This window comes from Lepidochelys kempii, chromosome 24, assembly GCF_965140285.1.
Source record: "Lepidochelys kempii isolate rLepKem1 chromosome 24, rLepKem1.hap1, whole genome shotgun sequence".
In the NCBI taxonomy this organism is placed as follows: Eukaryota; Metazoa; Chordata; order Testudines; family Cheloniidae; genus Lepidochelys; species Lepidochelys kempii.
Genome location: NC_136403.1, coordinates 3,454,258 through 3,568,142, shown reverse-complemented (window position 1 = coordinate 3,568,142; position 113,885 = coordinate 3,454,258). Strand labels below are relative to the sequence as shown.

General features: G+C 55.6%; 1 protein-coding gene and 1 long non-coding RNA gene across 2 annotated transcripts; both read right to left on the bottom strand.

Moving 5' to 3' along the window:
- Positions 1–6,669: 6,669 nt before the first annotated feature.
- LOC140902450 (uncharacterized) lies at positions 6,670–8,292 on the bottom strand. The gene is made up of 2 exons (XR_012156070.2): positions 7,236–8,292; positions 6,670–7,098 (listed from the first exon to the last, which is right to left on the bottom strand). It is a non-coding gene; the product is annotated as an uncharacterized LOC140902450 (long non-coding RNA).
- Positions 8,293–24,386: 16,094 nt separating this feature from the next.
- KIRREL1 (kirre like nephrin family adhesion molecule 1) lies at positions 24,387–108,340 on the bottom strand. Its single transcript, XM_073322703.2, has 15 exons — positions 108,060–108,340; positions 45,272–45,421; positions 43,321–43,470; positions 38,487–38,644; positions 36,934–37,084; positions 35,088–35,193; positions 34,604–34,752; positions 33,192–33,319; positions 32,968–33,094; positions 32,225–32,325; positions 28,102–28,300; positions 27,533–27,640; positions 26,772–26,911; positions 25,855–25,932; positions 24,387–25,495 (listed from the first exon to the last, which is right to left on the bottom strand). The coding sequence occupies exons 1-15, from the start codon at positions 108,118–108,120 to the stop codon at positions 25,025–25,027; spliced, it is 2,277 nt and encodes a 758-aa protein (XP_073178804.2). The 5' UTR covers positions 108,121–108,340; the 3' UTR covers positions 24,387–25,024.
- Positions 108,341–113,885: the final 5,545 nt, after the last annotated feature.

The following is a 113,885-nucleotide window of genomic DNA, read 5'->3' as shown; positions in this document are numbered from 1 at the left end:
CTGCCGCCTAGCGGCCCCACGGTAGAAAGATGTTTTGGTCATGAGACGTTCTGGCAGGATGGAGAATCCTGTCAATGATCAGAGAGGATATCAACGTCTTGTCTCACTTATGCAGGAACCTCTGCACTAATGGTACTTGGCCAGGACCTGCGAGCATCTATTCCACAACACTTGCTAGCTTAGATCTATCACTAAGCCACCCAAAAACCGTCAAATGGGGAACCCCTTTTGACCTTTACTTGCCTAACCTGGATTTCAACCAGTAACCAATACAATTAAAGCTTAAAATCCCTTTACCAATATGGGCCAGCTAACCCCCCTGCATTACCTGTATTCTAAAACAATCACACTAAAGTTAGTTAATTTTTTAAAATATAAAGTATCTACAATTAAAAAACCCTTCAATTTTAGAAGCATCTTTTCCAATCTCCCATCCACCAGCAGACACTGTCGCTAAGTGGTAGGTAGTTGAGGAACTAGCTGGGACATTTAAACCACTGAGGTTTGGTGTTAATTGTCTTTATTATTCAAGGGTTCATCATGACATTGCACCAAGAGAAGGCAGGAGAGCAAAACACCTCAGTGCAATGGACACTGTCATTGTGTTTGAGCTTTGTGGGCTTGTGAGTTTCACAAATGATTAATGGCTGTCCTTGTGAAGCGCTTATGTTGAAACCTCCATGAGTCAAAAGTAAGTTAGAAGCAATCAATAGTGTCCCTGTGCTGCATTCAGCTACAATAACAGCTGAAATCATTATAATTTGCATCCAGCAGAGGACTTCAAAGCTCTTTATGGATATTAATTAATGACCTTCACACAAGTCCGGCGGGAAGGGAAACATTCCCATTTTGCACATAGGGATGTGATTTGCTTTACATCATGCAGCAAGTCAGTGCCAGAGTTACGAATGGGACCCAGGAGTCCTGAGTCCCAGTCCCTTCGACCAAAGGACTCCAAAATGCTTTTGCCAGAATTACTTAATTTGCCGCAGCCCGCCTGCCCTGAATACTTTGGTGAGCATTTTTATTCCCATTTTACACACACGGAAACTGAGGCACAGAGGTGGGGGAAGTGACTTCTCTGAGGTCACACAGGGAGTCTGTGGCAGTAATGGTCCCAGCAACATTTAGCTTGCAAGATTACAAAGGAGGATGAAGAAGGAGAGACTTTCAGAGCTAAGAACAAAACAGATTTCCCTAGCCTTTTCCTTTCACCTCCTTCAACATCTGCAACGTGGTTTCACTCTGACTCAGAGAGCTCCAGCAGTTCAGATGTTCTGGGGTTTTCTATCCAACCCGTCACCAAGACAATCGCAGCGATTCAGAGTGCCAATAACACAGTCACACTAATCACCTCTAAGCCACAAGGACTGAAAGCTGCTCCTGTGACCAGGGGGGGAAGAGACGCAGAGAGTGAGGGAAATATGTATCTGTGACAGGTCTGTGATGTCCTGGACTTAGAGCAAAGTAGAAATAAAAATACAACACTATAAACAGCTCCTTTTTTAGCGGAGCAGGGATGTGCTATATGAGGATTGATTTAGAAAATGCCTGGAGATACAGCTATTTATTTGAATTTATAATGAATGCAAAAAATCACCTATCCAAAGCTCCGGGGACCAGATCCTCAGCTGGTGTAAATCAATGTCACTCTACTGACATCAGTGATGCACCAGTGATTTACACCCACTGAGGATCTGGCCTGATAATGTGTCTTTGTCATCACTGTCATAATGTGTTAAAAATACAGCCATGTGATAATATGGAGCCATCAGCCCAAATCCAGGAAGTAATTAACCAGTTGGGTTCAATTCTATACAGGTTCTTATCCTGTGTCCATCACTTGTGGCATCTGGGCCCCTTCCAGGGATACAATGTATTGTACCGGGCCTCTCTCACATGGGCTTCCTCCTCCATGTGTAACAGATTCCAAGACAATCAGTGCCTCCCTCTTGCTGCTGTATCAGCCCTGGCACGTTTCCAGCTTCCCAAAACCTAACAGCCATATTTTCAAAGGTGGCCACTGATTTCTGGATGCCTCAGTTTTTGAGAGGCCAGCTGGAGCTGTCCCAGGGCTGAGTTTTTCAGCTGTGCCAAGGGCTCGATCCCAGCTTTGTCTCTCTTGTTTACCAGGGATCACAGCCTATCTGGAACTTTACTCGGCACATGGAGACCCCTACTGGCTGAACTCTGTAACTACAAGTACATCTACCCTATCACTGAGTAACCACAGGAGTGATGGGATCTGGAAATGTAGATGAACATTGCAGCGTGGCCTGAGAACAACAGATCTGGGCAGGTCTGGACCAAGGTGGAAGTTCCCCAGCCCAGGTTTGACAATCAGGTTAGTCTTGACCAGGCATTCGTATGTGCTCTATGTCACCACAGAGCAGTCCTAGAGACACTGGTCACCATGGAGAATGCACCTAATCCCAGTGGTACCAGCCTTGTCCAGGGAACTGCCAATGTTCTCTTTGACCCCTCGTGGGGTGGACTCTTGCCAGTCACTCGGCCCATGTTAAAATGTATCCACTATGAATGGCAAGGTTCAAATATTAGCCACATACCCCCTCAATCTTTGCAACTTCTCTCTGGTGCGTTGGATCCAGTGTGTCCTTCCCAGACTCCCTGTGAAGATTTAACCAACTTGCTCATGCTCATCTGCAGATGAGAGAAGCAGAGACAAGAGAGCGAGCAGGCTGAGCCGAGAGAAGCACAGCCCCATGGCCTTGGGAGCAGCACAATGAGAAACGTGACAGGGGAACAGGAGATTTTGGAGCTTTTTTACTCGCTCGGTGGTGAAAACAACCAAGGATGGATCTGAGTGGGTGTCTGAGCAGCCTGTCACATCAGAGTAACAGCCCTTTGAGCACCAGCTGCCAGAGCGGCTCCTGATCAGGTCATTACAAGTTCCCTTTCCCTGTTTATCCATCTGCCCATAATCTTCTCTTACAGACAGCTTCAACTTTCCCCTTCTAGCCACCAGCAGAGCCTGGAGAGGACCCTCCACAGAAGAAAACAGGCTCTCCAAGATGGGTCCAACCACAACCCTGGAGCTAAACGCCAGGAAATCTGGGGCAGTTTGGAGCAGGAATTTCCAACTCTGGTCCATTTTTCTCCAAGACACCCGTGACAGGGTTAAGCTGTCCTGGGGTTAAACAGGAATGGAATCTGAGCACTAAATTACTGTAAGAAAATGTATAAAAGAAGAAGGTGATCCCAGAGCTAGTAAACATCCACCATGATTAACAGATTTAAAGGCCAGATGGATCATTAGATCTAGTCTGGCCTCCCGTATAACATGGGCCAGAAAATTTCACCCACTTATCCCTGTATTGAGCCCCAAACCTTGGCTTGGGCTAAGACAGACCTTGCAGAAAGGCCTCCAGTCTTGATCTAAAAACCCCAGAGATGAAGAATCCACCACTTCCCTTGGCAGTTTGTTCCAGTGGTTAATCACCCTCATTGTTAAAAATGTGGGCCTTGTTTCTAATTGGAATTTGTCTGGCTTTAACTTCGAGTCACTGGTTCTTGCTCTGCATTTATGCACCATAATCACGTCACCTCATTACATTTTTATCATGGTCGTCTCTTTCTCGTGTTAAAATCTGAGAACTGAAAAATACTCTCCCTGTTCCCCACCCCCATTCTGTGACTCCCTCCGCTTAGGTGACTCTAACAGGAGGGAATGAGCCTCAAAGAAACCATCTTTATTAGCAAAAAGAAAAGGAGGACTTGTGGCACCTTAGAGACTAACCAATTTATTTGAGACTAAGCTTTGAGTGAGCTACAGCTCACTTCACATGCATCTGATGAAGTGAGCTGTAGCTCACGAAAGCTTAGGCTCAAATAAATGTTAGTCTCTAAGGTGCCACAAGTCTTCCTTTTCTTTTTCTAGTCGAATACAGACTAACACGGCTGCATCTTTGTCAGCCACCAGAGGGAAGTGTGTCCCCAGGAAAAGAGCTGTCTCATCTGTATGAAACACAGACTGGCTTCCTTCATCGCAGAAAGGTATCAAAGTGAGAGTCGTGGCCATTTATCATCTGTTTGTGACACAAAAGGAGTCGCTTTGCAAAGATTTACCACTCTAGCTCAGGCAACGGCTGTATTGACTGGAGCCTGGAATCCTGCCTACAGTCTAGAACGATGCCTCTGAAGGTGCAAATGTTGCTCGTGGGGTGAAATTCATTTGCTGGGGAGAGGGCCACAACAAAGGTACATACATCAGTTAAGTCCTGCTTCTTGTAATAGCCCTGTGAGTGGGGGGAAATTCCACCTATAATGCACCTGGTCACTTGTACAATGCTGCCTACAGAGGAGTCGTTCCTTCCTGATCCCTCCAGGGGTGATCACTTCATGCCCTGAAGCATGAGGACAAATCCCTTCCCGCACCATGTGAGCTCATTATGGGGTTTCCCGCTTTACCCCAATCCATTGACTTCAGACACTGCTGAACAGTGCTGAGTGGTACTAAGAGCTCTCCTTGAAGTTGATGGCGGGAGACACCAACTCACAGCAGGCCCAGGCCCTAAGGTATGAAACACCAAAGCTTCTGAGCTGTACCACCTACTGTAATCTGGTGTTGGCACCGTGCTCACTTTAAAATGATTAATTTTAAATCCTGTATTTGATGTAATGGCCCAGGGATGAGAACATTGGATCAGGTTAGACCCATGCCCCATTGTGGGCCAGAAGCCTCAGAAGAAGGCACACAAAACCCCACAGTATCTAGCCATGGTACTTATCTAACTCCTACCTCAGCAGCATTTGAGTACCTCACAATATATGGCCGCTCAGCATGCCTTGGATGCAGGGTATTGCTATTATCTTCATTGTACAGAAGGGAAACTGAGGCACAGGGAGGCTAAGTGACTTCCCAAGGTCACACAGGAAGTTTGTGGCAGAGCAGGGTATTAAACCCAGGTCTCCCATAGCCCAGGCGCACACCCTAACCACTAGACTATCCTGCCTCAGTAGGCAGCTAACAGAGGAAATGTGACTAGCCCGAAGTCACAAGACCAGGAACGGAACACAGCACTCCTGTTAGTCACATACTCTAAGCCACACTGCCTTCTAAGGTGACTGTGCTAGATTCACTGGGACTTGAACCCAGGACCTACTGTACATAATGCAAACACAGTAACCACTACACCGTAAAAGCAGTTGGAACTAGGTCACTGTGGCAATTCCCTATCCTCTTCTGCATTTGATGATGCTTAACGATTTGCACTTATAACTGGGATTGCTCTTTAACTGCCTGCACCCTGAGACTCTCAGCTAAGGGCCAGCAGAGCTTTGTAAATCAGAACTTTACCATACACATCCAGCCTAACCGGAGCCGTATTTCTCACATGGATGGTGGAGAGCGGAGAGGAATCGATACTCACTGAAGTGGCACCGGCCCCTGCTCTGCTGTGAGCAGTGCACTCCGTTCACCCTCCCCGAGCTGCAGGCCACTCACTGCTCTTCCCCCTGGTTGACAGTTTGCAGTTTCAGTGAGTTCAGGCACACTAGGCCTTGTTTATTCCCCCTTAAAGAAGACAACAGCAAAGCTCAACATGGACAAGACAAAGGTGGTGCTGGCAGGTTGGGGGAGGGATCTTAAGGGCAGTACAGGGTTTGGTCTCTGGTTCTAATCTGCCCGTCTGTTGGTTCTCAATGTGAGGGCTTCCCCTGGGATTCCCAAATCTAGAATCCAAGGTGGCATCAGATTTTTCCATGACATCCAAGGAAGCACTGGTGACAGTTTCCTTTGGATCCAGACCTCATCAGAGTGGATCACTGCATAGCGCTGTACAAAGCTACAGTGGGTGCTGAACATGCCTGCTGGTTAGTAGTCTGCATTAGGTTAAAATCACCCCAGTTCTTCAACAGCTGCTCTGGCTTCCTCTTTGCCTCAGGGTGTTGCTTTTGGCTGCAAGGGGTAATACAATGAGCGTCACATTCCTCCTTTCTGGCACCCCCACTTCCTGTCTCACTCCCCACCAGGTCCTACACCCAGGAGCTTCAGTGTTTCCAGGGCTAAGGCCCTAATTCCTCTGGATCTCAATTTCCCATCTGTTCAAAGGGGAATAATAACCCTACTTCTCTGCATCACCGCTGTGAGGATGAATCCATTAGTGTTTGTCAGGCACTCAAATCCTACAACAATGGGGGCCAGGGGACTACACTGGGCCAGATCCCCTGGTACTCTATATCTTATGTAGTCATTTACACCATTGCAAGGTAGATGTAAAACCCATCTCAGATTTGGTAGCCTTCTACAAGCACTTTGCACTGCTTTGAATGATCACACAAGGTGCAAAGCAATGGAGAGTCAAGCCCTGGTGCACAGGCTCCCAAATATTAGACACTTCAAATTACATTTCCAGGTAATGCTACAATTTCCTGTTTTTCAGGGGATGAAAATGCTCCACAGGGGGCTTAATTCATTACTGTTTGTAAGATGCTTTGAGCTTCTCAGATAAAAGATGCTACAGCGTTAAAGTACAAAGAGCTGTTATTGTGCATCATTCTGGCAAAGACCAAAAAAAAAAAAAAAAAGCTTCTCCTCCCCCCCTTCACAAAGGCACATCTTGAGAAATAGGCCGCTCCTACCAGCATGCAACAGGATCAGCCTGCTGTGGGGAGCTGAGAGAGAGAGAGAATGCATGCAGGAGAGAAACGCAGTGTTTTATAATTTATTACTAACAGATAGTGATCAAGATTCACTTTTATAAAATATTCCCTTCTGAGGCTGGGCTGACAAAAACAATACTTAGCACTTTACAAGAAGCATCTTCCTTGGGAGAGTCCCAGAGCACTTTACAAGCCCTAATTAATCTCTCTCACCCCTTCGCTTCCATCACCACAGCAGAAAGAAAAAGAGACTAGATTGGCTGACCGGGATGGATTTCATAAAGTGGCCTGTGGGATCGTCCAACGACGGCTCTTCCCATACGGAGGGCAATGTCTTCTAGGCTGCTTTACTGCATCATGCTTGATCTTGTGAGACGCTGAGTGACTTCAGCTCCCAATGGGCACTCAGAGGGATCTGTGCCTGGCAGGTTCCCAGCACCTTAGGTGCCAGTTTTCCAAGGGTCTGCTGAACAGCGCCTGTAAAATTAACAAGAACACTGGATGACATGCACCAAACCTCACATCTGTGCACGCAAATGCAGATGAGTGTGAAAACTGCACACCAGGGCTCACACAATAAGCAGAGAAAAATGACCCTGGGGAATATGCCCTACCCAGGGGACCGCACAAGCCAGTACAGAGTTGCCACAAGGACTCCACAACAGCTGTACTCCCAGCCCCCAATGTCGGCGGAAATCAGGGGTGTGGCTGTAGTGCTAAGCACTGTGGCTAGGCTCTACTTCCCAGACCCAATAGGGGCCATAGGAAGCAGGGCAGCCTTAGCCAGGAAACTCAGCTGGCTCCTGCTACGCCCCAGAACACAGCCAAAAGTTGCAACCACTTGCAATTTTATCTCAAGTCTTGTCTCACAATATTTCATGCTTTTCTTACAGCCCCAACTCCAGGAGTCACGCAAGAGTCTCAGCTTTTATTTAGATTTTTTAAATTAAAGTTTCTAGCCCTCACGGTTACACAGAGAAGCTTGAAACCATGACCCGAGTGCAGCCTAAAGCCTCAGAAGCCAGCAGGCAAATCAAAAGAACCCAACATCCGTTATGATTAAAATCTCCTGATGTTTAAGCCCGTTTCATAATTTTGGTGGGTTTCCCCAAGTTCTGAACACTTGGGGTTGACAACGCTACAGCGAAGGCTCCCGAATACCCTTAACTCTGCCCCTGGCTGATGCCTGCCTCCAACTTCCCCGCTGCTGGGCAGAGCCCGCCCTCCGCGTCATTCAGGTTCAAGGCATTTCCTTGAGGCCTTTGAGTGGTGGCCGGGGAAAGACATCCAGCCCCTTGTGTGGGGACAGGGGTGGGTCCACGTCCCCATTGGGGGGAGGGGAGTAGGAGAGGTGTCCAAAGGTCCCACAGGGGGGAAGGGGGATCCCAGGTCCCACAGGGGGAGAAAGTGGGAGTCTGGGGGCAGGTCCGAGGCCCCAGGGGGAGCAGCTGGGGGGGGGGGGTGAGGCCCCATGGGGGGGAGGTGGGGGGCGGTCCGAGGCCCCGGGGCGAGACTGAGCGGGGCGAACCCCGAGCCGGGGGGAGGCTCCCACGGGCCTGTCCCCGGGGCTGCAGGGAAGCCCGAAGGTCCCCGCCGGTGACGCGCTGCGCAGGCGCTCGGTGAAGCCGCCTACGAGCGACGCGCCCGGGGAGGCCCTGCGCGGGGCTTCGCTCCCCTGGGCACCCACCGATGACGTTATGGGCGGGGCTGAGTCCCCGCCCAGGTCACGAAGGGGCGGGACCTAGCCAGGGCCCCGCCCTGTCACTCTAGTCAAGACACTCCCCCCGCCCCTCTCGAGGCTGATCTCGCGAGGACTGCCTGGGAAGTAGCCTCCAAATCTCGCGGGATGTCAAAGTGGGGCGGGGGGCCGGTGATTTGTTTTCTTGGCAGGGTGTCGTGGGCCACTAGCCTATGGGGAGCTGGGCTGGGACCTTCCTGCGGGGGGGAAGTCTGTAGGGAGGGGCTGTGCTCCATGGGGGGGGGCCCACAGGCTGTGGGGAGGGGCTGTGCTCCATGGGGGGGGGCCTATAGGCTGTGGGGAGGGGCTGTGCTCCAAGGGGGGGCATAGGCTGTGGGGAGGGGCTGTGCTCCATGGGGGGGGGCCCATAGGCTGTGCTCCAAGGGGGGGCATAGGCTGTGGGGAGGGGCTGTGCTACATAGGGGGGGGCATAGACTGTGGGGAGGGGCTGTGCTCCATGGGGGGGGCCCATAGGCTGTGCTCCATGGGGGGACCCATAGGCTGTGGGGAGGGGCTGTGCTACATAGGGGGGGGCCTATAGGCTGTGGGGAGGGGCTGTGCTCCATGGGGGGGCCCCATAGGCTGTGGGGAGGGGCTGTGCTCCAAGGGGAGTCTGCATAGGCTGTGGGGGGAGCTATGCTCCATGGGCGGGACCCCATAGGCTGTGCTCCATGGGGGGGCATAGGCTGTGGGGAGGGGCTGTGCTCCATGGGGGCGGCCCATAGGCTGTGGGGAGGGGCTGTGCTCCATGGGGGGGGACCCATAGGCTGTGGGGAGGGGCTGTGCTCCAAGGGGAGCCTGCATAGGCTGTGGGGGGAGCTATGCTCCATGGGGGGGACCCCATAGGCTGTGCTCCATGGGGGGGGCATAGGCTGTGGGGAGGGGCTGTGCTCCATGGGGGGGCCCCATAGGCTGTGCTCCAAGGGGAGTCCGCATAGGCTGGGGGAGGGGCTGTTCTTCAAGGGAGGGTCCTAATAGGCTGGAGACGGGGGTGGGGGTGTTCCGTAGGGGGAGGCAGGGGCTGTGCGGGCCTCCCACAGGGAGTTGGAGTGGGGGAGGGCTAGGCTAGGCTCTGAGTAGGGCAGGGGGTGTTGGGATTCCCCCATGGGGGGGTGGGGATAGGGGGCAGGGACTGGAGTCCAAGGGGGGTCTCCATGATGTGAGAAGCAGAGAATTTCCCCAAGGCAGGGTGAGTGGGGTTCCCCATGAGGTGGGAAGGACAGGATGGGATTTCCCTATGAGGTGTTGGGGGCGGGGGCTGGACCTCAAGGGACATAGGGTGGTCAGTGAGGTTTCCATGAGGTGGGAGGGCAGGAGGCTGTTCTGGGCTGGGGGCGGGGAATGCCATTCATGTTGCTAACACTTGTGTTGCCCCTTTAGGACACAGCCCATTGATGTAGGAACTGGCAGAATCCCCATCCCCGTCCCAAGGGTCTCCTAATACCAGCGCATCTCTCATTCCACCTTTAGTGCTGCTCAGTTTCTTGTTGCCCTGCAGCGTTTTAGGTGATATCAGTGCAGGGGAAAGGTACCAACTCAAGCATTTGACAGGCTCTGAACAGGTTCAGCACAGCAAACCTCCCCTGTTTACCCCTGCACCTGTGCGTCTCCCTCCTGCCCTGAAGGAAATCCAGTCTGCATAACCCATGGGTTCTCAGCAGGGGGTTTATGACGCTGACTCCTCAATCCTGGGCCTATCAACAGGGTTTCCACAGACACAGCTTGCTGTGGAATATGGACACCAGACCCACTAGGACCTAAAGCACAAACACTGACTCCTTTTACGCATTCCACCAAACAGCCATCGGATGATACATTTTGGTCACTATTACATAGCACAATCAGCGTAACAGCTCTGTGTGGAGCAGAGAGAAAGATCCTGGCTCAAGGATTGTATCCCCGACGTGAAAGATACCAGAGCCTGTTACCAGGCCCTTGTGTCACCAAATCTTCCTGTGTAACAATGCTGCTGTGTTGGCTGTTTCTTTCATGTATGTGTCACGGAGTCCCTGGGCGATGCTCTAGAACTGCTCCTTACGAAGGCAGTCAGGACTCTGGGGAACTCTCCTCCCTGGGAGCAGACTGTCTGCAGGGCAAAAAGCTCACACAGCTTCCGCCTTCCTGGGTCTGACCTCGGAGCATTCAGCATCCTCTGCTCCTCCATGCGCTTCCCCCAGTGAGTCCGCCCAGGCGGGGTCCTGGAGAAGCCAGAGGGTCCTGCACCCCAACTCCACAGTCAGACGTGACTCTCAGCCAGCCAGTAAAAGGAAAGGTTTATTAGATGATGGGAATATGGTCTAAAACAGAGCTTGTAGGTATAGAGAACAGGACCCCTCAGCTGGGTCCATTTTGGGGGGGCAGTGAGCCTGACAACCACGTCTGCACTTCACTCCATGTCCCCAGCCAGCCCCAAACTGCCTCCCCCTCCAGCCCCTCCTCTGGGCTTTGTCCCTTTCCCGGGCCAGGAGGTCACCTGATTCCTTTGTTCTCCAACCCTTTAGCTCTCATCTTGCAGGGGGGAAGGGCCCAGGCCATCAGTTGCCAGGAAATAGGGTCTTGGTCATCCTCTGTGACCAGACCCCTGCACACACCTGCCCTCTAGGGCTCTGCAACGATCATACACCCTTATCCCACCACCTAGATACTTAAGAACTGCATAGGGGAAACTGAGGCACCCCCACACTACTCAGAGAAAACATTAAGAACAGTCCTGCTTCGTCACAGTATGTGACACGATTAGTTTGTGAAATTCATGGCCACATGATGTTGAATCCTAGGGCTTGGTTGGATTCAAATAAGATCACAAGAACCATCCCACCATGCCATGAGAGAGGAGGAAAAAAATAGGGTTATTTAGACCATAAACCCCTCGCTCACTGCCCAGCCTTAGGAACATATTTTCTATACACTGAGGTAGTGTGGTCTAGTGGATAGAGAATTTAAGTATGTTGGGGGAGAAAGACAGGGGTCAGGGTTGCTGATTTCTGTTCCCAGCTCTGCCATTAACATGCTGCGTGACATGGAGTAAGTCACTTTCCCTCTATGTGCCTCAGTTTCCCCATCTTTACTGGGGGATACTGATACCGGGCTTCCTTTGCAATGTGCTTTGAGGTGTCCTGTTATCAAGAGCTAAGGATGAGGGACAGTTTATGGTATTTCTACCACTTTTCTCTATGTCTAGTGGTGACCCCTGGCCCAGCCAAGACTGCATGTGGCTGGCTTTTAGCATGCTTTAATGATGATTGCTCCTTAGTACTGTCGCCTTTTCACTGCCTGCAATGCTGTACCCTAAAGGGGATGTTGGGGATCAGGGAGCTTTGTCAATCGTTTCACTACAGCGAGGAATCGATACTCAGTGGAGTGGCAGCAGCCCCTGCTCTGCTGGACTCCGCTTGCCCTCCTGGAGCTGCACGGGGCTCAGAGCTCTTTCTGCTGGCTGACAGTTTGTCAGTTCGCTGACAGTCAGAGCCATTTATTCCTCTTTCAACAAGGCATCTGGAAAAGCTCAACCCGGCCAGGACACGACTGGTGCAGGCAGGTTGAGGATTTTGAGAGCAGTGCAGGGTTTGTTCTCCATGCCTGTTAGGGAGGGTGCCTGCCTGCCCTCCCCTTAGTTCACAATGTGAGGGGCTTCCCTGGGATTCCTGCATCCTGACTCCCAGCTGGCACTGGCTTTTCTCAGGGGCAGCATTAGTGACTGTTCCTTCTTAGGTCCCAGGTGCAGGGTGGGGCAGAACACAACTGCCCACCTGTTAGCCAAAGAGGTTGCATCACCTCCATTCTGCAACAGCTGCACTGGCTTCCTCTTCACAGCCAGCTGTTAGCTTTGGCCTTTAAAGCCCCCTATATGGGCCTGGCTGTCCCCGAGACCTGCCGCTCTCCCCGTTACCCATCACAGCAGCCTAGGCGAGTGGCAGACTGTAGAATCAGGAATTCGCTCCCCTGTCTGCACCACCACAGCCTGTGTCTCCTGCTCCTGAAGAAAATGTGGTAGGAAAGATAATGTAGTGGTTAGGAGATGTGGGGTCAGTTCCTTGCTCTGCCACAGCCTCCTTGTCACCTTGGGTAAGTCTCTGTGCCTCAGTTTCCCCCATCTGTACAATGGAGAGACTAGCGCTGCCCTGCTTCACAAGGGTGCTGTGAGGATAAATACGGTAAAGCTTGTGACATGCTCGGATATCACAGCAACAGTGACCAGGTAAGGACCTAAGATAAAACAGCTGACAGGCCCCTCTCTCTTTGGGCATTTGCCAGAGTCTGTCTGGGTTGGGTTTTTTTTGGAGGGTTGTCTTTGGTAAAAGGCAATTTTGGAAGTGTTTAATTTTAAACTGCTGCTGGGCCAAAATGCATCTCAGAGATCCCACAAGGAAAACCACCATCCACTGGAGAAAGCAAAGGAGGAGCAGCAGAAAATATGAAACAGGGAGGAAAAATTAGCCCAATATTTTAGCCCCGCTGAAGGGTTGGTCTGAATTTGATTCTAGAAAGCAGCAGATTCTCCATTTCCTCGCCAGGGGTGTTGAGAGGAAGAACTGGGCTTGGGGTTAAGACACTGGAGTAGGGTTTGGGAAAGCCTGCGGTCAATTTCTGGCTCGGCCAGAAACTCCCCCTGTGATTTGGGGCAAATCAGTTCATCTCCCTGTGCCTGAGTTCCCTACCTGTGAAATGGGATTATTGAATTCACTAATGGGCATCGGGTGCCAGATACCCTGGTGACAGAAGCCATGTAAGCCCTTCGAGGGGGTGGCTGCAGGCTCAGGTCCCAAATATTTAGAGGCTCTTACCCAATTTCCTCTCTCCCCTGGATGGAACTAGGGGCTTAAAACACTGCAGACGTGGGTTGAGGTGTCATTCCTTAGGGTTTGTGAAATGCTTTGAGCTCCTCAGATGAATAACAGGGCAGCGTCTAAGTACAAAGGGCTGGTGCATCACTGCTGTAAATTACGAAATGTGTTTCAACCCTGTGTCTCCCCCGCGCCCCCCATCGTAAAAGCCCATGTTGTGAAATAGGCCATTCCTACCAGCTTGCAACAGAATCAGCCACCGTGGGGAGCGGAGAGAGGGAGAGAATGCAGGCAGGAGAGAAGCGCCGTGTTTTATAATTTATCACTAACATAGCGATCGAGATTCACTTTTATAAAATATTCCCTTTTGAGGCCAGGACGACAACAACAATACTTAGCACTTTACACGCAGCATCTTCCATAGGGGCGGCCTGGAGTGCTTTGCAAACTCTAATTCAGCCCCTGCCCCCACCCCAATCATCTGTGCAGTAGGAATTTGGTTTTACCCCCATTTTACAGATGGGGAAACTAAGGCACAGAAAGGCTAAATTGCAGCTTGCTCAAGGCCACACAGCAGGGCAGTGGCTGAGGTGGAAGTAGAACCCAGGAGTCCTGATCACCGCTCCCCTGCTCTAACCACTAGACAGAAGTCCTTCCCAGAGCTGGCAATGGAACCCAGGAGTCCTGGCTCTCCAGCGCTGTTCCAAGCACTACACAACACACGACTCACTTGCTTGGGAATAGTGCCCAGGAGTCCTGACTCTATCCAGTGGGTCACACTATCTCCCAGATCTGGGGAAAGAACGCAAGCTACATGCCAACTCCCTAACCCCTAACTCATATCACCGCCATGGATGTTTTATCCTCCCCTCCCTCTTCCCTTAGGGCTGTTTAATGAGTCTCCTCTCATAGGATGAGCAAATGTTACTGGGGTGCCTGCTGGGAGAAGGGAGAAATCAAGTTATACTTCTCCCCAGCCCAGCTAGTGTTGGGCTGAAAGCTTCCATTCCAGCCTGACAGAAGCAGGAATCATCTCTCTGGTTGCAGCACGTTATTATCAGGTGCTGAGCGACAAATGGTGGTTTTCTTGGGGGGCGGATCTTTATTTATTTGTTTAAACCCGATGTAACTGCCAGGGATGGTGTGGAGCTAAATCACAGCCTGCTCGCACCTTGCCGCAAGTCCTTTTCCAAGAAGGCAGAGGGATGCAAAGTTACATTTCTCTCACGGGAATCATGCAGGCAAGAATATTGGGGAAAGACAAAAGGCTTTTGCTAGCTCATCAGCGGAGTGTGTTCATGTCAGGATTTCAAGGCGGGAGGACAGACCTGTAATTTCCTGGGCCCCTATCTGTGCTGGAGGGGGCAGGACTGTAACTGACAACAGTAATCAGCTAAAGAATTTGCTCTCATCTGCCGCTCACTGTCTCTGCCTTAATAATAGTAAGAATGTAATCCAGGGCTTATGGAGCCCTTTTCATCTATCTATCTCCAAGTGCCTCACAAGCAATGCACAGGGAGGGAAACGGTCACCCAGCAGGCAACACAGAGTCAGGCCTCAAATCCAGGCCTCCTGGCTCAAGCTGGGTGAATCATGGATTTTTTGTTTGGTTGGCAGTGCTGCAAAAATTTGGAACAGCGGGGGGGGGGGGGGGATCATTTCAGGTTAACCCACAGTGAAAATTTTCCAGTGAACTGAAAAGTTTTTTTAAAAAAAGTTCCAGGTTGAATGAAATGTTTGGTTAGAAATCCAATTTTTTTTTTTAAACATTCTCAGAAGGAACACTGAAGTCAGTTTCAAAATAAAAAGTAATTTTGAATCAAAAAGTCAAAACTTCTGTTTCAAAAGCGTCAGAGGTCCTGTCCCCCCCAGCCAACCGCAACGATTCAGTGAAATCAACCTGAATTCGTGAATTGTGTTACTCAACCTGCCGAGCAGCTGAATGATCATTTCAGCTGAAAAATATGGCCCATCTTTCATCCCAAGTCCCTGATCTACTGAGCCCGGCTTGCTCCACCCCAGAGAGCTCACGAAAGCTTACGCTCAAAGAAATTGGTTAGTCTCTAAGGTGCCACACGTCCTTCTTTTCTTTTTGCGGATACAGACGAACAGGGCTGCTCCTCTGAAACCTTTCCACTTGTGTTATCCTGTGTGGACAGGAGGTTGAATTTGGGCCCCTTGGGGAACAGCACCCAGCAAACCATGGGCAGTGCTGCCCAGGAAGGGGTGTAGCGGGGGTGGCCAGGGAGCAGGCTAGGTCTTCACGGCAAAGAGAAACCCATGGCACCGAATCCCCGAGCCCAGGCCAACTGATTCAGTCTTGCTGGGTTTGGGCTGCGGAGCAGTGTAGACATTCCTCCTTCGCCCAGCCCAGATGTCTACATTGCTAGTTTTAGCTCTGCAGCTCAAGTGGACTGACCAAGGCACTGATACATGGCACCAGGGGGTTTTCTTTGCAGTGTAGATGTCCGCACAGTGGCTCCTGCCATCTTCCAGCTGCCCGAAGCAGTGTTCAAGAGACCTAGGTTCAACCCACTGTTCTGCCACAGATGGCCAGAGTGACCATGGCCAAGCCTCTGTACCTCAGTTCCCCATCTGGGCAACCACCTGCCTTCCCGGCGAGGCTAAATAGGGCAGAGACAGAGGTGTGTGGATACTTTGGTTACAAGGGGCCATTTCAGTGCCTAGGCAGAGGCGCAAGGAGAATCTAGGTTTGATTTCCAGAGCGGCTGAGGACAGGTGGGCAACCCCTCTGAAAAACCAAGCTCTTCAAGGATTTGGCCAGGCTCTCCCGGGGAACCCAGGGGAGAGCCAGGAACCAAACCTGGATCCCCAGGGTCCCAGCCCAGTGGTTTATCCCCACAGCTGTGCTTTTTACTGAGGCTGCTGGTTCCTCGGCTTGTTCCAGGTCTTTCTTCTGCCGCCTCTGAACGTTGGAGCAGACGCTTCCCTTTCATCGGATGCGCTCAGCCGGGGCACGTCGCATCGAGGGGAGAACAAACGCGCTGGAACTGCGGCGAAAGGAAGAGTGTGGAGGAGAGAAATTCCCCTTGTCGGCGCTTCTGAAGGCTGCAGCCTTGTGGCGTCTGCGGGGAGGCGGCGGGGAAGGGGAGGGGAGACCAAGGAGCGAGATTTCTGTACAGCTGAGAGGAGCCGAGGTGCATTTCAGCCGGTAGAATAAATTAGAATAAATCTCGGGCGCCTGGCGAGATTGATTTCCCGGGGAAACGGTGCTATGGAGAGAAGCCTCCAGAGTGTGAATTTCAGAGATGATCTAGACTCCGGGCTGGCGCAACTTTAAAGCTTCCTAGGGCCGCTAGAAGGGAGAGGCGGTTGCTCTGGAAGGGGAGATCTGGGGTCTGCAGGAGAGTTTAATTCTAACAAGAGGGGACCAGGGCTCCAGACAGAAGAAGCCAGCGTCTATCTTGTCCAGCCATCCATTCATCCTGCTTTCCACAGTTCTTCCTTTCGAGCTCTCCAGCCACCCATCCCCATCCCCCCCACACATGTATTTATCCATCTCGCTATCGCTCATCCCTTGCTCCAGCAAAAGCCATTAAGATTGACGAAGCACCTTTTTGCTTTTCCGATGGGTCCCGGGAGCAGCAGGCAAAGTGCTTGGCTCATGCATAATAAACCAGGCGTGGAAACACGCGAAGTAATAGGCTACATTTGTCGAGAAACAAAATCATTAAGCCAGCCCATTTGCAGGGTTGCCTGGAAAACAAAACAAAACAAAACCCACCATCACCACCACCCACCCCATGCCTCGGCTCCATGTCATTCACAACGGTGCTCCCGCTAAAAGCTTCTGTGAAATAGGTCAGCCTGTGCACGGGGCGGACGGGGGGCACAGTTGTGGGGATTTGCCAGCCCTGGGGATTACGCTGACGCCTGGAGGGGCCGGTTGAGATCAGGGCCCCATTGGGCCGGGAGCGGCGTGGATGCAGAGTCCCTGCCCCAAGGAGCTTACACTGTCGGAGAGGCTTCATTGGCCTTTGAGGGAGAGCGAGCACCGATTGCTAGGAAAAGGGGGCGAGATCAGACATGAAGGGGTGTGTCATGCAGGAGAGGATCTGGGGCCAGAACAGCCAAACCCCCACCCCCGGCCCCCCCCATTCTTTGGCCCAGGATCCAGCCCAGACCCGTCAGCGGCGGGGGCCGCCGTTCAGCAGCCGTGGGCAGGAGCCGTTTGCGGCCTGATTCTCTGGGCTGTGTGGAGTGCCAAGCGCCCCCCAGGAGAAATCCGAGCCCCTACATTGGACATGGGGGGGGGCAGGGCTGCTGGAGAGAAGCAGCTAAAACATTGCTAATTAAGCAGGGACGAAGGGCGAGGAACCGACCCAAGCAAAACCCGCTTGTAAACGGCCCCAAATGCTGCGGTGCAAGAAGAGGGTAAATCCAGGCCACACGTGAGTGCCTGAACCCTGAGCTATAGCACTCACACTTGGGCTCCCAACAAACACCCCGACCTCTGCCAAGGCCCCCCCCATCCCCATCTGCAGCCCCCTGCTATTGCTCCCAGCCCCCAGCTCTGCCAAGCCCCCCCCCCCCCGGCTAAGTCCAGCCTTGGGCACCATCCACACCACTCCTCAGGTCTGCCAGTGCCCCTCAAGCTTCTAAGGCCAGGTCCCATCTCCCTGCCCTTCAGAGGGGCAACCCCCACATCTCACAGGGGTGAATGGAAAGTCTGGTGCCTTTCACACACAGGAGATGCTGGTCACTCCAGTCCAGTTCAAGGCCTTGGGGTCTTCTCTTCAAGGCCCTCAAAGACCTGGGGCCAGGCTACTTAAGGGAAGGCAGAGTGGCCTAGTGGACAGAGCAGCTTAGTGGGCAGAGCACTGGCCTGAGACTCGGGAAACCTGGCATTGCCACTGGGTGATTGTAAACAGCCCAGATGCCTCCCAGGGGGCCCTCATGGCTTGGGGAGGTGCTGCAGCACCCTGCCTCCCTTTCCCCTTCTCTCGGGAGTCTTCAAAACCCCCGTGGAGGGGAGGGATAGTTAATTAATTTTTTTACACCATTTCTATCAGCCCTCACCCTTCCCCCCTGGTCAGGAGATACTTCCCTCCAGGGGCTGGGCTTAGCTTCAGGCTGGCTGGCCCCTTTTGTGGCCCCTATAGAGGAAGCAAAGTCTTTCAAACACAAACTAAAGAGTCCCTCCGAGCCTTGTGTTCCTGCTCCCTGGCAGCAAACCCTCATTGACTCATTCACTAGCTCCAGCTCAGCGACTGCCCCACCAGACCATGGGAGTCAGGTTAAAATCATATCATAGAATATCAGGGTTGGAAGGGACCTCAGGAGGTCATCTAGTCCAATCCCCTGCTCAAAGCAGGGCCAATCCCCAATTTCTGCCCCAGATCCCTAAATGGCCCCCTCAAGGATTGAACTCACAACGCTAAGTTTAGCAGGCCAATGCTCAAACCACTGAGCTACCCCTCCCATCGAGCAAGCCCTGAGTGCTAACTGTGTGGGGCAGACATTCCCGCACCCACCTGCAGCTTCCCAGCCTGGCCCTCCACCTCCCACCTGGCAGGAAGGGTGCTGGGCTTGAGCATGTTCCCTTATATCCCTTGGCCTTAGTCACATGATCTTCCTGTCACATGACCGACCTCAGGCTCTCACCTGGGGGGGGTAAGCAGCTTGGCACAGGTGGGGCGGTGGCCTTGAGTAAATCGCTTCTGCCCAGCCCCTCGACGGTCTTTAGGCTCCTAACCTTCCCCTCTCCCAATGCCTCAGTTTCCCCTCCCTGCCCAGCGGGGAGATCGCTACCCAGCTCCTTTGCGAAGCGCGTTGAGTGCTGGCGATGAACAGCACTAGAGACAAACCTGCCCTTCTTCAGGGCCCTGTTCAACGCACCAATTATCCCCTGCTCCCAACAGCATTTTACAGGTCCCAAATGCATAACCCCCCCCCCCATCCATACACACTCCCCTCCTTCCCCCCGGGCATCACTTTCACACAACAAAGGCGATACACGGTCTCTTTTTTTTTGGTAACATTTATATTTTTATATATATAAAAAATTAAATATATATAATATATCGTGTTTAAGACTAAAAATATAGTACATAATATTTAAAAAAAAAAAGGAAAATGAAAAAAAAAATAATCCAAGGTTGGGCTGGGCAAGGGGTGCAGGGGAATCACAGATACACGTCTCTAGAAATCTAAAGGGGCTGTGCTAAGAAAAATACCCCCATTTCCCCCCACCCACATTCCCATGGGGGATCCAATGAGCCTGGGCGTTTAGGAATGAGCTGGAAGGTGTGTGGGTGTACGGGGAGGTGAGTGGTGCATAACCTTGGAGACAATCCCGATATAGTGAGTGTCACGTAAAGACACAGCTTTGATCCATGGCGACTCGACTCCAGGCTTTGCACGGTTCTGTGTCATGGCAGTGAGGGTTTCTATTGCTAAAGAGGATCCCGGCACCATGGGGGCGAAGGCCAGTCCCGCCGCTTCCCCCGCCCCCGCTCTAGACCGGGGCGAGGGAGAATGGGGGTCACGGTTAACTCCTTGCACTCAGCCATGGGGGTGGGGGTCTAAGAAGGGTGAAAGCTTGTGAATTAGCACCAGAGGAGGGAGTGAGTCGAACCAAGGGGTGAGCTGTTCCTGACTGCAGGGGCAGGGGGGGATCCATCCTCTCCCTCTCCACAGCCCCCCAGCCCCAGCCCCCTGCTGCAAAGGAAAGACCGACCAGGTGCTGGGTTCAGCTGACGAGCTCTGGGGCAAGGCAGGCAGAGAGGTAGGCCCGAGCCATCGCCGAGGTCCCGAGTGGAGAGGAACCAGCCCGCACCCGGCTGGATCCGGCACTGGCTTCTGGCACTGAGCTAACCCGGCTCCTTTCTGGGCTAGCGAAGCGCCGTCGTGTCCGAACTGCTCCCATCATCCAGCTGCCCAAGGGGCATTTTGTTGGGGGGACGCAAAGCGATCGAAGGCCGCTCGGCACCCAGCTCCCAGGGAAATTCCACGGGGCCCTTCGGGCTGCTCCTCACACAGTACTTGCACCGGTTTGACTCAAAAAATGGTCTAAAGTTACTCATGCAAAATCCCCTGCTTGAGCCTGCAAACGCAAGGACGTGGGCTGTCGACAGCAGGAATTGTGCCTGGGAACCTCTGAATCTTGGTGCCTGGGCCTCGGCTAGCCCTGAGCTCATCTGGTAGCCAAGCTGTGGCAGGCGCCCCAATCTCTAGCTGTGCGGCCAAGCCGCCACTAGGGGGAGACAGAATGCCCCACGGGTTGGGTGACACCAGTTTGATGGACACAAACCAGGTCGAACCCAGGAGTCCTGACTCCCAGCCCTGGCTGCTGTAAGCCACGAGACTCCTTTCCTAGGAGTCCAGACTCCCAGTCCCCATATCTAACCACTATACTCCCCTCCCAGAGCTAGGAATAGGACCCAGGAATCCTGACTCCCAGTCCTCTGATCTGACCACTAGACCTCCCGCCCCTTCCAGAGCTGGGAATAGAATCCAGGTGTCCTGGCTCTCACCCCTGGGACGCACTGGGATCCAGCCCCAGTGAGCAGGAATTGGCCACAAGCAGGTTTACACCACAGAGCACAAATGCTCAAAGGAGGAAAGCGCAGGGCAGCCGTCCAGGGGCCATTCAAACCCCGAAGCCAGACTGAGATCAAGTGAGAAAAACAAATCTCAGGATTTAAACCCTAGGACCAGCTACGCCTTGCGGCTTTTTCCCAGCTCCCCCTCACAGGCACAACCCCCTCCCTCGAGGAATTATTGCTTTGCCCTCGTTTTCCACGGCCCTCTACACACGCCAAGCCAAGCCCCGTGATCTCTGCAGCGTGCACGGAGCGCCCCCCTGGAGTCAAGGTTGCCCAACACATTCCATTCCGAGACCCTGCTTTCAGTTGGTTGGAACATTGCAGACGTTAACCCTTTGGTCTGAAATTTCCCATGCCAGCTGTCCGCCTCAAAGTGGAAGTTTTGGGGGGCGTTGATCTATAATTATATACTGCTGAGCATTAAGAACACGTGCTTCCAGCTTTCAAGAATTTGCTTGGCAGGATATTTATATAAAATATATATTTAGATACATTCATATAAAAAAAACCAAAACCCCTTCTCACGTGTCCGACTCATGCCAGCAAATTAGCCAGCACCGGTTTGTTACTTACGATGACTATTAACCATTATTATTCGTATTGCAGCAGCCCCTGGCCCCAGTCATGGACCATGACGCCAGATTTGGCTCACACTTTATATTCAGCTCCCACTGCCTTTGCTAGCAGTCCCAGCTGCTCACAAATCGTGAATCAGACCTCCCACAAATCATGAGCTGGGACAAAAATTGGGTTCTTTTGATTCTCCTGCAGGCTTGTGAACGTTCCAGGGTCACGTTCGCAGGTGTGGGGAGGAGCGTGATGTCTAGTGGTTAGAGCCTGGATTCTTTTCTTTAAAACCATGAGAGCTAGAAATGTATTACTAAGGGGCGGGGGGGAAGCTGAAGTTCAAAATAACATGACTTCTGAAAGTGGCGCGTTAAGAGCTGGTCCCTGGATCAGGTTGTAAGCCTGAGACCAGGCAGACCCAGGGTCAACTCTATTCTCCCATCTGACCCGGGGCACGACTGAGCCAGATATTGGGCAGTGTTACACCCAGAGTTGCAATGTCTAACTCATTGGGAGCTAAAACTCAGTTTCCAAAAGGATTTAGGCACTTTGGAGCAAAAATCCCATCAGCTGTCCATGAGAGTCAGGTTCTGGAGTGCCTAAACCCCTTCGGAAAACGATCTGGGTTCCTAAATCAGTTAGGCGTTGAGATACTGAGTGCAGCTAGGCCAAAACGCCTTTAAAAATCTGGGTCTCCAGGCTCCAGTTCCCCATGTGTACCATGGGGCTAAGAACCTGAGAACGGCCCTCCTAGGTCAGACCAGTGGTCCATGTAGCCCAGTATCCTGCCTTCCGACATAGGCCAGTGCCAGATGCTTCAGAGACCAGCCCTGCCCTGCCTCACAGGGGGTCGTGAGGAAAAGCGCAGTGACGATTGTGAGGTTCTCAGGGGCCAGGGTAATGGCCGTTGTATAAGTCCCATAAATAGGGCAGGAAAAGAAAAACAAGCCCATATCACGACACATGATCAAATCCGGCTGCTTCCGAACAGGCTAAATAAAGGGTCAGGTGATGTTTTAATAAATGGTGACCCCTCCGTCCTCGGGTGTTATAGGCTCCAGCCAGCCAACCGGCCGCTATAACCATTGCTAACCCCTGCTGCTGATGCCGATAACCCACGCAGCTGACGGCTGTACAATATCTGAATGGCTCCATAATGTAGAGGGGGGCGGGGCGGTATCTGTACTTAAAATCAAGGCCCCGAACTGTGCAAACGAAACCGATGCTGCAGGGTCAGAAGGGTCACAGGAAAAGATCCAGAACTGCTGCAGTCCAGGGCTGGAGCGGCCCTGCCACGCCGGCAGGTACTAGGAGGGAACAGTCAAGACAGGGCTGGTGGCTTTGCCCTCTGCCCAGCCACGCAGGAGATCAGAGTTCGACTCCTGGGCTGGGCTGCGACTGTGGAGAAGCAGGGCCTGGGTTCGAGTCCTGCTCCCTAACGGAGCGATGGCGGAAAGGGCAATAAAGGGGGGGGCCGGGGTCCTGCTCAGCGCCACTTAGGATTTGCATTGCTCACGCTGCAGGGCGGGACCCAGTGTCGCTCAGCAGCGCCCCCCTCTGCCCGGCTGGGGAATGGCACTGCCAGGCTTCGAAAACAGAGCCCACGCCCCCCATCCCTTCCAGGAGTGGGGTGCAGCTTTGCTGGGATACTTGGGAACCTTGAAAGATACCCTTCACCCCCACCAAAATAGCAACCCTGGGAAATCCAGGGGCACCCATCATTTCTCAATGGGCAGCCCTGGAAAGCCCATATCGTCAGTGGAGGCTGCATCCACAACTTTCAGCCCTGAAAACACAGCTCTTGATGCCTCAAGCTAAAGGGGCAGCTCCTCCCCTGACCTCGGGGACAGGCTGCTGTAGTGGCTGGTGCCAGGCACTAGGGGGAGAGATGAGCCTTCAGCTTCCCCGCCCCGGGCTGCCACCAGCCCCGAAAACATTTAGCCCCGCCGATGCCCCCACCCCCTTGGCTTGGTTCCACCGCGCAAGCAAATGCCGACGGGTCAAATAAAGCTGAAGTTCAAGGCACAGGAAGTGGTGGAAGAGGCAGGATTCCAATCGGTCCTTTCGGAGGAAAAAACCAACCAACCAACCACCCCCCTCCCGCCCCCGTATAAAATATATATATAAAAAAATCCAACATAAACCCAAACAAACGTATTCAAAGTGCTAGGGACGGGGGACGGAGTCAACTCGGCCCTGGACGGATGGGGTACTGGGGGAGAGATTGGGGCCCCCTGCTTTCTTCCTGAAGAGGAATGCCACACAGGGGAGGGATCCAATTTGGGGTGTGAGCGGCAAGGGGTGCTGTTGTGAATGGAAGCACTCGGGGGTGGGGCTGACCTTTCTCCCTAGGGCCAGCAGTGCCCTCGAGGTCAGGGATTCACAGCGTAGGGATTGCGAGCACTTCACCCTTCCCATATTGCTAAGTGGGGCAGGAGGGATCCCAGTATGGGAAAGGGGTGCTGGTATAGGATAGGGAGTACCTGTATTGTATAGGCGGGTCCCAGTATGGAAGAGGGAGGAATTGGATAGGGGGTCCCAGTATTGCACATGGGACCCTGGTATGGAACAGGGGGCCCCACTATAGGATAGGGGGTCCCTGGTCTGGAATAGGGGGTCCCAGTATTGGACATGGGTCCCTGGTCTGGAATAGGGGGTCCTGGTATTGGATGGGGGTCCCGGGTGTGGACTAGATCAAAAGCTGCAGCTCCAGGTTGGTTTTCCACATTAGGGCCCGATCCTGCCAGGCGCTGAGCGATGGGCGTTGAGGCAGGATCAGAGCCCTTTGGCCATTCAGAGGCTGGCTGCAGGGTTAGCCGGCCTGCCGGCCGACAGGCACCCGCAGCCCCCGTCCGGGCGCGTTCACATCTAGAGCGCAGTGTCCCCTGTCCCCCCTGCGGCACCCCGGCAGCCCGGCGGGTCCCATCGTGCCCTGGGAGCCGGTGATGGCATGACTCTCTGCCGCCTAGCGGCCGAGAGGTGCGGGAGCCAGTTGCAGACCCCAGGGATCCCACGGCCCCCAGGGGAATGCACAAGCTAGCCTGCCTTCAGCCACCCCCCCAATGCCACTTGGTCCTCCGCTGCCCCACAATCCCCCCCACCCCTTGTTGTCACAACCTTTCACCCCCAGCCTGGAGTTCAGCTCTCGGCCCATCTCCCCGCAAAGATCCGACGACGCCTGGCAAAGAAATGGGGTCTCCCCAGCATGGCCGGGGGCAAGTTTCCAGAGTCTTGCTTGGAGCAGGATGGGGCAGGGTGGGATGCAGGCCATGGGAGGGAATCTCCCCCCCTGCAGCTACCAGCACGCTTTATCCGGCCTCCAGCCCGCTGGGAGGAGAGCTGTGCCACGCGTGACCAAGGCCGGGGCAGGGGTGGGGGTGAGGCTCCCCAGCCCCCCCCCCCAAAATCTGTTTTCCTTCCAGTCGGGGAGGGCGCCGGCCCCTCGAGACATGGGCTGAAAAGAACGAACGAAGACAACGTGACGGGTGTCTGGCTGGAAGCTCAGATATAGGGGAAGAGGGGCCCCGGAGTCAGCCGGACGCCAGGGTCCCTGGAATACAGGCGGTGAGGGGTGCAGTTGCCGGGCAGGCTGAGAGTCCTGCCGCTGGGTGGGGGTTAGGGGTGGGCGTGGGTGTGTGTTCTGGAAAAGCCCCTGAATATCAGAGGACAGTCACAAAGTACCTATGACCCCCCCCCACTTTTGTCTCCAGGGAGGATCGTCCCCGCCCCCAGCCCCCCCGGGCCCTTCAGACGTGAGTCTGCATCCGCTGCTGGAACCGCTGCCCGTAGTCCGAGTGCTGGGAGGTGTAGGAGAAGCGGGTGGCGCTGGTGTACTTGCCCATGGGGTCGTAGGCGTCGTAGGGGGCGCGGTCCAAGCTGGGCGGAGGGGGCTGGCTGTAGCCCAGGCGGTAGGTGGCGTAGCCGGCGCTGGGCGGGAAGGCGGCGTGGCCGCCGTAGTTCTCGTAGGAGAGCTGGCTGGCCGTCTCGCCCGAGGCGGTGCCCGGCGGGGGCCCCGGGGCCGGCTCGGCCCCGTACTCCGAGGCGGGGCCCCGGCTGTAGGTGCTCAGCTGGGCGTAGCCGCTGGAGTGGGAGAGGCGGGAGGAGGGGCGCATGTCGTAGCGGGCGGGGCCCGGGGGGCGGTAGTCGGCGTAGAGCACGGTGCGGGAGGGCGGGCGGTCCTCGTGGGCGCGAACGTTGTAGTAGCCGTTGGTTGGGTCCTGGAAGGGGAAAGGAGAGGGGCAGGTTCAGGCAGCGCCAGGGGGCGCACACGGGGCAGGGCAAAGCTCTGGGTGCCTGTGGACTATTCCGGGGGCAGAGCTGGGCAAAGAACCCAGGAGTCCTGGCCCCCACCCCCAGCGGAGACACACACGTAATCCCTTCTGCACCCAGAGCTGCTGACATGCACACACCATCGTACACCCCTTCGCACGCAAGCACACTCGCTGGTGTGCTCAGGCACCTTGGCACCAAGGCACAATCACTCCCCCGCACACTCCAGGCCACCCTTCCCTGCCCACGCCCACACGCGCCGTTGCACGCTCAGTGGACAGGCGCCCCCCCGGGGGTGGTGCCGGACCTTGAGTTCGTACTCCTCCCGCGTGTCGATGGTGTCGCACCGCATATCCTGCTTCAGGTCCACGTCGTCCTTGAACGACTGTCGAGGGAGATGGGAAAGGGACCCGTCAGCTTCCCCGCCCAGGTTCTGCCTTAGCCCACCGGCCGCTCGGCTCCCCAGCCCCCAAGTCATCCCACCCACCCCGACCTGAACGCAGGACCAAGCAGGCTGTGGCTCCTCCCCACACTCTGGGGGCACTGATGTAACCAGCCAAGAATGGGACTCAGGAATCTGGGCTCCCTATTCTAATTACTAGCCCACACTCCCCTCGCAGATCCGTAAAGAACCCAGGAGTCCAAGTCCTGTACCCTGGGTTGGCAGCACCAGGGATTGAACCTGGGACCTTTGAAACGTAAAGCCTGAGTTGCTACGGCTTGAGCTAAAGGACAGAGCCTGCAACAGACTCATCAACACCTATTGATCACAGAGACAAAGCACCACTGAGTTACACCGCCCGCCCTGCCCCTCGGGGGGCGCTCCCAGCAGCTACAGCCCAGGGTGGCTAGACATGGGTGGCTCCGTGGGGCATGGCTGGAACTGTGGCACCAGACTTAGCCCGCTGGGCTGTTTGATGGGTGCCAGGCTGGCCTCCTGCCCACCTCCCTCTTGCGACGTGTGCGGCCAGGAGGCCCCAGAACCCAGGAGTCCTGCCTCCCTGTTCTAATCACCAGGCCATACTCCTGGTCCCAGGAAGGGAACCCAGGAGTCCTGGCTCCCAGCCACCTTCCCCACCACTCTAACCACTAACACACGCTCTCTGTCCCACAGATGTGCACAGAACCCAGGAGTCCTGCTCTGAGCAGTAGTGAACTGTCTCGCTCTGTCCTGCTGCTGGGCTCGTTCCGGGGCCCCAGGGGGAGATTGGGGGGGGCCCTCACCGAGTAGATGGCCTTCATGACGCGGGTTGCCGTGGAGACGCTGGCCGTGTCCTCCTCGCGGTCCGCATGCAGCGTCAGGGGCTCCCGGTTCACCGTCTCCACCTTGATGTCCAGCTTGCGGAGGGTCACGTCCTTGCGGCCTGTGAGACACACAGACTGATGGACGGATGGATCTGCCAGCTGCACCCCGGGCTTCTCCTAGCTGGAGACCCCAGCCCAGAGCCCTGGCTGTCGGCGGTCCTGGACTCACCCTTCCCCCTGGCCTGGAGAAACTGGCCTCCTTCCTGGAAAGCCCCCGCAGCCGCCAGTCCCCCCTGCTAGGACGGGGCCTTGGCCAGGGACCTCATGGGCCAAGAGAAAGCGCACCCCCGTAGCAGGGCTTCCCCGCTTCCAGCTGCTCCTGGCCCCACCACCTGGCCACCTGCCTACGCCCAGCACCTGGTGCAAAGGAGCCATGGCCGTTCCCGTCGCCTGCAGGTGTCGTGGGCTTTCCAAGGGGCTCCCCCGGTGGACGAGGCTGCTTGTGGGCCACGTGCTCCATCCTGGGGTGACGGGGGCATCGGCCCACAGACTGACACAGTGTGGGGGGAGACGCATCCAGCCGTGGGCCCTATGGACCTCATGGCTTCTTGGTACCATCCCGGCCTGTCCCTTGAGTGGCTGGTAGGTGCCGGCTGGGGCAGTCTGGAGCCGTTCCCCTCCCTCCTCGCCCCTGGGCTGAGTTGAAGGGGGTTCCCGGGAATCCCCCGCCCCGCACTCACTTCCTTTGCGGCGCCTGTAGAGGAAGCAGACCAAGGCGACGAGGAAGAAGATGAGGAGGATGCTGGCCCCGATGGTGGCTCCGGCGATGATGCCCACGGGCAGGACTTCTGCAGGGGGAACGGGGGGTGCTTTAGCTGGGGGAGCCGCGCTGCCCCCTTCCTGCCGGTTCCTCCCTAGCCCACTCTCACCCCTTAGCCCCCGACTGCCTTGAGATGGAGCAGGATCCCCTCCAAGGTTGGCATTGCTAGCCCTGCTCCCTAGATGGGGAAACTGAGGCACAGAGAGGGGAAGGGAGCTGCCCAAGGCCTCACACAGTCAGCGGCAGAGAACCAAGGAATCCACCCAGCCTCCTGCTCTAACCATCAGACAACACTGTCCCCCAGAACTGGGAATGGAACACAGGGCTCCCCATTCCCAACCAGCTGTAAACCCTGGTTCAGGCTCCCCTCCTAGAGCTGGGCATAGAACCCAGGCGTCCTGCCCCCTGTGCTCTAACCACTAGATCCCACTCCCCTCCCAGAGCTGGGCATAGAACCCAGGCGTCCTGACTCCCTCCCCGCCCTGCTACCTTTCTCCTCCAGCTGGATGATGGCCGTCCCCGGCCCAAAGCTGTTCCAGGCCGTGCAGTTGTAGCGTGTCTGGAAATCGGCCTCCATCACGTTGTTGATGGTCAGGGTGGAGAGGACCCCGCTGCCCGTGTTGGTTCTCTCCACCGTGTAGCGCTCCAGTGTGCCAGCTTCCAGGATGTTCTCCTTCCAGGCCCAGGCCTATCGCCGGGTGGGGCGTGCAAAAGGGAGAAAGGCCTGGTCAGCTCCCAGGGCTGAGAGCTCCTGCCCCATCACACCTCCGCTAACCCGGGAGAACCCTAGCATCCGGGCCAAATCCCAGCTGGGTATCTACAGCCCACCAGCCCCCCGCGGTTCCAGTAGGATACGATCGTCCCGTTCACTTCCTGTCCCAAACTGAATGGGGATGTGGGAGGATCATGGTGGGATTCCTCCATTCAGCCACCATCTGCAACTTGAGGACACAGGAGGCGGCACCAGGGCTGTGTCAACAGGTAGGTGGGTAGACAGGGATAGCTAGATGGGTGTGTATAGGGATAGACAGACAGACAGACAGATAGATATATGGGTGTGTATGGGGATAGACAGAAAGATAGATAGATGTGTATAGGGATAGACAGGTAGGTAGCCAGGTGTGTATGGGGATAGAAGACAGGCAGATAGATGAGTGTGTATGGGGATAGACAGACAGAAGACAGGCAGGTAGATGGGTGCGTATGGGGATAGACAGATAGAAGACAGGCGGGTAGATAGGTGCATATGGGGATAGATAGAAGACAGGCAGGTAGATGGGTGCGTATGGGGATAGACAGACAGAAGACAGGCAGGTAGATGGGTGCGTATGGGGATAGACAGATAGAAGACAGGCGGGTAGATAGGTGCATATGGGGATAGATAGAAGACAGGCAGGTAGATGGGTGCGTATGGGGATAGACAGACAGAAGACAGGCAGGTAGATGGGTGCGTATGGGGACAGACAGGCAGGTAGATGGGTGTGTATGGGGACAGACAGACAGAAGACAGGCAGGTAGATGGGTGCGTATGGGGATAGACAGACAGAAGACAGGCAGGTAGATGGGTGCGTATGGGGATAGACAGACAGAAGACAGGCAGGTAGATGGGTGCGTATGGGGATAGACAGACAGAAGACAGGCAGGTAGATGGGTGCGTATGGGGATAGACAGACAGAAGACAGGCAGGTAGATGGGTGCGTATGGGGATAGACAGACAGAAGACAGGCAGGTAGATGGGTGCGTATGGGGATAGACAGACAGAAGACAGGCAGGTAGATGGGTGCGTATGGGGATAGACAGGCAGGTAGATGGGTGCGTATGGGGACAGACAGGCAGGTAGATGGGTGTGTATGGGGACAGACAGACAGAAGACAGGCAGGTAGATGGGTGCGTATGGGGATAGACAGACAGAAGACAGGCAGGTAGATGGGTGCGTATGGGGATAGACAGACAGAAGACAGGCAGGTAGATGGGTGCGTATGGGGATAGACAGACAGAAGACAGGCAGGTAGATGGGTGCGTATGGGGATAGACAGATAGAAGACAGGCAGATGAGACAGGAGCAGAGACAAAGGCATGTGAAAGAATGGCAGAGACAGGGAGCGTGAGATTGACAGAGCGATGCAGACAAAGCAAACAGCGACATGTGAGCAATGTTAATACTGCTGAGCTCCGAGACAAATTCAGCTCAGGAAATAGCACAATGCAGGCCCCTCCGGGTGGTTATTGCAGCCCCATTGCTCACCACGGGGCCAGGGTGTAATAAACATTTCATACCACGGGCCATTGTAACTCTCCCAGCACAAGCAGGACCAGCGCGTGCCCTGGGCTCGCCATACAGCCACGGTCACCTGAGGAGACTGCATGTAAGCCTTCCCCGCCACTGTGTTTATTTTTCAATCGAGCTGCTTTAATGGGGCAGTAACGAGGCTGGGTTTTTTTAAAGAGACGCTGCCAGGCAGGGCTTCTCCTTTAGGTTACACTGCAGTTGCACGACCAGTCAAGTCCCGGTGTCCCCACAAGGGGGCGTGCTCGTGCCACACCAGAACAGGACCTCGCTTCAGGCTGCTGATTGCTAGCGGTTTTGCTCCTCTGTGTAAACTGCAGTTTCTTTGTTTCCTGAATCACGTCATTCCTTCTCCCTCCATTCCAAAGCAGCCGCTCTGACCTGATCCGAGTAAAGCCATCACATCCCCTTCCCTCCCCGCAGGATCTGGCTGTAGGTTGGTCAGTGACCCATCCCAAGGCAAAGCCAAGAGTGCTCGTCTCACCCAGTGATTGCTCTTGCAATTAACTATTTACAGCTGAGGGGGAGAGGGAAGAGATGCAGCTGGCCTAAGAGTGCTAGGAAACAATAATCGCAGCTGTGAAGGGAAAACGACTATTTGCTGGGAGCCTTCAGCAGGGGTGGGGTTCGGGGACCTGCACATTCTGACTCCAAATGTCCGACTCTGTCTGCTTCCCACTACCCCTCCGTTCCGGCCTCATTCAACCCTCCTTTTTCTCCCAGCCTCCCCTTCCTTCTCCACCACAGCCAACGCGGCCGTATCCAAGTGCAACTAGAACGGGTCTGAAAATTTTAGACGGAACAGAAACGCAGTTTGGGCAAAATTGAAATCTTTCACGGGAACCTGTCGATTTCAACAGTGTTGACGAATCATTTCAATATTCTCATTTCCAGAACATCAAAAGGTGCCATTTCGAATTCATTGCTCTGATTCATTTTGGTTCAACTTGTATTTTATAGTAAAATGTTAATGTTAATAGTATATTATATTTATGTACAGCAGGACCCCAGTTTTAGGAACATCGACCTTATGAATGATCGCTTACAAGAACCATCTTTCTGCTACAATCCATCAGCTAACGTTCAAGCGACTGTAGAGGCTTGAAAAATCTGAGAGATTTAGCAGCCACGAAGAAGAGCTGCAGTTTTCTCAAATAAAGGAAAATCCGGCACCCTTAACCCATCTGTTACCACTCATTATGTACACAATCACTGAACAATTAATAAATTAACATGTGCACCGTATCACCCTCAACTTTGAGATGTTCAATTTTATGAGCTTTTCGACATTATGAATTCCTCAATCCCCCATTAGTTCGCTAAACAGGAGCTCTACTGTATTGTATTTATTATTGTAGATAATGTATGTTATATTTATTATTTTAATACAATATCCACGTTGAAAAGAATCAGCATTATTGGAACCAAATGGTTTTGCCTTCTCAAACCGAAACATCTCAATGGTTTCGGAGAGAAATTTGGGGGAATTTTTTGTTCTGTGCCACATTTCAAAATGTTGATTTTTTTTGTTACAATTCAGAACAAAAATTAATTTGGGGAATTTCCGAATTTCCCAGGGAACAAAAATTCAATTTTCCAACCAGCTCCCACGTTATTGATGCCAATGCGACTCTCTGTCTCTCTCTAGTGGCTGGAGGGTGTAGAGAGGTTTATGAGCCCATGGATGGGTCCCACCTGGTCCAGTATCTCAACCCGCGGTAACTCGTGCTGATGAATCCAGAGACTTTGGCGTCAGATATACCCACGGGGATGTCACAGCATAAACTCCAAGGACAACATGAGTGCCTTAAATTTAGGCTAGTCCATATTGGAGAAACTGACCATGCTAAACTGACCAGCCTCAAGGACTGTGGCTCATCTTACGTCCGCATGCACCAGGCAGCTTGCATCTGTGCTAAGGGCCACTCCAGGCTGACCGTGCTTAGAGCCAAAGTGGATACAGACGAGCTGGAAAGGTTCCACTCAGCCCACCCACCACCGTCCTTCACAAATCTCCCAGCATGCCTTCTTCCGGCAGCAGAGCCAGGGACCGTGGGATAGCTCCCCGTTGCAGTCCCTAACCCTGGCGAGTGTGGACTGGCGGAGCTGTTCGTGCATAAACTGGCTTCCGTTCTCTGGCACAGGCAACAGGCACCGCTCCTCAGCCCAGGGAGCGTTGAGAAGCACAGAGACCGTGATGACAAGGTCCTGGTTAGGAAGGAAGCTGCTGCTGCCCTGGTGTGTTAGCTAGAGGGTCCCCAGCCCAGGCCGGGTTGCCCCCCGCCCCGCCCCCTGTGGAGAGCGCCCCCCCAGGAGAGCACTCACAATGCGGTCGGGGGGTGGCGTGCTCCCGATGAAACACTCCACTTTCCCGCGGTCGCCACGCACAGCGTACTGAACGGTCTCGCTCGAGATGATCGGGGGGCCTGTGGGGGGGGGAGAAACAGCTGCTTAAAATGGGCACCGTAAGCCAGAGACTGCCTGGGGCAGAGCGGGCACTCCACGGCTGTGGAGCATCGCACCAGGCTCATTAGTTAACAAGAATGGGGAGCTACAGCAGGCCGGGGAGAGCATCCCTGGAGGGAGTAGGAGATGGGATGCCATGCTGCAGTGTTCTGAGAGATAAGGAGTCCCATGCACGGGGCACTGTGCCAGGGGTACCAGTCATGGGCATGAATACTGGGGTACTGTGCTAGAGTACCAATGGGTATGAATACTGGGGTACTGTGCCAGGGGTACCAATGGGCATGAATACTGGGGCATTGTACTCAAGGTACCAAGTCGTGGGTACGAATACTGGGGCATCATGTCCAGGGTACCAAGTCGTGGGTTTGAATACTGGGGTACTATGCCAGGGTACCAGTCATGGTCATGAATACTGGCATACTGCCCCTCGGTACCAAGTTGTGGGTTTGAATACTGGGGTACTGTGCCCAGGGTACCAAGTCGGTCCAAATACTGGGGCATCGTGCCCAGGGTACCAAGCTGAGGGTCTGAATACCCGGGTACTGTGGGTATGAACACTGGGGTACAGCCTGCTCCCCAATACCCTGGGCAGAGGGCCTCACCATTGACAAAGAGGGTGACCTCCCGCTCGCCCACGCCGATCCTGGGCACGATGGCTTTGCAGATGTACTGCCCAGCGTCGGCCTGCGTCACCGACTTCAGGTAGAGCTGGTTGCTGTTGCTCAGCACCTGGGCACAAACAGGGCGGAGCGTGAGTGGGGGGTGTGTGCGGCGGGGGACAGGCCGTGCGAGCCCCTGGGCTATGGGGCGCTGGGAGAGGAATTACCATGTTGGATTCTTTTTTGGTCCAGGTGAGGGTCAGCGGGGGGTTGCCGGCCCACACGCATGTCAGCGTCACATCCGAGCCGATGTCGGTGGTCGTGGGCTTGGGGTCCACCACGATCCGAGGGGCAACTGCAAGAGAGAGACGTCAGCGGCCCTGGGTGCGCAGGTATGTTCCTGGCTCCCATGGGTGGACGTGGCTGTGTGTCCCCGTTGCCGTGGGTGTGTCCTGGTGGGCTCATGGCTCGTGTGTGTGCGTGTCCCCACATGTCTGGGTGCTCATGGCTTGTGTGTCCATGTGTCGCCATGTGTGTTCACCCCCCTGCTTGTGGTTCATCCGTGTGTCCATCCCCGGGTGTGTGCTCATAGCTTATGTCTGTGTCCACATGGGGGTGTGTGTGTGTGTGTCTGTGTGTGCACGCGTGCGTGTGCTCATGGCTTGTGTGTGTGTGTGTTCTCGTGTGTGTGAGGGCGTGTGCTCATGGCTTGCTTGTGCATGTCCCCGCGTGTGTCCCCGTGTGCTCAAGGCTCGTGCGTGAGCATGCCCCGTGTGTCCCCGTGTGCTCAAGGCTCGTGTGTGAGCATGCCCCGTGTGTCCCCATGTGCTCAAGGCTCGTGTGTGAGCATGCCCCGTGTGTCCCCGTGTGCTCATGGCTTGCTTGTGCATGTCCCCGCGTGTGTCCCCGTGTGCTCAAGACTCGTGCGTGAGCATGTCCCGTGTGTCCCCGTGTGCTCAAGGCTCGTGCGTGAGCATGCCCCGTGTGTCCCCGTGCGCTCAAGGCTCGTGTGTGAGCATGCCCCGTGTGTCCCCGTGTGCTCAAGGCTCGTGCGTGAGCATGCCCCGTGTGCTCAAGGCTCGTGCGTGAGCATGCCCCGTGTGTCCCTGTGTGCTCATGGCTCGTGCGTGAGCATGTCCCGTGTGTCCCCGTGTGCTCATGGCTCGTGCGTGAGCATGCCCCGTGTGTCCCCGTGTGCTCAAGACTCATGCGTGAGCATGCCCCGTGTGTCCCCGTGTGCTCAAGACTCGTGCGTGAGCATGCCCCGTGTGTCCCCCTGTGCTCAAGGCTCGTGCGTGAGCATGCCCCGTGTGTCCCCGTGTGCTCATGGCTCCCACTAGCCTCCAGCCCCTGCCCACTGAGGCACAGCTCGAGGGGCTCAGGCAGTGGGGCGGTCTGTGCCCTTGGCACTAACAAGCCTGCGTTCGAGTCCCGCCATTGGCCTTGTTTTCTGTGTGCTCAGGGCCGGGTTTGGCACTCAGGTGACACACCACTAGGCTGGCTGGTACCCGGGGAGCCAGCGAGCACCCTGGGCTCTGCCTGTGCCCATCCGCCTCCCTGCAGAACCCCCCTTTTCCAGCCCCGACTCGTCTCCGCCCAGGCCGAGTGGTGGGGCGCATTGCCCCCCTGCGGCACTCACAGTGCACGTCCACCAGCGTGCTGACGTTGGTGCTTCCCACGTCATTGTGCACCTCGCACGAGACGGGCTCCGTGAAGAAGGAATAATCCACCTGCGCCTCGTACTTGCTGTCCTTGGCTTCTTCGATGATCACGCCACCCTTGGCCCACCTGTGGGGGGGAGAGCAGACATGATGATAGGCTCCTCCCCCTGGGGGGAAGGGGAGGCCAGACACAGCTAGAGGCTCCTCCCCCTGGGGGGAAGGGGAGGGCAGACACAGAGAGAGGCTCCTCCCCCCAAGGAGGGAGGCGGCTCAGCGGGTTGATGATGGGCTACGGAGCTGTGTAACCCATCAGTGAACGGTTCGAATCCACTGGGGTGTGGGGGAGGCATCAGGGGCCGAAGCTGAGTGCTGTGATGCTAGCGGGAATCTGGATTCAGGAGCTGGTTGGCCCGGGGACTCCCATTTAATTGTATCCCCGCTGGTTCCACCCGCGCCCCTCACCTGTAGCCTCTGATCTCCGGGTTGGCTGTGGCCACGCAGGTGAAGACGACCCGCTCGCCTTCCTGCACCGTCTGGGGCTGGATGGAGAGGGTGACCGTGGGGGGATCTGCCAGGGAGAGACGGAGACAGCCGTCACTGGCACGACGCACGGGAAGGAAACTGAGGCAGGGACAAAAAAGGTCCCCAGGGTGGAGCCTGGTGCAGGGAGCTGCTTGTTCTGCCAGCCCAGTGAGCCACGGGGCGGATTTTCCCTGGCTGGGGCGGGGGTCTTTAAATCAACGCTGGGGGGAGCTCCAGGAGAAGCTCAATGGAAAACCAAGGGGTGGACAGTTTGTGGATCAGCCTCCTCCGGTCAGTGCCACGTGGCAGGGGAAACGCCGCACCCCAGCTGCCTCTCGGGTCCCGTGAGAGCTGCGATTCCCCACAGCAGCCACTGGGGGTCAGTGCTGGGCCGCAGACACAGCGGGGAAATCCTGAGCGGCCAACGCTGCAGCCCCGCACGGCAGGCCAGCGCCATCCCCCGGCCCCGCTCCGCGGGCGGCCGGCAGAGACTTGCCCAAGCAGATCAGCGGCAGACCTGGAGACCCCCAGCTCCTGAGTCCCGGTCCTGTGCTCCGTCCACTGGCCCCCACGCCCTGGCCCCCGTGCGTCCTGCAGGCTGTTTGTGCCTCTCAGGCAGGGTGGCCCCGCGCCCCGGTACCCCGGTGGCCTGCAGCTGCCCAGCCACGCTCGTGGGACCGGGTGCTGTCACAGCGTGCCGGGGGGCTGGGCGGGGGGCCTGACATGCAGAGCTGTCCGGGGCAGCCAGCGGAGAGCCTCCCAGCCCTGCATCTCACAGTGATTCTAAACCTAGGACGATCGGAGCTCCTCCAGCCGCCCCGGGGCCAGGTGTGGCTAGGCAGCGCCAGCATGAGCGTCCCGCCCCACCCTGTGCCATGGGGCTGCCCAGCTGGGACCGGCTGGAGAGGGGGCATTCTGTCACCAAAAGGTAGATTGGGGTTCCAAAGTGTGGAAATTAGGGTGACACCAATGCACATAACCCTAAGAACCTGGCAGAGCAGTTATCTATCTATCTCCAGACACCCCCACTCTGTCTGTCCGTCTGTCCATCCATCTCCAGACACCCCCTCTATCCCTCTATCCATCCCCAGACACCCACCCTGTCCATTCATCCCCAGACACCCCCACCCTGTCTGTCTGTCTGTCCATCCATCCCAGACACCCCCACCCTGTCTGTCCGTCTGTCCATCCATCCCAGACACCCCCCTCTATCCATCTATCCATCCTCCATCCCCAGACACCCCGTCTGTCCATCCATCCATCCCCAGACACCCCCTCTCTATCTATCCATCTCCAGACACCCCCACTCTGTCTGTCCGCCTGTCCATCCATCCCCAGACACCCCCTCTCTAACCATCCCTCTATCCCCAGACACCCCCTCTCTAACCATCCCTCTATCCCCAGATACCCCATCTGTTCATCCATCCATCCCAGACACCCCCTCTATCTATCTATCTATCTATCTATCTATCTATCTATCTATCTATCTATCTATCTATCTATCCTCCTACACACCCCTCTAACTATGAATCAAGCACTGGATGTGATCAGTGCCCTGGGGTGGCTTCTTTCCCCAATGCAGACACAGCCTCCTGTGGGCTGCCCCCTGCCCCTCACCTGGTCGTTTACCCCAGTGGGTGTAAATGGCAGTGTTCTGCACCCACTGCACGCTGGTGTAACTGATGAGGGGAAGGGAGGTGAGGAACCAGGCCCCATTCCCACTGCTCCTGCACTTGCCGTCCAGCGGGGCCCTGGAGCCCAGCAGCAGGGCGGGGGCTGGACTCACGGTGTACGTTCAGCTTGATGGAGGTCTCCTTGCCGGCCGGGACGGCGTCGTTGGTGCTCCGGCAGACGAAGACCCGCCCGATGTCCGCGTCTGTGGGGTTGATGAGGAGCTGGCTGACCGTGGTTTCCCTCTTGCCATCTGCTAACACTTCCTGTCCACAGGGAAGAGGAGACGATCAAACCATAGGGCTGGCAGAAGGGGGGCACTTGGTGCTATTCCTTCCTATTGCCCAGGTGGAGAAACTGAGAGGGCAAGGGACATGCACAAGACCACACAGCATGTCAGTGGCAGAGTCAGGCACAGTGTCCACAAGCCCAGATTCCCTTCCCCCTGCTCTGACCACCAGACTTAAGCTCCAGCCCAGGCCTGGGAGAAGAACCAAGAGCCCTAATTTCTATTTTGCTGCTCTAACCACTAGACCCCATTCCCAGCCAGAGCTGGGAAGAGAACCCAGGAGTCCTGACTTAAAGTTCACTGCTCTAACCACTAGACAGCACTTTCTTCTACAGTTGGTGGAAGAACACAGAAATCCTATGCCAATCCCCCCAACTCTAACCGCTAGACCCCACTCGTCTTCCAGATCTGAGAACAGAACCGAGGAATCCAGGCGCCTAGTCCCCACCCGCTCTAACCACTAGATCCCACTCCTCTCTCAAGGCTGGGGAGAGGACTCAGGTGTCCTGCTGTAACCACTAGACGGTACTCTGTCGCTGAAAAAAAACAACCCCAAACTCTCTGATGACGCCACTGCTGGGGAGAATCTCGGTGGGCAGGACTTCCCGGGGGGGTCGGAGCCAGGCCGGCAAGTGCTAACGCTGCAGTGAATGGTTTCCGAATTCGCCTGGAATGGCGCTCCCCCACTCGCCCGTGACATGCCCATAAAATTCCCCACAAGTTCATCAGGATTAATGTTCTCGCACCATAAACTGTGTGGGGATTAATGAGCGGGACATTTGGCTTTCGAGTGCTCTTGGAAAGGGCAACCAGCTCTGTCAGGGGAAAGGAAAACTAGTCAAACCAATTAAAGAGGCAGTGGGAGGGGGAGGGGACGGCATTTCCTTCCAGCAATTAACAAGGATCCGGTGACAGCCCTGGGGCACGAGATGTCCGCACGCACCCAGAGCAGGTGCAGTGGGAGGGATGAGCTGCCCCACTATCCCCAGCAGGACGTCCGCCTCCGGGGTGGAAGGGGAGCTGAGCCTCCGTGGCCCATTCCGTCCTCAGGACACGTGCTAACGAGGGCCAACTGCTAATGAGGGCTGACGGGGATGGGCAGTCATTGTTCGCTCCCCTGGGCTGGACTGAGACCTCTCTAACTCGTTACATGAATGCAGGAAAAAAGGGGCCCAGGATTCTGAGTGGCGCAGGTGGGTTAGAGGGCTGTGCCCTGGAGGGGCTGCTCTCCTGTGTCCTTCCTGCAGGGGTTTCAAACGGAGCCAGCCACCCCGCTGCGCCTCCCCAGGGGAGGAGGGATCCACCTGCCTTCTCTCCCCACCCTCGGCATCTTCTAGCTCGTGGGGAACGGCAAAGGCCGGGCGGGCCGGGCTCTGTACCGTGCTGATGCTGGTGTCGTCCTGCTGCAGCCCGTCCCGGAACCAGACGATGGTGGCGGCAGGCTTGGCGCTGTGAGCCCGGCACGTCAGGTTGTACGGGGTGCCAGCCCGCAGCAGGATCTCGGGGGCGCCGTCGATCACCGGGTCTTCAGGGGGAACTGGCAGCAGCGGAGAGAGAGGCAGGTGAGTGCCGGGTTGGCTCAGATCCGGCACGCGGCTGGGGCTTCGGTGCACCCCGGCGCTGGCTGACCCCTCACCCCTTGCCGCCCACAATATATTCCCGGCCCCGCTACACACACCACGGCCCCCAGGGTAGTGGGCATGGCGAGGCAACGGGGGGAGAAATCGCGGACCAGACGAAGTGGGGGAAGAAACTCGCCAAGCACCATCAGGAACGTGGGGAACACAGGGGTCAGCGTGCAGGGAACACAGGGGTCAACATGTTGTGGCAGAGCATTGAGCCCCTGGGTGCAGTCTACACCGTTCATGCCATATCTGAGCGAAGCCATGGTCCATCCACCCCAGCACCTCCCCTTCCTGCTGCCCTGGACCAGACCACTGAGCCATCCACCCCAGCTTCTCCCCTTGCTGCTGCCCCGGATCAGACCATTGAGCCATCCACCCCAGCATCCCACTTACTGCTGCCCCGGACCAGACCACTGAGCCATCCACCCCAGCTTCTCCCCTTGCTGCTGCCCCGGATCAGACCATTGAGCCATCCACCCCAGCACCTCCCCTTCCTGCTGCCCTGGACCAGACCATTGAGCCATCCACCCCAGCATCCCACTTACTGCTGCCCTGGACCAGACCATTGAGCCATCCACCCCAGCATCCCACTTACTGCTGCCCCGGACCAGACCACTGAGCCATCCACCCCAGCATCTCCCCTTGCTGCTGCCCCGGATCAGACCATTGAGCCATCCACCCCAGCGTCTCCCCTTCCTGCTGCCCCGGACCAGACCACTGAGCCATCCACCCCAGCATCAGCACTGGACTAGACCATTGGTCCATCCACCCCAGCATCTGCACCAGACCAGACCACTAGTCCATCAGCCCAGTACTCTGACTTCAGCCCTGGTCAACAGCTGGTGCTTCTGAACGCTCCCATAATGCACCTGGCTGACTGGGCAGATAATGCTGGGGGAGGGATTCATTCAACCCCGTTACGGTGACCAGCTCACACCATCCCGAGCTCCGACCATCCTTTTAATATAACCTGAAAACCCGCACAAACTGGCCTCAATCGATCTGGCCCCATTTGAGAAAGCTCCAACTCGGGCGTTTGACCCCAGGAAATGAACCACTCTCCATTCGGATGGGGCAGTGCGGGTCACACCCCGATATTAAGGCAGGGAGGGGAGAGAGAACTGCCAATCCCATGTGTATTTTCAAGATTTAAAACATTTTTCCATGCTCAAATTGGGGATCAAAGGTAAAATTTTGAAATTTTTTGTGAACCGAAAAAATAAATTGTTTTGGGTCAATCACGACGCCTCATATGTCATTTCAGTTTCAACCCTTTGCTTCTTTTCTCCTTAGTACAAATGAAGGGACATTTTGAACCAGAAAGTCGTGCTGAACTGAGACATCAAAACTTTGCCTTTGAAAAATGATGACGATTCCTAAACGGCTTTTCAAGTCGGGACATTTGTTGAAACCAGACCTTCCCCGCCAGCCATTTCAGTCTTGCTGAAGCCAGCAAAAAAACGTTTTGCCGAAAAATCCCTGATCAGCACTCGCCCCTGTTTTCGGCCCTCTGTGACAGACACAGAGACACGACAGGAAGCCTAGCCAGAGATGCTATCTAAAGGTGGTTACATGTGCTATTCCGTTAGATGAAATATGCAGAGAGATCGGTGTTTTAATGAGAGCTTTATGTAATCTGCTCAGGAGCTCTGTCTTGGACCTGCAGCTCTTACAGCAGGGAAAGGGGCTTTAAAAAAAGCCCTACCAAGTTGTACTCCACAGCGAGCGGAGGTTTTTGGTGGCTCTTTCAACCACCGCACGTCTTAATGAATCCAGGCCGCATGACACTGAAAAATTGATGATGCTCTAATAAAGAGAAACTGATTAGCAGCACGAAAAAAGACACAGGCCTGTTTGCGGGCTCTGTGTAAGTGAAGTCAGGCTTTGACAGCTGATTGTCAGCCGGGAAACTGAGCTGGGGAAGTTGCTTTTCTTTGTACAAAGCCACTTTGTGATTGATTTCTAAAGCCCCATTACTGATTTATTAGGGCTTAATTTAAAAATAAAAATAAAAGAAGAAGCAGGCCTTGTTTGGAGTTAAGAACAAAACCTTAAGAGAAGGAAACTGGGCCACCAAAAAAAGATCTTTGCTCCCAATCTTCCGCCGTTACCCACGAAGCAGGCAGGATTGCGGGTGGGGTGGATGCGAGCCGTCAGTCGCGACAGTGACAGCTTATGGCTTTCTTCTCTGTTTGCCTGCAGGTGCCGACCCCGGAGTGCGCTATAAAAGTTCCGGGACCTGCGGCTGGCAGGGCGGGGGGTTGGCTGTTTGCAGGTAGGATGGGATTTTTCTGACACGCTCGCAGAGAGGGAGCCCAGATGGATGTGTTGGAAAGGCCCCATTGGTTTCAAATTGCCCCAGGGGGGTTCTCTGCAGTTATGCGAATGCATAATGGGGGTCTAGAGGAGGGCGCGCAGGGCCTGCCGGGGAGGAAGGGAAGAGCGGAAAAGGATGGAACAAGCTTGTGCAGTTTCTGCTTCTGCTCCTCACATAGACCCAGGGCATCCCTGTCCCCAGCCAACTCGCTCGGGACCCTGGTTTGAGACCCTGGCCCCTGGCTCCTGTGCTTTTGCTTACAGGCTGCTTTTGCCCTGGCGGTGACAGCACCAGTCTGGACGGTCATCCTGTCACCTAGCCCTGCCCAGGTAGGGGGCACAAGCAGGGCCTTAGCGGGTTTATCTCAAGCTCCCTCAGCCTCTAGAGTTGGCAGAGAGGAGATTCCCTGGCAGCATTGCTGAAGGGCCGAGGTCGCTTGTTGTCTCTCCAGAACCCCAGTGTATCCAACTCCAGCCCCCCGTGCCGCTGACCGTACAGGCATCCAACCCACAGGGCTTCAGAGCCCTCCCATGGGGTGGGCAAGGGGAGGGAGGATCCCCCCGCCAGCACCTGCTGATCTCAGCCCGTGTCCCATTCTCCCAGCCTGCCCCAGCCGTGGGCCCCGAGCATGCCCCCACCACTGTCAGTTCTGCCCGGCCCCCTCGTGCAGCATCCCCGCTCGGTCCCTCTCGGAGCCGGGCTTCGGTGGTGCCGAGAGCTGGCTGCTAGCCTGACGCCCCACTGGCGAAGTGCCCCAGTGGCAGAAGAGAGATGGGCTGGGCTGGGCTGACTCTAATGCAGGCTGCTGGACACTGACAAACCCTACGATTCCCTCTGGCTCTCCACCTCCCTGCGCGGCCTGGCCTCACCCCCGCGCGGTCCCCCGAAACCCTCACCTGCATTAACAGCGTCATGGAAGGGAGCGCGGCCATCTCCTGCAGCGCCCGGCGCATGGCGCTAGGAAGATGCATGTGTGGGGTAGCACGCAAAGCTCCAAACAGCCCCGAATCCTTCAGACCCTGCCCAAACCATCCCTCCCCCTCTCTTAACCCCCCTAACAGGCCCTCACACGAGCCTTTCTAACTGCTCCCAGGCCCCAGCCCACCCGCCCCAGAACCCGAGTGACCGGGCGGAAATCTGCAGTTTCAGCTGCCCGTTCAGTAATCCAGCAGCATCCCCCTCGCGCCTTCCCTTTAATTTTATCTCCCGGCATTTGAATAAGAATTTCAGTGCAAGAGAAGGGGAGGAAAAAATCCATCGGCCCCAAATCCCATTCATGCAATATTTCGATTGCGGCTTTTTACAAGGCACAAAAGTCAGGGAAATCAAAGTTACGGCACCCACAGCTGCAGTAACTCAGTCACGGCGCGCATATAGATGAAGGCATTAAAGGGAGCGGCACATCCAGGACCCGCGAGGGTGGGGGGAGGCGGCTGCGGGAGCGGCATTCCCGACGGCCCGCGGAGCCGGCGGCCGCCACCAAGTTCTCTGCACTTCATTTTTGAGCGAAGGGGTTTCGAAGGCGGCGAAAGCGCTCAGGGAGATCAGGGCCACCTGGCAGAGGCCATGCCCCGCCCAGGCTCTGGGGCAGGCTGGAAAACGGGATCCCCTCCCACAGTTGGGGTACCCAAGAGGGAACAGCTGCTGGCAGACATGCTAGTGTCAGGCCCAGGTCTCCTCTAGAGAAGCGGCCATGGGTTGGGTCAGTTGAGTGGGTGTCCCCAGTGGACAGGAGGAGGGTTAGATGGCGCACTCCTCTCTGCGTCAGTCCTGACCCCAGTGTCCCAGCCTGGCACTAGGGGGCGCTGTGCTGCAGGGATGGGGTGGGGACTCAGTAGGGGGCGCTCTCCCCTCTAGAGCAGTGCTGACCCCAGTGTCCCAGCCTGGCACTAGGGGGCGCTGTGCTGCAGGGATGGGGTGGGGACTCAGTAGGGGGCACTCTCCCCTCTAGAGCAGTTCTGACCCCAGTGTCCCAGCCTGGCACTAGGGGGCGCTGTGCTGCGGGGAGCAGGGTGGAGGGTTCACTCGGGGACACGTGCCTCTGCATGGACTCAAAGGGGAGAGCGCCCCCAGCTCTGGGTCACTCTCGCTGTTCCCTGCAGGTCTCCAGTCGCAGAACCAACCCAGATTCACCCTGGCGAGCCGCTTTGCACCAACCCAACAAGAGACAGAGCAGAGCACCTAGTCCAATCCCGGGCACAGCCCTGACACAGGGAGAGGGGCTGGGGGAGCCCTGCATAAGAAGGGCCGGGGGAGCGGGCGGCCTCTTACTCAGGACAGTGAGCTTGGCCCGCCGGGAGCGCAGTGCGGCTTCTGTGGCCTGGCACTCGTACAAGGCGTCATCCGAGAGCTCGGCGTCGGTGATCTCCAGGTTGTATTGTCCGGAGTCTGCCGTGCCGATGATCCGGTAGCGTGGCCAGGCTGCAGAAAGAGACAGGCAGGGAGGTGACAGGAAGGGACATGGCACCAGTAGGAGGCACTAGAGACAGGTTAAGGGACGATTCCCTGGGATCCCAAACCCCTTTGCAGATGTGAACGATGACATACAAGCTCCGTCAGGAATAGCTGCAGCCACCTCTGGGGTGGTGCATGGCAGCTGTTTAACAGCCACTCAGCAACACTGCACAGGGATTGCTCACCCAGTGCTGAAATGCGGCCACCTCTGGGGTGGTGCATGGCAGCTGTTTAACAGCCACATAGCAATGCTTCATGGGACTCATTCACCAAGCACTGAAATGCAACTGCATCTGGGGTGGGGCATGGCAGTTGCTTAACAGCAACACTGCACAACAATATTGGACAGCAAGGGAGGAACTGAAACCACAGTGGGATCTAGAACGTCACTGCCAGAGGTGGAATGGGGCCAGGAGGACAAGGTTATGGTTCATAGAAAAGGTGCTATGGGATCTTAAACGAGCATGAGTGGTGGAGACCGCAGTTTTCCATCTCATCAGAAAGACACAGGAGCATAAGAAATGCTGGGTCAGACCAGGGGCCCATCTAGCCCGGTATCTTGTTTCCAACTGCTGCTTCAGAGGAAAGTGTAAGAACCCCCATAACGGGAGGCAGTGTGGCTTCGTGGCTAGAACACTGGATGGGGACTCAAGAGATCTGTGTTCCAGTCCCAGTTCTGCCATCGGTCTGCTGTGTAACCTTGGACAAGTCACTTCCCTTCTCTATGCCTCAGTTTCCCCCTCTGTACAATGGGGAAAATAACACTAGGCTCCTTTGTAAAGTGCGTTGAGATCTACAACTAATAAGAGCTAGGGACTGTTAATAATTCTGGAATAACCTGCCACAGGACAGGTTAATTCGTTCCTAATACCAGGTAGCCAGTAGCTTCTGGACAGCTTGTCTTATTATCTGCATAAACCCCGAACCATGCTAAGCTCTACCACCCATTAGTATCTTGTGGCAGTCAGTTCCACCAGCTAAGTCTGTCCTGTGATTAAAAAGAGGCGGCTCCTCTAGACCTAATAAAAACCCTGGAGCGCGGAAGAGAATTCAGAGTGTAGGAAGAGAATGGGCCAAATGAATCCCGGGTGTTACTCTATGGGAATCAACGGAGTTATGATTTCATTCTGCCCTTCATTCTGACGCTTTCCACGGGTTAGATGCCAGCCAGCCTCTTCCCCTCTCTCCATCTCATTCAGCAATGTCGTCCCAGGTAACGGCGCTCTGCTCCCCCCAGCGTGTGCATGGTGGGCGGGGGGCATGAAAGAAAGACTGAGCGAAGGGCCGGGCAGGCGGGAGGGATGAGTGCGAGAGGGTGGAGACGTTGGGCAGCGAATGAATGAAACCTGGATAAGCACAGAGGGGAAAGGAGTGGGCTGCCAGCAAGAGACACACGCTCCCCCCCCACTCCGATTGGCACTGGGAGACAGGACGCCAGCGGGCTTGGGAATCACCGGAGCTGGCATCTGAATCTGTTGGAGCGGCCCTGGGTGTTCCCCGGACAGTGACAGGGCCCTGTTAACACCTTGGACTCTCAGGGCCCATTTAGTCCATTGACATTAACGCCAGGAGAGCCAGCAATTGGGTCTGCCCAGGGAGAAGGGCAGTGGGTAGATCAGTCACGTTGCTGCTCGTGCCTTGTGACTCCAGCCCCATCGCCACCGAGAAGACTACGACAGGGAAGGGACAGGGAAGCGATGGATCACCCCGACTCCTTGACCCGCAGGTTGGGCGCCTACCCTCCCTGCCCCGGCCGGAGTGTCTGTACCTTTCAGCCCCTGCCCCATGCCCAGCGCCAGGCCGTCTTTGGTCCATTGCACGATCCCAGAGTAGTTCAGCACCACGCAGGACAGGACAAGCCTCTGCCCGGCCACCACAGTCTGGTCCTCTGGCTCCTCGCTGAACCGGGTCTGGACAACTGGGAAGGGAGAGAGGATGAGCATTAGTGCCCCGGGGAGGGAGGGACCCCACACGGCACTGAGCACAGGGACCAGTTTCTCCCACCAGTAATGTTGGGGTGGGGACTGGGGAATCAGAGGGGAGAGCGCCCCCTACTGAGCCCACACCTCACTGCTCCCTGCAGCACAGCGCCCCCTAGTACCGCCCTGGGGTCAGCACAGAGCCAGAGGGGAGCGCGCCCCCTACTGAGCCCCCACCCCACTGCTCCCTGCAGCACAGCGCCCCCTAGCATCGCCCTGGGGTCAGCACAGAGCCAGAGGGGAGCGTGCCCCCTACTGAGCCCCCACCCCACTGCTCCCTGCAGCACAGTGCCCCCTAGCATCGCCCTGGGGTCAGCACAGAGCCAGAGGGGAGAGCGCCCCCCACTGAGCCCCCACCCCACTGCTCCCTGCAGCACAGTGCCCCCTAGCATTGCCCTGGGGTCAGCACAGAGCCAGAGGGGAGAGCGCCCCCCACTGAGCCCCCACCCCACTGCTCCCTGCAGCACAGCGCCCCCTAGCATCGCCCTGGAGCACTGAGGTCAGCACCGGGGTGGGAGGGCAGGAAGGAGCCTGTTGGGTGCTGAGCACTCTGGAAGCCGGGTGCCGCGTGTGTGGGTGGTTTGCGCACAGCCCGCGTGAAGCTGTGTCTGGGCCGGGTGTTGCGTGTGTGGGTGGTTTGCGCACAGCCCGCGTGAAGTTGTGTCTGGGCCGGGTGTTGCGTGTGTGGGTGGTTTGCGCACAGCCCGCGTGAAGTTGTGTCTGGGCCGGGTGTTGCGTGTGTGGGTGGTTTGCGCACAGCCCGCGTGAAGTTGTGTCTGGGCCGGGTGTTGAGTGTGTGGGTGGTTTGCGCACAGCCCGCGTGAAGCTGTGTCTGGGCCGGGTGTTGCGTGTGTGGGTGGTTTGCGCACAGCCCGCGTGAAGCTGTGTCTGGGCCGGGTGTTGCGTGTGTGGGTGGTTTGCGCACAGCCCGCGTGAAGTTGTGTCTGGGCCGGGTGTTGCGTGTGTGGGTGGTTTGCGCACAGCCCGCGTGAAGTTGTGTCTGGGCCGGGTGTTGAGTGTGTGGGTGGTTTGCGCACAGCCCGCGTGAAGTTGTGTCTGGGCCGGGTGCCGCGTGTGTGGGTGGTTTGCGCACAGCCCACGTGAAGCTGTGTCTGGGCCGGGTGTTGCGTGTGTGGGTGGTTTGCGCACAGCCCGCGTGAAGCTGTGTCTGGGCCAGGTGTTGCGTGTGTGGGTGGTTTGCGCACAGCCCGCGTGAAGCTGTGTCTGGGCCGGGTGTTTCGTGTGTGGGTGGTTTGCGCACAGCCCGCGTGAAGCTGTGTCTGGGCCGGGTGTTGCGTGTGTGGGTGGTTTGCGCAGAGCCCGTGTGAAGCTGTGTCTGGGCCGGGTGTTGCGTGTGTGGGTGGTTTGCGCACAGCCTGCGTGAAGCTGTGTCTGGGCCGGGAGTGATGCGGTTACACTGGTTAAACGATTGCTGCACCACAATGCGCGGTGTGCACGGAATGGCTCTGCGGGTGTCTCGTGAAGGCAGGTGTGAACGCATGTCGAGGTTGTGTGTTCTGCCCCGGGCGTTAGGCGCCTGTGAGGGGGTGCGTCTGGTGTGTATACGTGTGTGAATGCGTGTCTGCCATGGGCATTACAAGGGTCTGGGTCATGTGTTATGCTGCGTGCAGCCTGTGAGGGTGCCGATGTGTACCTCGTTGTGTGTTCTCCTGGGTACAGTGTGTGTCTACGTGTGTGTTCTGTTGTGGGCAGCCTGTGTGTGCATTAGTTGTGTGTTATGCTGTGTACTGTGTGTGTGTACTGTGTGTGGGCAGCCTGTGTATGAGCGTGCACCTAGGTTGTGTTATCGACATGCCAGTGAGTGTGTTATCTTGTGTAGAGCCTGTATGTCTGCGTGTACCTAGGTTGTGTGTTATGCTGTGTACAGTGCAGGCGGATGTGGACGAGTGTATTAGGCTGTGTATAGTGTGTGCGTGTGTGTTGTGGACAGCCTGCGCGTGTGTGTGTATCTGGGTTGTGTTACGCGGTGTACGTGTGAGCGTGCGGTTTGCTCAAGCTCTGCCTGGGGCTGGCGTTCACCATCCACAACCCAGCCCCTTCCCTCTCCTCCCCCGGCTGGGCCCAGCCGCCCCTGTCCACAGCCACCTTGTGGGCCCTAAACACAGCTGGGGCACCAGGTTCCCAGCCCCCCCCCCCCCCCCCCCGCGTCCTGCTGCCCAGCCTGGGAGATCGATAGCCGCATCTTTCCACAACAGCAGCCGGTCACGTGGCAGCGAATTCACAGCCAGCCCGGGGGCTACCGGGCATCGATAGTGGGACAGGGAGGCTCAGGGTGGGGGAGTCTCAACGTTTCCCGGCCTCCGGGCTGGGCTGGGCTGGGGGAAAGCGGCACGTGGAAGTGAATCAAGCTGGCACCAGCCAGCAAGCCGAGCCCCGCGCCAGAGGAAGAGGAGCTGGCAGGGCTCCGGCAGCTTGGCAGCCTGGCTGGAGACAGCTGCGGTTCTGAAAGGCAGCAAGGGGCCGCGCCGGGAGCGGGTGCTGCGGAGCTGGGTGGGGGGCACGGATGAAGGAGGTAGCAGTTTCTTTGCTGCTTCTCTCTGATTATTGTCTGTGGCATCCTAGGACGTGGCGGGCCCCAGGCACGGAGCAGGACTCCCGGCGCTCATGCTGTACGAACACACACTTGCCTTTACAAGCGAGTCTTTACCCCGGCAGAGTCCTGGCAGCTGGCTGGGTTCTCTGCTCATATCTTAATTATTACTACTGCAGGGCCCAGGAGCTGCTGTCGTGGGCGCTCGGAGCTGTACAAACACAGAAGTTGGAGCGGGTCCCTGCCCAGAGAGCGGCCTGCCCTGGGGTCTAGTGGTTAGAGCTGGGAGCAGGGGAGGAAGCTAGATGTCTGGATGCCTGGGTTCTCTTTCAGGACCTGGGAAGGAGTGTGGTGTAGTGGTTAGAGCAGGAGGCTAGGGTCTAGGACTCCTTGTTCATCCCCTTTGAGAAAGAGCAACCCGGCAGCTGGTTACCCTCACTGCCCCACGCCAGCTTTGGCGAGGGAGGAGAGAAGCTGCAGATGAAGGTGAAGCCAAGTCCCTGCTGCTGCCTTTCCCTGGCAAAGGGGCTGATCCAAGGCACTGCACAGTGACGGGGGCGGGGCGGGGGGGGTCTCTAGGAAGTAGTTCCTAGGCAAAGCCCTCCCTCCCCCACAAAGCAGTCCCCCATGGGAGGGTGGGCTGTGAAAGCTTTGCAGACACTCCAGCCCTTGGGCACCAGGTGGCGAAAAGGGCAGCGTTCAGCGTCCAGGACAGTGAGAGCCCGGGAGGAAACTGGGGCCTGCCAGCCTTGGGTCAGGCCAGTAGCGAGCACCAGAGAGGGAAGGAGCTGATGCCCCTCAGTCCCGACCCGCAGACCCCCACCCGCTATTCCAGCCCTGAGTCCCCCCACAACAGCTCTCTCAATGCCCCTCAATCCCATCCACAGCTCCCCCACTCCCTCCCCAGCTCTGCCAATGCCCCTCAATCCCATCCACAGCTCCCCCACTCCCTCTCCAGCTCTGCCAATGCCCCTCAATCCCAATCCACAGTCTCTCTCACTCCCACCCCCGGCTAGCCCAGCCCTGGGCTCCCCACCCCCAGCTCCGTCAGAGCCCCTCAAACCGAGCCTGAGCTGTCCTGTAACTGCGCCATCTCGTAGCCCTGGTTTACGCTACAGAGCTCGACTGAGACAAAGCCGCTTCCGTCGACCCATCTCAGAAAGCGTCTACACTACAATGCCGCTGCCGACGACGTGACTCGCCTGCTAGGGCAACCCAGTGACTCCTGCTCCGCGAGAGGCGCGGGGCTGAGGCGGATGTAGTCAGGGATTCCGTCGCCTGGTGCTGCCTTTCAGAAGCCATCCCACAAGTGCTCCCGGTGAGGACATGCACCGCCGACACAAGGACACACACAAGCGATTGCATTACTGCGGTGGCTGTACGTCCACCTAACGTAGGTCAACTTAATTCTCCAGGGCGGACACACACCCATAGACCCTGCCCAGCTCTGCCAGCGTCTCGGGCCTGACCCCGAGCCCCTCTCTACTACAGACCTCGAATCCCCCCTGAATAGCTCGGCTAGCCAACCACAAGCCTGGCCCGCTGCATCTCCCGTGGATCCAGTCTTGGGCTCCCCCCAATCTCTGCCATTGCCCCTCCATCCTGACCTGCAGCCCCTCTGCATTCCAGCCCCCCCAGTCTTTCCTGCTGCCCCTCCATCGCCTTCTACAAGGGTCTCGTGTCAGATCTCGACTCTCTCCCCGCCACAGTGATCCCCCCTGCTCAGTTCGGGTTTTGCAGTGGATTTGTGTGTGCGCGTCAGAGATGAGGATCTCGCCGGGGTGATGCTGAGCACCGAGTTGTCCCTCATCCTGTGACCCGACGCAGATGAACTCGCGTCTGCTGCGAGCTGGGGACCAGCGTGTCACTCCCCAGGGCCATTTCCAAACAAAGCCTAAATTGCACTGTATAAGTAAAAATATATCTGTTGCATCCTGAATTCCCTCCAGCCGTCAATTCCCCCTGAGCCTTGGAGGGAGACGTATTTACCAACAGGACAAGCTGCCTCTCCTCCTTCAGTGCAAGGAAGATGTGTCCAGAGACAGGATTTTTGCTGCTACTCACTGACGGAGCAGCCGGACAGGACCAGGCCTGAGGTCCATGGAGCCCAGGAGCCTGTCTGTGACACCGGCTGCTTCCAGCTGCTGCAGAGGAAGGTGGAAGAAACTCTGCGGTAGCAGATATGGGATAATCCGCCCCTCCACACTGGGTCTCATCCTAATCCCTAATAGTCAGGGATTCGTTAAGCAAGAGGCTCGATATCCCTGCCAAAACATCTCTCAGAGTTCACAGTTATGACTCTGAATATTCTTGTTGGCCATACAAATGTCCATCTGCCTTTTTTTGCACCTTGAAAAAATTCTTGGCCTCGGCCACTTCCAGTGCCAGAGAGTCCCACTGTCTAGCAGTAGTATTTAGACCGGATCGGTTCCCAAAGGTCAGAACAATCCCTCCCTTCACACACACGCCCCCCCACTTTGCCATATCATGGCAATCGCTAGCAATGGAATAAGCTCCAGGAGGTGAATGATTAAAAGGCGGCTGCCCGCCTGTGGGGACCAGGGACGGGATCCAGAGCCTTTCGCCTTCTAGGCTGCCAGTTAAAATCTCAGTCTAGGTCAGCAGTGACCAAAAGCCTTTCGTTTGTAGATTTCAAGGCCGGAAAAGACCATTTGGATCATCAAGTCTGACCTCCTGAGTAGCACAAGACAGAGAATTCAAAGCAGCTAACTCCTGTCCTGAACCCACTTCGCCCCCTGATGGCGGCACAATAGCCTTGGTAAAATGAGTTTGGCGGGTCTCAGTCTGGTTCCTAGTAAAAGCATTGAAGATTGGGAGGTGCTCAGATACTGGGGTAACGGGGCCCGTACAAGTACCTAAGGTAGGCTGGGCACATGGAAAGGACCAACGAAAGGCTGATCTCGGCCACAAACCCAGGTTGTAGCAGAAGGTGACCTTGAGGGGTCATGGATAATCAATGCAATGTGAAGCTGGTACAGTGAGGGTCTCAACGCAGGCTAGGGGCTTTGGACACCTGATGCCTGTTAATTTCGCAGAGAAACACGTGGCTCAATCCTTTGGGCAGCTTTGAAAACTGGAGCTTTGGTGCAGAGATTGTGGCATTTAATGTGGTCAGATGATTGTGGTTAAACTCGTCTGGGACTAAGGGTGTGTCTACACTGCAATCGGAGGTGTGACTGGCACATGTATAGATGTACTTGTGCTATACTGAAAAGTCCTGTTAGTTCCCACGACCCTTCCAGGGTGTTCTCTGACTTGCTAATAAAGGTGAGCCCTGTGTGCCCCATGGCTGTGCCCTCTAGTGGCTGGTGTACGTAGAGGATAACAGCCTACTTCTGCAAGCAGCCAAGCGCTTGGTCTTGGTCTATGGAGCACAGAGGGGACAGGGTTCTAGTCTGTCTTGTGACCCAGGGTGGGGGCTTGCTGCCGGTGAAAGGTTGGGTTAGGAATGGAAGGGGAGGGGATAACTGAAAGCAAATGAAATCTGTTCTCGTCCCAGAGCCTTTGGGTAAGTCACGCCCTGGCTCTGTGCCTCAGTTTCCCCATCCCTGCCCTTTTTGTCTTCTCTATTTCCATTGCAAGCTCTTTGAGGCAGGGGGTTGTCTCTCACTACGTGCACACACAGTTCCTAGCACCATGGGGCCCTGACCATGGCCTTTTAGGTGCTTCCATAAGGCTAGTAACCATGTAATGAGCCCAGGTCATTGGAGACTCAGCTGCCCTTCTGAGCCTCAATTTCCCCATCTGTACAATAAGACTGACCTCCTTCGTAAAGCGCTCTGAGCTCTACGGATGATAAGATTTGTACTGGAACGAGGGATTGGTACTGGAACGAGCTCAGAAGCACCCCTCAAACCATCTCACCAGCCCTGGTGAGCTCTGGAGAGGTCTCCCAGCCACCCACGGGGCTCAGCTGCACCTGTCTGGGAGGGGAGTGCTAACGGCACTGTGCCGGGGTGGCTGGAATGGGTGCATTTGAGACTACAGTGTTCACGCGAGACAGTGCTAGGGCAAGCAGGATGGAGATGAGACCAGGGAGATGTATCGGGCCCTCTCCCACATCCCTGGGGCAGTGGGGTGACCCATCAGGGCTCCCCAGGGCCCTCTCCGCCCCCCCCCACTCTTTAATGTGGAGCGAGAAGGGTTTGGCCAGGCCCCAGCCATTCTGCCCTGCGTCAAGAGGCCGGACGGAGATCTGGGACCTTGCAGTCAACACAATGGGATTTCACGGAGTGCAGCGCACAGGGGGTGCTTTGATCTTCGACAGACCCGGCACGGGATTTCTGGAGGGGGGAAAGGGGATGAGAGGCAGAGAAAAAAGGAAGGGAGGAGAGAAGGAACGAGATTCTGGAGAGAAGGAAGGAAGGAAAGAAAGAGAAGGGAGGAGAGGACCGGCTGGGGGTGAGGAGGAGAGAGATCAAAGAGGAAGAGAGATCAGAGTGAGAGAAGGGGAGGGAGGCAGGTGGGAGGAGAAGCGAGTGGGATCAGAGAGCGAGGAAGCACGGGGAGCGGGAGGGAGCAGCGAGACCCAGAGCAGCCCCCCGGCATCTCTTCACAGCTGAGTTGAGCAGGTGCATGGCCCAGAGGCTGGCTACGCACATCCCTGCCTGGGCGGTGGGAGGAGACTGGGTTAGACACACCATCCCTTCCCTATGCCACCTAAAAGCTGCTTCCTTCCCCCCGCCAGCAAATCACCATCATAGAAAAACGGGACCCACCCCAGGAGCCGCAGTGAAATGTGCCAGCCCCCACTGGCCCCCGAAGCTGAGCAAGGCGCTGGTCTCTTTCGCTCTGGCTCTGCTGGTCAAATGCAGCCCCGGCCCCTCGGAGAAACACCAACAGGGAGGAGTCTGGGTTCTGTTCCCGCTTCCCCTTGTCCTCGTCAGGGCACGGCCAGGGCCCGCAGAGAGGTGCCCGCTGGGCCAGAGCCAGAGCGGCTGGGAAGCAGGTCTGTTGCCCCACTCGTTTCTACGGCGCGATGCCCATTTACCCTCCTGGTTGTTCTTGCCCAGTCTTGGCATCCTGCTAACCTCAGCCCGTCTAGGCCCCCGCGGCACTGAAGGGGCAGGACAGGGAGGGGCGGGCCGGTTAAGCCAAGGAGGGGATGTCACAGCACATGGGGCTCCCCCCCACATCTCAGGAGCTGAAGAGGCTCCGGGCTGGCAGGGTGGTGTGGCCGGTGGCTGCTGGTGACTCAGCTCTGCTCCTCTGAGCACCGGCGGGGAATCGATGCCCTGGGGCAGGCCCACCCTCACCACCCAGCTGGTGCCCCAGGGCTCTCGGCAAGAGACAGAGCAGTAGCCGTAGCTCGCTCCTTCCTAGAGCAGAGGTGATGGGCAGATCTGGGTTGAGCCCTTACCCTGCCTTTGGTCGCTCCAGCAGGGTCAAACGGGGCAGCTACCATTGGCTGTCGTCTGCATTGCAGTACCTTCTAGCAGCCCCACTCCTGGGTGCAGCGTGCTGTACAAATCCAGACGCCCCTCCCGCCCCAAACAGCTTGTCCTTCAGCTCCCCTCCTCTGAGCTGCGGTGGGGCTCCCAGAGGTGGCTGCATTTCGGTGCTGATTAGGAATCCCACTACGTGTGCTCTGGGATGCTTCCAGCCACAATGCACTCCAGCAGCGCAAGGAGAGGACAGTTATTTATTAAGGTCTCTCAGCCACGCAGGCTAGAATAACAGAAACCCCTGCAGCTGTATTGATCCTGGAGGGAAACTGATGGCTGAGGTAGATCACAGGAGATCTTTTTATTGGGCCAACAAGTGTGGAACAGTGACAGGTGCCTTCAGGCTGGAAACCAGAGCAAGGAGGGACTTTCCCTGTGCATTGCCGAGAGTCAGCCCGCTGCCACTGGCTTTATAGCCCCCCCGGCTCGGCTCGCAGGCTGCTCCGAGCCCTTCCAGCCTCCTGCCAAGCCCGGTGCAGGGAGTTTCCTGGAATTGGGAGGCGTTTTGAGAGACGCTCTGTAAGTGGGCGGCTGGGGATGTGAGACCCCAGCTTCGAGGCCCTGCGCTGCCTGGTTCTGAGCAGAACTGTCATCCGCCCTCACCCCAAACAAGGCCGGGCAGCGCCTCGCGTCTGTGTTGCCCACACACCGGACTCGTCCCCCAGCCACCGGCTTACACCGCTGCCCTGAAAACGTTCGTTCTGAGGGGTTTTGGTTCCCTGCCCACGTGGAATGGAAAGGAATTTGGAAACCTTGGAAGGGGCTGTCCATGGGTCAGCTCTGGGCCTCAGGCTTGTTTTCTTTGCTGTGGGTCTGGATTCTGAGCTGGGGAGCGTCTCTATGTGTCCATATAGCACCTAGCGCAATGGGCTTTCAGGGCCTCTAGGGACGGCTGTAAGACAATTAATGATTATTCTACATTTCCACGGTCTGGATCCAGCCAGCGCGAGGAGGACACTGGTTAGACTCAAGCTTGCAAGCTGGAGGTTGGTTTGAGGTTGCTCAGCCCGGCTTCAAATCTGAGCCGAGTCAGCACCGAACTGAGCTTGCTGGTCACTTAGTGGCACATCACAAACCATGGGTCAGGCTGACACAGAAGGAACCCACCAGGGTCTGACCGCAACGAACAGACCAGGAGAGGTGACTCTTCAAGGCCTGCTGGGAGCTGCAGAATGACACAAGGGGTGGGTGGAAAAACGTCCCAGCCAGCTCTAACATTTCATCCTCTGTGGGAAGGGAGAGCTCGCCCTAGAGATGGGGAAATCGAGGCACGGCGAAGGGAAATGACTCGCGTAAAGCTACAGAGCAGGGTGGAGTCAGGAATCCTGACTAACAATTACCTGCACTAATTACTAGCTCACAAGCAGGGAATCGAGCCCAGGAGTCCTGGCACCCAGTCCTCTGCTCTAACCATTAGCTCACACTACCTGCCAGAGCTGGGACAAGTATGCAGGTGTCCTGGCTGCCAGCCATGGTCTCAGCCCACTAAACACCACTCAGAATAATGGGCAGAAACGACGCAGGTGAATCTTCCGGTGGCACCAAGCCGAGCGGCTCTGCCTCGTCACGCTGAGCTGTGGCATCTGAGTACCTGAGCGTCTGAGATTGTAGATCAAGCCAGGAGGGAAGCCAGCTCTGGCTGGGGAAACGCATCAGATCTGAGCTGGGAGAATAACTCCAGTCCACCATGAAGTGGCAAACATCCGGTCCCGGGGTCTGATGCAGCCGAGGCTGACGGGTTATGAGTGACTCTTGGGTCCTCAGACAGCCGGGGTTAGGCAGAGAAGAACATGAATTTAAAAGTGCCCCCAACCCAGCCTTCAACCCTCCCCCCGGGATCCAAACCAGCGATGCTGCTATTTGATAACCCGGCCTGATCTGCATTTGTAAATGATATGCAGATACAGCCCCTCTGCTCCGGGGTCATTGTCAAAGTGGGCTGCTGGGAGGCAACATTATGGTTGGATGAGCACACTCTGGCCCCCAGCACCGCAGACCTGGCAGAGCCGAGCCCCGGGCAGGATCCTAGATGGGCCATGGCGGGGAGAGGAGACTGGTGGGGCTTTTCCAGCTCCCGTGTATTTCACTGTCCGGTCAGTCCCCCCTCCTGCTTTCCTGGGCCTGAGAGCCTGCCAGGATGGAGGGAGCATGGACCAGGGCAGGTGACTGGCAGCCCCGCTCGCTTTGTCCTCATCCCACTGTGCCCTCCGCAGCAAAGGGCAACCCCGTGGGGTTTTCATCTTCCCCTCCGGCTCAGATCAGTCAAGCCAAGTCCCTGCACTGCACTGGCCTCGGGCATCACAGGGCCCCTCAGCCTCTCCAGCCCCCTGCCGGCAGCACACGATAGTCCAGGCTCGTGAGGACTGAAATGCTTTAGTCTGACCCGGGGGACTGGGCTCGGTGCAGGGCTTTCAGAATACGCTGCGGTGCTGGGGCAGGGCACCAGCCCTTTGCCACAGGGTCTTTATCTCCCCCCTCTGGGTCGCGGATGGCTGGGAAGGAGGGATCCTGAGTTCAGCGCGGTTGCTGGGGGGGGGTAAGACAGTCGAACGGGAAAGAGGGATCCTGGAGACAATGACAGTTTGGCTGTTTGCCACGGCAGTGCGAGCTGAAAGTCTTTTCTTGTCGCTGGGCCTGGACATTATGCTAAGGAGACAGTTGTCTTCCAAAAGGTTTGCTGCTTAAAAGGCATGCCGTGTTTGGCCTCACCTCGGCCTTCACGGGAGATAAATTATTCACACCTTCTGGGCTGGACTTTTCTACCCCTCTTCTCATCCCCCTCCTCCCACCCTTCCTGCATCTGCCGTGTGGTGTGTAAAAAGAAAAGGAGTACTTGTGGCACCTTAGAGACTAACCAATTTATTTGAGCATGAGCTTTCATGAGCTACAGCTCACTTCATCGGATGCATACCGTGGAAACTGCAGCAGACTTTATATACACACAGAGATCAACGTGTTGTGTGTGTATGCCCAGGAGCACTAGTGCATGTGTGTCCATCTGAGTGCACATTTGCACAACCGTGTGTCTATTTCCATGCATTTATGTGTGTGCACACACGCCTGTTTGTGTTGGTCCTGCATATTTGTGTGTGTGTGTGTCCTTCACGTTGTGGGTCTGCAGCTCCGTGTGTGCACTTTTGTGCCTGTCTGCGTGTGTTTCTCTTTGGACCGTGGGCCGAGGAGAGAACCGAAGCGAGGAGCAGAGAGAGGTGAAAAGGAGACACGAGCGTGGCGCGCGGGGAAAGAAGCGAGCGAGCGAGCAGTGCTGCGGAGGAGACATGCAGGCTGGGGGGCGGGGGGGGGAATGCACACTCCAAGCCCTGTCTCCCTCTATTTATCAAACGAAGGACTGATTAAACCCTGGGGCTGGCGCTCCAATCTCCCTCTCTCTCCTCTTGCTATTAAACTCAGGGTTCAAAGAAAAGCTTTTTATTCGCGCCGACAGCTTTCAGATGGAACTAAATCTCTCCGCGCTAGACTTTTTTTCCCTATGTATTTTATCCCTCCAGACCCCCACCTTCTTCCCCTTCTCGATGCTTTTAAATTTAAGCCTTTTTCACCCCCCCCCAGAGTTTTTCACTTCTATTTATATTAAAATAAAATAATAAAACAAAATACAGAGGGGGAAAAAATCCCCCCCACCCCCCCCACGGGTGGTTTTATTCTCCTGGAGAGAAAAGAGGATTTGGATTCTCCTGGCCGTGCTTGGCAGAGCGGAAAGGGAGAGATTTGCACACTGGATGGGGAAGGAGGGATTGGAGCAGGAGAGGGGGGCTAGGGAGAGATTGGGGAGGAGGAGGGGGGCTGGAGAAACTGGATGGGGCAGGGTCCCACTCAGAGAACAGTGGCTGGACTGAGCCAGGAGGGGGAACTGTCGCTGCATCGATGGGCAGGAGGGCTGCTGCACCTGCAGCAGGGGGTGTCCATCTTCCTCTCTGATCCCTCTTTAATCTCTGGAGCAAGGGAGAGGATAGTAGGAGGAAGACCCCTGAGAATCCCCCTTGTGCAGGGGCCTCCCTGGCTGGTGTGGACCTGGACCTCCAGCATAGGGGGCGGATTGTGGGTGTGGGGTGGCCGGAATGCACTGCCCTGTAGCCATTCTCTGCTCTGCAAGGGCCATGGGGAGCAGTGAGTTAGAGCAGCCCTAAGGCTCCTCTAAGTGACACCGAGGGCCATGCTGGGGGAATGGGGTGGGGTCTAACCCCCATGGCCTCCACATGCCTGCCCCAAGCATGGGAGCCAAGTGACTGGGGGTCAGGAGCCCAACTTCTCTCTCCTGTTCCTCAATCTATTGAGGTTCTGGCAAAATCATCTCTCCTGGCTCATCCCAGTCCCTCCTCCCTTACCTGCCCCACTCCCTCCATTCCCTCCTCCCTTACCTGTCTCAGTCCCTCCTCCCTAACCTGCCCCATTCCCTCCATCTCTCCTCTCCTGGCTGCACCACTCCCCTCCATCCTCCCACTACAATGCTAGTTCTTTTCCTTTCTCCTCTAGGATGACTGTAATACAAGGGGTACTAATATTAATCATTTCTTTGTGGGAAAGCCTGGCAGCCCCAAAAGAAACCAGGGCCCCACTGCACTGGATGTTGCATGGATGCCTCATGAAAGACAGGCCCTGCTGGGAAGAGCTTAGAATCTAAGCAGATAAAGAAAGGTGGGAGGGGAAACTGAGGCACAGAGCGGGGCAGTGACTTGCCCAAGGTTACACAGCACATCTGTGTCAGAGCTGGAAATAGAACCCAGGAGTCCTGGCTACACCAGTGGAGCACACCTTCTCCCCCAGCTGGGAGCAGAAACCAAGAGTTCTCAATCCCTGGCCGTGGAACCCACGAGTCCAGAGTCCCAGCCCCTCCCAGCCCCTGTGCTCTAACTGCATCTTCCACAAGGCAGCAGCTTGAACTTCTCCCCTCCCGACTACAGCTCCCCCCCCCCGCAACCCCCCCCAATCACTGGGCATGTCACAGGCACGGCAGCCTGGCTGCAGCTCCAAAGTTCAGAGCTGAGGCTGCGAGTGATTTGTTGCTGAGCACGATTCAATTAAAAGCCCGGGAGCGAAACAGCTTCAACATGGTCCCTGAAATAACCCACGAGGAGCCGCAAACCAACAGCGTGGAGGAAAAAGGGGGAACCTCTCGCCAGCCGGCTCGGCCTCAGACTTCCACCGCACGGGCCGTCAGCAACAGGACAAGCATTAGCAAACTCACCCGCGCGGGGGCCAAACTGGCGAGATCTACGCCCCATTGTGCTGGGCGCTGGCTGGATGCAAGACAAACAGCCCAAGATCTCCATAGGCAAAGGGGAAACTGAGGCCCCAAGGGGAGAGGGGATTTGCCTGTGGTCACACAGCAGATCCAGGAATAGAAGCCAGGTCTCCTGAGTTCTGGTTCAATTCTCTACCCAGTGCACTGCACTGTCACTTCCTGAAGCCTCCCTGTCTACCTCGGGCTGCGATCTCGCCAGCTAACCAGGGTCAGGGTGAGCACGGGGGAAAGATTTGATTTTTTTCCCCAGTGGATAAAGGACGAGATGGACCAAAGTTTGACGAGGGATGGCTGGACACCCAACCAGCTGGGCCCACTGCCCTGATCCAGGGCGGCAGGGACCAGTGGGCTGGTTCTGCTACGGCAGGAGATGGGTTGCCCAGCTCGACCGGCTGCCGGCCGGCGCCTCTCTGGCAGAAGGCAGGCTATCGCACTAAGCAGAGCGCCAGTGGGGTTTGGTAGGAGCCGGGCTGCTGGCGCGGAGACGCGATCGGACGTGGCACTTCCCTTTATTCCTCCCCCCTCCCCCATTTACATTAGGCAGGAGATCAGGGGCTATTTTCGGAGCAGCAATTCAGGCCTTTCGACTGAGCACAGATATTTCCAACGGCAGAAGCGTCCGACGCTCACGAAGGGCAGATGCAAAGAGACAGGCCTCAGCGACAGCTTGGCAGGGCTGGGCAGAACACAGGAATTCCCCCTCATCGACCTGAATAGCACGGGAGAGTTCGGCCAGCGGGGGGCGCCGGCACTGCTGGTTTGTTTCAAGGCACCTGGCTGTTGCTTTTTTCACCTGATAATTATCAGTAGCCAGCACTAGCCAGATACAACTGGAACTGCGACATGGCTCTTTGTCCCCCTCTAGCGGTGGGGCCACAAAGAGGTTCCTAATCCGGGTCTTCTAGCTCACCTGCCTTTAAATCCACAGGGTCTGGGGCCAGGCCCAGCGGCTGCCCATCCCACCCAAAGGGCAGGGCCTTACAGAACAAAGGCGGGAGGGGAAATAAAGAGGATTCGGTGAATAAACAAAGGGCGGGGGCAGCACCTTCCTGCCAAGGTGCTTTCAAATCTGTCCCTGTCCCTGGGCTTGCAGACACGAAGCTGGGACAGTCGCTCCTGTGGGGTTAGGTGCCCGAAAGCTCCAAGCTGCAGAGGTGGGTCTGGAGCAAGAGCAGAACCGCCCCAAAGCTCACACCGGGGGTCTCCCATGGCCTGATTCTCAAGGACACTCGGCAGACAGCACTTAGAACCAGGAGGGAGGGTGCGAATGGGCCCCTGCAAATTTCCCCTGCGCTGGGGGCCTTCCCGGCCGGGTGCAAGCATTCTGCACCCATCCAGCTCCCAGCCAAGGGGGCGAATCGGGGGACGGCAGCTCTCCTGGCCTTCCTCAGGCCCCATAGCGGGAAGAGGGTAAGAGCAGCCCCGCGTCTGTCTGGTCAACAAGGGTCACTTTGCACTGGTGCATTGCACGTGGGGGATCGGGCCCAGCGATGCTGGATTACAGCAGTCTGGCTGAGAGCGCAGCTTAGACCGTAAAACCCACAGAGCCCTCAAAATTTAGCTCTGAGCTCCTGAGATTCCCTCTTCAGCCAACGACCGACCCATTACTTTGGGGGGATCAGCATAAGCCCTGGCAGGCACAGGAGGTGGTGGGTTTTGCAAAACCAAATCCGCAGGGAGCTCAAATCTTAGTGGGTCTCAAGCCCTAAAACTGTCTGGAAAGATGGGTGTTGGCGGGGGGCAGGTTTCCCAGGTTTAAGGAGGAGGGTCTTCTGGTTAATGCATGTGACTTGGAATCCGGACTCCTGGGTTCTAGTCCCAGGTCTTCCACCAACCGCGAGACCTTGGGAGGGTCACTTCATCCCTCTGGGCCTCGGTTCCTTCGGGCGAAATCCGGGGTTCAGGTGCCTCCCAATTCTGGCTCTGCTGCGATCCACAAAATCCCTGCTGACCGTGAGGGCACCTCAATTTTTAGGGTAAAAGTTCCTTCAGCAATTAAGTTTCTGCTTCTGCCGCCTGGCAAATGGGCACCCTAACGCCTAGACTATAAAGTCATTCCCATTCACTGGCCCAAAGGCTATTCCACTGCAGAAAAATACTGAACCAGTTGTTGGGCCAGAGAGAGGGGCAGAGACCGGGAAAGACTCGCAGTCATCATTCTTTAGCACTGCCCCAACCTGTGTCTCCTGCAAACTCCATCAGTCAGGATTTCACGCTGTCCTCCAGGTCACTGATAGACTTGTTAACCAGTGTAGGTCCAAGAATGGATCCCTCCAGAAACACACCCGCCTGCTGAGAATCCCCCCTCCACAGTTACATTTTGAGACCTATCGTTTAACCGGTTTTGAATCCATTTAAGGGGTGCTATGTTGATTTTGTATCATTCTAGTTTCTGACTCAAAACATCGTGCAGTATCAAGTCAAGCGCCTTACAGAAGTCAAAGTATATTCCATCAACATGATTACCTTTATCAACCAAACTCGTAAGCTCATCAAACAAAGACAATATGTTAGTTTGACAAGACCTATTTTCCATAAAACCATGTTGACTGACTTTAATTACATAACCCTCCTTTAATTCCTTATTAATCAAGTCCCTTATCAGCCATTCCATTGTTTTGACCGGGATCTATGTCAGGCTGACAGGCCTATAGTTACCCAGGTCATTCCATTTACCCTTTTTCAATACTGGCACATTAGCTTTCTCCCAGTTCTCTGGAACGTCCCCAATGGTCCAAGAATCCTTGGCCAGCTCTTTTAAAACTCTTGAATGCACGTTCTTGGGACCTGCTGATTTAAAAATGTCTAACTATCGTAGCTGCTGTTTAACCTCCTCTTTAGTTACTGTTGGAATAGAAAGTATTTCAGCATCAATGTACGGCATGAATACATCATCTGACTTTTCCCAAAGGAAAGAACTGTTCTGAGCCTTAATTTGTGAATGTTTGAAATGCACAGTGAAGCACTGGACAGAGAAGGTGCTACGGAAATGCCAGATTATAACAAATCTGTGGCCAAAATATTCTCCACGGTTGCCACTTTGTGGCTACTGGGAACGTCACAGCGACTACAGGGACAGAACTCAGCTCCTCGTGTTCTAAAAAACACTAGCGCCAAAGGAAAATTGCCACAAGCTCTTAGCAGTACGGGGACTATGACACAGCTGCATATTTCTGATTCCATCCAGCAGAGGGTATCGGTGACTAGGCAGTGTACTGTATATGAAGCTAACCCATCTCTCAGTGCTCATGATGCACGCTCTTACATATCTCTGCACGTGCAAAAAAAGAAAAAAACCCCACTGCTTCAATTCAACCTCCCTCCCTTCCTGCAAAAGCATCTGTCTTCCACGTGCCAGAATCCAAACCGTCCGAGAAGCAGAGCAAACTACAAAGGGAGGGTGAGGCAAACACAGACTGACAAGGGGATGCAAATATCTGCTGGTAACGCTGGAGATTGCGGCTTGGAAGGGAACTGGCTCTCGCCCGTCCCAGCAGCAGCGTGCGGCAAAGTAACAGGTGCGACAGGCGCCGGGCGTGTCTGGGGCATTGGGAACATCGCAGCAGCTAGTCAAGTTTGCTGCACCACGGACCGGTGCCGGGAGAGGGGGCGGGAAGAGAGCAGGGCCTGGGAATGTCCCACGCACGAGAGCAAGAACAAGGAGCAGGGAATGTGTTTTTGGATCAAGACGATAAGAATCTCACGGGGCTCAATGCACACAAATCCAGTAACTCCATCGGGACAGATTCTCATTCAGCCTCTGGCCCTTTGCACCTGCCCCATGGCTCCCGCCCCTTTTCCGTTTCCCTGCAGCCCCACAGGGGTATTTCCCCACAAGGAGAACATTAGCCAGGCAGGCTGGGGAGGGCGCCCGGCAAGTGCCCCCTGTGGAATCAGGCTGTGAGTGCAGGCATCTGTCTCTCCAGGATGGACTGGCGGGGAGAGGGTTGGCACAGGGCGCGGGGGGGGGGTTGCTAATGCCCAGACCCGTTTTAAGGACTTGAACACTTAGGCCAAAGGAAAGGAGAAAACCCCCTGGCAATGGAAGACATGGATGCGGGGAATAGCCCAGGGCCTGGCTGCCTGAGCGGTGGGGCCGTCACCAACAGGAAGGCAGAACCAAAGGGTCCTGTGTTGCTTCTCCAGCTGTTCCCAGCTCCTCCCAGGGAAGAGGGGTTAAATCGCGCCCCTCGGACTGTCGCGAGCCCCGGGGCAGGGTGCGGGAAGAGGGGAACGGCCACCCCAGACTGCTTGCCTGGCTGGCCCATCCTGAGGGAGCTACGGTGGCTACCTCTGGGGGCTGGTGTCATTTTAAGTTGGGTATTTCAGAACAGACGCATTGAAATCGCTCCCCATTACCCAGCAAGCACCCATCCCCATTCCTTCTCCCTGTTCCCCCTTCTCAGCTCCCACTCCACACAGGCTGAAGCCCTCTTAATCAGGCAGTGGTGGCTAGCGGTCAGAGCACTGGCAAAGCTTCAGGAGACCTGGATTCCATGCCCAGCTCTACCAATGGAATTTTGGGTAAGCTTTGGCACGTCATTTCACTGCCCCGTGCCTCAATTTCCCCATCTGTAAAACGGGGTTAACAGACCTTCCTATCGTCTCGCCCATTCAGACTATGAGCTCTCTGGGGCAGGGCCTGTCTCACTCTGGGTCCGTGCAGCACCTGGCACCATGGGGCCCCCTGATCTCAGCTGGGGCCTCCTGTTACCGTAATACATGTAATAACCAAGCAGAGCGCTGAATCAGCAAGAGGAATTTTGCCCTTGGTTTTTCACTAGTCGGGGGGTTGTTTAGTACATGGTGGGTGGCTGGTTTTTTGGTATTTAAGTCAGAGATAGAAAAGCTCTCAAGGGGAAGGATGCTCCAGTTGTTTTCATTTTTTAAAAGGCAAAATTATAAAAACAAATGAGAGGGAGACAGCAAGGCGGGGGGGGGGGGGAATTTCTATTCTCCAGTGAACATGCCCATGACACCGACAATTGGGGACCCCAGTCCCCCTCACCCCCCCGCACTGAACCCAATGGCGATGCTCCCACTGACTTCAACTTGAGTCACCCACTGCGGTGGCCCCCGAGGAATCAGCCGCTCTCTGCCAGCACTACATTGCCCAGCAGGGATGGGCGGCTTAGTGAGGACACTGCCTATGGAAACAAAAGGGGCCAGATCCCCAGATCGGTCTTGTCTGGCTTGTTTGACGTCAGCTGGGGATCTGGCTCAGGGTCTGCAGACAACATCCCCAGCACACAGTTGTGCTGCTATGGGAATGAGAGCCTTCTCCCCTGCTGCCCTCGCTCGCACAGCCCAGCCTCTCTGCCTCCTTGGGCCTCGTTCTCTTTTTGGGTCAGTGATGGAAAACAGACTGGAACAAATCTGTGGCTACCTAGGACCTCACTGTCATCCCTGCGCCGCACTCCAAAGCCACTCGGGATTTCACGGCAGAGAAACCCAGATTCTCCTGCTTCAAAAGCCCAGGCCACTCCTACCTGGGCTAAAGGAGAATCCTCATCCACATCTAGCAGTATAGGGCTTACGACACACAGTTGTACAGCTCTGAGTCCGTCCAGCAGAAGACAGTGGCCTCTCTCACACACAAATGAGCCAACTCAATCTTCTTTTGTTTGTGGCACTCTAGGGTCTATGACACACACACGTGCAGGTCCAAGTCCATCCAGCAGAGGGCAGCAATGACACACATTTACAGAAACACAGGCCAAGCCAATTTGTTACACTGTAACAAGTCCATCTGGAATTCTGGGCTCAGACTCAGATGGGGTTAAACCTCCCCCCCCCAATTAACTACAGCTGCTTCCAAATAAAGCCATTTGGTCCCTCCCCTCTGCCTCCCCCAAAATAATTGCTGTCTGTTTGAAATTCTACATTGTTTATATATTTTGAGAGAACTTGGAGCCGACTTGATCTTCCCAGGGACAGCGAAATGGGGCCTGGAGGAGTTGGGGGCGGGGAGGCAGAGTGAACCCAAAACGGTGGGAATTCTCACTCTGGCAAGGGCAGTGAACGTTAAAGGGGCGGCAGGATGGGTATCATGATTAAATAATCAACGGCATTGCGATTGGTGTCTCAAGATGGGAGAGGTGATGTTCGACAGGCCTACGGGGATTCCGATCTTACCTGGCTTTTGCCCTTCTGGCCACGGTTTAAACATGTCAAACATGCATCTGATGAAGTGAGCTGTAGCTCACAGAAGCTTATGCTCAAATAAATTGGTTAGTCTCTAAGGTGCCACAAGTCCTCCTTTTCTTTTTTCAAACATTTTGGTGTCCCCATCTTTGTGCTGGGATGGGAAAGCCAGGATCCCTCCACAGCTGGAAATTGAGCGACCCCGAGAGAGAAACCCTTCGCTTTCTTAGCATTAGTTAGATTGGAAGCGGTCGTGATCGGGCCACAAAGCACCTAACTCCTCGGGGTGCTGGCCCATAACTGGGGCTCCCGGATGCCACGATACAAATAATAAATAATCCTATGCTACGGCAGCCCTGCCACCTCTTGTGACCGCATCGCGAGCCTCCCCAGCTTGACATTTTACTTCAAACGCTCAGCTCCTGGAGTCCTGTGATTTGGTGAGATTCTCCACTTTTATTTTAACCCCCCTCAAGTCTCTAGTCCCTCCTGGTTGCAAAGAAAAGCTGGACAAGGCAGCCCCCGTCCCTCCCCAGAAAGGCTCAACATCTAGAAGGTGGGGAAAAAAATACAAAACACACAATGTTGGGTTAAAAAAAAACCCCTCATGGTTTCTGAAACCAAACTCAGTTTCTTAAACCAAACTCATGGTTCGTGTGGGGCCTGCCTCCTGGTTTCTGAATATCTGGGAGCTGGCGGAGCTGAGATGGGCAGAATTTAACATTGCCACTTATGTCCTGCGACCCCAGCGGCGCCTGGTTCTCAGTTTGCAAGGAGTCCCCTTTGTGCTGTCCAGGGGCCTGTAATTGACATTGGCTTTAAGGCCCCCCATGCTGCCAACAGTTAATGGGACTCAGTCGGCTTTTGCTCCTCCCTTCTTTCATTCCCTCGCTCCCGCTCTCTATCTTCCATCTCCTCTCCAATTCTCTCTGCCCCCACTTCCCATCCAACCTCCCGGCCTCCCGCTCGGGCTCTGAAATAACCTAATGATTTCTCATTTAACTGCCCATCCCCGACAGGCGAGAGGCGCCTTGATTGGTTGTGACACCAATCTCACAACAAATTTAGCACCTCATTTCCTGGCCGATCAAATATTCCACCTCGATTATCTCCTGGCCACAGAGATGGGGCGTTTTGCATCCAAACGAGCAGAACACACCTCCACTGTACGTCAGCCTCAATCAGTTTCATTTCCTGATCAAGTGGATGGGTGGGGGGGCCAGAGAAGGGGGTTGAGGGGAAGCATGCCTGGACCGGGGATGGGCAAATGGACCTACACTGCTGTGCCTTGGACCTGATTTTCATGACCCTATCACACCCTTTACTCCACTTTGGCTATGCAAAGGGCCCTTGCCGTGGGCGCAGCTGCATTTATATCCCCTTGCCCTTGCCAGAGTGGTGCAAAGGGGCCGCAGTGTGAATAAGGCTCAGGCCCTTGGTGTGTTAATTTATGCCATGACAAAGTGAACGCCCATCACTCTTGTTCCAGTCCGGTGGAGTCTCATGCCCGCTCTGGACTGGTGCAGGGCACCGGCCACTGATGGCACCAGCGGCCAGATTCCAAACCAGTGTGAACTAGGTGTGACTCCAGTGCAGGCAATAGAGGGTTGACACCATTTCAACTGTGATCAGGGAGCCAGTAATGAGGAGCTAAATTTTATCCTGCATGTAACTGCAGTGATGTTACATTGGGGGTGGCTGGGGTCAGGGTGAGGAATAGAGAGTCTGCAGACATGAGGGACCAGACCAAACCTGACCTGCCTGCTCCTTTACACAGAAGAAAAACACAACCGGAGAAATTCTCACCATAAATCAGTGTAACAATTGATTTCTATGAAGCTAGGGAAGGACAGGACTTTCTGTTCCGTTTGTATTGCACCTAGCATCTTGGGCTCCTGATCCAGGATGGGGGCTCCTAGAGACAATCCAATACAAATTATTATTATTAACATGCTGATTTACACCCAAGCCCTGGTTAATGGCGGAAGCAAATGCCACAACACAGGATGCCGGCAGGGCTGAGTATAATATTTAGCCCCATTCTTTTTTTAATGAGTTGGCTAGTCTATGAGAGAGCACTGCTCGCTACTGGACACAATAGAATTGCACAACCATGTGTCATAAGCCCTATAGTGCTAAAACCTAGTGGGGATTCTCCTTCCGCTCAGGTGGCAGGGCTTGAGATTTCAAGAGTATGAGGATCTTGGTTTTGTCCATGTGCAGGCCCGAGTGGCATCTCAGTGCATTTATACTGGCCTTGGGAGAGATGCTGCTCTCAGTCATGCTGAGGTCGTGGTCTGACTGGTTATAATGATCCCTCTGTGATGCAGCTGCCTGAATATCAGACAGCACCTCCTTGTGGTGAGCTGTATTACACCCCATCTACACACAAACTTGCATCGGTTTAATTAAGTCAGATCAAACTCCCTTGTGGACTTTCTTATTCTGGTGCCTTATTGCGGTTTAGCTTAAACCAGTTGCGTGGGTCTTGCCTGCACCCTCAGTTTCCAACGAAGCTCGGATCTGGCTCCAAATGTCATAGCTGGCCCCTCATCTTGTGGTTAAGGCCCTGGGCTGGCACTCAGGAGATCTGGTTCATAGGCCCAGCTCTGCCGCAGACTGCAAGCGACACACTGGGCAATTCATATCATTGCTCTGTGCCTCGGTTTCCCTGTTATAATGGGGATCATAACCCTGCCTTGTCTATACAGACTAGGAGCTCTTCGGGGCAGGGCCTGCTTCTCACTGTGGGCCTGGGCAGCGCCCGGAGTAGCGGGGTCCTGATCTCAGTTGGGCCCCTTCAGGCGCTACCGTGATAGACAAAATGGCCAATCTCTACCGCTAGCAAGCCCCACGGCCTGGAACTGAACGTCCCTGAGGCTTGGATCCGCACCTGAGCTCCCTGCCTGCCCTCGTCACCAACCCCGCCCGGCGCCTGGGCTGAGCCTGCCAGCCGCTCTCCCTCCAGCACCTGATGAGCCAGGGTTCCTGGGTCAGTGACATCAGCACAAGCCCGGGCAGCGCGGTGGCGTGATGGGCCGGAGCCAACGCCGACGCGGGAGCTGTTCAGTCGAACGCCGTTTCTCCGATGAGAAGAGCTGGCGGGGGAGTGACGCTGTGACCTATCCCCAGAGACACGCTGACGTGCGCAAGGATACGGCGCCCTATTCGCGCTGTGTCGTCCGCCCCGGGGGGCTGCCAGCCAGGGACAGACGGACGGCTCAGGAGCACCAGACAGACAGAGGGGAGCGAGCTCAGAGGTTCCAAATAGCCTCATTTTAACTCTTCTGATTTTGGCTACCAAGGCAAATGCTGTGCCGTAGGCATACTAGTCCTCCCCAGTGCTCCCCCTAAAAGCTCCCTCAAATGCTTTGCCAACTATCCATCCGCTCTTGTGTTTGTCAGTCCCGGTAGACTCACAGACTACGTAATAGCCCCACACCCCTCCAGCCCGAAAATGCAGTCACTTCCGGGATGGAACGTGGCAGCTGGTGAACAACAGCATCGGCCTCACTCGCCCAGCACTGAGATGCAGCCACCTCTGGGGTGGAACGCAGCAGCTGTCTAAAAGACACACTGCACAACAGGTTGGGACCAGACGCGAAGAGACCCCCTACCCCCATTGAATCTGAGGTTCCTTCCGTCTCTTCCTCTCCCACCGTTCCTTAGGACTGGAAGCTGCTTCCGACAGCAGCTGTGCTCACTGGAAGTGTTGAGAGCTCAGGGAATTGCAGGTTCTGAATAATACCGTGCAACTTTTAATAACTTCTTGTGAGCCATTATGTCAGGCGATGAAACAACAATGGGTGTGTGTTCAACTGGAAAAAGAGCACACGGAGCTACCGCTCCATCCATTATATATGCTTTTAAAGTGGGCTAGAGAAACGCAGCAGGCTTATTAGAGTCTCTAGTTAGCCTGCTATTTAGAGTCATTATTATTTATTACAGCGGCAGCTAGAGGCAACCCTAGATCTAGGCCTGATGGTGCTAGGAGCTGTACACACACAGTGAGCGAGTCCCTGCCCTTAAGGGACAGAAGGTGGGAGGAGAAATTGAGACACAGAAAGGGGAAAGGACTTGCCCAAGGGCACCCAGCAGGTCGATGTCAGGAACAGAACCCGGATCCCACTGCAGTGTACTAGCCACTGGACAACAGCAGATGCTAAAAGGGTTAGGCAGAACTGAGCCTTACAATGCCGTCACTGCTCACAGGAAATTACGCAACAGAGCTGATCACTAGCAGGTGGGTTAAGTGTAATTGTCCCCATTTTACAGATGGGGAAACTGAGGCACAGAAAAGGGGTGACTTTTATGAGGCCACACAGCAAGTCAGTGGCAAAGCCAGGGAAGCAACCCAGGAGTCCTGACTCACAAACTACGGGACCACACTGCTTCAAACACACGTACCAAGAGACATGATCATAGGCACTAAGCCCTGGGGGTGAGTTATAGGATTAACCAGTGTTCAGGCTCCACCATGGCACTAGGGGGCACTGCGCTGCAGGGCATAGGGTGGGGCAGGGGGCTCAGTAGGGGGCACTCTCCCCTATGAGAGGGTATTGGCCAGGTTAGGTGGCACTGCGCTGCAGGAGGTGCTGTCTTTGGGACAGGACAGCAAACCAGGTGTGAATTCTTTCGGCCGCTGAAGTTCCTGTAACCGTTTTCACACAAGCTCTGGCCAGCTGATCAGGGATCAGTCGGGAAATTAATTCCACTCCGCACCACTGAATTCCCTCTGCATGTCCAACTGGGTAGAAGAGTCTTTTTTCACTGCCTGACCGAAGCAACTGAATGGCATTACTGTGCTCTGTTAAACAGTTGCCATGCCCCACCCCAGAGGTGGCTGCATCTTGGTGCTGAGTAGCTTATCCCTAGGCACTGTATTTCTGTGCTCTGTTAAACAGCCCCTGTGCTCCACCCCAGAGCTGGCTGCATTTCAGTGGCAGGTGGAAAAGAAATGATCGTTCTGCATTCGCCAGTCTTCAAAGCGAGATAGCAGGTGCCGACATGCAAATCAATGAAGAATAACGAACCGTTTGTCCTTTGCAAATTTCACAGAGATGCAAAGAGCTTTAATTGTGTCTATTTCTCAAACTCCCATCCCGGGGAAGGTCTGCAAGGTTCACACACTTGTTTTCTTTTCACATGGGCCCTCGCTCGAACCATCCAGCGCTCCCAACCGATCGCTATTTGGATTGGCCGGGCCCTCATAACAGATTCATAATAGTCTTCAAAGCGCTGCCAAACAGAATTCAGCCTCTAACACTGACTATTTATCTGATCATCTGCCAGTTACAGGGGAAGTCTGATTTAAAGAGGTTGCTGGAGAAGAGGCATCCGTCAAACCGTCGCCACATTCATCTTCGCAATCAATTCAGAAATTTTCCATTCAAGTCGCTGTCTTTAGCGATGCGCTGATACCCTGAGCTGAGAATCCAGCTTGCGTGCGTATGGAGGGAGGCATAATTAGATGCCAAGCAAAACCCTGCGCTACACAGGGAACATATAAAACAATTTTCAATTAAAATCTCGTCGGAAGAGGCATAAATACAAAGCAAAATGACACAATGGAATTGGGTTCCATTTTTCGTTTCCGAAGCATCTTAAATATTCGCCATCTAATAATAATTATATATAAAAACAAAGGAACTCCAGCCTTGGAGAACAGATAAATTCCCCCCGCAATTACATTACTTTCAATGCTGCACAGATGCCAATAAAATATAAACCAGGGTCGGGGAGAAAAATAAAATAAAACAAATGAATTGCTTTATTGCAGCCCGGCAAATAAGCTGCACTCAAGAGTGCCGTAGGAGGAAAGAGACTGGCGGACGAGCTCCCAGAATGCTCTGCAACTTCACGTGTACAAGTTGGCATCACTACGGAGGCCTTTGGTAGAGAGCAAGCCGCAGGTGAGGTATTCGAAGGGAGGCTAGCTGCTGGGACGTACAGAGAAGGCAACGTTTGCCATGCACCAGAAGTGGGCGCGATTATAAAGGTCAAGAGTTTGCAAAGTCAACGAATCCTAGAATATCAGGGTTGGAAGGGACTTCAGGAGGTCATCTAGTCCAACCCCCTGCTCAAAGCAGGGCCAATTCCCAACTAAATCACTTTGATTCAGGACAAAAAACTCCCCAGCAGAGTGCCTGACAGTGACCCTACAATAACCACCCAGAAGCAACCCCACAATAGCAACCCAAGGGGGCCAGTCCAAGCCCCACAAGTAACAAGTCAGTCCAGGCACCTAGCACCAACAAGTGACCCTATGGTAACAAGTCAGCGTGGGCAGCCCAGCACCTCTGAACAGCCCTTTGGCAGCAAACAGAGCACCATGGAATCACGAGGGAGCCTACAGCAAGCCAACGGGCACACGTGCGAGGCCAGGGAGAACTTTCAGCTCGCACCCTTGCCAAGGGGTTGACAGGACTGCTGACGTCTGCGACAACCCCTGGCAGCAGAGAGAGATCCAGTGGGCAGAGGAGGGGCCTGGGAATCAGGACAAGCAGCGTGGTCTAGCGGTAGCGGAAGCGGGGGGCTGGGAACCAGATCTCCTTGGTTCTATTCCTGACACTGGGAAGGAGGGTGACCCAGGGGACTGGGAATCAGGACTCATGGGTTCTCGTGCTGACTCACTGCGTGACTCACTCGGGTGAGTGGCGTGCCTCTGTGTTGACGGGCCTGGCATGTCACTAGTGCCCTGGAGTGCTGGGGCCTGGGCTTCCTGAGTGTTTGGAGATCTTTGCACCGCAGCAGATTTCATCTCTCTCTCGGCTGATGGACGCTGTGGTCCAGGTGCCAGTTTCCAGGGCTGATTTCGCAGGAAGGACAGCTGGTCGTAACCAGGCAAAATGGGGCAAATGGACAAAAGGAGAAGAGAAAACGTGTCCAACATAGGCAGCAGCGACATCGTCTGGGGGAGTTGCCAGGGTGGAACATGCCAGGCTTTGCTCAAAGCCTGGGCTCCTGTGCCCCACGGCGCTGGGCACATGGAATGTGTCTGGGGCAGAGGCTGGCTTGAGCCAGACCCCTTTCAGCTGGGACAGCGGGTGGGTGAGGGGAGCTGGGCTGGAGTGAGGGCACTGGGGCTGTTCAAAGGGAAAGACGGTAAAGAAAAGAGGGATGGAGAGAAAGAAAGAAGGGAAAGAAACAAGGAAGGAAGGAAAGAAAAAAAGGATAGAAAAAATGAAAAGAGGAAAGTAAGAACAGAGACACAAAAGAAAGAGGAATGAACAGAGTGCTGTGCTGGGGGGTGGGAGAGGTGCCCCCTACACTCAGCTCCTCCCTGAGTCCCAGCCCCTCTTCCTCCCACCCACTTGGGCAGTTCAGTCCTGAACTCTCAAAACCCCTGAAATGCCTCAATTTGTTTTGCTTCAGTGACAGTTAATTCTCCCGGGAGCCGAGCCTGGGCACGAGCTCCCTCCAGTAAATTCTTTAAGCTCATTCTCTGTCTATCGGTGGCAGGCGGTTGGCACCCAGGGGAAGGGAGGGTCAAGCCCTGTAAGCATTGACTAATTAATGCACATAACTGCCCCGCCTCCACCAGCAAATTGGGGTGATGGGGAAACTGAGGCACAGAGCAAGGTAAGTTGCCCAAGGCCGCACAGTGAGTCAGTGTCAAAGCATTTGCCTCAGACTGTGGGATCCAGCCTACGCCAATTGAACCAAGGGGGAAACTGAGGCATGGAGAGAGGCCCAAGGCCATAGAGCACGTCAGTGACAGAGCTGGGAACAAAACTCCCAGGTCTTGTGATTCAGGCCTGGACTGGATCCTGGAGAGGCAGTTCAATCCCTGGCTCTGCCACTGACTGCCCTGCATGACCTTGGGCAAAGCACTTCATCCTCCAGGCCTAGGTTGTCCCATGGGGATAACAATCCCCCCATCTCTCCATGAGCTCCTTAGAGCAGGGAGCCTGACTACTGCTCAGCTCCTGGCACATGCAGCTCTGAGCTTGGCTGCAGCCTCCAGGTGCTACCCTAGTGCCAGTAATAACGAAGTACAATTAGAACCCAGCAATTCCTGGGACTCCAACTGCCAGCCCCTTGTGTTAAAGGAAGCTGTGCTGGGACTCCCCACCCCCTGGCTCTCTCCCTGCCAGCCCTGATCCCCACCCCCACCTCGTACCTCTCTGTCCACACGTTACTTGGCTGCTAACAGTTCTCTTTCGGTGGAATTTAGGGCCAGTTCTCCATCCCAGGAGCCGGCATTATTGGACAGGCATCAGGGCTACTTCCTCCACTCTGGCTTCAACTGGGGATCATCTGGGAGCAGGGAGGTCAGATTTTCAAAAGGGTCATAAGGGCCCGTGCCTGGTGCCCATCCAGTGACAGCCCACAGGGGAGCAATCCTCGCAGTCTGTTCCCATTCCCCTTTCCCTTGGGGAGACTGTTCTGCATCTCGGGGCCAGAACGTTTCTCCTTGGGGCTGGTTCGCAGTCCTGCTGTTCCACGCCTGGGGCGGGATTGGAGATGGCTTTAAACCCCATTGGCATCCAACTTATTTCTGGGCCCTGGTGTAAGTTAGAGTCACCTCCAGGCTGCTCTAACTTACGCTCTGCTCCACCCCACCCCCACCCCGTGGGCGCTGGGGAAGCAGAGAATAGGTGCTGTAAGATGCACTTTAGCCATGCCCCCTACACAAGGGGGCTGGGAGGGTGCAGACCCTTCCATCAGCTCCCCACTGGCCAGGAGGCCTCTTTGCTCAGAGGGGGTATAATGTGTGTGTGTGGGGGGGGCTTACCACTGGAAAGCCAGGGCACAGCGTTGCAGGGGTTCTCCTGCTCCAGCACCCCCTGCTTCCAGCCTTTGCAGTTCGGTCGCTTCCAGCACAAGGGAAGTCCAGACAAAGGAAAGGCCTTGACCATCCTGGCAGGCTCAGCTCTGAGCCCCTTCTGGGCTGCCTGCAAGGCCCCTCTTGCTCCGTTGCAGAGCACCGATTCCCTGGCTTTTCCTAGCTGGCTCCCTTCCCCGCGACCTGCCGGCTTTCTACAGCTCCTGCATCCCACGGGCGCCCAACCAGCTCCCTGGACTCCCTCTGAGGTCCAGGTGTTCCTCAGGCTAAAGGGGCCAGTCATGCTGCGACAGGGGGATTCGCAGGGGGTCTTCCAGCCACTCGAACACCGCTTTGCTCTGCTGGGGCAGCCCTAGTGCATGGCGGAGAATTTGGGCTTCGCCCTCTTGTTAATTCCAGCCCCCTTCCTGCTAGTTCTACCCCCCCCAACCCCTTTCTGCCCCATAGAGTCTCTCCCTGCTGCTGGGGGCTTTGGGCGGACAGCAGCAGGCATCTCAAGCTGCCAGCTGGGGCCAAGGGTGCCGACATGCTGCTCCTTGCCGCTGGCTTTAGCCCCTGCACTTGTCACTTGCAGTCCAGCTCTGCATACTTTTAGCTCATTTAATCTCCCCGCTCAAATTAATCCCGGAGCCAGTTGGGCTGCTCTTCTCTGAACTCCCCCGTCTCTCTGCATCTCGCTGATAATGCGGTGACCGGGGCTGATGGCAGCATCCCAGATGCAGCAGAGGTAGGTGGATTTGCTCATTGACTGCACCGTCCCTGTAACGGACTCCTGGCCACTGAGGACGACATGGCTGTTGCTACAACGTCTGGAGCTTCATGGCAGCAGCAAAGAAAACGTTCAGATCCAAAAGGCCAATGACCTGGCACCTAAGCTAAAGGAGAATCCCACAGAGGTGTAGGCAGTGTAGGGCTTGTGACACACAGTTGAGCAGGTCTGATTCCATCCAGTGCAGGACGGTGGTGAAGGTACATGTTATTATCATTATGGTAGCGCGTAGGAACCCCAAGCAAGGCTCAGATACATACACATAGCGATAGATAGACAGATGCACACACACTGAGGAGCAGGGCTCAGTGAGGCGTGGGTGAGCCGGTTTCACGTGCACACATGCTACCCAGTTCATGACAACTTTGTCATTAAGATGAGACACGCCAAAGGATTGCTTTGTTATGGAATAAGCATCCAGGTGTTGAGCTGACCAGTACCAAGCTTCTCTGAGCCCCTTTGATCAGGAAGAACTCTGGAGGGATGGGAATTTGAGGCCAGCAATCTCTCTCTGGAGCTTTCGACTTCAGACACTTTGCAGATCTTGCTGGGAGAGTCCCTCTCCTTCACTACTTCACCACTTCTGCTGTTTAGGCAGAGCACATTTTTGGGCAAGGCTCATATTCTGTGAGGCTTGAAGGAATGTCTGGGTCAAGGCAAAGTTTGAGCACGCCTCCTTTTGGGTCAGATCCGATCTGACTTCCTGTCCCCAGCCTACACAGTAACGGATGGGATTGAGGGGGTGTGCTGGAACATCTGCTCACAGCATTAGACCAAGGGAGCAGAGAGTGAAACTAAAAGGCAGCAGATTCAAAATGGATTAAATGCTTTTTCACAAAGTGAGTAGTTACCCTGTGGCAATGAGTTCCACAGCTTATCGCTGAGCCCAAGAGCATAACATGACTCCCGAAAGGACCAGGCATTTATAATGCGAACACCCAGAGTTAGAAGAATAAATATTAGAAATTAAACAAGGGATAGGAACCCTCATGCTTCATGGCATGAGTCAAGCTCTAACTAATGGGGTCAGGAGGGAACAGCCCTTGGGGGACAGGGAATTCCATAACCGTCTTTTGTAGGATTCCTTGCACCTTCCTTGGAAGCAGCTGGAGCTGGCCACTTTGGGAGACGGGATAGCAGGTTAGATGGGCCCGTGCTCTGAACCAGTCTGGCAATTCCCAGGTTTCTGTATTATCTGCAGATCAGACCTGGTTCCCAGACAGCGGTTAACACCCATGCACTCCTCCCTTCCTTAGCCAAACCCTCAATAGCAGACACAGAGAGAAGATAGCCGCTGAGTAACTGAGGCTGTGTGGCCAGAACAGAGGCCTGCGAGCAAGGACTCCTGGATTCTCGCTCATTGACTCCCAGGATAATGCTAGGAAAATCCCTTCCTGACTGTGTGCCTCAGGAATCCCCGACCCCCAGCACTCGTCCTCCTCCTGCGACACCGACTTACTCGGTCCCTTTCCATCTCCCCTCCCAATACAAGGGCAGAAGAAACCAATCAGCTCCCAGCCCCAAATCTCATACCACGCCCCTCACCCCCTCCTGACACGGCCTTCATTTATTAACCCAGCAAATTATCTCCCCCAATCCCGCCCCCCCCCAAACATGGGATTCCCCCAGTGTGTGATTCCCCCCACCAACGCCAGGGCTGGTTCCCGCTGAGCCCTTGTCCTGGGGGCTCTCTCGGAGGGCGGCTGGGGCCTTTCATTGTCTCCCTTCCACCTGCCCCAGTGCTTTGGGGGAAGGCCCGGTTGGACGCTGGAGTTTCTGAACAACTTTTCTTTTTCTTTTTCACTTTAATCCCTGTGAAAGGGAGCAGCCAGGCAGAAAGACAAAAGAGTCGGCTAGCTGGGCGTGGAGATCCGGAGACTGGAGGGGGATAAAAGGGGGTTTGGAGAGTTGGAAAAGGGGAGAGGGGGAAGTGGAGGGGTTGTGAGTATGAATGGATGTGTGTCAGAGAGAAATTCTGTGTGTGTCTTGGCTGTGTGTGTGTGCGAGCATGTGATTATGTGTGCCTTGGCTGTGTGTGGATGTGTGCACGCACTAGCTCTGTGTGTGTGCACTGGCTGGGGGGGGCTCTGCGCGTGTGCACGCATTGGGTGTGTGTCTGTGTGAGGGTGTGCACGGGCTGTGGGGGGGCTGTGTGTGTGTGTACACTGGCTGGGGGGGGCTCTGTGTGTGTGTGCACTGGCTGGGGGGGGGCTCTGTGTGTGTGTGTACTGGCTGGGGGGGCTCTGCGAGTGTGCACGCATTGGGTGTGTGTCTGTGTCTGTGCGTGCACGGGCTGTGGGGGGGCTCTGTGTGTGTGTGTACTGGCTGTGGGGGGGCTCTGTGTGTGTGCACTGGCTGGGGGGGCTCTGCGAGTGTGCACGCATTGGGTGTGTGTCTGTGTCTGTGTGAGGGCGTGCACGGGCTGTGGGGGGGCTCTGTGTGTGTGTGCACGGGCTGGGGGGGCTCTGCGAGTGTGCACGCATTGGGTGTGTGTCTGTGTCTGTGTGAGGGTGTGCACGGGCTGTGGGGGGGGCTCTGTGTGTGTGTGCACTGGCTGGGGGGGGCTCTGTGTGAGGGCGTGCACGGGCTGTGGGGGGGCTCTGTGTGTGTGTCCACGGGCATGGAGATGGGGGAAGATGCCATGCAGGCCAACCCTCGGCCCTCTGGCTCTGCCGACACAGCTGAATTCCTGGGCGCGTTCTCATTCCCTGCACCTGCTGCAGCAGTCGGGACACGGCCCGTCCAGCCACCTGCGAGCTGGGCTGTTGCGACCAGCGAAATCCCTGCCAGGCCTGAGTCTCACTCCCGCCAAGGACCTGGGCAGGGCTGGGGCCGTGCTGGGGGGTGGAGGGGGGAGAGCCCTCCACGGGGGTCAATCACAGCCGCACTTGCTTCTCCCTGCTGGGGGGATGTCCAGGGCCCTGAGCGTAAATCAGAATCAGGGCCAAGGTGCAAGGCGACGGGGAACAGACCCAACCGGGCAGATCCCCGAGCTGCCCTCCATCCCCACCAGCGGTGGGTCTCAGCCCCACGGCTTGTCCTGATGGTCCACAGGGGCATCACAGCCGGTTGGGGACTTGCTGGGCTACCTTCCAGGCTTTGTTCTCCAGGGATCTCAAATTGGGAACAAGAGGATTAGCCACCTCCGACCCGCTCAGCGGATCTGAAGAATGAGGAAGGGCAGCGGGCGGGGGGGAGGGGAGTGACAGGGGGGTGACAATACGATCTGCATTTGTGTTTCCCTCACGCAGTGCCCTTTGCACTGCTGCCAATCAAAGCCTCGGCCTGCAGATGTGCCGTCATCCTGCAGATGTGCTCGATCTCCAGTGGTCAAGAGAAAGGCCTGGTTGCAAACATTCAGAGCCGCACAGACGTGGGGTTTGAAAGGGGCACCGGGCAGAGGATGCAAAGCTTCGCGGCCATGGTGATCCAGCGATCAGGGTTCAATCAGGGCAAGTCCCTGAGTCTCCCTGAGCAGCTGTGCCCCCTTGGTAAGAACTCCACTCTTGGGGGCAGGGACTGTCTGGGCAACACCTGACACTATGGGCCCTGAGCTCAATGGGGCACCTGGCAGCTACTGGAATGCCAGATGGCTCCGTCTGCGACCTGAGACATATGGGGGTGTGACCAGAGCCCCCCCCCGGTTGCTTTAATCCAGCCATGGGGGTGCTGAGCACTTTCAGGAAAATCCAACTCCTCATCTGCACCCCACAACATCTCAGGGCACCCAGTCACTTCGCACTGGCGTCACGAAGCTCACGTAGGAGCCTCGGCTGGTCCGCTCAGGTCCGGAATGGGGCCAACATGGAACAAACCCAAAGCAAACCCCCCCCCCCATTCTGTGAATGATCCCAGCTCCCCGGTCGGTCCAACACCCCAGCTCTAATTGCTTGGCTCGGGTTTATAGCATCAGGAGTGCGGTGCGATAAAAAACAAATAAATAAATCACAGAACCCCACATGCCTGGGGATTTGCCTGCAAGTAATTCCATGCCAAAAAAGTGAAACACAAAGAAAGAAAGATGGATGGATGGATGGATGGATGAGAAAGAAAGAAAGAAAGAAAGAAAGAAAGAAAGAAAGAAAGAAAGAAAGATGGATGGATGGATGGATGAGAAAGAAAGAAAGAAAGAAAGAAAGAAAGAAAGAAAGAAAGAAAGAAAGAAAGAAAGATGGATGCATAAAACAGAATGAAAGAAAGATGGATGGATGGATAGATGGATGAGAAAGAAAGAAAGAAAGAAAGATGGATGGATGAGAAAGAAAGAAAGAAAGAAAGAAAGAAAGAAAGAAAGAAAGAAAGAAAGAAAGAAAGAAAGAAAGATGGATGCATAAGACAGAATGAAAGAAAGATGGATGGATGGATAGATGGATGAGAAAGAAAGAAAGAAAGAAAGAAAGAAGCTGCAGTGTCAACAGGAGAAGTACATTTCCCAGTGATTAGCTCCTCCTGCAGATCCACGCAGCCCGGTGCTTTCTGAGCATCTTCCTGACAGCAGCCAAAATACAGTCATCCCCCGGCCTCGTGAACAGAACCACATCCATTCGCAATGCAAGAATACCCCGCCTGATAGCCGAACCTGGGCTGACTTTCTGAAAGGGGACAGGCCTCGTGTGTGAGCGGGATCCAATCTGACGGTGGAGGCAGCGTCGGAGCTGGCCCTCCTGGTGTTACTGACAAGCTCAATTTAAGCTGCCGAGGGATGAGCTGTAACTTTCAGAGGAAAGAAATATTCTGCTGGCTGGTGGTTTAAGTCTCCCCACCATTGCAAAGTTGGGGTGGGGGGGAAGAGGGGAAAGAGAAAGCTGCTTCTGCTTCTAGCTCAGACCCTGCCTCCGAGTATCGTTTGCACTGCGGTAATGCTGGCCATGATCCGGCCGCATTATGCTGGGTGCTGTACGTCCAGGGGGTGGCCCAGCCCTGGCCCTGAAGAGGTCCCACTCTGGAATCCTGGCCCCATTTACATCAGTGGCAAAGCTCCCCTTGATTTCAGCAGGGCCAGGATTTCACCCGCTGTGGTTTCATTCCCTGGCTATTCTGATTAGCCCCAAAGCCCCAGCACAGGGAGATGCTCCCAGACACCTGCACACTCCAGTGCGTGATGCTCCGTAAGCCTCACAGCTGGGTCCCCTCGTGGCCCCACGCAGGGGTGATTCCACCCTAACACACTCGTTCCCACTGGCCTTTCCAGCCAAGGCAAAGCCCAAGCTGACCAATGGCCCCGAGGCAAGGCCAGGACCTTCCTTGCTATCACAGCCCTGAGCCCGGAATAGAACCCAGGAGTCCTGCTTCTCAGCACCCCCCGGCTTTAGCCACTGGAACCCACTCCCCTCCCAGAGCTAGGAAGAGAACCGAGGAGTCCTTGCTTCCAACCCTCTCCACCCCCTTTGCTTTAATCAGTAGATCACCACTTCCCTCCCAGAGCCAGGGACAGAACCCAGGAATCCTGGCTCCCAAACCCTCTTGCTTTAACCACTGGACCCCACTCCCTTCCAGAGCAGGGAGAGAACCCAGGAGTCCTGGCTCCCAGCCTCCCCGCTCTAACCCACTAGACCCCACAACCCTCCTGGAAGCAGCAACAGAACCCAGGAGTCCTGGCTCGCAGTCTCTACCCTGCTCTAACCAACTAAACCCTACACTCCTCCCCATGCCACAGACTGAACCCAGGAGTCCTGCTCTAACCATTAGACAATCCTTCCCTCCACAGTGACTTTCTCCTATCTGCGGGCTCCAGCCTTCCATGGGTCTTTGCTTTGCGAAGCGGCAGGTGACTGGCAGAACAGTACAAAGCAAACAGCCACAGATGCGTTAGGCTGGCCAGAGGGGTAACGAACCCGTCAGGCCTATTTGCTGCGGTGAATCATGGCTTAATCCCTGCGCCGCCAGCCAGCGAGTCAGAGGCACGGCCCGGTGAGACACAGCGCCCTGAGGCTCGGCGCTGGCTAATCCCAGCCCGTGGGAGGGGAAGGATCCTCACCTGCCGGGCGCAAAGGGAAGGGCAAGGCCAGACGGAGAGGAGGCAGCATTGGGGGTGTTCCTTGTGGGGGCAGAATAACCAGGGCATAGCTCTGCCCTGGCCACACCCCAGATGGCACCCAGAGGAGCAGTGGGGAGCTGCTGGGAGACAGCTCTGCACCTTGGGCTGTTCCTGAGAGCAGGGGTGGGAGGAAGGGGGCTTCCCTTCCCCCCCTGGTCTGACTGGGGTACAAGGCTATGGGGAAGGAGGAGCGAGGTAGGACTTCTATCCCGCTGGGTTTTCTCTGCACCCCAACGAGCCCCCCAGTCAGGATGACCCTGAGTTCAGAGCAAGAGAGCACAGTGGAAGGGAGAGAGCACGGCATGTGCAGCTCCCCCAGGGCAGTCTGCGCTGGACCCCAGAGCGCAGCCAGCAGAGTCTGCGGGATTGAGAGGGGCAGCGAGCAGAAAGCCAAGGCGGCCCAGGTAGTGAAGGACGCCTGGCAGGGGTGTGAGCGGGGGTGGGGGGGTTGCTGCTGTCCTGTGGCACGTAAGTGTGACGAAGTAACACATATTTCGCTCAGCCGCAGACTGATTCACCACCCCCTTACCCCAGCTTCCACCCCCGTGTGACTCCAGTCGGCCAGATCTCCAGCTGGTGCAAATCAGCATCGCTCCACTAAGTCAGTGGAACGGCACCAATTTACACCAGCTAGGGATCCGGCCCCACTGACTCCAATGGAGCAATGCTGATTTACACCAGCTAGGGATCCGGCCCCACTGACTCCAGTAAAGGTATGGTTGATTTACACCAGCTAGGAATATAGCCCCACTGACTCCAGTGAAGCTGTAGCTGATTTACACCAGCCAGGGATCCGGCCCCACTGACTCCAACATGAAAATTCTGCCCCTTAGACCAGTTTTCTAACCAACTTTAGGCCTGATTCCCACCCCTCATGGAGCTGTTTCCACTAGGGCTTAATGCGACCCGATTACCATGGCGAGCCACGTGCTTTGCACCAGGGTAAGCGGGAGAACCAAATCCATCGCATCAGTTTCACACTGTTCCGGTCCAGACAGCCGAGCCCTCTAATAGCCCTGTCCGAAGGCAGAGAGAGGAGGACGGGGCTTGTCTGAATCCCATAATTAAACCCAGCAGAGCCAGCTGAACCGAAGCTTTGTCTCCCTGCCAGGCCGGGGCTTTGTCTCAACCAAGGCTCTAAACTGCAAATGAACCAGCATCCTGACAAGCGGGATAAAGGCCTCGGCGTAACCCACGGAGACAGCAGGATGGAAAGCATCCTGCGCAAGGAGAGGATCTAGCTGGCCCTGAGAGTTATAAGAGATGAGCCGAAAGGGCAAAAGGAGATTCTGTGCTTCCAGCGGTGACAGGCTGGGTTGGGAAGGTGAGAAGAGGGAAAGTAATCACCAGGATGCTGAGAGGAAGAGGAATTTGCCAGCGAAAGAATCCTTCAGCCCTCTCCTTTCTGGTAACAAGTGAGGAGGGAGCGAAGAACCTAGAGAGCTACAAATGACAGTGGTGATGGGGCTAGGACCCAGACCCTCCTGCTCCAAAAGTACAGGCCTGCTGCTGCCTGAGCTCAGGGAGAATCACCTCTTCAGCCTCCCAGTCTAGGGTCTGTGAGACATGGTTGAGCAATTCTGCGTCCATCCATCAGGGGGTGGTAGTGCATAACTCAACCAGCTGGTCTGGGACATACCTGAGCTGAGATGGTTAGCAGTGGCTGCTCTGCATTCGGGGGGGGCGTGGCCTAGCGGGTAGGGGTGGGGGACTAGGATGGGGAGGCCTATGTTCCTGGCATACAAATAGAGCTATCAGTGAAAAAACATCTGATAGTGCTTTAGGAAGGTTGCAGAATAACACTGCTTCACTTCCTAAAATCGCCAGTCCTAAAACACAAGAACCCAGAACAGAGAGAGACAAAGCAGGCTGCTCCCCATGGAGGCACAAATCACCCCATCTTACTCTAGGCTGGCTCTTTGCAGACTATCTGTGCAAGCCCCAGATCCCACGCTTCCCTACACAGCCCCTAGCCTGCAAGCAGGACCAGGAATCCCCTGAGGATTTAAAGTGAAATCCTATCCTTTGAACACATCTTTCAATACATCACAACCTAAAAGCTCTTCCCAACTCTGACATGGGCAGGTTGCTTCCTCTGTGCCTCACTTTCCCTTCTTGTCCTTCGTCTGCTGAGACTGTGAGCTCTTTAGGGCAAGGACTGTCTCGCTCTCTGCAGCGCCTGGCACAATGGGGCCCTGATCTCCCCTGGGGCCTCTGAGTGCTGCTGGGATATAATAATAACAGGGCATTTAGATAGTAACAATCCAGTTAATAACAATGGGGCTTCCAGTGTCTCCTCCTGACTCTGCAGCTGTGACTGGAGTTCCGAGGCCCAGTGGAAAGTCACCGCTCCCTGGTTGGTGATGGGGAGAGAACATTCCTGACCTTCTGCCCGAGCCGAGGTGGCAAGGGCTGACTCGGGAAGGTTTGCAAAGAGCTGCACTGAAGGTGGATGTTTAACGGAGCTTTTCAAAGCCTTGGCTTCGGGGGGGATATCAGAGGGAAGCTGGCTGCGGCGAGGCCGGGCAGCGCAGAACAAAGGGGCCGCAGCTCTGAAGGCTGGGATCTGTGCATTCGAAACTTCAAAGCTCCGGGAGATGTGAAGCAAAGCAACTGCGGCCAGCTCTGCTTTGCACTTCTGGAGCCCCTTTCATCCCGCGCTTTCCAGGCAATCATTAATTCCCAATGTCCCTGCAGGTGAATAGCAGCTGCGCTTTACAGGTCAGGAAACTAAGGTGAAGAGAGGCGAAGAGATTTGCCAATGGCAGCAATTGGGAAAAGAACCTCTCCCCCAGCAGACCTATCCTGCTCTAACCATTAGACTATGCTGCCTCCTAGAGCTGGGACAAGGACCCACGAGTCCCATTTCCCACTCACACCTGCTCAAACCACTACACCTTCTGCCTCTCAGAGTGGCCAGTCCTTCTAGTGCAGGAAATAGAATCCAGGAGTCTTGATTCCCATTGCCCTCCTGCTCTAACCACTAGACCCCACAGTCCCCTCCTAGTGCCAGGAACAGAACCCAGGAATCCTGACTCCCAGCCTCCTCACTCTAACCACTAGCCTTCACTGCCCCCCCACCCCTTTCCCATAGAAACAAAGAGCGTATAAGCTGGATATATTTTAGAACTAGCTGTCAGCACCCCCATCCTCCTTATTTGCTTTTCATTCACAGGCAACAGTCAGGTCTGTGGCTGTCAGAATCACGGAGCAGCGCTGTTTACTGGCTTGAGTTTAATTAATTTGTGAAATATTCCTGTTAGGAACAATGTCTAATTAAGACTTTTGTTTAAAAAAAAATCTGTAATCATTAATGGAGGGAAAAATATTCAAGTAGGGCTGGCATCCTTCCACCAAGCGGCTGGTAGGCGCTCTCCTTACAGATGTCTTAATGAAGGCATCTCTTAATAATGGGATTATCATTCAAATCGAATCGGGACGAGCAGATGTGAGGCTGAAATCTCCGCCATGGCCCTCTGTGCTTAGCATATGTAAGCACGAGTCAGTGCATACTACCGCCCCACATTGATTCTCTCATCAGGGCTTTCTATTTATTATCGTCCAAAATAATGCTAATTAACTGGTTGGCCTGGGTTTTATTTACCCCCGCTCCCTTTCTTAGTTTTTAGCAGAAGCATCTGTAGCACTGTCCTCTACTGGATAGAAATGGAACTGCACATCTGTGTGTCATAGGCCTTACAGGGCTACAATGAAAAGGGGAGTGAGCTGACTCCTTTGTGTGTGTGTGTGTGTGTGTGTGAGAGAGAGAGAGAACACTGCCCTCTACTGGATGCAATCAGAACTGCACAATTGTGTGTCATAGACCACATACTGCAACAAACTAAATGAGAATGAACTGGCGGATATGCGTGTGCATAGGGCGTGTGTGTACACATAAAATACATTTGTGTGTCTGTGTGTATGAGAGAGATAAAGACCATTGCCCTCTACTGGATTTAATCAGATCTGCATAACTGTATGTCATAGGCCACAAACGAAAGGAGACTGAGCGGCTATATGTGCATATGCATGAAACAGAGAGATCGCTCCAGAGCCGGAAGCCCTGACTTCTAATGCCATAATCCCGGCATGTGTCTTAGGTGGTGACTATGGAGTCTGCAGAGCCATAAATTTGTTATGAGTGCCAAATGGGCCCCACTGAGGGGTGTCAGTCTAACCAAATGGGTAGGGCATAGGGCTGGGCCTCAGGAGATGAGGGTTGTATTCCCAGTTCTGCCACGGATCTGATGGGTGACTTTGGACAGCCACTTCCCTGCCCCGTGCCTCAGTTTCTCCAGTGTCTGGTCAGTTCTGTCTGGGACTATCTCAGCTGGGTGCCCCTGTAACCCGAAGTGCACTAATAATAATCAGTGTGTTTGCTGAGACACGCCCCGCATTAATGGTATCAACAGAGAGCGAGAGGTGCATTTTCAAACAAAGCGGTTTGTCGTCAGAAAACCCAGATTCATCAAAGCTGAAAAGTTCTATGGGACAGAATCGGTGCTGATGAAACCTTACTTAGGAAAAGTTTCTCAGATTCAGGGTGGAATTTCTGGGAAGCATGAGCAGCCCCAGAGAAGCCAATTGCACAGTGGGGCGGGCACCCACCTGAGATACAGGGGACCCAAGTTCAAGGCTCGGGAGCGCTAGATTCAAACCAGGGGCTTGTACCTGAGTCTCCCATGCCCAAGATGGATGCCTGAGCCACTGATTATTGAAATCTCAAAAATATTCACAGGGCAGGAAAATAATTTCCAGCCCAGCTCTAATCAGTACAGCAGGTAAAGATCATGAGTGAAGCTGACATGTCGCAAGAAGCCCTGATCACTGTGGGTAATAAATCCAATATGGCACCTCGAAGAGCCAGGGGCCAAGTGTGGCATCACTAACTAGATTTGATTTGATTCAGCATCTCGGATAAAGCGCACAGCCGGGATTACTAAAATACACCCTCTCCCCTGCCTCGGGACTGGGATACTGCCAGGTACTTTAGAGCCCCACAGTTGGGTTTTCATAAAACCTAATCTGAACAGAAACGGTTTTTAATGACATTTGAAAGCAAATCCATCAAACCAGGGCGTGCGATTTCTCCCCTGTTTAAAACGTAAATACCACACAGTGGAGCTGCCAGCCTGGGGGAGACCAACTTTTTAACGAGGGCATGAGAACTCCAAAGCAAAACTAATCCAGTGACCAAATTCAGAGCCACCTATGGGCGTCCTGGCTGTGGGCACACTGCCCCCACCTGCTCCCAGGACTGCCCAGGGACAGAGCTCGGAGCCTCCTGCTCCTAAAGCACTTGCCCCCTCACACCTGAGCTAAAGGAGAATCCCCACTGCATGTGAGCACTATAGGGCCTAGGACACATGGCTGGGAAGTTCTGAATCCAGGCACCCCAATGCTCAGCTCCCCCATTCACATCTCTCTCTGATCCCCAGCTTCTCCTGTCTCCATCCTGGTTCCTATTCTCCCCTCCCTCTGCTCCCCAGTCCCCCCCCCCCACACACACACACATACCCCATATCTAAAGGTGAATGCCCATATGAGAAACTACTATCAGGGATCATCCCTCTTCCATTGCCCTTCCCCCCACAAATAGTGACCCAGATCCTGCCCCCACCCCAACATCCCAGAGTAAATCCACTGCCCCCAATTCCCTACTGGTGTAAATCGGCCTAGCTCCCTGGAAGCTCACAGAGCTGGGCTGATTTACACCAGCTGAGAGTCTGGCCCACAGACTCAATGGAGTCAGACTGTGGCCTGGCGTCCTCTCCGAGCACGTTCCCTGTGTGACGGGGCCGCGGGAGGCACCCAGTCCAGTGGATTCAATTAAAAACCAGCCCACGTGACCAGTGCTGGGGGAGAGCTGGCCCTCATGCACGTCCCTCCCCCAGGGGCTGTGTGGGGACCGGAGTGGGAGCTCCCTGCTCTCTGACTGGCAGGGATCAGCAAGAAAGCACCCCGGTGCCCGCTAACAGGCCGGGAGAGGCCAGGGTGGGGATCTCCTTTCCCATGTGCCCCATGCCCTTCGCTCCCCACAGCTCATCCCTGCCAGCCCGGCCCTCCCACCAGCCGCTCCTGCGAGGACAACGGGGTAATTAGCCATGGCTGGCGTGTGCTCCTCCTTTGCAGGACTCCTGGCTTCATCTTTCCTCCCTCACTGCTCCCTTCTCTCCTTTTCCCTTTGTCCTCCTCCCTTTGGGCCCTGTCTGCGCCCTCCCTGCCAATCTGCTGCGCTAAAAGAAAATATGGGAAGGAAAAGGAATTTCAGTACATTCCTCCCTAACCGTGGCTGGCTGCAAAGTAATCAGCAGCACGGGGGTGGCCCTCTCCCGGCAGCCCTGACCCAGAACCTCGAGGGCTGTTCTGCATTAGCACGCAACTAGTTAAAACAACCAGGGCAGGAAACTTGGCAGAGCAGAGACGGGCGCTGCTCGAAAGGCAGACACAGCAGCAGATGCAGGAACAACCCTCAAAAGCCCAAACCCTCCAGCCAGGGAAGAGAAGTCGGTTCAGCTGCTTGGGGAGTGTGTATGGGGATGGGGGGGACTTAGCTTTGGGGAGAGTCAGGAGAAAAAGGGAATTGCCGACCCCTAATTGGAAGTGGGATTCTTCTTCACTTCCTGTCTTAAACTCTCCGGCGGTGTTTGCTGTGTGCTTGCAATCAGCCGCTGTGTTCCACCGCAGAGGTGGCCGCATCTTAGTGGTGGGCAATCGCACCTGATGGAGCTGATTTCCTGCTGCCTTGCAAAGAAGGTGCCAAATGCAACTGTTTTGACCCTGGTGACTTTAAAACCTGCTTGGCGCTGGTATAAACAACTGCACAAGGCACAGGACAACAACGAATCAGGTCCCACGGACTGATTCCCTTTTCCCCGCACCTTGGGTCGACAGGTCACCGGGTTCATCATTATTCTAGAGACACTTTGCATCAGCTAAGCCACCTGGGTTAGCCACCTCGTCCTGCAGCCAGACACCAAAGCATCCAGCCCTTTCACTAAAGTGCAAGCAGGTTACAGCAGCTGTTCCTCACTGGAGACCAGTCCTGTCATCGCTCACAAATGACACAAGTTTTCCGTTCTCTCCCTAGCCCCTGGCTTTTGTGAGCCGAGGACACAGAAGGCTCCGGAGGCTCAGACAGATGCTCTCATTTAACAAAGACACAATGGACGGAGCCAGATTCAGTGCCCGGACCGCTGAACTCTGCCTCTCTCTAGTCTACGTCTGCAGCCCCACAAGTCGATGCTATACCCCAGTAGCCTGGGGGCTACTTGCCCTGCAGTCCCCTTTCACGACAACATAGGCTGTAAGCTCTTTGGGGCAGGCACCATCTCCTAGATACATGATTGTACAGCACCTAGCACCCTCGGGGTGCACCCACAATGCAAATTATAAATAATAATGAGACCTCCAATTAAACGCTCCCTGGGTCTGGGACGAAAGCACACGTCTTATCTCTGGTATTTTGCAAATTCAGGGTTTCTCAGGGGCGGGAGACATTGTGGGGGCGACTCGGCCTGCCCCTCGGGGCGAACGGAAACAGGAAGATGCAAATAAAAAGAGCCACTAACTACATCATGACTCCGACTCAGTCATGGCTAGGGAACAAGACAGCTCTCGCCGCGCTCTCCCTCTCTCTCTCTCACTCACACACACACACACTCACACAGAGGCAAGGAATGGAAGCTTTTCTGGATCCCCATGTGTTCACTAAAGGAGCTCAGGGCGCTGTTTGGAGAGACATTTTCTGGAGGCGAGCTAGCTTTTCCTCCAGCCCGGTCCATCCCCCCTCTGCGCCCAGTAGGGCCTTAGCATTGCGAATTTGCTCAGGGAATCTTTCCCTTGGCACAATCCCTCTCCGTCACCCCTCCTTCCCCTCTGGATTTTGTAAACCCTGCAGAGAAAATATGGAGCTGGAGCAATTCTCTCTCTCTCTCTCCCTCGCTCTTGCGGTCAAAGCCCAGGGATGATCCTACAAGCCTGGAATTTGAGAAATTTCCTGCCAAGGCTCTCTGGAAGACTAGAGAGGGAAAGGAAACCTAGTAATTAACCCTCGGCTTTCCACTCCTGCCTCTGCTCTGCTGCGGGGGGCTTCGGGGAACGCAAGCGGACTCACCAAACAAGAGAGAGGCAGGCAATCCCCTGGGGAGTTCAAACTTTAGGGGTGTTGGAAGCTGGGCTTGGGGGAGGGGTTGCCTGCTTCTGCAGAGCCGTTTGTTACAAGTTGGCCCCTGCAAAGGGCAGGCCGGTTCCCGCTGGCTTCGCCAGGCACTCAGGCTCAACCCCCTCAGAGCAGGATACCCACAGTCAGAGCCCTATTTTCCAAAGCGCTCCCAGCACACCGGGTGCTGAGCCCCTTTGAATAAAGGGCCTTTATTTTGGTGTCTGAATGGGAGCAGAGCTCTGGGAAATCTGGGGCTGACCGTGGGTGCCGAGAGATTGAAAATCTCCTCCCCCTCCCCAACATGATAGTTACACAGACCCACACTAGTAACCATCCCAGTATCTGACGCTCCTTCTGCACAAGACACAGTGGTCTGCGTTAGTCTCCGCTGACCGTTTAGGCTGCTAGACCGAGGCTTGGGAGACTAGGTTCACCTTCTTGCTCTGCTGCAAACTCCCTGGGTGACCTCAGTCAAACCACGCCATGCCTCAGTTTCCCCGTCTGTACCACGGGGTAACAGCCCTGCCTTGCAGGGATGCTGAGAGGATAAATACCTTAAACTTTGTGAGCTGCTCAGATACTACGGTAACAGAGGCCCCAGAAGCATCTAAGCACCCACAAAAGAGCCAGTGCCACCCAAAACTAGTTACTGCTTCGAGGGAGTGACGCGTGACGCAGGCCCTAACAACACTGAACTTTTCCGCCTAACACTTTGCCACGATGCCGCCTCTCCGCTGGGATATGTCGCAGCCTCGCCAGGGCCAAGCGCTCCACAGCCAAGAGTCCGACTCCAAAAAATCGGGAGATCCGCTTAAAAATCGGGAGGTTTTTAAAAAAGGAGACGGGCTGGTGCCTTTTTATTTGCCGCCCGTGTAGCAGAGTGAGTGGAACTGGAGGGGGAGGTTCCAGAAGGGAAGTCGTTTGGTGCAACATCTGCAGCTCAGGAGAGCAAGCCGGTGGCCAGGCTGCTTCCGAAGTAATGCAGACCTCTCGGCACACACCGCCCTGGCCTCTTTGCCCACTCAGTAAAGATCTCTTTCTCACCGCTCTCCCTGCCTAGCCTCGCTAACGAACCATGGTGGGAGAAGTGGGATTCTGAACTCACAGCCCTGCCTGCTGCCTCGCTGATTAGCGATGACACACGGTGACTGCGTTCAGTCGCATCCTTGGGCTGGCCAGCATCTCACAGGGGCTGGGGTGAGCCGAGCCGGTGATGCTTATAAACCAGGTGACTCAAACCCAGTTATCCCTCCCACCACCACCCCCACCCCAATCCAGGGCCTCGGGGGAGCAGATTGAAACCTGTTTACAGCTTGTCTGGGAACTTGCTTTGCCCCAGGACCTGCCTCCATCCCTGACTTGTTCAAGTCTGTAGCCCGGCTTGGAGACCCCCTGTAACACCAGGTCTCCCAGCATAAGCAGGTGCCAGACGGGGGCATAGCCACATTTGACCCAGGCTTGATGAGCCCGTCTGTCTGTCCTTGTCCCCGTGTCTCTCCTCTGCTTCCTGTCAGCCCTGTTTTCATGGAAATGTCACAGTACCCTGCGAAGGGTCTTCTAAAGTTTCCCAGCCATTCAGGGGATGCTGATGAGCATCTGGCTCCAGGCAGGCCAGCTCTCTCCCTCCCTCTCTCTGCTCTGCCTCCATCATCCCAGCCGGCGGTCCTGATCCTGGTTCCTGGCCCGCCCCCGGCTCCTCGCTAACACACAGACCCATTTTGTTTCAAGCCTTGACTCAACATCAAAGGCGACTTCCCAGCCCACTCCCCCGCCCCATCTCCTCTGGAGTCTTCGCTGCCACAGCTCAGCACTTTGCCGATCCCGGTAATCTCCCAGGTTGGAATCAAAGCCCCCTGCTTCTCCATTCCCATCTGCGGGATCTGAGCTCAAGCGGCCCCCAAAGGCCCCTTAGACAAAGCTGCATCCCCCGCCAACTGGGTTTAGGGCCCCCCCAACTTCTCCTTGATCCATAGGAGCACTTTATCTTTACAGGGAGAGGAGCGAGGTGTCTGGGGGGCAATGGGGTAGAAATCTGGGTGTGGGGGGGAGGAAGAGGTTAGAAACAGACCCTGGGGAGACAGAGTGGGGGCTGGGGATCCTGACAGAGAAAGAGGAGAGCGAGCAAGATCTGAACCAGCACTTTCTCTCCTCCCTCCCAAGGTGAGGGCAGACGCAGGGTCTCCTAGACAGATGGGCCCCAAGCCACCTCTTGAATTCCCACCCAAGCTAGATAATCAAGAGATGGACCCGAAACAAACCTGCTTCCCCAAATGCTCGCAACACCGAATGTCCAGGGCAACCTGCGGACCTGGCATTTCTAGATGGTGGTGGTGATTGGGCCCCTGAGCGATCTGCTGCCACAACCCACGGGGACGGTGTGGGGGGCTAGCAGGCAATTCGTGAACTCACTGTCCGATCTCACCTGCACAGAATAACCCTGATTGCACCGAGGGGGAGAGAAAGTGAGGGCTTGTTCACACTACAGAGGCTAGAGTGGCAGAGCCCCGGTGCCAGAGCTACACTGGCACAATCATGTAATGTAGACGCAGCCTATGCAGTGACGGGAGCAAGTTTTGACACAAGCCGTCCGAGCATTTGGTCGGCGGAGCTCTGGTGCTCCGGGCTATGGATTTTGCAGGGCCACGTGCGAGCGCTGGAGCTGCATCGACCTAAACTTTCAGCGTAGGCCAGTCCCGAGGCACAGAGAGATGCAACGACTTGCCCGGGCTCATGCAGCAGCTTGGTGGCAGAGCAAAGAATAGAACCCTGGAGTCCTGACGCCACTCGGGCTGTACACAGCCAGAAAAGCCATGCTGGCTTCTCCCAGGGAGAAACAGTCTGTCCCGCATCCATGGCCAGAGCAGGAACAGCTGTACAGAAAGCAGAGCACCCCGGGACGGGACCATCCCCACGGGGTTGGTTTCGACCAGAGATCAGCACCTGACGTGCCCAAATGGCATCAATTCGATTTGCATTTAATAAGGGGACTAGCTGATCTGAAATGCACGAGCGGGACCGAACCAACAGAATAGCTAGGAGCCTCCCAGATGCGTGATACCTGTACGCTTTGCTTTTCGAAGTCTGTGGGCTGCCCCCATCAGTAAAGTGTTGTGGACGCTTAGCTGCTTACGAGATTGAAGACCGGCAAATTTCACCCAGCCCCCCTGGGAAATCCCCTTTCCGCTGTTGGAAGCTTTTTTTACTGTTCATTTAAATTCACTTGCAAGTAAATAAAACAGAGAGAAGTCTGCTCTCCCACCTCAAAGGGTTAATGAGGATCAGAGCCGGGGAGTTCAGAGTTCAGAGTTGCTCATCACTAGGGAGTTAGGAAAATGCATTCCCCTGGGGCATGGAAACCAGCCCTGCTTTGTTCTTGGGAACCTTTTGACTAACTGTGACATTGGAAGTTTCACGGGGCCCCGGATCTGATAAGCCACAGAGTATTTCATCTCCCTGCAGAGACCCGGTGGGACCCCAACGGAACTCAAAGCAGCCAACCCCATTGAGTCTGCAAACCTGGGGACCCCCCGACCCAGGAGGTTCTGCTGCCAAAACACCCTGCCACAGACTTCCCAGAGGGAGGAAAACTAGCCCCTGCCGGTTCAGATGCTTTGAACTCCCTTTGGGGCGGAGATCGGAGGAATGGCATGTGGCATATTTCCATTGATTTCAATGAGCTATGAATTAGGCCCTGACTTTTGTATCATCCTCTAGTGTCCAGCCCCTGGAAAAGATAAAAGACCTACTACTGCAATCTGCAGCTTGCTGGGGGAGTCCCCCTTTAGCTCAAGTGGGCAGAGCCTGTCTTCGCAGACATGAAGAATAGGGATTCTAATCCCCTCTCCCCAAGTCTACATGCTCTTCCTTCAGCACCCCTGTCGGACATACCCCAGGGGGGCTGGGAGCAAGGGGCAGATGGGTAGGAGGGAGGACAGAGCTTCCACTCATTCAAGGACTTTATTACTTTGGGGAGGGTGGCTGTGGATGGGGAGGGTGGAGGAAAAAACGTCTGGAGCCCTTAACAATGGCAGAGCCTACAGAACCTGCTGTCTGTTACTTAATTATCTCTGAATGGGTTTGCTCATGCCTTTAAACATTTACTCCGATTGGGTTGCTGCCTGCCATACACACTCACACACTTTGCCTATCTCCTTTTCTGTGCTGTTTCTATGGAAACCCCTCCAAGGCATACAACTGCTCTCTGATTTGAAATAAAAGTTTTTTCTCCCCCCCTCCCCTTTACTACAGTCTGTCTCTCCCTCTCTCTCTCTGTTTCCCCCCTTATTTTGATTTCCATTTGGATTATAACCCCCCCCACCCCGTTGCCATGGCAGCATTGGCAACCTGTTACATTCCAGCCTGTGGAAGAAAAGGACGGGGTCCCTCCCCCCATTTTCTTTTTAAAGTGTTGGTTTGTTTTCCCCAATGCAGCCAGCGAGATCCACGTGGAGGGGCTGCCTTCCATTTACACTCCTCTTTGCCACCAGCCAGGCATGAATTAGAGCCACCCCCTTCCCGCTTTGGGGCCCCTTCACACTTGCACGGGGCCTCGTGGTCAATGAGAATCAGGCCTGGCGTGTCGGGGAAGGGCGGACAGCCGGCCGACAGACAAAGAACAGCCCGCTCTCACTCAAGCGGTTCGCTTTGGAGGGGGACGGTGGCGACGATAACATGGAATTCGGCGCAGCACAGTGACCTGAATTCGAATTGACACCCAGGCCCCTGGCAGCGTCAAGGGGGCTTAAATTGGGTGTAAATTACAATCACACTCGCTTTAAGGCCTCTTTGCCCAGCCGGAGCCAGGAAAAGGGAACTTAGCACAAACGAGAACGTGGCTCGCGGTTTCTGGGTTGGATTCTCCCTTGCCCAGCGGCCGTTTACACCAGCGTACAGACAGGGCAAACTGCTCCTTCTTCTGATCCGCACTGCTGCTGTACCCCAGGCCGAACTGTCTGGGCAAGGAGCGTACGCTACCTATGCTGGGAAACGTGGAGGGTTATGTTCATAGGAGACAAAATGAAGCACGGCTGCACGCCACACCACGCTGTGCTGACAAAAGGCGAGCTTTGCAAGAACTAGTACAGAACCGGCCGGAGGGCTAGGTAGGGGGACCAGATATAGGGACAGTCCTGATATTTGGGGCTTTTTTTTATATGGGCTCCTATTACCCCCCACCCCCTGTCCTCATTTTTCACACTTGCTATCTGGTCATCCTAGGACTAGGAGAGATCCCGTGGCTGAGGCTGAAAGAACTAGGTCGTATCTGTCTGACCCACACACCCCAGTTCTGCATTGTTATGGTTGGCCGAGCTGGGGGAGAGGGGGATGGTTTTCCCAACCTGCCAAAAATGGTCCCATCCTGAATTGGGACGAAAAGTCAAAATCGATAAACTGTTCATGCTCTGAAAAGACATTCAGCTTGGGCTGATCCAAACGTTTTGTTTGGATCATTTTGAAACGTTTGTTTCGGGCTTTTCAACCATTTTCTGCTTTGAATTTAAAAAAATCCATATGGGAAGGAGCTGACATTTCAAAACAGACCACCATTTCGAATGGGGAAACCCCGGATTTTCCATGTGGACAGTGTTTCACTAACTTCCAAGCTTTGTGGAGTAAAAAAACTCCCCTTTCCCGTGAAAAGTTTCGGTTTCAACAAATCTGCATTTTCTGGCCAAATCAATCCATCCATCAATCCATCCATCAATCCCAACCAGGTCTGGTGTTTGGGATGCTGCCACTGACAGAAAATGCAGCTTCAGGAGCAGGTCTTAAACTGCTTTAACTGAATTGTGTTTTTTCTTTTTAAATCATGCAATTGTGCCAGTCGCCCTACTCACTAAACGATGCTGCCCTTGCCGAGAACTTGCTTGGGCAGTCGCCTGCCCTTCTCAGGAAGCGGGCAGGACTGGACCCTCGGAACAGTGGCGGGGCAAATCTGAGGTGGGGGGCTGCTTTCCCAAGGCTGCCTCTCCCCCCCTTTTCCTTTCCTGCTCACCCACGTTTGTCCAGGCAGCTAGGTGACAGGCTCTGCCTGCCCTGCGCTGGCCCAGCAATCGCTCCCCATGTCTTCCTTTGGCTCACATTTCTCTCCCTCCCCATGCCCCCCATCCCAGCCTCCATGCACCCAGGCTGCAACCTGAGGGGCCTCTGACTGCAGGGCCTGGCCCAGAGCCCCTCAAACTAACAGCAATCTGCTGATTTCGGGGGGGGGGGTTGGATCAAGTGTGTGGGTGGATCCCTGTTAGCTGCAGCCGCAGTAGTAGATCCCTTATCTTCTGTGAGCTGCAGCCTGTAGAGGGAGACATGACAGCAGAGAAGGCGGATCTGTTACACCTCACCTCTTTCCCCCCAGCCACTTTCCTCTCCTCCTTTTCCTCCATCCCTTCTTCTGGCCTTCCCACTGTTCTCCCGCCCACTCTCCACTCAGAGCAGGAGGTTATGAAAATGAGCCCTGTGCCCAGGAGACTGTAATTATCTGCTAAGTGCGAAAGCCAGAGTGATTAATTAAGAGATAATAAAAAGAAAAGGAGGCTAGAGAGGGAATAACGGATGCTTTGATGATAAAACCTGAGGTAAGGCAAGCAATTAGGGGGATCTTTATGGAGAGTTAGCTATAATCCCTGAGTTACCAGCACCAAACGCCAGGCAGTGGGGAGTGGGGGGCCGCATGTCGCTTCCTACGGGCTCCGGGCGGTGTGTATCCATGTGCAAGGGGGCACAAACGAGTGTGCAAATGGGGATGGCCTGTAGAAGAGCCCCCAGGCATGTCCCTTTATGTTTGTAAAGCCACATGTGTGTCCCTAGGTGGGCGTGTCCCGTGAGGGCCCCTGTGAGGGCATGTGTGTACCCATGTGGGACACAGGACACCTGGGTTCCAGTCCATCCTCTGAATCAGGAAGAGCAGGACTTGAACCTGGGTCCCACCCATCTCATGTGAGCGTCCAACTGCCAGGCTCTTGGCTGCCCAATGGTGGGTCTTTTTCTCCCTCCGGCTTTTCAGGAATGATTCCAAAAGGTCCCGGGAAATTCTTCAAAACCTGCAGCATTTTTATGTGATGGAAAAGCGTTTCCCAGACAGCTCTGCTCCTGGGGTTTACTGCCAGCTCCAGGTGGGAATGTGGGCTCGTGGTTACAGCGCGGGGCGCCAGAGGACGGTTCCCGGGCTCTGCCACTGAGTCACTGGGTGACCTTGGGCAAGACACTTCCACCCTCCCTGGGCCTCAGTTTCCCCATCTGTAAATATTTACCCAGCTTCTGGGTAAATTCGCTAATGGTTGCAAAGGGCTTTGATCTCCCCGGCTGGCAGGCGCCAGAGAAGGGCAAAGCATTATTAATATTTAACGGCATCCACCCCGCCGGCTTTCTGCCTGTTCCTGCGCTGGGTGGCACAGCTGTATGTGCGGGGGGTAGGAAGGGGGCAGGGGGAGCCTGGGGAATCTCACCGCAAGCTGGGGAAGTGGAGAAGTGGATTGCGAGCTGCTAGCTCCCAGGGCACCTCCTCACACCCGGCTGATCGGCCACGCCCACGCCGCGTGTTGCTCTGCCCTGACCTCATCGTTCGCCCGCGCTCCCTCCCTTGATGTGCCCGGGGATAACGATATGTGATGCTACATGGATTTCTACTCTGGGAAAGTCACGTTTCCCCAGGCCTTGGCCTGGGGGGGAACCTGCTAGCGCCGCCCACAGCCTGACAGGGGCCTCTGGGCTCAGCGCTTCTACTCCCCCACCACCGCTTCCCACCGCCCCCGTGCCTTGCACGGCAGGCCTGCTGATGCCCCCGGCTTGCTAGCTGCTTCCCCGCCGGGCTGCACGGTGCATTGAGCCGGCGGTGACTTTTTGCTGCACGACAATCTTGATCTCCCTGGGTGCAACCCAGGGAATAAGCTGGGACAACCGGGCAGCAACAGGGGGCTTGATTTGGAGGGAACAGGGAAGGGACCCCAAAGCTGCTAACTCCACTGCTCTCTGTTCGCTGCATCCCCCTCCTCCGTGTTGGAATTCAGCCTCCAGAACAAGGGAGATGCGCCAGAACCCAGGAATCCGGGCTCCTCTGCTGACACCCATTATCCAGCTAGGGCAGGATTTAGGTGACAACAGGCACTGCAGGCTGGGAGCTAGAGCCAGAGAGGATCACAGGGGCGGTCTGCATCCAGCAGCCTCAGCAAAGCATCACCTTTGTATTCACCACACAGCCCAGCCCTGTCCCCTCCAGAGAGAGACGTTCCACAGGGCCAAGGCCCCTGGAACTCCTAAGGGGCCAGCCTTTGTTCTGAGCTCCCCTCGCAAATGGCTCCAGGGCTCAGGCCTGCTATAATGCCAATCACCCCCTGCGTTCACTGCAGAATCGGGGCAAGGACTCTGGGTCTCTTAGGAGGTTGGAGCTCTTTGCCTGGCGGGCTGTCCTAGCAATTCCCACCTTTGCTTAGCCAGGACTCCCCCGCAATGGTATCAGCAAGTCTATGCTGATAAGAAGTCTAGCACCGGAGCTAGCGGGGACTCTCCCCTAGCTGGTAGCACTATAGGGCTTATGACACAAAGGGGGACATTTCTGATTCCTTCCCATAGAGGGTGGCGCACGCACAACACACACAAACACACACTTCATCACAACTGGTCCCCTTTCTACTGATGAAACTCAGTCTCCAAGGTGACTTTGTTTCTTTCCCTGACCCCTCAGCCAAAAGGAATTGTAGGAGGAGACCATAGCCCTGCAGGAGAAGCTGCAAAGCCACCCACTGGACGCCCCAAGCAAGCCAATGGGCTGGAGCGATAGCCTAGGAGCGCAAGCTAGAGGGCAAGCCCAGGCAAAGGCACGCCCCAGCCCAGGGAGGCGAGCGCAAGGGAGGAGGACTGGGGGAACATGAGGTCGAGTGACAGAACCCTGCCAGGGAAGCGAGCGAGCAAGAGCACTGGGCCAGGGGAGCGAGCGAAGGCTGGAGCCCCCGAGCTCACCCTTGCTGCCAGGAACTACAGTGGCCTCACCCTGGAGAGCTGGCTGGCTCCAACCCCCCCTCCCCCGCCACCCCGGGATTGAAGCCCTTTAATCCCAGTGTGCCCCTGTGGGTCTCACTCAGGGTCCCAATTTCCTCAATGGCTTTGAATGCAGGGGCTGGGGAGGGCTGAGTGCTGGGGATCTGGGTAGGAAGGGAGGCTCCCTGGGATATTAAAATGGGCAGGAGAGCAAGAAATCTCTGACTCAAGGCAGGGGACGGAATTTGCTGGGTCAGCCCCCACATAGCCACGGTGACACGCTGTCCATTAGCTCTAATCCTCCCTTCCAGAACAGGGTCAGCACGGAGCCATCCTTGCTGCTCCGAGTCCCCCCGTTCCCGCCTGCCACTTCCGAGCCACCAGTCCGTTCCCCAGCGAAAGGCTCGCTGCAGCAGAAGGGGGCCATTGAACCTGGTGTCCGGCCTCCTGTGTCCTATGGCAGCAGAAGCCCTGGAGTGAGGGCAATCTCACGACCCCAGTGTGCTTTGCAAAGTATGCACTGCATGCTGGGATCGCTTCTCCCACCACTGAAAGGCAGCCACCTCTCTGGTAAGATGCATCAGCTGTTTAACAGCACAAAGCAACGCTGTCCAGGGATCAATCACCCAGCCTGAAAGACAGCTACCTCTGGGGTTGAGCACAGCTGCTATTTAAAAGCACGAAGCAATGCTGCTTGTGGATCGCTCTCCCACCATTGAAATGCAGCCACCTCTGGTGTGGAGCGCAGCAGCGATTTCACAGCCATGCAAGAATGGTGGAGGGTGAACAATCAACTTGTGCCTTGACACATGAGGGTGGAGGACCCTTTTAATTGCCTCCTCGCTATTGGAACTGCCTGAGGGCCTGATTCTCAGTCACACTAAGGCCCCTTCATGCAGCTCTGGCAGGCTAAAATATATTAGTTCCACCCACTTTAATGGCCCTTTCCTGCCATACTGGTGTAAGGGGGCATGGGAACCAGTGTGTCCAATCAGAGAAGAAAAGGCCCTGATGGGTCCAGTCTCCCCTAGCTGAAGAAGGATCCTTCCATATGCTATAACCTCCAGCTACGTGTTCGAAGTGCCCTGAACGACAGGGATCCCACCGCTTCCCTGGCAGAGACGATTCCCAAGAGTCTCTCACTGACAGGAACCTTTTCTGGGTCATCAGCACTCCTGTCCCATACTTGGCAACATCTGGGCTGTTGCCTGTCTCTAAGCTTGGTTGCCACTTTTCCTACTGCAGGGAGTTCCACAAGTTCACTGCACTTTGCGCATGCACATGCCCTGACAGAAAAGGGTTTCCTTTCATCCCTGAGTCGCTCTGCAGAGTGAGCAGCAGTGGACTGTGGATGGATCAGACAGGTAGAGTTGCAAGACGCTGTTTGGAGCAGGGGTCACAGCACTCCGAACATTAGATAGATTCATCTCTAGATAAATAACACAATAAATAACACAATGTGTGCTTAATGCCTGTGGAGGAGCAAGCACTCACCAGCTTCACAGCATTTCACACAGTAAGGCATGCGTTAGTATCCCAGGTTACAGATGGGGAAACTGGGCACGGGGTGGGGGGAAGTGACTTGCCCAAGGTCACCCAGGAAGTCAGTGGTAGAGCTGCAAACAGGTCTCTAGACTCCCAATTTAGAGGCCCTATCCACTAAATCACACTGTCTCCTACCTAGACTAAGCTGTTTTAGGGTTCAACCCTGCTCCCATTGAAATCAATGGCATAATCTGCATTGGCTGGAATGGTGCAACATTGCTCATTTGCACCAGTGCAAAGATGGTGCAAAACCCTAGTGTGCTGGGGGGGGCAGCGTTTCCCTGCTGCATACGATTGTGCAAGAGGATCAGGCTAGGCTGTGTTTGTTGGAATCCAAAGAGCCCATTAACTGGACTTGGCTTGTTCAGAGGGCCAGCGCGGTAGCCCAAGGTTTGGGGCTGGCCGAGAGCTGTCGGGCTGAAGGCCCCACTGTCCTGAGGAACTGGGCAGGGAGCTAACGCCATGTACTTGCTCTGCTTTGCAGCAGGAGCAGGGCTGACCCCAGGGAGTCCTGACCAAAGATCTGCAGCAGGATCTGCAAACCCTATAGAAGCCCTGGAGCTTGGGGTGGCGGGGGAGGGAAGCAGCCCATAGGGAGAGAGCTGGGGACTGGGGTGTTGCCAGCAGGGGGGCAGGCAACAGCTTCAGGGTGGAAACCCTGTGGACCTCGGAGGTTCCACGGTCGGGTGTTTTCAGTCCCAGAGCAGGGGGAATCTTGCCCCTTTCAGCCCAGTTTTGCTTGAGGGAGGTTGGGATTTTTCACTCGGCTTGTTGGAACGCAAAGGGAGCCGAACGGAGCACAGCTCTAGGGGGTGTGGGGAGAGGATGGCAGCAGGCAGCGGGGTCTGCTTGGAGGTGGCCCTCTAGTGGCTACCCACAGAGAGGATAAGAGGCCTGCTACCACTGCTAGCTGAGGGAGCGCATCCTTAACTCAAATGGGCAAGCCCTGTGTTTTTGGAGTCTGAGGCTGAGGGCTCTAAGCCTGCCCTCCCGGGAGTGGGGGAGAATTGTCTCTGTTGCAAGTGGATTTTGTTACCAACGACTGCTGGCTTTCCTACCCAAGAGTCACTTGCAACCAGGGTGCTGGGCCCAGCTGGATTGAGCAGCCCGGTGGAGTGTGCGACAGGCAGCGCCCAGCGTCAGGCTCAGCAGAGCTACCGTCGGAGCCCCACCGCCCAGGGTGATGGGTCGCCGGAGTTTTGCGTGGTTCTCCCTGCACCCAGCCGCAGATGATGAGGTTACGGCACAAAAAGCCCCTCAAGGTGGGGGTGGGGGGAGCCGTGGAGCCAGCCCCACCGGGCTGTTTGTGCTGAGCTGTGTGCTGACAGGTGTCAGGTGCAATCAAAATAAATAACCCTCTCGCCAGGCGGCGGAATGAAAGGGGCGGCGTAGATCCCTGGGGGGCAGTGAGTGGGTGGCTGGTTCAAAGGCGCGTTAGTGATAGGGAAACGCAGCTGAGCTCCCTTGTTGTCTCCCCCCCCCACACACACACAATGCATCAGCACATCTTGCTGGCTCCACCTTGCACCCCAGCCCTTAAACCTCTGAGCACAGCCAGTCCCGGACGGCGGGGGCTGCTCTCCTGGGAGGAGGGCTGTCCCAGAGCTGGATCAGGATGCCCTCCAGCTCTGGGGAGGTTTGGAGCTGAATCCAAGAAGGGGGAACCCCGTTAAGACTTGCCTAGAGAGCTCTAGGGTTTGGACCCAGATTGCAGGGTCTCTCTTTTCCTACTGCCCTTTTGGTGGGCGCTAGCAATTGGTTCTCAGGGACCAGCCACTCCACTGAGCTCTCTCTGTGGCGAAGGCAGTGTTGTCTAGAGGTTTAAGAATGAGCCTGAGTGGCCAGGATGCCTGAGTTCCATCCCCAGCTCTGGAAGTAGCCGGGGGTTTAGTAATTGGAGCAAGGGCCTGGGAGCTATTCCATTTCCATTTCTGCCACTGGCCTGCCGCGTGACCTGGAGCAAATCACTCCCCGACTGCATGCCTCACTTTCCTCACCTGGAAAATGCAGCTGATCGTACCAACCCCTGCCCTACGTGGCTGGAGGTGAGGATTGATCAGCTGTGGTGTGCTGGAAGATCCCCTGGTCCAAGGCACTGATATTATCATGGATGGGCCCATTGAACCCAGGGACAGTTTGTATTTGTAGTGAGACACGGGCCTGAGCTGCTGAAACGGAGCAGGGCGGATGAAGCTAGGTCCCATCGCTCACTTCCCCAAGCAGAGGGATCCTCACAGAAGTGCTTGTCTGGCCAGCCCTGCCTTTCATCTCCCCCAGGCTCCACTAACCCGGCTTTGCTCTGCCACTGCCCAGCCTGTCTGGGGCCTGCCTGGAGTCCGGCTTGCGCCTGGTTTCTGGAGGGACTTCCCCTTTCCCAGCCACTTCCATGTGACCCCCAACGCGCATGCCCCGACTGCCCCTACCGTCCCCCTCACAAGGGTCTGGGGATCTGGGCTTTGCCACCTCTGCACAAGGCAGCATAGCCTAGTGGACAGGTGCTCATCTGGGTCCCAGAAAACCTGGGTCTATTCCCAGCTATGCCACTGATCTGCTGGGTGACCCGGGGCAAGTCACCTCCCCTCCCTGGGCTGTAAGTGCTTCAAGGCAGGTAGGGGCTGGTAACACAGCCCTCCCTCCCCCCCCGACCCCGGTTTCACTTGCGGGGGTGCTGCAGCTGTATAAATCGGACCAGCGTGCCCGCGCTGCATGGGAATAGCCGCAGTAAATACAGGGCTCTCGTCTTGTGAAGACAGACCCCGGTGAATCGGGGCCGGCAGATCCTCCCCAGGGAACCCAGCCCTCCTGCAGTCCCCCCCGTTTCCCTCCTGCTGCTCTCAGAGGCTAGGACTGCCTAGCCGCGTGCCTGCAGCTGATGGAATTGATCTGGAAAGGCAGACGGCCCGTGGTTCCAGCAGGGTGGCATGTCACATTTGTGCCGGGGTGGGGGGAGACAGGGTCAGCCGCAGAGGGGGAGGAGAAGAGGCTGCTGCGGGGTGGAAATCAGAGACACGGGGGTTAAATTCCAGACCAGCCAGCAGAACAGAGCTGGAGTCCCCTGCCGTGGATCAGTTCAGGTTATTGGGGCTGGACAGGACAGCAGGAAGCTATAAACCAGCCCTGTTGCCGCTCGCACAGAGGACAAGACAAGGGGATCAAACCCTTCACCCTCTTCCTCTGCTGCGTTGGGCAGAGTGATGCGGGGTCGTGGAGCTGAATAGCGATGTCCTGGTGACAGGGGGGCCAGGGAGCAGCCCAGCCAGCCCCTGCCATGCCGCCAGGAGATGGAGAGATGGGAACGTTTGCAGCCCGTGTGCCCCATAAGTGGGCCACCCCAGGGAGAGGGGCTGGGCTGTGGGGCATCGCTCTCCCCGCAGCACCAGGAAATCGACACTGAGCATGACACAATGCCCCTTTAACCCTCACACGGCCAGCAGGCTGAGAGCAGGCTGGGACGACGGGACTATGGAGAGAGAGAGCAGAGAGACAGACACGCACGGAGTCAGCGACCTAGTGAGGTGACAGCAATGGTTAGCCACCTGTTCCCCCCCGACCCCGCTGCCGCATTGTATTCCTCCAGTCCCTAAAGACTTCGACCGTCGGGGTGGGGTGGGGCTCTCCCCCCTCAACCCTGTGCTGGCTCCCACCCTGGGTAAGGGAAGCCACTTGCCCCAGCACAGAGTTTGCCCTATAAACCCCCCTGACCTCCCGATGCCTTGGCCGAGCTGCGATGCTGGCTGCTCCCCCCAGCTGCCCCGTCGGGCCAGCAGGCCGGGCTTTGTGAGGCCCCTGGGGGCCAGGGCGGCTGGCAGAGAAGTGGCACAGAGCAGGCAGCAGCCGGCATGCGTGAGTGAGTGAGGGGGGCTGCTGGGTGCCGAGTTTTTACACAGCATTCATCAATCTGCAGTCAAACCACTATTACTGCCCGTGCATCGCTCACAATATTTACCTGCCGCTCACCGGGGGCGTCCGGCATGGGGGGAAGGGAGCCGGCAATGCAGCAGCCATGCACACGGGGGGCTGAGACCGAGACCTGCCCAAGCTCTCTGCAGGCATGGAGTCTGCACAGGTCTGGAAAGCAAGTCCTGCCAGCTCCTTGGCTGCTTCTCCGGGGGGGAGATGATCTATCCGCACATCTGCCCCACTGTCTGTCCGTCCAGCCTCACCCCCACCCTATGTCCATCCATCCTCCATACGCACCCACACCCCTCTGTCCATCCATTCATCCATCCATCTGCACCCCCACCCCCTGTCCGTCCGTCCATCCATCCATCCATCCATCCATCCATCCATCCATCCATCCTTACCCCCACCCCTCTGTCCATCCATCCCCATAAATGCCCCTCTATCTACCAATATATATAGATTCTTATATTGCCCTCAGCACTGTAATATCTGATCCACCCCCATATATACCCCTTTAACTATCCATTCCTAGGAACACCCCTCCATTTATCCAGCCAGCCAGTCAACCATCCCCCTCCATCCATCGCAATACACACTACCCCATAGATACCCCACTTCTAACCATCCAGCCATCCACCCCCACACATGTGTATCTAATCTATCTATCTACCTATCTATCCCTCTATACACCCCTCTATCTCCATACACCCCGTCTGTCTATCTATCTATCTATACGGACTGAATATTGAAAATATTATTCACCTGTAATGTATTCACTAGCTGATTAAAAGAGTTAGCTGAATAAATAACGAGATAAATAGAATTTATTCACCTTTCTTTCTTTCTTTCTTTCTTTCTTTCTTTCTTTCTTTCTTTCTTTCTTTCTTTCTTTCTTTCTTTCTTTCACTCACTCACTCACTCACTCACTCACTCACTCACTCACTCACTCACTCACTCACTCTCGGTGGCCAAGGATCTATCCTGGTATGTTCCAGTCCTAGTGATTCTGTCCTAATTGAGGCCAGTGATGGCTCCCTGGTCCTCGCTATGGGAAGCCAGGTCTGGGGTCATGAAGGATGGGATGGGGATTAAAGGCACAGGAATACGTCTGTTCATTGGGGCTGGAGGAGAAGGCAAACGCTACGCTGAAGGGGAGTGTGACCTCTTTGTAACCTTTCCCTTCTCAGGTGTCTCTGGCAGGGGATCACAAACCTTGACTAAGACCTCACAGCCGCTCTGAGGTGGGTTTATCACCGTTTCACAGATGGCCCAGAAACAGGGGGAGGCCGCCCGACAAATGCAAGGAAAGCAGGCCAGACAGACACATAGCAAAGCAGAAAAGGGACCCAGGAGTCCTGACACCTAGACCACCCTGCACTACCCACTAGACCACTCCCTTCCCAGAGCTGGGGATAGAACCCAGGAGTCCTGACTCCCCCCCACACACACACACTGGGGTGCAAGATGTGAAGTGCCTGAGTGGCGACACATGACAAGGGATCTGTGACCAGTTTACTATAGCTCACCCCGTTGCATGGAGCGAGCCATCCGGTGTCAGGACTCCCTCTTCCTTCTGTCTAGCTGCCTTCTGAGGTGCAGGATCAAAGCATTTTATGTGTGTGTTTCTGTTAGGGGGAGGGATTTGGGAAGCACATTCCCCCCCCCCCGATATTTCCAGGCAGTATGAAGAACACTCCCACCCTCTACCTCCCCATAAACCCCCTCCTTACAAAACAGTACCCTAGCCACTTCCCACCCCCCACGGGTTGACACCCCCCACCTCCCGAAGCACACACTTCTCCTGATTAGCTGTAGTTTTTGCTGTTGCAATTTTGCTGCTCTTCCCTGAAAGGAAGGGAAAGAGGGGGGGGGGGAAAATCCCACACAGAGAGAAAGGGATAAAGAATCACCCGGAAAATGAATAAATATTTCAATTTGAGGCACAATCACAGCGAGTGATTGAAATGGGGGGAAGAATAATGGGTTTCATTTAGATAAGATACAGAAAATTATTTAGTGAGAAATGAAGAATGATGAAACCCATTCAACATCTTTGTGTGTCTGTGTGAGCTCAAACCACATGAATGGCACAGATCCCCCCCTCCTGCCTGCCCCAATACTCCAACATGTTTCCCCCCACCCCCTTTCTCCATCTATCAAGCTCATTTATATATATCTCCTTCGGGGAGGGGGATCACAGTTTTCCCAACCACTCTTCAACCCCCAATCCCTGCTCCGTTTCTCCCTGATAACAACCCTGAAGGAAAACCCCTCCTGCCCCAGACCAACCCATCCAAACAGCTTCCGAAGGAGGAGGGAGTGGGCAAGAGAAAGAAACTTACAAGAATCCCCATGCACACCCCACAAACCCTGGAAAAATAACACAGGTGCTCCCCTGGTGTCATGCAGAGCAGTGGGGAACAAAGGGAAAAATGGTAATGGGGGGGCAGAGGAGTGTTTATTCGAAAGGGAATCAAAACAGATCCCCAAGCCTCCTCTTTCCCAGAATCCTGCTTCCTAAATCACCAGCCCTGCTTAGCCGTTCACCTCCCGGAGGGGGATTCTTCCCCAAGCAAGGATTTAAGCCACCCTCTGGATCAAATCCTCTGCAGGAGTAAATCAGATTCAGCCCATTTGCCCCCCTCACGCTAGTTTCCAAGAGTTAGATTTATAGAAAGGGAAATATTTCTGCTCACTCTCTCTCTCTCCTGCAAACACCTGCCCCCACCCCAACACCACCTTCCCTCCAATTAAATCCACATGTCACAGTTTGGGGGGCGGGGGAACTGTAGCTTTTGTTCCTTCGATTTAAGTAAAGACCCATGGTGGTTCTCGGAGTCTTGCAAGGAGGGGTGGAGGATGAGATGTATTTATCCTGCCCTGCCCTCCCCCCCCTCGATCTTTCAGTGTAAGAGGCTTTTTTCCCCCTTTAAACCCCTGTTTGTCTCATTTTCTTCCCAGCGTCTTAGCAACGCTCCCCCACAACCCCCCCCCCCCTTTAAATGAAAGCTGTAGCAGTAGGGACCTGCAAGCATTGGAGGACTCAGTATCCAGAGCACAGGGATGCTGGCAGGGCAAGGGTCCTTTGCAAACTGGCCCCTCCAGGCACTCCGTCCCCTGGTGGGGGGAACCCCCCCAGCCCCGCACTGGAGTTCAGGTTCCCATGCCCCCTTCGGTGAAGGCTATTTCACCCCAAGAAGAGGTGGTGTACCCGCAACACAGACCCTCAGAACCAGCCAACTCATTTGCCCCATGGGCCCGCCAAGCAGCCAGCAGCAAGGAAGGAGGCAGCCTGGCCAGCTTTGCCTTTAAGCGACTAGCCTGGAACTTGGGGAAAGCAGAGCTCAGTCACTGCCTGCCTTCTGGCCCTTGGGCAAGTCTCTCTAGGCCTCAGTTTGCTCCCTCTGTAAATGGGCCTAAGGGTCTTGCTCTATTCGGGCTGTGAGCGCTTCGGGCAGGGACCATCTCTCCTGCCTCTGTGCAGCGCCTGGCACAACCGGCCCGCTGGGTGGGACCACTCGACAAACAGCAATAATGCCTTCTGGGCAAGATCAGAACAGGGGACATGGTCCAGGGCCCGCCGCCCCCCACCCACCCTGGCAGGGCTTGGATTTCTTACTTTCCAGTGGGAGCCCAGGGCCCCTCCACTGTCTGCAAGGAAGGACCAGGCCTGAATCTTCTAGCTCTACAGGTCCCTGCGACCAGCTAGATAAACAACCCCCAGCAGCCTTATCAGCCAGAAATCTCCAGGCTCAGGCATTCCTGGGGGAGCTGAGACATCTGCAGAAGGAGGCGGAGTTGCTCCTTTAGCCTAGGGAATCTTTCCCTTTCCGCCACTACCTCACCCCCAGCCCCCCAGCCCCTCTGCCCCACACACAACCCTGCTCCTGGGGAGAGATCCCGCCGGCATCTCGCTTGGAGTCACAGACAAGACACCAACTCCCCCTTTTCCCCTTTGCTGCGACATCAGCACAAGGCAGCCCAGGAAGGGTCCCCATCCGGATCGGGGAGGGGGCCACGCGGGGCTCCAATCCGGCTAGTCCCCCCCCAGCCCCCGCAAACCACCGCTGGCTCCCCCCAAGTGGGCAAGGAGCAGGATTTAAGGCCAACTCCCCAGACACGAGCTCTCCCTTCCCTGGAATGCTCCTTCCAGCAGGAGAGCCCCAGCTGTGCCCCAGCCAGCGGTTCGGCCTGGTCGCCGCTCCCCAGCGTGTGCGGGGGGGATTCCCGGGGAAGCAGCGCCCTCCCTGCACCCCGCAGAACTTGCACAAACAGGGCTCGGACCCCCCCCCCCCCGCGCCACCCCCTTTATAACTTGAAATCGCCAGCCTCTCCCCTGCCCTTCCCCCCACATTCCCCTGTCCCGCTCTCTCCTCCCCCTTCCTTGGCATCCGCGCGACTTCTCCTTTCTGCCATTCCTCCCTTTCTTCCTTCACTTTCCCCCCTTCAGCCTTCCGGGCGCCCCCCCCCCCCCTGTTCTTTTTGCCACAAACTTTTCTCTGGGCAACACAAATACATAAATAAAGGGCAGCAGCAAAACAAGGCTACCCACCAGGGTTATACCGGGGGGGGGGGCAGGACTGGAAGCGGCTCCCCCTTCCCCCCAGCTTTGGATCCAAGATGCAATTCCCCCTCGATTTCCCATGAAAGAAGCGGGGCGGGGGGGGGGGGGGAGCTACCGACCTCCCCCCCCGCCCCGGGAGTGTGGGGGGGAAACAATCAGGAGCCATTCCAGCGAAGCCACTCAAGTTACACCAGGATCAGGCCCCGCTAGCTGCGTTTGCAGAAGGAATTGGGGGGGGGTTTAGTGGGGTGTGGGGGGGGTTAGTGGGGTTGGGGGGGAATCTTTCCCTATCGCCCCCTGCCCCCGCTCCTTCTGCCCTCGCCCATCCTCCCACGAACAACTTGCAAACTCGCTCCCCCCCCAACCCCCCGCGCGGACACAAAAGAGGTGGGGGGCGCGGAGCCCCCCCCTTACCTTGGCACTGAGTGTCAGCCAGAATCACAACCCAGAGCAGAAAGAGCCGCAGATTCCGCATGCTCCTGCCTTTGGCCCGGGCGCTGGGGGGCAGGGGGGGGAATCGGGGGGTCCGGCGGGCGGGGGGTGGGGGGGGTCTCTCGCCTTCTCCGCGCCCTGCCCGGCTTCAGCGCCGCCGCCAAACCATTTCCACGGCTCCGGCGCAAGGGGCCCCTCCGGCTGGCTCGCTCCGGGCTCGCTCGCACCCGCGCTGGCTGGCGCTCCGGAGCGGCGGGGCTGGCTGCAGCGAGGGGATGGAGCGAGACGGGGAAGGAGCCACTGGGAGCGAGCGGGGGAGGGGGCCGAGGAGCTGGCCGGGCCTGGGGGGCGGGGGGTGGGGGGCTCTCAGAACAACCCACCCAGAAACTTGGGCCAAGTTGGGGGTGGGATTGTGGACGGAGGCAGAGGGTGATGGACTGGGGTGGGGGGGTCCTGGACATGGGGGAGGGGATCATAGAGGTGTGGGGGTATTTTTTGACATGGGGGGCAGAGGAAGAGGGTGATTGACTTGGGGGGGGGGTCCTGGACATGGGGAGGGAGTTTTTGACATGGGGAGGGGATCATAGGTGTGGGGGTATTTTTTACATGGGGGCAGATTCTGGGCAGAGGCACAGAGGGTAATGGACTGGGGTGGGGGGATCCTGGACATGGGGGAGGGGATCATAGGTGTGGGGGTATTTTTTCCATGGGGGGCAGATTCTGGGCAGAGGCAGAGGGTGATTGACTTGAGGGGGTCCTGGACATGGGGAGGGAGTTTTTGACATGGGGGAGGAGATTATAGAGGTGGGGGTTATTTTTGACATTGGGGGGAGATTCTGGGCAGAGTCAGAGGGTGATTGACTTGGGGGAGAATCCAGGATATGGGCAGGAAATTCTTGACATGGGGTAGGGGATCATAGAAGTGTGTGTGGGGGGGTATTTTTTGACATGGGGGGCAGATTCTGGACAGGGACAGAGGATAACTGACTTTTTTGGGGGGGAATGCTGGTCGGGGGAGGGAATTCTTGACATGGGGGGGAGTTGTTTGAACAAGGGGCAGAGTCTGGACAGAGACAGAAGATGTTGCAGCAGGAGGGAAGATCCTGGATTGGGGGGGATCCTAAAGGGAGGGGGAATCCTGCAAATGGGATGGGGTGGGCAGAACTTGGGCAGGGAGTGGGATCCCTGATGCAGAGGTGGGATCTTTGAGAAGAGGGGTTAATCCTGCAGGTGGGGGATCCTGGACGGATGGGGGGAATCTTTGAATCAGCAAGGGGGATCCTTGATGGGGGGGTCTTTAATGGGGTGGGGGAGGGGATCCTGGATGTGTGTTGGGGGGATTCTTAACAGAGGGGAAGTGTGTGTGTGTGTGGGGGGGGAATCCTGGACATGGGGGTTAGGGAATTCTGCACTGAGGGGTGGGAAGAAGAGGAGATGGGGGGGGGGCGATGTCAGACTTTCATCTTAGCTCAGCCAGCCCCTCCCCTGCTCTGTGTTTTTAAAGGGACAGGATGCCCCTTTGCCCTCATTTCATTTTGGCTGTGAGTGCCCAGGACACACACAGACAAGGAGAGCAGGGAGCTACTGTCTTTTATTGGACCAACCTCTGGTGGGGGGAGAGAGAAGCTTTGCAGCCACACAGAGCTCTTCTTCGGGGCTGGGAAAGGTGCCCTCCCCCAGCAAGGTGTTTAGCATAAGGGTAGAGTGGTCCATTAACACCTCTGCAGAGACACATGGAGACAGGAGTAAAGTCTGTGTCTGTCCTTGGGTACTTCCGCAAAAGCCCCCCACAGCTGGGGGCTATATCATTAATGGGACCCGCCATTCCCATCCGGCCTGGGGACAAACAGGCTCTTCCCCTGTTGCTGAGCTGTCCAGCCTGATCAAACTCAAAGCTCCCCCAGGCCTTCCCAAACTCAAGCCCAGCCTTCTCTCATTGTCCAGACAGTTCTGTTCACTTTTCGTTCTTGCATTTTTTTTACCCTCTTCTCTCCTCCCCCCCGAAACTATAGAAGCCCAAACTAAAGGCACTGAATATCAGGGGGCTTGAAAAATCTTTTTGCCTGTAAGCTCCCAGGGAGTGGGAAGTTTTCCATTGGGATCAGAGAGGCCCATCTAGTTAGGCAGAATCTCATCTTTTAAAAAAAAAATTACACGTCTAGCCCTTATGTTTGTAAAGAAAACTTTCCAGATGTGAGCCAGTGGAGTGCCCTCTGCCTGAGTCTGCAGGCAGGCAGCTTCCCACCCCTGTGGCAAGCGAAATTGACCAGACTCTGGTGAGTTTCACAGCTGTTATGAGAGTGTGATGGGTGTGAGAGGGGGAGGGGAGGCTGGAGATCTCAGTTAGTGAACTGGGTTGCACCTTGCCTGCTTGCTGCCATTTCCCTGGGCTGGAACCCAGAGGAGTGGAGGGGTCTGGCTTCTCCTCCCAGCTCTCAGGAAAGGGGGTGCAAAGCCCCCTGGCATAAGGGTCTAAGGACTCTTGAAAGCCCTAGGACCACAGGATGTAAGAACCACAGGGCCCGACCCAGGGCTGGAGACCTGATGTAAGGACACTGGACTCTGGTTTGTCAGACTCTCTGTTACCTCCGGGAGTTGCGGGGGGGACTGTAAGTGACCTGGCCGGAGGGCTGAGTAGAAGTGAAGCCCCACAGGGCCTGAGCATCTACCAGCAGTGGGGTGCCAGATGAGGACATTTTGCTATGTCACAAAGCCCCTCCAGGGGCCATGCGGGTGGGGAGTCTACAAGAGAAGGGGAGTGACTTTTTGTGGTTACTGGAATGCAGCTCTCGACTCCTTTCTTGGCTCTGCTGTGATTTTCCTGGTGGCCTTGGGGAAGTCGTATCTTTCTGTGCCTCAGTTTCTCCATCTATAAAATGGGAATCCTGTTACTCCCTTGGTTGGTCTTGGCTACTTAGATGGACTGGGCTCTTCAAGGCCTGAGAAAACTCTCATTATGTGCGTAGAGTATCTGGCATAAGGGGTTCCTGACCTAACCTGAGGCCTAAAGCTGCTACCATAATACCAGTAATAGAGCCGTGAAACTGACACGTCAGGGCCCTTCTCTCATTTGGGTTCGACAAAGGCCTGCTGCTCAGCGGTTTCCATTTGTTTAGATTGGGAGCCTGTGTGATTCCACTCAGGTGCGCCAGCTCAGTGCTCACCTGCTGGTGCTTTGAAGCTGTCAGTGACCTACAAGCTGGATTGTGTTCCTCTCTCTTTTATGCTGCGATGGGTGTGGGTTTAGATGGTCGGGAATGTTGCTGGGGATCGTCTTTCACTTGCCTAATAAAATAGAAGGCTTAAAACAACAAAGTTTGAGTAACGTTTTTCCCAGCAGCCTTCTCGGTGACACTGGGATCATTCCCTTTTCAGCCATCAAACCAGCACTCTGGGAGGCAGTGTTGCCTAATGGATAGGGACTCAGGTGCCTGGGTTCTATTCCCACACCCCTTTTCTGGGCCTTTGCTTCCCCTTCCTCTCTCTGGCTATTTAGATTGTAAGGGCTTTGGGGCAGGGACTGTCTCTTACTACGTGTATGCACAGCGGCTCTCTGAAGAACTCGCAAGCTAAATATACAAGGCAGAGGCAGGGAGGGAGGAGAAGCCGAGTCCCCCTAGTAGCAGTCTCTAGACAGACTAACACAAGCTACCTCTGTGCCTAGACAGGGAGGGAGCTGAGGCTGCGGCATCTCCTGCAGAGATGAACTATGCTCTGCAGCTGGCCACGTGATCAAGAGCTGACCCCAGGAGCAGCTGCAGAAGGGCAGATGGGGCCTCTGGGTTCAGAAGCTTTCTGGGACCTGGCTGACTCATCAGTAGTTAGCAGCACCTTTCTGCACCTCTCACCCTTCTCCTCACGGGCTCTGCTCTCCGTCCCCTTCCCTGGGAGCCTCCAGCGTGCGCAACCCTCACCGATCTCCAACTGCCTTCATGCTGCCAACTCACAAGAACTCTGGGCCCAGCAGGGAGAGTGGCAGGACATGGCGAGTTTGGAGACTCAATGGGACTTGGGGGTCCCAGTGCTGAGTGGTGGGTGTGTACGTGATAGAGGCGGGAGGGAGCTTTTAGGGGCAGGCCTGAGCAGATCCCCCAAGAACCTGCCTAAAGCTGGGGATGGGCATGGGGGCGAAGGAGGGGAGTAGGCCCGGGAAGCTCCGGAGGAGGTGAGAAGCCGCTAAGATGGGCTCGGGCTGCAATGTCTGGATCCATCCCAATGCTGTGGGCTTTGGGGACTGGCGCTCTCCCCTCAGGCCTAGCTCCAAAGGTCTGATCGGAGTGCACGGCTCAAAGTTTGTGGCTCTTTGGTCCAGGGAGGACCCCAGAGATTTTTCACAGGGTGCTGCCCTGGTCTCCCCGCCACCCCTGACCTGGCCAGCTCCCCCATGCAGCTCATGAGGCTGTGGCTAAGCCAGGCCTGTGGGCAGAGCAGAGGGGACAAGGGCTGCTGGAAGTGGAGGGGGGCAGCCCCGATGCAGGAGCTGGCCCCATGGCAGAGGCCAGGAGGTTTGGCCTCGTGGCCCCGCTGTCATGACTAGAGGGGGGTCCGGGGCCAAACCTGAGTGGCCTCGTGAGCCGGTGCATGGGCGGTTGCAGCACCATGCGGGCTTGGAGGGCAGGGTTTTGGGGCCAAACCTGAGCGGCTCGGCAGCCCCCATGCACCAGGTCACTTCTGCTGGAGGGGGCTCAGTGCTGATGGCGTGGTACGCACCGTGCATCTGGCTATGACTGCCTCTGGTTTTGGGGGGGAGCCTGCTCTCCCACCCCTCTGAATCCTGCCGCCCATTGCTATGCAGCAGGGCGGAAGGGGGGGGTGTCGGCCTCCCTCCCACTTTGGAAAGACCCGGACTGGGACGAGCTCCTTGCTCCAAACATTACTTGCGGGATGGGTCTGATGCCCATAATAAACAACCTCTACAACAGCCAGCGTTGGGAGCTGCTCTGGGCCCCTTGCTCCGCCCCAGCCATCTCCAGGATCCTATCCAGCCTGCCCTGAGCCCCAGTGCATGGCCGCAGTTTCACTATAGCCAGCTGGAGCTCTTGGCGTGTGGATTTTGGGTGGCTTCTTGCTGCCCTCCACTGTCAGAAACGTGGCACTGTGCTGTGAGCTCAGCACAGAGCTGGGCAGGAATCCTTCGGTGAAATGGTTTTCTGTAGGAAAACACCGATTCGTCAAAGCCAAAAGTGTTTGGAGGGAAAGGGTCAGTTTTGATGAATTTCTCATTTCATAAACTTGGATTTTTTGGGGAGGGGAACCTTTCCAAATGGTCAGTGTCCCATTTCACATAGTTTTGAACTGAAAAAAGTTGCATTTTTGTAGGGCAAAATGACTTTTTGCTTCAAGGGCTAAGGGGTGGGGAGCTGGTGGGGGCGGGGGGGGGGGGTCTCTGCTGGTTCCCCATCGTCCCTCTCCAAACATTTTGATTGACCTAGTTGCATTTTTAGCTCCTGAAACTTTGCGATGTCAACTTTTCCATCTGATTCAGGATGGAGAAAATTTCAAATTCTTGGAGGACAGGAAAACTCTTCCCCACACAGCTCTCATTCAGTGCAAGGCCACAGACACCCCCACCTACCCCCCACTGCATTTATACTCTGTGTGCATGAACTCCCACTGCAACGTGGGAGAAAGCTCTCTAGGACAGGAGTCTTGTGTTCATCCTGCAGTTGGTACAGCAGGGTCCTCAGAGCATTATGGCAAGAGAAAGCGTGATGCAACCTTTGTATGATTATTTCTATTGTATCCTTGCACTGCAGTGAAACCTCACCCCCTTGCAGTGATCTGTGAGGATGCTTTGTCTCCTGGAGC

Coding starts and splice junctions, on each gene's coding strand:
- KIRREL1 (XM_073322703.2), bottom strand. CDS start 108,120: ATGCGGAATCTGCGGCTCTTTCTGCTCTGGGTTGTGATTCTGGCTGAC. Junction 43,471..45,271: donor CATGGGGCAGGGGCTGAAAG/GTACAGACACTC, acceptor CTCTTTCTGCAG/CCTGGCCACGCTACCGGATC. Junction 33,095..33,191: donor CCAAAAAAGAATCCAACATG/GTAATTCCTCTC, acceptor GTTTGTGCCCAG/GTGCTGAGCAACAGCAACCA.